At 45.0% G+C, this 144,179-nt stretch overlaps 1 protein-coding gene and 2 non-coding genes across 3 annotated transcripts; 2 read left to right on the top strand and 1 right to left on the bottom strand.

The window, feature by feature from the left end:
• Positions 1 to 2,629: 2,629 nt before the first annotated feature.
• Positions 2,630 to 2,767, bottom strand: LOC119926216. Its single transcript, XR_005450109.1, has one exon. It is a non-coding gene; the product is annotated as a small nucleolar RNA SNORA7 (small nucleolar RNA).
• A 46,367-nt stretch (positions 2,768 to 49,134) lies between these two features.
• MAPK4 (mitogen-activated protein kinase 4) lies at positions 49,135 to 134,626 on the top strand. Its single transcript, XM_038743824.1, has 7 exons — positions 49,135 to 49,201; positions 71,149 to 71,276; positions 71,542 to 72,606; positions 106,241 to 106,385; positions 125,459 to 125,620; positions 129,145 to 129,346; positions 131,873 to 134,626. Exons 3-7 carry the CDS (start codon positions 72,058 to 72,060, stop codon positions 132,555 to 132,557), a joined length of 1,743 nt encoding a protein of 580 aa, XP_038599752.1. The 5' UTR covers positions 49,135 to 49,201; positions 71,149 to 71,276; positions 71,542 to 72,057; the 3' UTR covers positions 132,558 to 134,626.
• Positions 102,023 to 102,162, top strand: LOC119925926. The gene has a single exon (XR_005449853.1). It is a non-coding gene; the product is annotated as a small nucleolar RNA SNORA7 (small nucleolar RNA).
• Positions 134,627 to 144,179: the final 9,553 nt, after the last annotated feature.

Genomic DNA, 144,179 nt, shown 5'->3' with positions numbered 1-144,179 from the left:
CAACAAGGTCACATTTCCCCTATCTGTCCTTCTGTCTGTGTAAACTATGTGCTTGTATGGGTGTCCTTTAAGTACTTTGATAATCACTGCAGCCCCACAATACCTTTTTACATATCCTTGTGCTCTACTATATCCTACCCACAATCTATTTTAATGCCTTTCTTCTCCCTTTAGACTGTAAACTCCTTGTGGGCTCTATTACCTTTTACTTTCCCCAAGCTCTTTGTACAGTGCTCTGCACACCGTAAGTGCTTAATAAATACCATTGATTGATTAATATAAGTCCCTTGGCCATGAAAATGGTGTTAAATATAGTTTTCTATAGGAAATAATGTGAAGAGAAAGATCTCTGAGCACAGGAAAAATCGCATATCATTCAACAGAATAAGTAGTTGCCCAGTTGATACCTAAATTTAATGTTCCGAGAATTCTCTTTGAACCATTCTAAAGAGTGAATGAGTCCCATTATTTTTGATCAAGGTTCAGTGCATCATATTCAGTTCATGCATTTGAGGTCTATTCAGCAAACGTGTCTTTCTGATGGAGAAATTGGGATGAGAAATAAATCCTCTAGTATAAGTATTTTGAAGGTGAAAGATGCTGTGTGAGAGCTAATGCAGCTGAACCTGAAACTTTTGAAAGGTGAGCTCTTTGATTTTCTTTTTTGAATTCTGTAGCCTCTTTGGAAGCTCCTCAAGAACATAGGGAAGTACTAGAGTTTCTTTGCCTCCATTAGCAAAAATAAGGGGACATAGGTCAGGAAAGTTTTGTTCAAGGTTGTCCTCAGATGGAGAAGTCAGAAATAAGTATTCTGGGCATCTGCTTCCAGATTTTGGGTATTGAGACATGATCTCTCTTGTAGGATGAAGAATGGGGCAGAATAGCTTCTGGTCTACAGTATTGTGATGTTTCTCTCTGTCATTTTCATGATCTGTATTTGTGTGTCATCCAGCAGATGTGTGGGTCATTAAAATCCTCTCTGACCACAGTAGCGGGCACACTTGAATTCTATAAGAGTTGGCCCTGAGTTTTTCATTGCCTCTGAGTCCTGAGAACCAGGAGCAGCTGTCTCCTGGTTCATGGTTTTAATTTTTAACTGCTTCTCCCAAGCACACTTTCCCCAGCATGGTCTAGTGGAAAGAGCATGGGCCTGAAAGTCAAAGGACCTGGGTTCGAATTCCCTCTAGGCTGTAAGCCCTTGTAGGCAGTGAACATGTCTATTGGTCTTATATTGTACTCTCCCTTGCACTTAGTGCAGTGCTCTGCACACAGTAAGCACTCAATAAATATGATTGATCCTTCTTGACTTTTCCACTTGCCTGCTGTGACATTAGCCAAATCACTTCTCTGTGCCTCAGTTTCCTCTAAAATAGGGATTCAATACCTGCCCCACTCCTACTTTAGACTATGACCCCATGTGAGGCAGACAGTGTCTAGTGATTATTTTGGCAGGATTAAGTGTTTAGCATACCACTATTACTATTAAAGTGATGATGAATTCAGCTGTTTGTGTCTTTCTTTCCTTCTAGAAGCTTCTGGTGCTTCACCCTGGTCCCCAGGAGTAACCAGATTGCTGTGAAACAATCCCCTTGCCAAGAGAGATGGCCACTCTGTGGGAAATGTCTTTCTGCATGTTCAAGCCATGTCACTTTAAGGACTGCTTCTTCCTTCTTCTTTGAAAGCCAATTAAAATTCTGCTTGAATCAGAACTGCAGGGTTGAATGGGACGTGTGAAAATAACGAGAACATAGAGCCTTGATCTGATTGTCAGTTCTGTCACTTCATGACTGGCTGGATCCTTCAGACTCTGGTTTTCACATTTCCAGTGGTCAGCTTGGATTTTGGAATCCCAGTGTCTGTCTTCACCACATCTCCCCACGTTATCACACTCCTTGCCTTTCTGATGTTCCCCAAGACTGGCTATCCTTCTTCACCCTGTTTCCGGGGGTGTGGGTGAGCAGGGATTTCTCTGGACTCCGCAGGCCCATGTTTTCTGCCTTCTTCGTCCTGGCTGTGACGGTGAGGTGAAGAGTGGAGCGAACGCAGCTGACTCAGGGAGGCTGATGCAGGTCGGCAGCAGTACCCGCAACTGCTTGACTTCCCTCTTTTTCTAGTCTCTTCACCTTCCCTCCCATCTCCCATTTTTACCCATCGCTCAGTGCTGAAAAGAAACGAATATAACCAGAGCACCTGGGGGGATGACAGGACCTATCCCAAAGGGCTTTTGAGGTGATCCGGGAGGGTGCCAGCAGTGAGAGAGCAGGCTTCCAGGAAGGAAGAGGTGGGTGACCAGCCTAATAATAATCATGATGCTTCTTATTAAGCACTTAATGTGTGCCAAACACTGTGCTGAGAGCTGGGTTAGATATAAGATGACTAGATCGGATACAGTCTCTGTCTTACCTGCTTGTCTTGGGCTACTGAGTCATTTCTGACCCATAGCAACAGCACGGACACCTATCTCCCAGAACGCTCCGCTCTCCATCTGCAATCATTCTGGTAGTGGATCCATAGAGTTTTCTTGGTAAAAATATGGAAGTGGTTTACCATTGCCTCCTTCCGCTCGGTAAACTTGAGTCTCTGCCCTTCACTCTCTCCCATTCCCCTGCTACAGCATGGGTGAGTTTTGACTTGTAGCAGATTGCCTTCCACTTGCTAACCACTGACCAAGCTAGGAATGGAATGGGTATGCCTCTGCTTGACTCTCCCTCCCATAGCTGAGACTGGTAGAGTACTGGAAACCCTCCAGGTGTGACCCTGAGTGGGGCTAACCTACCTAGGGGCTACAAATCTAAGAGGGAGGGTGAACAGATAGCTATTTCATCCCCATTTGTGTGGATAAGAAAATTGATGCACAGAGAAGTTAAGTGAATGACTGGCCCAAGGTCACAGAACAGGCCTAGATCCTAGATAGCCCTAGGCTCTATGTTTGATTTATTTATTCAATTGTAGTCACTGAGCACTTACTGTGTGCCAACACTGTACTGATTGCTTTGGAGACTACAATAAAACAACAGACAAATTCCCTGACCACAATGAGCTCACAGTCTGAGGCCATACTGAGCCACTGGTGTGCAGCTTGGGCCTTAAGACAGACCTGTTAACTAAAGACAGTGGAGACAAAGATGACCTGCTCTCTCCCTGCCACCCCAGCACTTTTTCTTATACTGGAGCAGTGTTCAGGCAGGTTCTTTCTAACTTACAGCACCATCTGTGGCTCAGGTTCCTCTTTTCTAGAGGTGAATCCAATGGGAGCTAAAGAGTGGGAGCCCTAGTTCTGGAGACAGGAGTTTGGGCTCTGGGAAAATGATCAATTAATCAGTCACTGGTATTTGAGTGCTTACTGTGAGCAAAGCACTTGTTCCCTGCCAATAAGGAGTTTACAGTTTAGATGGAGACACACGTGAATATAAAGAAATTACAGATATGTACATAAGTACTGTGGGGCTGAGGCTGGAGGGAATAGCAATTCATCGCATAGTGGTCCCACAGGAATCCAATAAAGATGGATTTCCAATAATAATAATGCTGGTATTTGTTAAATGTTTATTGCGTGCCAAGCACTGTACTAAATTCTGGGGTAGGTAGATACAAGGTAAGAGGTCCCACATGAATCTTACAGTCTAGGTAGGAGGGAGAACAGGTATTGAACCCCCATTTTACAGATGGAATTAAGGAACAGAGAAGTGAAACGACTTGACCAAGATCACACAGAAGGTAAGTAGTGGAGCAGGGATTAGAACCCAGGTCATCTGACTCCAAGATCTGGCTCTTTCCACTAGACCACGTTGCTTCTCTAGTTTAGGTCTTCCGTGACCCTTCCCTGCCAAAGCTCCAACTGGTCCACTCCCCCTGTTCCCCTTCTCCTCTCTGACTGTCCCCAATATTTGAGGAGCTTGTTGGCTGGCTTCAACCCATTCAGTCCTCACACTTGAAGGCTGCAGCACTAGGGTTCCTAGCCATTCCTGATTCCGACCTGGTGATTCCAACAAGCATTCAGTGACCACCCCGACCCCTACATTGGCTGTCATCCTTCAATCTGCTAGAGATGGGCAAAATTTCACCTGGAAGGAGGTGGTAGGGGAGCAGATTGGCCTCAGTGCTGATCTGAGTTGGAGATCTGTGTTAGCAATATGTCTGATTACAGTGATGTGACCTTGTCCTGCAGTGCTGTCATTGTTTTCTAGCTGACCCATTGAGGCCTATAGAGAAGGTGGAGTCCTGGATTGCCTGCCTCCATTACCACTTAAACATTTTGTAACGAAATGGTGGGTGTGTGGGCAGGTGTTGTAATAGGGGAATGCTAAGTGCCTGGGAGTCGGGGATTTGGGTTCTAATCCCAGCTCCACAACTTGCCTGCTGTGTGACCTTAGGCAAGTTACTTAACTTTTCTTTGCCTCAGTTTACTTAGCTGTAAATGGAGATTAAGTACCTGATCTCCTTTCCTCTTAGACTGTGAGACCTAAGTGGGACAGGGATTGTGTCAAACCTGATTATCTTGTACCTACCCCAGTGCTAGCACAGTGTCTGGGACATACTTAAATATTTAAATACTTCAAGAATTGTTAATGGGTTTGACAAGGAGCAAAGTTGCAGGCCAGTAGCCCTCCATTTGGGGTCAGGGAATGTGTCTACCAACTCCATTGTATTGTGCTCTCCTAAGTGCCTAATACAGTGCTCTGCATGCAGTAAGCACTCAAATAGCACTGATGTTGGTTCTGTGGGAGTTAGCAGTATAAAATTCTCTGGAGCTGGGGATCTTTCTGAGCCACAAACTGATGGATGGTGACAACCACCCCCCCTACCCCAACCTGCCCCAACTTGTTTCCACCTGCCTCTCAGATTCAAGCTTTGCTTTATGGGCAAAAGGCAGAAGGAGGGACACAGGAATGGGGCGTGACTGTACTTCAGAGCTAAATCTGTGTTTAAAATTTGCAGAAACAGAACAAGAGGCAATGCAATGGGACTCTGAAATCCCTTGGATTGGGATGGATGGACTGTCCCAATCCATCAGTAGTATCGAGTAATTACTGTGTGCAGAACATTGAAGTGCTTGGGAGAGCACAAAAGACACAATCCCCACCTACAAGAAGTTTATGATTTAGAGCATTTTGGAGTTGAGCAACTGAATTTGGAATTTTTCAGGCATTGGGGCATTGTCTATTGAATGATGACACCCTAAATACTGAGTGGATATTTCAGAAAAGTCTTGGGAGGGATTTTCTTCTGGGTTAAAAGGAACTTTCTTTTATTAGGTTCTTTGTTTTAAAAGTGTGAGTGGTTGGTCTGACCAGACCTGTTGGGTCTTGACTTACAAACTACAGCTTTAGCCCCTACAGGAATAACTTCCTCTTCTCTACTACGCAGTGGGGAAAATTGCCCATTGTCATTCTCCTGAGGACCTTCCTTAGCTCCTCCATTCAGTGAGGTGACCTGGACTGCACTACTTGGAAAGTCACATGACGAGCAGTTCAGAAACAGGCACCTACCTGCATCTTTTTACTTTCCCGTCCTTGAGATAGTCTTGCATTCCTTGGAAAGCCAGGAGCCCTGTGCTTAGCTAAATTTGGGTTGGGCAAGGTGGGCATGTCTTCCCTATTTGCCAAGTGATAGTGCCCCACTCATCTGCTGATCTAGGAAAGATATATCAGCACATATGAAAGGGTGCCCCTTTTTTGTTCAAATCCTAGTGAGGAAGAGAGATGAGAACTTAAGAAGGGTCAGATATGTAGGGAAAGAAGGGAAAAGGGTATAGAAAAATGGAGAGAAATTCATTCATTTAATCAGTTATTGAGCACTTACTGTGTGCAGAGCACTGTACTAAGTGCTTGGGAAAGTACAATATAGCAGTAAACAGATACATTCCCTTCCCACAATGAGATTACAGTCAAGAGGGAAATAGAATCCAAATCTGGAAACTTTCAACCTTGGATATTGTCACCCATCGTCTGGGGATGGGTTTGTTCAGCAATCGGCTTGGAGAGGGAGAGGGGATGGAAAGCCTGAGTTTTACATAAAATTTATTCCGTGAGGTGAATTGAATTATTTAATTGTTCAGGCGCAATGGATTGAACTTCCCTTTTGGGAGGAATGTAATCAATTAGCAATATTAGAACTTCCCTATTGGGAGGAATGCAATCATATGTTAATCGTGCATGGGTGAGGTGGCTAGCTCTCACCCATGTGCACTTCCCACTCGGGATGAATCCACTTACTTTCCCACATGGGAGGAATTCATTACATTACCCTCGCACGTGGTGGGCAGCTAGCTCTCACCATGTGCTCTCCCTACATGGGAGGAATCTGCTTATGTTCTCCATCTGCAGTGGGGCACCTAGCTCCCACCCACGAATGTTCAGCGAGACACTCACCCGTCGCGCGGCCCTTTCCTCAGTGTGTTGGCTCTCATTGCAGAGCGGGCATCTGGCCTTCTGGGCAAAGAAAGACATGAGGACCGCTGCTGCAGCTGCTTCTCCTGCTGCTGCATGTCTTGGTGTTCTGGCCCCAGAAGGTGAGAGGCGACAGGTATTTATCACCTATGCTCCTATGCCATTCCAGCTCCTGGCCTCAGTTTATCCAATCTCTGCCCTCCCCCTTCCTCCATACCTAATTTAATTGGGATGGGGGTGAGGCACACCTTCTGTATTCCCGGCTTGGGCTGTCAATCTAGCAGTTTTGGTTGTGGGGGCAATATCCCACCCTCGCTTCCAAGTTCCGCCTGCTGGCTCAGGTGGTCACAAGATAGCATTTGACTTTGAGATGGTTGGTACCCCAGAGTCACCTTGGGACAAATCAATCAATCAATCGTATTTATTGAGTGCTTACTGTGTGCAGAGCACTGTACTAAGAGCTTGGGAAGTACAAGTTGGCAACATATAGAGACGGTCCCTACCCAACAGTGGGCTCACAGTCTAGAAGGGGGAGACAGAGAACAAAACCAAACATATTAACAAAATAAAATAAATAGAATAGATATGAACAAGTAAAATAAATAGAGTAATAAATATGTACAAACATATATACAGGTGCTGTGGGGAAGGGAAGGAGGTAAGACGGTGTTGATGGAGAGGGGGACGAGGGGGAGAGGAAGGAGGGGTCTCAGTCTGGGAAGGCCTCCTGGAGGAGGTGAGCTCTGGTCCAGGTCCAGATATACACACCGGGGAATTTCTCTAGTTCAAAATGTACACAATCTATTTCTAAGGTTGTCTGTGGCTTCTTGCCCCAAAAGTATCTGGAAGGATGAACCCCGCTTTCTTCCCCAGTTCCATTCTCATTACACAAGGGGGTTGTGGGGACTTCTGAATCCTACTCCCTCCAACTTAGACAGTGATCCCTGTGTGAAACAGAGACTGTTTGAACTGATTCTCTTGTACCTACCTTAGAACAATGCTTGGCACATAGTATTTAGTATCATTATTATTATGATTAATAAAAGAGGCTCAACAAAGCAGCCTACCTGGAGACAACTCAAAGGCCTTCTAATGGAGGCCAGAATTGCCTACCACGGGAGGAGAAAAAAGAGGTGAGCAGGTGGAAACTTTGGCTGACCATTACAGTAAGAAAGGCTATCCAAGGCAAGCTACAGTCATTTATACAGTGGGAAGTTCACCTAAGCAAGGGCAAGAAACAGTCCATCGAGAAATAAAATGGGTACAAAAGAAGTTTGAAGAGGGTCCAGTGGAGTTGGCATTGCAATCTACCAAAGGTTATTCCAATGTACCAGAAGCAGGAAGCCAGCTAGGATATCATGGAGGCCTTTTGATCTAGATGGGAAGGAAAAAGTCAGGAGGCTCACTGAATTCCAAAGAAATGTCTTGGCATAGGTTCCAGCCAGCAGGAGCTGGGGTTTGGCAAAGGTTAAATGTGTGTAGGTTTAGATATGTGAGGTTTGTGGAGTGAAAAGGGTAAATGGGTAGGTTTGAGTATTAGCCAGCAAGGCACACAGGAAATAATCAGAAGAGGTGACATCCCTTTGTTCATGAAAACTTCCTTGCACATATGGTAAAATCTGACAATTAATCACTGCTAATGCAGTAATTAATATGAGCACAGCTGTTTGGACATTGAATAGCCAATTAAGTCTTTTGTATTTCATTCTTTTCTTGGTTCTCCTCAATCTTCACCACCTTTCCAAGAATTACAGATACAGGATGTCTGTACTTAAAACTCTTTTGTGTTCTTTCTTGGATTTCCTAGAGGTCAACTCCGGCTGGGTTTGGGGTTTTGCTCAAACTCTGTTGGACCAGGACAATCTTTCACTTAGAGAATCATTCAGGGAAGAAGTTAAAATAGTGTACTGCATAGAGGAGGTAGTTGAAACCCCTATGAATAGAGCAGTCATTATTGTTATCCTTCCTCCACTTCATCTGAGTGATGGTCTCAGCCCAGTAAATCACCTCCCACTAGCTGGGCCGGTATGAATAGATGAGTTCACCGTGAAGACGGGTAGAAAGTGCGAAGAATAGAGCCTCTCTTCTCAAATGAAAGATGAGGAGGGGAAGTTCCATCAGAGAGGAGATTTATGTGGGGAAAAAGTGGAACTTTGGGTTTTGTAGGGAACATGATTGGCCATAGAATGGTGGGGTAGGTTAGAGCCTGGGCCATGTGTTTGACAGAATGTTTACCTTCCATCTGGAGAAGCAACATGGCTCAGTAGAAAGAGCACGGGCTTGGGAGTCATGGGTTCAAATCCTGGCTCTGCTGCTTGTCAGCTGTGTGACTTTGGGCAAGTCACTTCACTTCTCTGGGCCTCAGTTACCTCATCAGTAAAATGGTGATTAAGACTGTGAGCCCCACGAGGGACAACTGATCACCTTGTACCCTCCCCAGCACTTAGAACAGCACTTTGCACATAGAAGTGCTTAATAAATGCTATTGTTATTATTATCATTATTATTATTTGGGGAAGGACAGGTTTTCCGGTTCAGGGTATTGACCTCACTAGGGAGGGTGAGTTACCGAGACATTGTCAGGACTAAAGGGACCACAGAGAAAGGACTGGCAGCATGAGGGGAGGAAAAGAAAATCCTCAGAGGGAAGAATGGAGTGAGTGTGGCCCAGTGGATAGAGCATGGGCCTCGTAGTTAGAAGGACCTGGGTTCTAATCTTGATTCCGCTACTTGTCTGTTGTGTGACCTTGGGCAAGTTACTTTAGTTCTCTGTGACTCAGTTCCCTCATCTGTAAAATGGGGACTAAGACTGTGAACGCTCTGTGGGAGAGGGATTCTGTCCAACCTGATTATTTTGTACCTACCCCAGTGCTTAGAAAAGTATCTGGAACATTGTAACTGATCAAGAAATAGCACAATTATTATTAGTATTAGTATTACATGGGATTTCAAGCACCTCATTCACTGACTTACACCCTCATTTCATAGGCTAGTTCCAGATTCTGAAACTGTCCCCGGCAGTGTGTCTTCATTCATGCACCCAAGCTCATTCCCACCACATGTCTCCCCTAGAGCCATTGGTACTCCCAGCTGGGGTTCCTGGAAACTCGCAGAATTCCTCTCTCCTCTCCATCCATTCTGAGGCTTCAGGCTGGCTTAGAGTGTGCCTGCCTCCAGATTCAGATTGTAAACTCCTTGAGGGCAGGGATCGTATGCTTTTGTTTTTGTGGTGCTCTCCCAAGTGACTGGTAAAATTATATGCACTCAAAAACACCTCTGATTTAGGAGCAAAAGGGAATGGGGAAATCCGGCTGTAGCCTTTTTTTGTTTTTTTTTTCCTCCTCAAGGCAGCAAACTGGCTTGTTGGTTGCCTTTCTGGTCACCAGGTTGTAGTTTGCGAGAACACGAATAGAGGAACTGAATAAACAGAGCCAGTCTTAGAGGAGGGTAAAATGGGTGGGCATCTGGGGCACCCAAATTTTAGGGACCTCTCTGATCCCCAATTCCTTCTTGTGAACAACAGAGCCCCTTGCCTGTCTGTTGTGCCTTTGATGTCACTGATTGGTGGCCATGGGCCAACTGGCATTTTCTGAACCAGAATGGGGATTGTAATTTAAAAGTGTTAGGAGTCAGACAACCACCAAGCCAGCCTCCTGATTCAGATGGATGGAGGTGGCTGGTCAGACTTCGTCTATCCTATTTGGAATAATAATAATAATAATAATAATTGTGTTATTTGTTAAGTGCTTACTATGTGCCAAGCACTCTGGGGTAGATGCAAGGTAATCGGTATATACACAGTCCTTGTCCCTCAGGGGGCTCACATTCTTGATCCCCATTTTACAGATGAGGTAACTGAGGCACAGAGAAGTTACTGACTTGCCCAAGGTCACGCAGCAGACATGTGGCAGGGCAGGAATTAGAACCCACGACCTCTGACTCTCAGGCCTGAGCTCTTTCCATTAGGTCATGCTCGGCCAGTCCCACCTTGAACTCATGGCTCCAATCTGACGGCCCCTCGGGCAGACTCACCACAGCCCCCTGGACTCACCTAGTGATGCTTTCCTCTTTGATTAGCCCAGAATTCTTAAGAAAAACGCGTGGTGGTGACCCTGAGGGCAATATTTGGACTGGTTTCTACACTGCAACTCTTACCCTTGTCTGGAGAATACTAGAGATGCTGCGAAGGTAGAATTAACAGAATTTCGTAACAGGTTGAATGAGAGGTTCTGGGCGGGTTGAGGATTTTGTTACAACTTGAAACTCCAAGAGAGGCTTTTAGATCTAAGAGAATTTTTGAAAGTACAGGAAACAATTGTGGTGGTTTCTCAATTTCTGTGCATTCTTCTACCTCCAACATGGATTACTAATGTAACATTCGTACTTCTGTGTAGGTTTAACCTTGACACGTTAACACTATGTCCTTGTCTGTGTATAGTTCCGTTTTGTACAACACTTTGGAGGTGGAAGAGAAGAGGTTGGCAAAGGTTAAGGTGTGTTGGGCTGAAAAGAGAAAGGGCGCTTGAAGGATTTAGTTAAAGAAGTGAGACTTGGTGTGGAGATTTCAGAATTAAAGGGAAGTCATTGAACCAACAGGTCAGGGAAATGGTTGACTGTAGCAAACTTGATACATTTAGAAAGAGAGCTGAGTGGATGACAATGAAGCCAAAGGCTGTCTCTTTGAAGTTAAACACAATATTTACCAAACAACAAAGCCCCCTTCTTTTCTGTTGCCCATCTAATAGTTGACAGTTCTTTACTGAAAGGCACTACAAGATGGTTGATCAGGTTTCCAGCATAATTTATACCCATTAAAACATTTTTACTGCGCTTTAATCATTTAATAATAATAATAATAATGGCATCTATTAAGTGTTTACAATGAGCAAAGCACTGTTCTAAGCACTGGGGAGGTTACAAGGTGATCAGGTTGTCCCACGAGGGGCTAACAGTCTTAATCCCCATTTACAGATGAGGTAACTGAGAAGTTAAGTGACTTGCCCAAAGTCACACAGCTGACAATTGGCGGAGCCGGGATTTGAACCCATGACCTCTGACTCCAAAGCCCATGCTCTTTTCCACTGAGTTACGCTGCTTCTCGTGGCTCATTTGTCACAACTAACTGACACAGTCAATCAAGTTTCAGTTTACCAGAGAAGTGAAGGTACAGAGCATTTCGAATGATTGGTCATGAGTCTTCCAGGAACTCAGCCACTCCCCCTCCAATTAGAATTTGTGATCCCTGGACTTCATAGTCCCTCTTGGATTGTCGTCTCTGGCTTTTAAATCAATGGAGAGCACAAGTGGAAATAACTGCTGTTATCACGGTGAAAAATAAATGCACCATGAGGATATTTCAGAATTGAATTGGGAAAACCATACTGTACACTCTCAATTACCTAAGTGCAGTTTGTAGTGTGGACAGCTGTGTGTCCTACCCCTGGTGTGACTCAAACCCACTGCCCCAGCAGCTAGTCTGGAATCTCTTGGCTTGGGCAGAGCCACTTGGACAACAGATGCGGTGTTGATGAGATGTTAGGCTGGGTAATAGATAATATACTGAATATGACTGTGAACTTGTTATGGGCAGGGAATGTGTCTTTCAATTCTGCTCTTTTGTACTCTCCCAAGCACTTAGTGCAGTGCTCTGCACATAGTAACTACTCAAATACTTTTGATAGTGCTGCTCCACTTCAGTAAGTCAATCCATTCAGTGGTATTTCTTGAGAGTGCCTTTTTGCAGAGCAGTCTACTAAGCACTTGGGCAGGGGATGTCTGTTTACTGTTGTATTATACTCTCCCAAGCACTTAGTATAGTGTTCTGTACACAGTAAGTGCTCAATAAATACAATTGAATATGCAGACGTGATCTCTAGCCTGAAGGAGTTTGCAGTCTAGAGAGGAAGACTGACATTAAAATAAATTACACTTAGGAGATACACAGAGTACAAGGGTGTAAATGCTATTGGAGGTGGGGTGAGCATCAAAATGCTTAAGGGATACAGACCCAAGAGGATGGGCAACGCAGACGAGGCATCTGGCCTAGGTACCATCTGAATTAGTCGACTTGGCTAGCCTTTCATGCTGGCACTAATCTCTCTGTTGGGAGGCTTTGGCTTCACTGATTCTGGAAGTGGAGTACTTCTGCCTTTCACATAATAATAACAATAATAATGATGATGGCATTTGTTAAGCACTCACTAGGTGCAAAGCACTGTTCTAAGCCCTGGGGTAATACAAGGGGATCAGGTTGCCCCACGTGGAGCTCACAATCTTAATCCCCATTTTACAGATGAGGTAACTGCAGCTCAGAGAAGTTAAGTGAGTTGCCCAAGGTCACACAGCAGACAGGTGGAGGAGCTGGGATTAGAACCCATGACCTTTGACTCCCAAGCCCGGGCTCTTTCCACTGAGCCATGCTAACATGATACAGGCAGGGGGGGCGAGGTCTCCTGTGTGCATGCTTGCCCACTTGCCTGCGCAGTAGCTCATTGTGGGCAGGAAATGTGTTTGTTATTATGCTATATTTTACTCTCCCAAGCACTTAAAGTCCTCTGCGCACAGAAATTGCTCAATAAATGCAACTGACTGTAAATGAGACTAGCTGCTGTCATGCATCATTCATTCTTTCATTCATTCATCTATTGAGCACTTACTGTATGCACCACACTGTACTAAGAGCTTGGGAAAGTACGATATAAATACAAGCAGACACATTCCCAGCCCACAGTGAGCTTACAGTCTAGAAGGGGAGACAGAAAATTAATATAAATAAATCACAGATATGTACATAAATGCTGTGGGGCTGGGAGGGGGGAATTAATAAAGGAAGCAAGTCAGGGTGATGCAGAAGGGAATGGGAAAAGAGGAATGGAGGGCTTAGAGAAAGCCTCTTGGAGGAGATGTGCTTTCAATAAGGCTTTGAAGCTGGGATAGTAAATGTCTGTCAGATTTGAGGAAGGAGGGCATTCCAGGCCAGAGGCAAAATGTGGGCAAGGGGTCAGATATGACCTTTCTCCCCGCTTGTGCTGGACTGAATGCAAGTTGTCTGCTACATTGTTATACTCGCCTGAGTGCTTAATACAGTGCTCTGCACACAGTAAGCACTCAAATATGATTGACTGACTGACACGCTGGGCAAGAAACGAGATCTCTCTGTTTCCCATCCTGGTCTCCTGGGCCAAGTTGATAACACAACTGGGCTGTTGGCTGTTCCTGTTAGGTAAGAAGTGAATTCACTTGGAAATACAAATGCAGTTTTAAACTGGAGCAAACAGGAGAGCAATAAGAAGAGCAGGTCATGTATTTTTACATGATATGTAGGAGAGTAACGAGGTTCAACGTGGGTTGGCTTATTGAAACATGAGTCTGAGTAGCCTAGGAGGCAAGTTTAGCCAGAATTGAGGGCAACAAGAATAGCTACCTGGAGGATTTTTATGTCTTCAACTATTCTGTCCACTTGGCATTTGGACCCCTCTAGAGGCAGGTTGGTCTGTTAACCTTTTGGGCCTGGGGAAATGGGGGTGTTGGAAAGGCCAATTTTTGTTCTTGATCCAGACAGGGATACTCATAGACCAAGAAATGCCTCTCCAAGGCTCTGGAGGACCCCATTTTTGTTAGAATTCCAAAAAACTTGCTAACAAGAAATGTTTATTCTGTAGGTGGCTAGATGGTGAGAAGGAGCATGATGTAGTAGGAGCATGACGTAGTTGATAGAGCGCGGGCCTGAAAGTCAGAAGGTCATGGGTTCTAATTTCGGCTCTGCCACTTGTTTACCGTGTGACCTTAGGCAAGTCACTTCACTTCTCTGGGCCTCAGTTACTTCATCTGTAAAATGGGGATTGAGACTGTAAGCCCACTGTTGGGTAGGGACTGTCTCTATATGTTGCCAATTTGTACTTCCCAAGTGCTTAGTACAGTGCTCTGCACACAGTAAGCGCTCAATAAATACGATTGATGATGATGATGTTGTGGGACAGGGTCTATACCCAACCCAATTTGCTTGTATCTACCCCAGTACATAGTATAGTACCTGGCTCATAGTTGGTGCTTGGCAAATACCATTATTATTATTATTATTATTATTATTATTATTATTATTAATTTTAAGCAGATTATCCAACCCTGCGTAACTTTCAGTTCAATATGTGGTTTTACATCTAAACAGATTTCCTTTTCTCCCAGCTTGTACTGGACTGAATGCAAGGTGTCTGCTACATTGTTATATTCTCCCAAGTGCTTAATACAGTGCTCTGCACACAATAAGCACTCAAATATGATTGACTGACACGCTGGGCAAGAAAGGAGGTCTCTCTGTTTCCCATCCTGGTCTCCTGGGCCTGGGCCAAGTTGATAACACAACTGGGATGTTGGCTGTTCCTGTTAGGTAAGAAGTGAGTTCACTTGGAAATACAAATGCAGTTTTAAACTGGAGCAAACAGGAGAGCAAAAAGAAGGGCAGGTCATGTATTTTTACATGATATGGTGTGCAATAGGTAGTGGAAAAGACTCAGTAAGAGATGGTTCATAAGCAATTTTCATGTTAGGGCACTAAGAAACAAATAGTGCCCTACGGGGTAGGACCGATAGTCTTTTCAACCCAGGATTTGGTCTCCAATTGTGACATGAAGTATGGAGGAATTGGTGGGGTTGTCTGCATCCCCCAAATACTTTGGTACTCACCCCCACCAATATGTACGTTGCTTTATATTTCATTTTTAGACTGTGAGCCCACTGTTGCGTAGGGACTGTCTCTATATGTTGCCAACTTGTACTTCCCAAGCACTTAGTACAGTGCTCTGCACACAGTAAGCGCTCAATAAATACGATTGACGATGATGATTGCTGCATCCATTCTATAACTCTCATTTTAGTATCTGCTTCCCTTCTACCAGATCGTAAGCTCCTTAAAGTCAGGGAGCATGACTACTAATTGTATTGCTCTCTCCGTTCAACAATAGTCACTCAAGAAATACAGATGATTGGCTAGAGATGTATTTTCTTAAAACTAGGTTTTTCCCCTCTAACTCACTGCCGACTTAGCATCCATCCATCAATCGATCTAAGCTTTTTTTGAGGTGACTAATGTTTTCTACCTACACAACTTCCTGAGGTAGTGAATGCCATATACTTTCTGCATTCTGAGTGAAGTAATTTTTTTCCACCTTAAACTTGATACTTTGAAACTGGAGTGAATGCTGGTGGGTGGGTGGGTGGGTGGGTGGGGGTTAAATGAGCAACCATTATGTGTTTATCTGCCCTGTCTACAACCTTCATGATTTTTGTAGACTTCAATAAATTTTCCACCAAGCCCCTTCTCAGTCTTTGTTTTTCAAGACTGGGGCATCTTAATCTTCTCATGTCATTTGTATTTGGAAGGCGCTCTGCTTTCCTGACTCTTTTGGTTCTTCCCATCAGTCAATCAATCATTTATTGAGTGCTTACTATGTGCAAAGCCCTATACTAAGCACTTGAGCAAGTATAATAGATTTAGTAGACATTTTACCTGTCCACAAGGAGCGTACAGTCTTCTCTCATCTCTGATATGACCTTCTTTGGATGTGGCCTTCTGGACTCCACACAGTGGTCATTCTATGCTTTCTGTGGTGTTTTCGGTCCCTTTCCTGATAATGTCCCAGTTCTAAAATTATTGAACCTGAAGATTCAGCAGAGATGCTAGTGGGCATGTTTACTACTGTGTACTTCTGGTATTAGTTGGGTATGTGTTCAGGCATGTGTGTTATGACTGCTAATAGATGGGAAACTGAATGCAAATGTTTTAAGGAGTAGATGTGCAGAACCTGGAAGAAATAATAAATTAGAAAGTGAAAAGCTTAGAACCTCCTGGGGAAGTACTCTATGAAGTCAAGATGTTGTTGCTTTAAAGTCCTTGCAATTAAGTCCTTGTTGTTTTTGATGTACTTTAAGCTATTACTGAACCCTTTCACACTCTCTTACGGAGTACAGGAATCCACTCTCATTTTTCACTGCCCACAAACATGCCACTTTTTCTCCAAACTGTAAAGAAGTCAGCTATGGGGACTGCTATTGTGTGTGGTGGTGCGATGTTTTGCGATGGTAGCCATCAGGGCCTAGATATTGGTCATGTTGTTCCAATTATTTGCGAGCACAGAAAAGTTGCCAAATGAACATGTAATTGGTTGACCTTGGTGACTATGCTCAGTGACTTTAGATATTTGTGGTAAAGACCTATGTAATAGCCAAGTACAGACAAAGAACAAGCTATAAGCAGTTTGGCATAGCCTCACTATGGATTTAAAAGAAGAAAATCAGTGATTCCTTTAACAAAGGGAGGGAAGAATTTGCTACACTGGCAAGAACTCATTTTTAAGGATTAATAAACTGCTGAGGCCATTCACCCTCCTGGGAAGACAAGAATGTTGTCTTTGCTGCCTTTCTAATGACTTCAAGGTACCATCTCTTCAATAGTAAACACATGTCTACTGGTCAAAAAAAGAACACTCAAACTAATTAGCCAGCATCTCCTCTTAGGAAGTGAAGTGGACAGTGTGCAATTACAAAAAAAGAAAGCTCTTAAATGTCACTTGTAGCTCTCATTTCTCTGTGCAATAATAATAACAATGGTATTAAGCACTTACTATGTGCCACGCACCATACTAAGCGCTGGGGTGGATACAAGTAAATTGGGCTGGACACAGTCCCTTATCACCATTTTAGAGATGAGGTAACTGGGGCCCGGAGAAGTGAAATGACTTTCCCAAGGTCACACAACAAGCAAGTGGGTTAGAACCCTTGACCTCTGTCTCCAAGGCCTATGCTCTATCCACTACACCATGCTGCTTCTTTGTGTAGCTCACTGAAGCAACATTTAAGGGATTTTTGCAACAAAAGAGCGAGCACGCTAAAAACTCAAAAGCATTCCAAAGAGCCCATCAGGTAGAAAAGTTGGTTCATTTAGCTGTTTTTTAAAGACCCAGTTTTTTAGCTTGAGAAATACCTAACTGGAAGTCTCCATTTGGAATCAAATCTCATGTGTCGTGGTTTCTGACTTAATCCTCACACTTGAACGGAGGAATGGAAAATCCACTCTCTGATTTCATTGTGTTGTCCCTGTGCTTAGTTCAGTGCTTGGTGCATGGTATGCTCTTAAGTATCAGAAATGCTATTATTTTATTATTGCTTTATTCCACCCACTGACACCCATTCCCTTCATCTGCACCCTCAGGAAGTGGGCTGAGTGGGCTGCCGCTTATGGGGATTTAGTGCCCTCGTTTAGGTCTTGCTTGGTTTGTTTGTCCCCTAGACTGTAAGCTCCTTGTGGGCAGGGAACATGTCTCTTAACTTCTCACTTGTTTGAGAAATTTTGATTTTAGAAAGTATATAGCTCAGATGTAAAATCCACCATATAGAGAGTGTTTTTTTTTCTTCTAATTCTAAGTCCTGTATCTGAAAATTTGTGATGAAGTTCTGACAATTGGATTTGGACCAGAAGACTTCAAGCTGCAAAGCAGCATGACCCAGTGGATAGAGCATGCGCCTGGGAGTCAGAGGACCTGAGTTCTAATCCTGGATCCACTTTATGTCTGCTGCAGGACCTTAGTCAAGTCACTTAACTTCTTTCTCTGTGCCTCAGTTGCCTCATCTGTAAAATGGGGATTAAGAATGTGATCCCTATTTGAGTCCCACATAGCATGCACTGTGCCCAACCTGATTATCCTGTATCTACCCCAGCGCTTAGTACAGTGCTTGGCACATAGTTTAAGAATCACTTAAACAAAACTCCCCCGCCCCCAAAATCCCATGTGATCCAGCAGCCTGTATTACAGAGGGGATCACAAAATTGTCATAATACTTTAAGAGCCTTTCCTCTACCCAAGACCTTAATAATGGCCCTTTATGACATGATGCGCAATAAAGTCTGTGACATCACAATGGAGGCCAGTGCATAATGTCACAAAGGACCTTCATTGAGCTCTGAAATAAAAAAAAGCATAAATTCAGAAGCCCAGCTGGGGTTCCTGAGAGGCTGTTGGTACTATATATTAGTAATGGTTTGTGAGTATATTGCAGCCTGTGTAGGCTTTTGGCCTTTGTTTAGCTTTTCCCACTCTGTCCCTTTGAATTAAACTAAACTTCTTTGTCTAAATTCTGACTGCTTAGGACCTGTCTCGAGTAGGGGTCTGCACCTAGAGAGGCATGTGACATCACATGCCTTATAGCACTTTTGTCCATATCCATAATTTATTTTAATCTGTTGTATTTTTTGAGGATTTACCGTGTACAGAGCACTGTACTATACTTGGAAGAATACACTATCTCACAGTTAGTGAACACATTTCCTGCTTACAGTGAACTAGTGATTGCCTTCCCCTATAGACTGTGAGCTCCTTATGGGCAGGGAATGTGACTACCAGCTCGGTTATACTGTACTGTCCCCAGCACTTAGTGCAGTGCTCTGTCCATAGTAAGTGCTCCATAAAGTCCATTGATTGACTTAGACCAGGACTGCAGGGTAATGCTTTGATTCCCTACACACCAATTTGCAGACGTCCATCTGGATCTACCCAAACTGGAGTGTTTTTTGAAGGGAGGAGGACCCCTGATTCCCATACTTGCATGCTTGCCCCCTATAAACCTGGGAGCCAGTTCTAAGCAAGGGCCTCAGAGGCAGCAGCCATGGTGAATGGAGGGTAGCTAATATTGAAAACAAAAATACTGAGTGTAATGGTGTCTCATGTCTTATCTGTATTGGAGGAAGTCCAGGCCAGGTAAAAACTGTACTGTATGGTGCAAAACTGAATGACTGCCCCAATCCCTACAACCAAGTCTAGAGCTGACTAGATGTAAACTCACTGAAGGCAGTGAACTCTTTTGTATTGTACTACCCCAAGTGCTTTGTACAGTGCTCTGCACACAGGAAGTACCCAATCAAAACCAATGATTGGTTACACAATCCCTCAACAACCTTTCCTGACAAACCTCTCTTCTCCCCCGGCTCCACTATTCTCCCTCTGTACTGCATTCTTTATGCACTTAAGTCTATTCCCCCTGACACTTTTTTTAATGGTATTCAAGGGTTTACTACATGACAGGCTTATCAGGTTGGACACAGTTCAGGTCCCACATTGGGCTCAGTCTTAATCCTCATTTTACAGATGAGGAAACTGAGGCACGGAGAAGTGAAATGATTTGCCCAGGATCACAAAGCAGACAAGTGACAGAACTGGGATTAGAACCCAAGTTCTCCTGACTCTTAGGCCCATGCCGTAGCCACTAGACCATACTGCTTTTCTACTTGCCCCATCCCCTCAGCACTTATACTCTGCTTTCCCCATCTTAAATTTTTTTAATGTCTGTCTCCCCCACTAGATTGTAAGCTCTTTGAGGGCAGATATGGTGCCCAACGATTCTAATATACTCTTCCAAGTGCTTAGCAAAGTGCTTTGTATACAATAATAATTATGGTATTTAAGTGCTTACTCTATGGCAAGAACTATTCTAAGTGCCGGGTAGATACAAGGTAATCAGGTTGGACACAGTCCCTGTCCCATATTCACTCATTCATTCAACTGTATTTATTGAGCACTTACTGTGTGCAGAGCACTGTACTAAGCACTTGGGAGAGTACAATACAATAATAAACAAACACTTTCCCTGTCTACAATGAGCTCAATAAATATTAATGATTGATAGTCTCAAGCCCTACTGAGCTCACCTCCTCCAGAAGGCCTTCCCCTCCTTCCTTTCCCCCTCCTCCCCCTCCACATCCCCCCACCATACCTCCTTCCCCTCCCCGCAGCACCTGTATATAAGTATATATGTTTGTATGTATTTATTACTCTTTTTATTTTATTTGTAGATATTTATTCTATTTATTTTATTTTGTTAATGTGTTTTGTTTTGTTCTCTGTCTCCCCTTTCTAGACTGTGAGCCCACTGTTGGGTAGGGACTGTCTCTATATGTTGCCAACTTGTACTTCCCAAGTGCTTAGTACAGTGCTCTGCACACAGTAAGCGCTCAATAAATACGATTGATTGAATGAATGAATGAATGAGCTTACAGTCTCACAGTCTTAGTTCCCATTTTACAGATGAGGTAACTGAGACACTGATTAGAAAAAGCACGGGCTTTGGAGTCAGAGGTCAGGGGTTCAAGTCCCTGCTCCGCCAACTGCCAGCTGGGTGACTTTGGGCAAGTCACTTAACTTCTCTGTGCCTCAGTTACCTCATCTGTAAAATGGGGATTAAGACTGTGAGTCCCCCATGGGACAACCTGATCACCTTGTAACCTCCCCAGCACTTAGAACAGCGCTTTGCACTTAGTAAGCGCTTAATAAATGCCATCATTATTAAGTCTATATGTATATATGTTTGTTATATGTATATATGTTTGTACATATTTATTACTCTATTTTACTTGTACATATCTATTCTATTTATTTTATTTTGTTAGTATATTTGGTTTTGTTCTCTGTCTCCCCCTTTTAGACTGTGAGCCCACTGTTGGGTAGGGACTGTCTCTATATGTTGCCAAATTGTACTTCCCAAGCGCTTAGTACAGTGCTCTGCACACAGTAAGCGCTCAATAAATACGATTGATGATGATGATGAAGTCACTTGGTCACACAGCACACAAGTGACAGAGCCAGGATTAGAATCTACATCCTCCGACTCCCAAGTCCATGTTTTCGCCACTGAGCCATACTGCTTCTCTATAAACTGTTCAGTAAATGCCACAGGTTGATTAAGACACCATGTGCTTTTTCTCAAATCCCATGCCTTGTAACCTTGATGCATCAACTCCTATTAAGTGTGTGTGTGTGTGTGTGTGTGTGTGTGTGTGTATGCGCACACACGTTTGAGGGTGGGGAATCCAGCCTGGGTGACCCATGTGGACTCTTAGTGGCTCTCTGCCTGAAAGAGGACAGCGTCTTGAGGGGAATTAACTCCTTCTGCCTAAAACGCCAGAAAAAACGTTACCCCACAGCTCTAAAACTCCTCCATTTGGGGCTTCGATTCTTTAAACTTTCTGCAGCCTATACGCCAGAGACATTGGCAGGCTGATTGTTGTCAAGCTGGTAGTCTGAGGAATAAACATAAAGCCTTCATTCTACCCTAAACATCTCTAAAAGTGAAGCCTAAACTGCCTGGTGATGGCAGCCATTCCTCTGACGTTTGGCAGCACCTTTGCAGAGTGGCTCTTCAAATGTCTTCCTTGATGGAAAAAGGCAACTGCACATTTGACCTGGTAAGGAGGGATTTGCTCTCCTCCTCCTTTTCCTAATGCTCTGCCCTGTTAGGTCTTTGAGGCTGTGGCAGGGGTGGGAACATCCTTTCTGCTTATTTTCAGGCTCAATTTTTCCTTGCTTTTTTTTTTTTTTTTTATTAAATCCGACCTCAACTTGAGCTCATTTAAATTGTTGTCATATGAGTAAATCCTTTTGGCTTTTACATATTTTATGGCTTGGAATGACTTTAACAGTACACAACAATATTACCTCACCCTCTTCCCTGACTCTGAAGCCCACAACCTTTGTGGTATTCACCTCTCCTCACTGACTTTCAGTTCTTGAATTCAGTTGACTGCCAAATTTACCAGTTCTTTCTCCACATTTTCTGTACTCTGTATCCTTTTCCCCCAAGTAGCCACCACTCTGGCTCAACTTCTCATAGTTGTAGAAATAGCATTCAAGTACTTACTGCATGCCGAGTATTTTACTAAGCCTTGGGGAAGAATACACATTAAGGAATTAGACATAATCCCTGTCCCTGGGGGAGCTCACAAAGCTAAAATAAAAAAGGGGGATTGGCAACAGACTCATAAGCACTTTGTGTCCCTTATTGTATTATACTTAATTTCATCCTCCTCATTGCCTTTAGCCTCTCTCCACCTCCATAATAATAATTATTTACAATCATAGTAATAAATGTGACATCTGTCAAGTGCTTACAATGTGCCGGGCACTGTACTAAGCGCTGGGGTAGATAACAAGATAATTGAGTTGGGCACAGTCCCTGTCCCACATAGGGCTCCCGGTCTTAATCCCCATTTTACAGATGAGGTAACTGAGGCACCGAGAAGTAAGTGATGGGCCTGAGGTTACTCAGCAAATGTAGCGGAGCTAGGATTAGAACCCAGGTCCTTCCGACTCCTAGCCAGGACTCTATCCACTAGGCCATACTGCTTCTCCATCTAATACTACCTGCTGCTGCCCGAATCCTCTTCCGAGAGTATTTTTTTCACTCCTCAAAAAAACCAATGCCTATCTATTTCCCTCTTCATCAGGCAAAAACTTCTCCGATTTGGATCCAAAGCTTTTTATATTAGATCTACTCAGGTTACATATTTTAGTTTGCTTCACCAGTTCCCAAAAGTTAACCTCATTTTTGAGTCCCCAGCCTCTTACCCTTCATTTACACCACTCACGCAGCCTAGAGCTCCTTTCCCTGCCAAATACCATGCTATAGTTCTCCCCATGTTCAAAGACCTTCTAAATTATTACTACTCCTAATGGTAGTAGTAGTAGTAAGAGTAATATTATTAAGCACTTAAGCACTTACTGGGAAAGAATACATGGGTGGGAATTAGACTTGGTCTCTGACCTTAAGGGGGCTCACAATCTAAAAAATACGGCAGGAGAGGGAAATGTTTGCAGAGACATAAGGAGAGAGGGAACAAAATACTAAGACAACATTGTAAATGTGGACAATACATGAGCAGCATGGTCTAGAGGATAAACTTTGGGTCTGAGAGTCAGAGGATCGAGATTCTAATCCTGCCTCCACCATTTGCCTGATGTGGACCTTGGGCCAGTCATTTAACTTTTCTGTGCCTCAGTTGCCTTCTCTGTGAAATTGGGGTTCAATACCTTGTCTACTTCAACTGTCTGTCCCATTTGGGTCAGGGGCTGTGTCTAACCTGACTATGTTGTATCTACCCCAGTGCTTAGTATGGTGCTTGGCATACATTAAGCATTTAACAAAGATCATCATCATCATTATTATTATTATTACAATTGTCTTGTGGCCAGAGGAGCAAAATTTCAGTCCCCTTACAGTTCAGCATTCACAGTCGCAACTGCCACCACAATGACCATTAGAGAAGCAGGAGCCATCACCTCTCTGAGGCTTTGTGGAGCCGGGAACAGGCTGTGGCTGCTTTTCTCTGTCCCACTGGGGTGGTTGAAGAAGAGGTCAGGATGGAGGTTCCCCAGTGATGGAGAGGAGAGCCAGCGCGGGAACCTGAAGGGGCAGAGCGATTGATGGTGAAGTAGGGGAAGAAGCTGAGGGGCCTGATCATCATGGTGGGAAGCTCAGATTTCTGGTGGAGGGAAAAGTCTGGAGAGCCCTCTGCAGCAGCTTAGATCCTCACAGCCTGCAGTACCAGGGGCAAATGAGTTGAAGCAGTGTGACCTAGTGGATAGAGCGTGGGCGTGGAAGTCAGAAGGAACTAGCTTCTAATCTTGGCTCTGCCACTTGTCTGCTGTATGACCTTGGGCAAGTCACTTAACTTTTCTGTGCTTCAATTACCTCATCTGTACAATGGGGATTAAGACCTTGAGCCCCCCGTAGGACAAGGACTGTGTCCAGTCTGATTAACTTTTATCTACCTAGGCACTTAGTATAGGGTCTATCACATAGTAAGTACTTAAACAAATACCAATTTTTTTTTTAAAAGAAAAATGTCGGGAACAGGGACTCTTGGAGCTGTATTGGGTGGGGAGCAACTGGTGGAGAGAGAAGGCCAAGAAACTTTCCCAACACCCAATGGTATCAAGCCAACAGTCACTTCTATCCACCCTGAGCACTTATGCTTAAGGGCTGAGAATGAATATAAATATGCATACGTATGATTGTTACTGTAAGATATTCTGCTCTTTCATCCAGACTGTTGTGCTACCATCTGCTATAAGTTGGTTCTTCCTCTTGTTCCAGCCATTTATAAATAATTTGTCTACCCCATTTGATCATAAGCCCCTTGAGGACAAGACTATATCTTTTCCTTCTGGTGTAGCCCATGAAGTGTTTAGTACAGTGCTCTGCCCACATGTAGTGTTCAATAAATACCATTGATTGTGTGTTCCATCATGGCAGGCTGGCATTCTGTTGCTGATGAAGGCAGGTACCAGAGGATGTCCTCTAGATTGTAAGCTCGTTGTGGGTAGGGGATATGACTGTTTACTGTTATCTTGTACTCTCCCAAATGCCTAGTACAGTGCTCTGCACACAGTAAGGGCTCAATAAATACGATCGAATGGATGTCTGGAAGAACAGAGGGATGGGGATAACTGCAGGTTTACAGATAATAACTGGTATTTGTTAAGCGCTTATGTGACAAGCATTGTTCTAAGCACTGGGGTAAGTACAAGGTAATCAGGTTGGACACAGTCCCTGTCCCACATGGGGCTCACACTCTTAATATCCATTTTACAGATGAGGTAACAGACACAGAGAAGTGAAGTGACTTGCCCAAGGTCACCCAACATACACGTCCTCCGACTCCCAAGCCTGTGCTTTTTCCACTAGGCCAGGCTGCTTCCTGTAAACAGATCCTGCAGATTGCCAACTGCTGGGAATGATTTTTACAAATATTAGAAATATTACAGAGTTTGAAATTTTTTACATTTGACCTATCAAAAGCAGGGGTTCTCAAGGGTCAGTGGGAGGTGGTGGCTGTCCCGGGGTGGTAGGATATTGGGGGAGGAGCAGCTGTCTGGACTCAAGACAATTCCAAATGTCACTGTCATTCTTGGCGTTGGGAGGCAGCAGTGACAAAGCGGCTGCAATGCTCGGCATACAGTAAATGCTTAATAAATATGACTGACAATGAATGAATGAATGATTCCCTGGGATTCCTCCTGCTGCTACCTCCTTGGTGTGATGCTGATGGTGTCTGTGAGCATCCCACTGCTTTCACTGTCACAACCAATTTTAGGTGATTTTTTTTTTCTATGTGTCCATGAGTTTGCAGTCAGTTGGAGAACCAGCTGGGTGCACCTTTGCTGTGAACATCAGCTGCATTTATCCAGCCCCTACTGTGCAGAGCATTGTTCTAGACATTTAGAAACAAAAGTAAATATGCATGTTCCCTACCCTTGAGGCTCTTACCGTCAAATAGGGGAGGTCGTATATTTAAGGAATCAGGACTCTTGTATCTTTTAAGAATATTATTATGGTATTTGTAAGCACTTTCTATGTATCATTTGTTCTAAGGGCTGGGGTAGACACAAATAAATCTGGTTGGACACAGCCCCTGTCCCACATGGGATTCATGGTCTAAGCAATCAATCATATTGATTGAGCATTTACTGTGTGCAGAGCACTGTAATAAGTGCTTGGTAGAGAACAGTATGGCAGAGTTGGTAGATGTGTTCCCCATTCACAGCAAGCTTACACTCTAGAGGGGGAGAGTCTCAGCAGGAGGGAGAGTAGGTATTCAATCCCCAACTTACAGTTGAAAACTAAAGCACAGAGCGGTTAAGTGATTTGCCCAAGGTCACACAGCAGGTAAGGGGCAGAACCGGCATCAGAACTCGGATCCTCTGACACTTGGACCTTGCTCATTCCACTAGGTCAGGCTGCTTCTCAATCATGGAAATAGTAAGCCCCAGGAGAGCAGGAATTTATGGGTTTTGCTTCTGTTGTACTCTCCCAAGCATTTACTACAGCACTTTGCACTGAATAGACACTCAGTGATTGTCCCTATTTGTTGCCAAATTGTACTTTCCAAGCACTTAGTACAGTGCTCTGCACACAGTAAGTGCTCAATAAATATGATTGAATGAATGATGGAAAGTGTTCTTTTGTTTGAAATGGTCAAGCGAAACCTCATAGGAGAAAATTCTTGACTGAATTTATAACCACAATCCCTAGTGAATACAAGGTGATTTTATCTCTCAGCATTTTATGAACATTAGCTAATTAATCCTAATTAGGGATTCAAGGGGAAATCTCATTAATTCTCTCTTCAGTGATCCATAAACTGAAATAATACTCACACCAAAATTAACCTCCCCCAATATATCTCAACTCTAATAGCTGAAAGCAACAGTGTATACTTAATCAATGAAAACTATGAATTTATCTCCCTTTTTCCTAAAGAGTTTATCTTCAGGGTTTCAGGATGTGCTTCTTTTTATAAATAACCAGTATCACATTTTCTGCTTTTCTCTGAAGAATAACTCTAAATCATTCAAGTAAACTCTGTCTGTGAAAATGCCAGTCTTGACTTTTCTTATGACATAATCCTTTCTATTTACAGAAGGCCTGTTTCCAAGAGAAGCAAAAATACTGCAACTATGAAATTGATTTTCACTTTAAATGATAAGTAAAATTGACCTCTGGGAAATTGCAGATGACAAGTGTTCTAAAACCATAAAAGTCAACCATTATGTTCTCCTTCTATCCTGTATGTAGCCCCACGTGAGAAGCAGCATGGCTTAGTGGAAAGAGCCCAGGCTTGGGAGTAAGAAGTCATGGGTTCTAATCCTGGTTCTACCACTTGTCTGCTGTGTGACCTTGGGAAGTCATTTCACTTCTCTGTGTCTTAGTTACCTCATCTGTAAAATGAGGATTAAGACTGAACCCCATGTGGAACAATCTGATTATCTTGTATCTACCCCAATGCTTAGAATGGTGCTTGCCACATAGTAAGCGCTCAACAAATGCTATTATTATTATTATTGTTATTATGACTGAACTTACCTGCTCTTCAGACTAAGTGAATGGGGATCATTACTAACAATTTATCCTCACCCACATTAGGTAAAACTTGCCTTCCTGCTTGTTTCCAAAGACATAAATATGTTAGGTCCCTGTGCAATTACTGCTAAAGAGCAGTTTTTTCTCATTTTTATAATCTTCACAATGATGAAACAGGAATCTATTACTTACCCTTCATGGTTGTTCTCAGGTATAATTCTGAAGTCCAACATTAAAGGTATTTTTTATCTGGACACTATTGTTTTAAGAACAGTCTACATTCCAATGAAAAGGACAATTCAGAGAAGCCACATGATACAGGTTTTATACCTGTGACATCAGCCTTAAAATACTGGTCATCCTTCTGCCCTCTAAACTGGCAGGAGAGGAGAAGAGGTGCCTGGCTGAGAGGTTGTCAGGGTGGGTAAGCAGTGAGGCCAGAGCAAAATGAGAGGAGCAAGGACAATCCCATTTACTTGTATCCAAAAGTTGTATCCGTTGCTTGCCTGTAGCTCTTAGTACATCGCATGGTACAGAGTAAGCTCTTCAGAAATACTACAATTATTATTATTAATAAGAGGAAGATCTGGGATGGAGGATGAGAGAGTGGGAAGATGATTCTAGACCCAACAGAGATGTATGGTGGCTTATGTTCTCAGTTAGCCTACCAATAACAAAGGCAACCAGAAAACTTGAAGTGATTTATTTCCCTTGGCTTGTGTGAGTTTAGACCTCTGATCCTCAGTCAGGGATACCATCTGCAAAACTCCCAACCCTTCATGTGAACGTTTCCAGTACATGAGTTCTCGGGATGAGATGTCCACACACTGTTTCTCCTCTTACTGTTGTTTTTTCTTATTGGTGTGGTATTTCTTAAGCACTTAATATGTGCCAGACACTGTTATAAGTGCTGGTGCAGACACAAGATAATCAGTTTGGACACAGTCCCTGTCCCAAATAGGGCTCACAGTGTGTTTCCCCATTTTGCAGATAAGGTAAGTGAGGCATAGAGAAGCGACTTGCCCAAGGGTTCACAGCAGACAAGCGGCAGAGCTGGGATTTAAACTCATCTCTTCTGATTCCCAGGCCCATGCTCTTTCCACTAGACCACATTGCTTCAGCCTAACCCTGAGGAAAATGCTGTCTGTAGCCATTATCATCAGTTGTCTTACTGTGTGCAGAGCACTGTACTAAGCACTAAGTACTAAGTACAGAACAAATTTTGCTGAATTGTACTTTCCAAGCACTTAGTACAGTGCTCTGCACACAATAAGTGCTCAATAAATGCAATTGAATGGTTGAATGAATGAACAGAGTTGATAGACACTTTCCCCGCCCACAGCAAGCTAATGATGCTGGGAAATGAGAATGCAGGAATGGTGGTTTCCAAATTGTCAGCCAGTGAAGGTGATGATCTTAAACCAAAGTCAGTATTTCCTTCTTTCCATTATCTGGGGAATTTGCTCCGTCTTCTTGCATCTCTTTGTAGAGAGTAATGTTCATTGGATCAGCTTATATTTACAGAAGATGGCTTCACCTGCAAAAGTTATTGGGTGCCTCCTTTACACTTTGGTCTACATGGTGAGAGGGAACTTCCAAGGGAATATTTCACTGCAGAGGAATGGGAAAAACATTTTACAAATGGCACAAAATAGGCTTCACTTAGGAAAATGTGGGGTCAGCTGATTCCAGTGGAAAGTGTTGTGTGTTCTGACTGAGCAAATCCATCACTGCATATTCTATGAAATAACAAGTGACTAGGGACAGAATTAAGCTACTTTTAAGGGAACTGGTCTCATGCTATGCTTGCCTTACCTGTAGAACCTGGGTGTCCCTTCTATTTAATGAAGGCAGGGACCACAAGAAGACATCTCAAAATAACTCAAATGAGGATTTTTCTGGTGCTATTAGGGCCATGAGGCATCACAGATTCAGTTCCAATATACAGAACCTCAGAAATCAAAGATGATGCTTAGAGAAGCTAAACATGAGGACCAGTGGGGCCAAAGGGACAATGTGCAACTTTCCCTCCCCATCTCTGTGGGCCAGGCAAACCCTGGTCCCAATATGATACACAGAATAAAGACAGGCCAAGAAAAGCAGTGTTGCCTAATGGCTAGAGCCCCAGCCTAGGAGTCAGAAGGACCTGGGTTCTAATTCTAGCCCTGCCACTTGTCTGCTTTGGGTCCTTGGGCAACTCACTTTACTGAACCTTAATTACCTCATCAGTAAAATGAGGATTAAGATTGTGAGCCCCCGGTGGTATGTGGACTGTGTCCAACCTAATTAGTTTTATCTACTCCAGTGCTTAGTATGTGCCACTTAGTCTGGCACATAGTAAGTGCTTAACAAAATCAAAATGCAACCCAAACACCAGACAAAATGCCAACCTATTGGTAGGAAGCAAGGAAGATGATCTCAGGCACTTTCTGGAACCAAAACAATGGAATCAAGAATCTGGTCCCCATTTTACTGCCATGCATACATGTGTGTACACACACACACGCACACACGCACACACACACACACAATCAAATCATAATAGCATGATAATGTAAAAAATTGTGATTTTTGTGTAGTGTGTACTGTGTGTCCTGCACTGTGCTAAGGACGATGATAGATGCAATAGTTTCTGGAGTCCAGAGACTGAGACAAGTCCTTTGGGTAGATCAACATTGAAATTGGTCAGTCTAGTGGTATTGACTGAGAACTCACTGTGTGCAGTGCACTGAACTAAACAATGATACAGGGCAGAGTGCTTGTCACGTGGCCCAGTGGACATTTAGTTGATCCCAGCTCTGGGATTACCAAATATGTCTTTATTGAAGGGCTTTTCTTGGCCAGCTGGACTGAGGCTGTCTACAAAGAGCCGGGAGACTCGCCTCCTTCCTCTTCTCTTTTCATCACTCCTGAAATTCAGGCCAGGCAGAGCGACCAGGGCTGCTTTCTTCAGGAAATTCTGTTGGAGGAAGCTGGTGGTTGATGTGACCTCATATAACTCTCTCCCTCTCTGTGTGAATGTGGCGGGAAGGAGCCCAAGCTTATTTCCTGAATAAATTTTCTTGTCTCCGGTGCCAGCATTCGCCTGGTGGTCCCAGTTCTTCTGTCTCTTTTTTCCCTGGCAGGTTGTGAACTTCTCCTGTCTATGGGCCCTGAGCCTTCCCTTTTGTTTCCCTGCCCATTCAGCATCCGATGTCTAAACAACTCTTTGAGCCAAAGCTGTCTTCCTCACCCCTGGGCGGTGAGAGGCTTTCAAATTGGATTGCTAACCATGAATCCTGATGAGAAAGAGAAGATAACAATTAATAAATATGGTACTTGTTAAACAATGGTATTAAGCACTTACTATGAGCCACACACTGTACTAAGCGCTGGGGTGGCTACAGCCATATCAAGTTGGACAAAGTCCCTGTCCTACACGGGGCTTACGGTCTCAATACCCATTTTACAAATGCGGGAACTGAAGCACAGAGAAGTGAAGTGACTTGCCCAAGGTCACAGAGCAAAGAAGTGGCAAAGGTGGAATTAGAACCCATGACCTTCTGATTCCCAGGCCTATGCTCTATCCACTAAACCACGACAAGGACTGTACTAAGCACTGGGATAGATACAAGATAATCAGGTCCCACATGGGGCTCACAGTCTAAGTAGGCAGGAGAACGGGTTTTGAATTCCCATTTTGCAGGTGGGGAAATTGAGGCATAGAGAAGTGACCGGCCCACGAACACAGCAGGTACGTGGAAGAGCTGGGATTAGAACTCGGCTATCGACTCTCAGGCCCACACTCTTTCCACTAGACCATGCTACTTCCCATAGTGTGGTCAGGGTTCACAGAATGGGGATGAATGGCAATGAACCACACTACATAAGCACAGTTGTGAGAGTCCAGCACTAGGGACAGGCTAAGGAAGGTGGAAGAGGGCTGGCAGTAGTCTTTTATTCACTTCCACATCAGCACAATAATAATAACAGTAATTGTGAGATTCAACTACTTACTGTGTACCAAGACTGAGGTAAATACAAGATAATCAGGTCTAACACAATCGCAATCCCACTTGGGGCTTACAGTCTAAGTAGGAGGAAAGTGTGTACGCAAGTGCTATGAAGGTTATAAGTGCTTAGGTGGTGCAGAAGGGCTAAAGCAGTAGTTAGAAAGTAGGGATATTAGAGATAGACCAGGGAAGGCCTTCTAGAGGAGATGTGATTTCAGAAGGGCTATGTAGTTGGGGTGAGCTGTGTTGGATGTGAAAGGGAGGGGAGTTCTGAGGGAAAAAAAAGGGCCACAGTGGGAGAGATAAGCGTTTAGAACAGTGCATGGCACATAGTAAGTGCTTAACAAATACCATTATTATTATTATTATTATTACTGAATGAATTATGGGGAACAAGGCATTGTCACAAGATTATCTTGAGAAGAATGAAATGTTTGAGCTTGGCTGTAGTGGGAGTAAAAAGTGGGTAAGTAAGAGGGAGATAGCTGATGGAGTGACATAGCCAATGGTTTGTAGTTTCTGCTTATTGCAGAAAGGAACGGGCAACCCTTGGAAGCTTTTAAGGAATGGTCAGACAATGCGCTGAACGGTGTTTTGGAAAAATGATCCGTGAAGCAGAATGAAGTATGGACCTGAAAGGGGAGAGCCTGGAAGGAGGGAGATCAGGAAGAGGTTCCTGCAGTAGTGTAAAATGAAAAGCAAAGAGAACCCAGAATTAGGCCTTGAAGACACTAATGGTAAAGGGGTTGGAAGCAAAGGAAGAGTGGGGAAAAAGAGAGAGAGAAGGGCCAGACAAAGAGGTAAGACCAAAACCAGGAAAGAACTATCTAGAAAAATTAAAGTTGGTGTTTTCAGGATGGGTGGTCCAAGGTTATGTAAACACTTTCCTTTGTTTTTTTTCCTTTGGAAACTTCATGTTGACTGCCATTGCCTCTGAGCTACAGACATTGGCTTAGTGGATCAGAAGCAGCCCCTCTCCTGTCACCCATGCGTGAAAAGCTTCCCCTTGGGAAGAGCAACCTTCTGAGCACTGGATGCTCCAAATGGCAGCTGACACAGCAGAGTTAGATCAGTTATGTCTCCCAGGCAACCACTCATCAAATGGCCTCCCAACTTCATGCCTTTCTCATTGGTGTTTTTCTTCTTCTGAAAAAAATAGATTGTTTTGAAAAACTTAGGTAACAATGATTGCCTGGCAGATCATTGTTAATATAGCTCTGTCTTCTCTGCCATCTCGTTCTCTCCTTCTATACCCCCAGCCCGCACACTTTGCTCCTCTGTGGCTAACCTTCTCATTGTGCCTTGATCTCACCTGTCTTGCCGCCTACCTCTGGCCCATGTCCTACCTCTGGCCTGGAATGCTCTCCCTCCTCAAATCGGCCGAACGATTACTCTCTTCCCCTTCAGAGCCTTACTGAAGGCACATCTCCTCCGAGAGGCCTTCCCAGACTAAGCCTCACTTTTCCTCATCTCTCACTTCCTTCTACGTCACCCTTACTTGCTCCCTTTGCTCTTCCTCCCCTCTCTCCACCCCAAAGCACTTATATATATATATGTCTGTAATTTTATTCCTTTATATTGGTGCCTGTTCATTTGTACTGATGTCTTTCTCTTCACCCCCTCTCACTCCCCCGCCTCCCAAGACTGTGAGCTCATTGTGTGTGGGGATTGTCTCTCTTTATTGCCGAATTGTACTTTCCCAAATGTTCAGTTCAGTGCTCTGCACACAGTAAGTGCTCAATAAATACGATTGAATGAATGAATGAGTAGAAGCCAGTGAGATCATGTGACCATGTGGGGCATCAAAGAGCAGAGATATATTAATTAGAATTCAGGGTCACCAGAGACCCAATCACAGCTGATCCATATAAGGTCCACTCAATTATTTTCTACCATTAGAGTTTGTCTTTTCAGGGAAGAGGGCAATGGTAACTGTTTAACTCACGTGTCCCTCCCTTTCCAATTCTAATACTCACATCTCTAGTTAGGAATAAGCAAGCTCTCCAGAGCCTGTGGAGGCACATTGTAGGCACTTCTCCAAGAGGTCTTCCCTGACTAAGCCCTCCTTTACTCTTCTCCCACGATTTTCTGTGTCACCCTGACTGACTCCCTTTATTCATCCCTCCATCTGAGCCCCGTAGCACTTACATACATATCTGTAATTTATATTAATATCCGTCTCCCTTATCCATCTTACTGAGCAGTAAGTGCTGAATAATTGCAATTAACCTGACTGACTAGCCTTAGTCCAAGATTGTGTTAGTAAGTTGAAGAATGGGTAGGATTAACCAGAATTGTACTCCTGTGGTATGGAGAGATCTGGGTTTCCAATCTGCCCGGAAAGAACTGGGTATATCATCTCTGGCAAACATCGGAGTTGTATGTAGTCCCGGGGAACACTTGCATTGGTGAAATCATTTAATAAAATAGTATCTTGTCTCTGAGGCCGGAGGAAGGGTTTGGCGTTATCCCATCAGAATTTATTATGGTCTCTGGAGGCTCCTGCCCACATCACAAAGACCTTAAATCACCTCATAACATGGTGTACGGTTTCCACTATCAAAGGGCCCAGAGGAAGAATGCAGACAAGAATTGGATATATCAAGGCATTTTACCTGTACCTAACTTCAGAGAAGAGGTGATTCTGGTTTATTCTCCCTCAACTCTCTAAGCTTTACCATCTTTCTGAAAACTGATATGAAATAGCTGGACTTCCTTCATCTAATGAGGCTTATTGTATTGGATGAAAGGGTAAAAGAGAAGCTAATGGCCTTCCACTTTGCATTTTCAGTTTCTGTGAGATGGTGGAATTACTGATGAGAAATTTTAGTTGACTCTTGAGACTTTTATGTTGCAACTTACACGTGATGTATTTAATTGTGGTATTCATTCATTCAATTATATTTATTGAGCACTTACTGTGTGCAGAGCACTGTAGTAAGCACTCGGGATGTACAAGTCGGCAACATATAGAGATGGTCCCTACCTAACAACAGGCTCACAGTCTAGAAGGGGGAGACAGAAAACAAAACAAAACATGTAGACAGGTGTCAAAACCATCAGAATAAATAGAATTTTAGCTATATGCACATCATTAACAAAATAAATAGAATAGTAAATATGTACAAGTAGAGTAATAAATCTGTATAAATATATACAAGTGCTGTGGGGAGGGGAAGGAGGTAGGGCAGGGGGGATGGGAAGGAGGGGAAAAAGGAGGCTCAGTTTGGGAAGGCCTCCTGGAAGAGGTGAGCTCTCAGTAGGGCTTTGACGGGAGGAAGAGAGCTAGCTTGGCAGATGTATGGAGGGAAGGCATTCCAGGCCAGGGGGAGGATGTGGGCCGGGGGTCGATGGCAGGACAGGCGAGAACGAGGCACAGTGAGGAGGTTAGCGGCGGCAGAGGAGCGGAGGGTGCGGGCTGGCCTGGAGAAGGAGAGAAGGGAGGTGAGGTAGGAGGGGGTGAGGTGATGGAGAGCCTTAATTGTGATATTTAGTTACTTGCTAAATGCCAAACACTGTGCTAGGGGCTGGACTAGATATCAGATAATCAGGTTGGACACAGTCCTGTTTCTGATTGGGTTCACAGTTTGAGAAGAGGTATTTAATCCCCATTTTACAGAGGAGGAAACAAAGGCACCGCAAAGTAAAGATTCTTGCTCAAGGTCACACAGCAGGAAAACAATGGCATCAAGATTTGTATCTCAAATCTCCTGATTCCCATTACTGTGGTCTTTCCACTAGATGGTAGACAGTAAGTTCCTTGTGTCCTTGTTGTCCTTGCCAACTTGCACTTCCCAAGCGCTTAGTACAGTGCTCTGCACACAGTAAGCGCTCAATAAATATGATTGATTGTGGGCAAGGATGGTATCTACTAACTCTGTTGTAGTGTACTTTCCCAAGCACTCAGTACTGTGTTCTGCACACACTGCACACACTAAGCACTCAAATACCATTGATTGATTGGGCTAGCCTGCTTCTGAATTTTAATTTAATTTACACACACAACAGCTCACTGGTCAGTTTGCAGTAATGAGCAATTACCTAAGCTTCTTTCTCCAAATCCATTCCTAATAAAGAATGTGTAAACTGCTCTGCTAATTTCTTTATTACCTTGAGCTTCCTTCCTATCCCTTAGACCTTTATTAGCCACAATAAAGCAATGGATCTGACTCCTCATGAGTGGAGAAGTTTGTCCCATTTCTTTCTAAATGAATAGCCTAGATAAATAGTATCAAGATTGTTTATAACCATTATCACATCCCATGTGAGATTAATTCCAATTTATGAAGCATTTTCCACAGTTGCTGTTCTAATGTGTTATTTTTCTTCATGAGAAACAGTCATTGCATTAAATCAAGTAGAACATGATATTTTTAAATGGTGTGTTTGGCATGAAATGAAATCAAGCATTTAAAGTAGTATTATGAAACAAGGACAAATGGACAAATTCCATATTATTAACTTATGTGCCAAAAATGTCTCTCTAGGGATTAAAATGCCTTTGAATATTGAGAGCCTTTTACATCAAAGCCCTTCACAGGCTCTTACTTATTGCACTCATGGTCCTTCCATAAGGAGGGGGAGAAGCATTTTTATCCCAATAAGTGGATGGGAACATTTGGTGTATAGAGTCTGAAATCTGGAACTGGAGAGGAACTCAAGAAATCATCTGCCTTCCAGGCAAATAGAAGACAGGCTTTTTCTGAAACCACTCCTTCTCAATCAGTTTGGTATGGGTATAAAGGTGATGATACAGCCTGATGGGCATTGATAAACATCTGTGACAGATGGTTGCCTGGCCTTGGTCCAACCCTCAATCCCTTTCACTGTCAGGAGAAATTTCCGGACACTGCATCCAGCAACAGTGGTGGGATCAGACTGAAATCACAGTCCCGTCAGCTCGGAATCATCCTTGAAAATACGGAGAGCATGGGATTTCCAAAACCTCATTTTACTCAAGAGTATGGATCCCTTTTAGTGGTTTTCCTTTTTCCAGGAACTGCCTGCAAGGAGCAGAAAGGATGACTTCTAAACCATATCTCTCTACCCTTTCCTAGTCTGTCCTTCTGGCCTTGCTTCTAGTGAGCAGTGAAATATGGCTTGAGAAGCAATGTGGTGTGGTGGCTAGAGCATGAGCATGGGAGTCTGAAGGATCTGGATTCTAATCCCAGCTCTACCACTTCCCGGCTATGTGACCTTGGGCAAGGCACTTCACTTCTCTGTGCCTCAGTTACCTCATCTATAACATGGGGATTAAGGCTGTGAGCTCCATTTGGAACAGGGACTGTCCAACCTGATTAGCTTGTATCTACCCCGGTGTTTAGTACGATACCTGGTACATAGTAAGCACTTAGCAAATATCATAAAAAATGGCCCAAAGGTAGGAAAAGAAGGAAGCAGCAAGAGAAGAAATGAGAGGACTGGAAAATCCACAAACTGGATATCAGTCAGTGGTGTTTAGGGAACGCTTACGGTGTGCAGAGCACTACACTAAGTGCTTAGGAGAGTACAGTGCAATAGAGTTGATAGCCATGTTCCCTGCCCACAGTGAGTTTACAGTATAGATGGGGAGACAGAAATTTAAATACATAAGTGATAATCAGCTGCGAGTTGGTTCGGGGAGGCGGGTGCCCTTTAGGTGCTGTTGTGAGCCAGAATTTGACAGTGAGATAAGCCTTTACCAAAAGAAACCCTAAATGGGCCTTGGAGTTGTCCCATCAACAAATGAATAGAGGAGGCAACTTCTTTATTTGGGTTGGCGATCCTGGGCACACACCAGGTGTTTGAGGCCCGATGATCTTGTGCTGAATATTTATTTGTTCAAATGATTATTTGGTTTTCCTCAGGAATCTGGGGTCTTTAGCCAAGTCCTTCTCTTCTTGCATTGTTTGTCAGTGGGGAAGTAACCCTGCCTCCCCGTTTTGTACTCCGAGATCTGCAGAGTCATCGCCTCTGACTTTCAGATTGCTGACCCTCAGCTGAGAGGCGATGTGCTGCTGATAATCTTTGGAAATTTCCATGTATTTTCCATTCCTTTCCCAGGCCCATCAGAAATGCTATCTATTCCTTTCCATATCATATCAGCCCATCTGTCCCTGCAAACAACCCTCAGTTACCTATCAGGATGGCTATTCAAGCTCTTCAGACAATCCAAAAATTTTATAGCAGCCTTTAATATCACCCTCCCCATCAGAACAAAGCCAAACTGCTCATAAGTCACAAAGAGTCCGAACTGAAATCTACCTCTCTTCTCTAGCTCTCTCATTTCAGCGGCAGAATAGTCCCACTTAGGGCCCTGAGCAGAATAGAATCAGTCACTCATCAATCAGCGGTATTTTGAGCATTTACTATGGGCAGAGCACTGTACTAACTGCTTGGGAGGGTTCCACGCTACAGAATTCGACAAGTTCCCTGCCCATAATGTGCTTACAGTCTAGAGGGGGAGAGAGACATTCGTATGAAGAAGTAATTTATAATTTAAAGATATGTACATAAGGGCTGTGGGGCTAGGGGTGGGGTGAGTTTCAAATATCCAAAGGTCACAGATCCAAGCGCATAGAAGACGAAGAGAGAGCGAACCAGGGAAAAGAGGGCTTAGCCGGGGAAGACCTCTTGGAGGAGATGTGACCTTAATGGTTTGAAGGTGGAGCAAAGCTTAGTAGAACTGGTGCTTGTTCAGACAAGCTCGAATACCTTCAGACTTACCTAGGCTGAATTCTCAAGGTTTAGCAGGTCCCAGAAGCACTCAAATACCAGTTGGCCTGAAAGTCAGAAGACCTTGGATCTAATCCCAGCTCTGCCACTTGTTTGCTATGTGACCCTGGGCAAGTCACTTACCTTCTCTGTGCCTCAATTTCCTTATCTGTACAGTGGGGATTCAATTCCTGTTCTCCCTCCTACTTAGACTGGGAGCCCCATGTGGGGCAGGGACCGTGTCCAACCCGATTAACTTGTATCTACCCCAGTGGTTAGAACAATGCTCAACATATAGTAAGTGCTTAAGTACCATAATTATTAATATTATTAAGCCTCAAGGACCCTGGGTTACTACTTCCCTTCCCACCCTGACTTTTCCCCCTGTTAACTCTCAGGGAAAGGTGCTAGTAAGAACTAGAATGACAAATGGCAAGCAGCAGTAGGTAGGAAGGAGAGGTAAAATCCATGAACTAGGCTATCATCTCATGAAAATGGAAAGTGGGTTGGATATTCAGAGTAAAGCCAGAGGAGGGGTAAGACGATAGAAAACTCATTATTCTGTCTCTGGTGTAGGTACAAGTTAATCAGGTTGGACACAGTCTTTGTCCCACATGGGACTCGTAACCTCATTCCCCATTTTGCAGATGAGGTAACTGAGGCCCAGAGAAGTTGAATGACTTGCTCAAGGTCACACAGCTGAAAAGCGGAGGAACTGTGATTAGAGACCAGGTCCTTCTGATTCCCAGGCCCATGCTAGGGTTCGCTCCTTCTCCGAATGAAAATTGGGTGATCTGGCCATTTTAAAATGCATCTTCAGAATTTTTTCCCCTTGGGGATTTCCCTTCTGTCCGCTCTGTAAAGGCAAGAATTTGCTTGGGTAGCTGGCACCTCAACCCGTGATTGATTTTGGCTTCTCTCTTGCGTGAATGTTAGCATTCTTCTCACTCCCAAGTAGAACTCTTACCTCTAAAGCAGGTTTTGGTTGGTATGAAGTTTTTAATTGACCGTGAAGACCAGTCTCCCAAATTAATTAAAGTTGTCTTAACGTTATAAAGGACAAAGGTGGCTCTGATGTCAAAAGTTCAGTTAGCTATTTGGGCCATTAGCAAATAGAAAAAGGAGGTATTGTACTGACGAAAACACTTGCAAACAAAACCTAAAAATAAAAGGCTAAAATAAAACTGTATTTTTGTAATTAAAAGCCATTTTTTTCCTGGATTTAGAGAGAGTAAACATGGTCATGGTCCCACGGGGTGTGTGTGTGTGTGGGGGGGGGGGGGTATATATATGTGTGTGTCTGTGTGTATATATGTATATCTACACACACGTGTGTGCGTAACCCTGAATTCACTTATCTGACTGCCATTCATGTGGAATTGTCAAGAACAGAAGCTAGGGCCAGTTTTAATCAGTATCTTTATAGGCGACTGAGTGATTTAATAAAAGGCTTTAGTTATTTGGAGGGATTTTATGGTTGTTTTCTAAGTTTTATCCATTGTCCTCCAGTCCTCTGAAGACCCAGTGAGTGGAAATGGGCCAAAATTCAAGTAGGAAAGATTTTTGATTGGTCAGAAGGAAGAATTAAGTCTTCAGAGTAATAAAATGTAGGTTATGTAAATTCAGTCCCTCCAAGGAATAAGTAGACACCAGCTTGTCCTCAGATGCAGGACCTTAGGCCTGTTCATCTCTAGAGATCCACTTATCTTGTGGATCAAATTTCTTCATACTAACTGGATTTCTTGCAAAATGAGCCTCACAAAATAATGCCATGATCTCCTCTCTCTCACCATTGAACCCTTGCTCAAACCCTCCCCACTGCCTGATGCTCCCTCTACTCATATTCAACAGACCACCACTGTTTCCATCTTCAAAGCCCAACTAAGATTATATTTCCTCAAGGAAGCCTTCCCTGACTAACCTTTCATCTCCCCACTGTTTTCTCCTCCCCTTTTGCGTCACCTATGCACTTGGCATTCATACCAACTAAGCACTTTGCTACTCCTCCCACCCTTATGTCCACAGCACTTATTTACATGTCCTTATACTCTGCTGCTTCCTTATCAGTAATTTATTTTATCTGCATCCCCTTCCAACTTTGAGTGTAAACTCCTTGTGAACAGGGATCTGTCTGTGAACTCTTTTGTACTGTACTCTCCCAAGGGCTTAATATTGCTCAGCACATAGTAAACACTCAAATACCATTGATTACTAATTTTCATACACTAGCCCTAACAATTTAATGATTTTTTTTAAATTTTGTCTTGTTTCTGCTTGTTGCTTTCTCCTTGTCACTTGGTCAGTGTCGTATTTATTGAGCATTTACTGTGCCATAATTTTTGTTGGGTTTCAGAAAGAGTAACTTGAAAACACAAAGGCACTTTCAGAAACTGGAAAGTCAACACTAAGTTTGTCACAAGACATGACCAAGAAAGAGCACAAGTTTTCTCAGTTGGGCAGCAGCAGAGTCAAATTCCAAGTCCTGGGAGAACGGGAAGGGAAAAGCTTATGGAAATGAAGCTTACTGACATCTTGGCAGGGATCTGCTTCTTTCCAAGTCACTGAACTTGAACAGGGAATAACTAAATCTCAAGCCGGACTGCAAATTCAGGAGATAGAGGTGAAGCCATTTTATTTCTCAGCTGACCAAGGGAAAGAAGGACTGTGATTCAGGCTTCAGAGTGGATTTTTTGTTTGTTTTGTCCTGATAGTCTGGTTGGGTCAAAGACAAGAATCAACACAGAACAGTGACCCTCCAGATTCAACCACAAGAACCAAGACAAGGTTTAGAGGTCATTGTTTCCCAAATTCAGTCAAGCTAAGGAGGAAAAGGTTATGTGTGGGAGGGCATGTGGGATTTTTCCTCTCAGATCCCACCACCCTGCAGTTGCTTCCCTCTCCTCCCTCTGCCCGTACTTCATGAAATTAATCAATCAATGGTATTTATTGAGCACTTACTGTGTGTAGAGCACTGTACTAAGCACTTGGGAGAGACGATAGAAGAGAGCTGGTAGACGTGTTCCCTGCCCATAATGGGCTTGCCGTGCTGCTTGGCCTTCTCCCACTGCTTGCAAAAAGTGCTAGGAGAATCATCGTTCTACTGGTGGTGACTGGGTTTTGTTCACAACCCAAATAATCCAGATCATTGCCAGCTCTTTCCTTCACATTGTGCCTGGGTAAATCCAGGCTGTAAGGATGGAAACCCCAACCTAGCAGAAGTGTGTTGGCTGGGTTGAGGGGAGGCAAGGAGAGAGGAAGCCATGTGGTCCAGTGGATAGCACTTGGGCCTGGGAGGAGGCCAGAGGGACCTGGGTTCTAATCCCAGCTCTGCCACTTGTCTGCTTGTGACCTTCGGCAAGTCACTTCACTTCTCTGTGCCTCAGTTACCTCATCTGGAAAATGGGATTAAGTCTGTGAGCCCCAGGTAGGACGGATATGGACTGTGTCCATCCTGATTACTTTGTATATAATAATGATGGTATTTGTTAAGTGCTTACTATGTGCCAAGCACTGTTCTAAGCGTTGGAGTAGTTACAAGGCAATCAGGTTGTCCCACATGGGCTCACAGTCTTCATCTCCATTTTACAGATGAGGTAACGGAGGCCCAGAGAAGTTAAGTGGTTTGTTCAAGGTCACACAGCAGACAAGAGGCGGAGCCGGGATTAGAACCCATGATCTCTGACTTTCAAGCCCATGCTCTTTCCACTAAGTCAATGCTGCTTCTCTTGTATCAATCCCAATGCTTAGAATCGTGCCTGGCATGTAGTGAGCTCCTAACAAATACCATCAAAAAAGAGAAGAAATCTTTTCACTCTTCATATTCTCTCTTTATTCTTCTCATGCTCACCATGAAGTTAGTTAGTGGGACTGGGGAGTCATACAGCATTACTCCTCCCCTTCATCCAACTCAAAAGAGCCATGTGTGGTAATGCAGAACCTGGAGTGTGTCCACATTGATGCCATTGGAGGGCCCGGGACTTGATTTTCCCCAAACGTTTCATTTCCTCTTATGACCAAAGCACCGTCCATCACAAGAATGGCTTTAAGAAGGTTGGTGGAGGGTCACATCTATGATGATCCCTTTGGTGTGTCCCTTTAAAACAATTTCAAAAATAATTTTCTCCCTCCACCTCCTCTCATCCTTGTGTCAAGCCTCCTTCCATGTTGGGAAAGTGACTTGGTCCAGTTGCTACCCCATAGGCGGTTGTGCTGAAAAGATTTGCTACCTTAAGTTAATCTGCTGTCCCAGACCCAGGAGCCATTTATCACTGGAGTCTTTTCTGTGTTCACCATGAGGTGAAATCAACACCTTAGTTATCAAAGACTCCCCTATTCGTCTGTGAGATGAATGGGCTTTTTCATTGTGACTCTAAAGGTACAGAGACAGGTGACAGAATTATGATCTCAAGTTTTGCATTTCTGCTTTTGCCCCTCACACCTGAGCCCCTTATTTAATCTAGCATCCATATGACTCCTTCCTGGGTTTAACCTTGCATCTAGTCTAGACCAGCCTAAAACATGGAGGCCCTAAGGCAGAGAAGAATGACAAGGAAAGCACTCATACGATGATCTCTGTTAGGAGGTGGAAGGGTCACTCGGCCAATCTATCGGGAGCCCCTTCGGAGATACATTTGGAACGAGCCTGGAAGCAGAGTAAAATGATGAATGCTGGGAAATGAGCTAAGTTGGATCTCATGCCTGGATCACTTTTCTAAAAAAAAAAATAATAATTCAGTCCACATCTCCCCACGCCTCAAAAACCCCAGTGGTTGCCCATCTACCTCTGCATCACAAAGAAACTCCTCACCACTGGTTTTAAGGCACTCAATCAGTTCTCCCCCTCCTACCTTACCTTGCTGATTTCCAACCACAACCCAGCGAGCACGTTTCGCTCCCCAAACACCAACCTACTCAATGTACCTCGATCTCGTCTATTCTGCTGCCAAGCCCTTGCCCACGTCCTGCCTCTGGCCTGAAAATTCCTCCCCTTTCATACCCGTCAGACCACCATTCTCCCCATCTTCAAAGCCTTATGAAAATCTAATCTCTTCCTATAGGCCTTCCCCAACTAAGCCCTCATTTCCCCTACTCCCTCTCCCTTTTATGAAGCCTATGCACTTGGATCTGTTCCCTTTAAGCAGTCACCCCATCCTCAGCCCCAAGCTCTTATATTTCCTCTATCTTTAATGCATTTTAATACCTGTTTCCCCTTCTAGACTTAACTCATTATGGGAAGAGATCATGTTTACCAACTCCATTGTGTTGTACTCTCCCAGACTCTTAGCTTAGAACTGCGCTCTCCATACAGTAAGTGCTCAGAAATTACCATTGATTGATTAACTGTATTTTGCCTCTTCAGCAAGCAGCCTAGCCACCTTCCCAACCATGCTGCTTCATAGGCTGTGTTGTAAGGGGTTGTCTTTCTCTAGACTGTAAGCCATTTTTGGGAAGGGAACCTATATACCAACTCTGTTGTTCTCTCCCAAGGGCTTAGTAAGTGCTCAATAGAGAAGCAGCATGGCCAGTGGAGAGACCACTGGCCTGGGATTTGGAGGAGTCAGAGGACCTGGGTTCTAATGCTGGCTCTGCCAACTGCTTGCTGTGTGACCTTAGGCAAGTCACTAAACCTCTGTCTACCTCAATTCCTCAACCCTCAAATGGGGATTAAATAACTGTTCATTCAATCATATTTATTAAGCGCTTACTGTATGCAGAGCACCTGTTCTCCCTCCTACTTAAACTATGAGCCCCCGTGGGATAGGGACTATGTTCTACCTAATTAACTTGTATCTACCCCAGCTCTTAAAACAGTGCTTGACATATAGGAGTCATAACATTTTTAAAAAGGCCCTCAATCAGCTGTCTCCCTTCTATTTCCACTCTCTTCTCTCACTGCACCCCAGCTCATTCTCTTTATGCTGCTGAAGCTAACCTATTCACTGTGCCTCATTCTCATCTCATGGCTGAACTCTTTTTGATGTCCTCCCCACTACTCAGAACTCCTTCCCCCATCAAATTTCACAGAGCACAGTTCTTCCCATTTTCAAAGCCCTTCTGAAATAACATCACCTTCAGGAGAGCTACCCCGATTAATTTCTACTCTCCCTTATATACCCACTGTTGTCTAATCAGCACGTCTATGCCACCTAAGCAATTAAGTACTTACAACTTCCCATAGCATTTTTGTACTAATCTCACATATCTTCTTACTTAATTACTAACTCATTAACATTTGCTTCTTCCTCCTATTTGTAATTTATTTTGAATATATTTATTTATTTTAGATGGTTAGCTCATTGAGAGTGAAAACCATGTCTTCTACCCCCACTGCATTCTCTCTAACAAGCTCGCCTCTAGACTCTAAGCTTGTGTGGGCAGGGAACATGTCCATTATATTATTACATTTTTCTCTCTCAAGTGCTAAGTAGAGTGTTCTGCACAAAGTAAGTGCTCAATGAATCATTGACTGATGGACAAGCACTTAGCATAGTGTTCTTCACGCAGTAGACACTCAGTAAATCCTATTAGCTGATTTCTCTGTCCTTTCTGTTTTGGATTGCTCAATATTAGCTCACCTTATGGCAATGTTTGGGGCCCTCTTGTCATCTATTCTCACACAGTAAGCACTCAATAAATACCTTTGATTAATTAGTTGATTTCCACATTCCACTCAGCATAGCTATGTCACAGTGAGCATAGTTGAGATGGTAGGGAATTGGCCTATTTCCACAGCTTTATTATTTGTCATCCCCTTTGACAATCTGTCGAAGGTGAACCAAACGAAGTGTTGGTAGAACTGCATTTACAATTGGATGTAGCCTTTATTAAGCACTTACTGTATGCAGAGCACTGTGCTAAGCACTCAGGAGAGTACAGTATAACAATATAAGTGGCACATTCCCTGCCCACAATGGGCTTACAACCATAGAGAAAGAAGGTTGGACAGTGCTGTAGCTTTGCAGTCCTTCGTTTTGGTTTGTGGCCTGATGCCACACTGCCGATAGTAGCAAAACTCCTTGAATGAACAAATGTCCCAAGGCAGCAGCCGAAGTGTGTATTAATTATGGAGTTGTTTGAGTGTGAAGATTTCTAGTAGGCACACTGTTTCCAAACACACCATGCAATGGTTTTCAGGGATGGCTGAGAGTATGCAGCAGGGAGGAGGAAGTTTGCAGATCTTGTTTTCTAGTTTTCACTGATTCCCTTGCAAACCTACAGCTGGTTCTGTTGGCTGCTCATTTGCCATACTGGCTCTGGAATATTTAGTAACCTCTGGTGAACTGGGACCTGGTTGTACTATCTGCTTACGTTCCAATGTGCATGAATCCTCCACATACAATGATTGTGACTCTCATTCAACTAGTGGACATGCTCCAGTTGCTGGCTTATTATTTCTATTTTGTTATTTTAGTCAAAATTTTTCTACCCTAAGGATCAGAGTTGAGCACTGCATAGTCCTGTGTTGGGCAGCAAAATAGAGAAACAGACTAGAGCAACCCCAAATAAGTGCCTTATTTGTATCCTCCCAATCTCGATCCATTTCTTACACTTTCCCCCTGCAAAAACTAAATATTTTTCATGTGTCAAACACTGTTCTAATCACTTGGGTAGGTACAAGTTAATTAGGTTAGACCTAGTCCCTGTCCCTCAAGAGTTCACAGGCCAAGTAGGAGGGAGAACAGGTAAGCACTTAACAAATACCATAAAAAAATGGTGAGGGCAAAGGAGAGCAAGTCAGTCATCTAATAGCATCACTGCACCTTGCTGGGTATCTTTTTTCTAATCAGTGAGGTTTGTTAAGGGAGACATGCATTGGGTCTTGTGATTCCTTTATTCAACTTGGCTGCTCAGATAAGGGTGGCATAAGGAGGTTCTGAGGAAATATTTTGGTTTATAGCTTCAGTAAATCTCGAGCTAAAGGTCCAGGGGCTCAAAGCCACAGTGAAATAAACCATCAGGTAATGAGTGTGACATGCTCCCTTAATTCCCCAAGCAGTAGCAAGAGCTCCCAGAAGGATGGAGTTGGCTGGGTCAGAATCAGATTGAACAAACAACAATATGATTATGTTTTTCACATTTCGGCTCCAGAGCCAGAACCGAAATTGGCATACTAATTTGGAGTGGAAAGTTTTTGAACAAAAGAGGCACTACTTGCACAGACTTGTCTGCAGCCCCTAAGTTTGGCAAATAGGGAAGCACAACAGTATATGGGGGACAAAGAATTCACACTGAGAAATCCACCAGACAAGAGAAAGTGAGGCAGACTCTGATCAAGAAGGAATTCATCTTGAGCTGGAGAGACAGAATATGAGGATTCAGTTTTGCATTCCTCACCTATTTTGCAAGGGGGGGGACTTTGAAATGGCAGCTTGGAAAATTGGCAAACCCAACCATCCTGGATTACCTGACTTCCAAATCTTAAGACTGAAATTCAGCAATTCAAGATGAGACTTGCAGCTCTTTCATTACTCTGGGTTTAAAGGGGATGAGTTGGAGAATTCTTGGTAAATACATCAGGAAATATCCTAAGAGCTTCTCTCTTGACAAATGCAATTTTCAGATCAGTCAATCAGTGGTACTTACTGAGAGCTTACGATGTGTAGAGCACTCTTCTAAGCACCAGGGAGAGTACAATACAACAGAATTAGCAGACATTGAGCTTATGGTCTAGCGGACTCAGTGCATCTGGAGTACTAAGTGTCCTCGTCCAGTTGAGAGAGTGAGTGAAAACTTGTGAGTCTGGATGTTATATTGTATTTGAGAGGAGGAGTATCAAGAATCAGTTGAAAGGGAGCTGGATCTTTCATTTGGCTCCTGAGCACTTCCATTCTTCTAGGATTTTCCCAGGGGTTTGACCAGATTGTTCATTGACCATTGATGAGACTGAGGCATTTAGCAAAGGTTAAGTGCCTGGACCAGATTTCTCCGTGGGTCAGGAGAAAGAGTTCCCATCTGTTCCAGTGGGCCCTGCCACTGGCTTCCTTCCCATGGGTAGGAGGAGACTGCCCACTGTGCTGAAATTAGTCCTTAGTCACTGGACAGCGTGGCCTACCTGCAGATATTTCATTGTCCAGGACTATAGTTATAGCCAGGAGCAACAGTTTGGAGCCCAAGGGTGCCTTTCTAGCTTGCCCAAAGACTGATTTCTTTTAGGCCTGGTCCATTGTGGCACCCCCGTTCTCTAGAATGTAAGCTCATTGTGGGCAGGGAACGTGCTTACCAACTCCGTTACATTGTACTCTCCCAAGCACTCAGTACAGTGCAGTGTACACCGTAACTGCTCACTAAATACAGTGTTAATTTGCATGGCTGATTTCATTCCACAGCGAGAGCAGTCTGCTGATTTATTTTTTTCCTATGGTATTTGTTAAGCACTTCCTATGTGCCAGGCACTGTTCTAAGCACTGTGGTAAATGCAAGCTAATCAGGTTGGACCCAATCCATGTCCCACAAAGGGCTCACATATTAACCCCCATTTTACAGATGAAGGAACTGAGGCACCAATAGGTGACTTGCCCAAGGTCATACAGCAGGCAAGTGAAAAAGCAGCATGATCTAAAGGAGTGTTTCCTAGTGGGTAGAGCATGGGCCTGGGAGCCAGAATAATCTGGGTCCTAATCCCGGCTCCAACCCCTGTCTGCTGTGTGACCTTGGCCAAGTCACTTCACTTCTCTGGGCCTTATTTAGCTCATCTGTAAAATGGGATTTAAGACTGTGAGCCCCATGTAGGACAGGGTCTGTGTCCAAACTGATTACCTCGTATCTGCCCCAGTGCTTAGAATAGTGCCTGGCACATAATTGTTGTCTGTCTCCCCCTTCTAGACTGTGAGCCCATTGTTGGGTAGGGACCGTCTTTATACGTTGCCGATTTGTACTTCCCAAGTGCTTAGTACAGTGCTCTGCACACAGTAAGTGCTCAATAAATATGATTGAATGAATGAATAATAAGTGCTTAAGAAATACTGTTTTAAAAAAATGGCAGTCAGCATTAGAACCCAGGTCCTTCTAACTTCCAAGCCCGTGCTCTAGCCACTGTTCATTCATTCATTCATTCAATCATATTTATTGAGCGCTTACTGTGTGCAGAGCACTGTACTAAGTGCTTGGGAAGTACAAGTTGGTAACATATAGAGATGGTCCCTACCCAACAACAACAGGCTCACAGTCCAGAAGGGACTAGGCCATGCCGCTTCTCTAATTATCACTATGTCTTTTTCCATTGTTCAGGGACTATCCCATTGGCAAAAGCCGTGTGGCCCAATGCTCTTGACATTCAACTGGCTTTGTGTCATACAACTCTCCTCTATTCAGAAGTTTGAGCCCAATGTGTCTGTCTCCTTGGGAATCTCAGGAAGCCAATCAGCATTTTGGACCCTCAGCCCATCGCAGGGATAATGATGGTCCGAATGGGGTCAGGGCTGATCATTTGGGGGCTCATATCATAATCCCCCTCCAATACTCCTCTCTTTCATCCCCTTCTCTGAGGAAAATAGGGGAGAGGAGGTCGGGGAAGGCTGTTCAGTTGAGGAATGATTTATGAACCCCCTCCCCCGCCAACCAGTCTCCAGACCCAAAGTGACCATGTTGGATTTAAATCAGCCTTGAAAACACTATCTTTCCATATAGCCTTCCCAAAATGGATGAGGAATCATCTTTCCTGGTGACTTTTAATGCTAGGGTGGACAAGGAAACAAATTATCCTGCAGGGTATTCCTGCTCAGAAGCAGGGGGATGACTTGGAATGGGCTTGAGCCATTGAGGCCCTTGAAATCATTTACATCTCTATGATTCATGAACCCCCCCGCAGCCTAGGGCTTGGGTGTCTGAGCTAGTTTCAGGGGGGTTTATAGTGTCCCCTAAGATTTGTATGTATTTTTTTATTGTATTTAGTTAGCATTAAACAATAACAATGGTACTTTTTAAGCACTTACTATGTGCCAAGCACTGGGGTAGATACAAGGTAATGAGGTTGTCCCACGTGGGGCTCACAATCTTAATCCCCATTTTACAGATGAGTTAACTGAGACCCAGAGAAGTTAAGGGGCTTGTCCAAGGCCACACAGCAGACAAGTGGTGGAGGCGGCATTGGAACCCATGTCCTCTGACTCTCAAGCCCGTGCTCTTGCCACTAAGCCATGCTGCTGTACTAATCATTGGGATAGAAACAAACTAATCAGGTTGGACACAGACCTTGTCCCACATGGGGCTCTCATTCTTCATCCTCATTTTACAAATGAGGTAACTGAGGCACAAAGAAGTTAAGTGACTCGCTGAGGGCCACACAGTAGGCAAGTGGCAGAGCCAGAATTAGAACCCAGGTCCTTCTGATTCCCACGCCTGTGCTCTATCTAGTAGGTAATGCTATTTCTCTGTTGGTCAGGGCCTTGGGTTCTTGGAGGACCGGAGCGAGAATTTCTGTCTCTGAGAAGATGTCGTGTTTGTCAGGTGTGTGCTTGATTCTTTAATGCCAATATTGACATGAGCAATTTTGAAATGAAGTCTAACACACAAAACCACTTTGCTCACCTCTTGAACCTATTAGTGTTCACTTCTACAGTGATGGTGTGGGTTGTGCCCACATCAGCTGCACTGAAGCATGATGAAATGGAAACTGCAGTCAGAAAGTCTGCAAGTACCTGGATTATCAGTCTTATAATGAAGAGTTCTTAACAGGTTCACTGCTGCAAACAGATCACTTGTATTTATTGAAAAGTAACACAAGGTGAGACACTTATTGGAATGACATATTCAGAGGAAATTGCCTTTGTTTTCAGAGGTCTCCTCAGTTCCTTGGCAGGGTTGGCTTTTCATTTCTCCCGGATGGTAATCTCATTTTTTTTTTGTTCAGGCCTTATAAAAATGAGTGCCCATTTCCCTAGAGGGAAGAAGAAAGTACAGTTTTGTAAAATTTTAGCAGCTCCTTAAAAAAAGGACATGTTATTAACCCTCAATGTTGTCGTTAGAGTCCTGTTTGGGGGTCAGGTGTCTCATTTTGAAAGTGTCTCATTTGAGCGTTCTTTCAAAGAATGGGTGACTGTCACCAACTAGGTTTGGTAGCAAACAGGGCCATACCAAGACCATGCGCCTATGTAAGAACCTTCCCAGATGTTAGTGAAGAGTGTGTGAAAAAGAAAAGAGGAAGAAAATTATAGAAAAAATCACCAGAAATAAGGCCAGTAAATTGATCATTTGTTGGTTACAGTTCCCATTTAACATTGAAATATGAATATTTTCTGGGCAAACAAGAAGCCAGTCTAAAAATCCAATGTGCCTTCGAGGAGATTGACAGTTTGCCAGAAACAGCATCAAGTGTTATATGAAGTTGGAAAGTCTACAAGGCCATGGTAGAGTCCAAACTTCTATAATGGTTTTGGTACCTGGACCTTCCACAGATAGCATAATATAAGCTTCTCAAGCTGTTTCACCCTCTAGACTCTTAGCTTGTAAGCTCATTCTGCTGTCAGGATCATTTTTTTTTTACAAAAACATTCAGTTCATGTTTCCCCACTCCTCAAGAACCTCCAGTAGTTGCCCATCCACCTCCGCATCTAACAGAAACTCCTAACCGTTGGCTTTAAAGCACTCAATCACCTTGCCCCATTCTACCTCACCTCGCTGCTCTCCTACTGCCACCCAGCCCACACACTTTGCTCCTCAAATGCCAACCTATTCCATCTTGTCTATCACGCTTTTGACTTCTCGCCCACGTCCTGTCTCTGGCCTGGAACACCCGACCTCTTCATATCCAACGGACAGTTACTCCCTCCGCCCTTCAAAGCTTTACTGAAGGCACATCTCCTCAAAAGGCCTTCCCTGACTGAGCCTTCATTTCCTCTTTTCCCACTCCCTTATGTGTCGCCTTCGCACTTGGATTCGCCCCCTTTATTCACCCCTTCTTCAGCCCCACAACACATATATGTATATCAGTAATTTATTCATTTATATTAATGTCTATCTCCCGCTCTAGACTGTAAATTCGTCAGAGGCAGAGAGGATGTCTACAAACTCTGTTGTATTGGACTCTCTCAAGCACTTAGTACAGTGCTCTGTACACAATAAGTGCTTAATAAATACCATCAAAGATGATGGTATTTGTAAAGCAAATTTCAAATGATGAGGTGTAACACCCATCTGTTTGGAGATGAGTGCAGCAGTTAGACCAGTCTGGAAGTCTGCAGTTAGGATATAGGGGTTGTTCTCTGTAGGCAAGACTCTTCAGAGAAAATCATGACACCAAGATATAAACTTCCAAGCAGCAGCAAAGTGGGAACTAGTGCGGCCTAATGATTAAAGCGTGAACCTGGGAGTTAGAACCTGGGTTCTAATTCTGGCTCTATCACTTGTCTGCAGTGTGACCTTGGACAAATTACTTAACTTCTCAGTGCCTCAGTTGCCTTGTCTGTTAAGTGAGGAATAAGACTGTGAGCTCTGTGTGGAACATGGATTGTGTCCAATCTAATTACCTTGTTTCTACTCCAGAGCTTCGTACAGTGTCTGGCACATAGTAAGTGCTTTACAAATACCACAAAAAAAAGTAGCAAAGACGACGTGGAAGTGTTGGTTGAGTCTATGCCCACATCCTTTGAACCACTCCCAACAGCATGGATAAAACTAGATAACAGATCTGCTTCGTCTTTTCTCTGTTGACATAGTATTTTGATCTCCCATTAGAGGCAGTTGAGAGCATCTCAGTTTCCATTCATAAATGAAGGTCTTAAGACATGGCCTGTCATGACAGTGATTGAGAGCCATTGAGTCTTCAAGCACAGGTTGATACTATTTACGGACACACAAGTCAAGGGAATTTTTAATTAAATGCTATGTCACTTGGCTAATTAAATGATAAAAAGCAGGTCATTTATCAGATAACGTACCAGAGCTGAAGTATTATATCATTAGGGTTTCTGAGTGATAGATTTTTGGGGGTGATTGTTCAATTGCTCATTTCCAAATTTCAATTCATTTATTCAGTGCTGGCTGCAAATTTGGTTTTAAAATACATTTGTGGGTGTGCACTTTCACTGTGAGTGTTCTTTTTTAAAACTTTGTTTAAGATGTTTAAGTCAATATGTACATCTCTAAGAGAAACTTCAGAGAAAGGATTCAGGCAGAAGCTCTTTCTGCTCCCTTTGGTATATATGTTCAGATCCTAATACTTTGTTGTCTTTCAATCTTAATTCAGTATATTTTCCTTTCTGGACCTATTCATTAAAGGAGAAGGAAACAAGTCATTCAATCCAAGTTTCTTAGAGTAGCCCTTTGATTTAAGCCCTGCATATCAGTACAAAGTAGTGCTAGAGCCCCTACACTCCACAGAACCCCTGTTTGGATGCGGTTTCTGGGATTTGTCACACTAGAATAATCTGGTACTTTCCTGAAAGATGAAAATAGGCCATTTAAGGAAACGAGAAAAAAGCACAGTCAGAAATCCAATTAAGCTATTCTTTAGCTTCTGTTTTACCCTAAACCACCAACTTCACTTTATTCCTTTTCTCCTCTTCCCCAGCTTCTCTTACCTCACCGCCCTGGGGTCTACTAGCATACCCTGTCCCATGTATAGCTCCCTTCTCACTCTTTTTTTTATGGTATGTGCAAAGCATTTACTAAGTGCTAGGCACTGTACTAAGCGCCATGGGTAGATATAAGCTAATCAGGTTGGACACAGTCCATGTCCCACATGGGGCTTACAGTCTTAATCCCCATTTCACAAATGAGGTAAATGAGGCACAGAAAAGTGAATTGCCCATGGTTACATAACAGAGAAGTGGTAGAGTCAGGATTAAAACCCAGGTCCTTCTGACTCCCAAACCTGTGCTCTATCCACTGGGTCATGCTGCTTATTAACTCCTTTAAGTAATCCCTGTATTTACCCTTTCTTCTCGCCCCTCTGCATCAATTATGAACAAGACTGTACACCCTTAAATTAATTCATTCAATTGTATTTATTGAGCACTTGCTGTGGGCAAAGCGCTGTACTAAGCACTTGGAAGAGTACAATACAACAAGCAGACATATTCCCTGCCCACAATGAGGTCACAGTCTTAAACTCTTTGATACTCAACCCAGCCCCACAATACTTAAATAAATTTTCTTATATTCTCATATTTCTCAGTTTGTCAGCTATGTGCTAGACTGTTGAACTACAGTATTGACACAAGCAAATTTGTAACAAAGTCTAACACACAAAGGCACAATGGAGAGAGTAGTATTAGAGAAGCCCAGAGATTTCCTCATGAGATATTTCTGGTAAGATGGGGGAGTTGAAGAGGGGGCTGGAAGAGGAAAGGGTTGTAGAATAAAAGGAGGGATTTTATGGATACCATGCCTAATGGTTTCAATTTTACAAATGAAGTATGTGGTCAGGTCATTAGGGGCAAAAGATGGGAGGGGAGGTGGGGGATTTGAGGGCATGAAACTTATAAAACAACTGGTGAGGGAAATGGACACAGGACTACAACTATTGCTATTACTACAATTAGAGCCTTGAGGAAGAACTTCAGGGATTGCTGGCTAAATGTCTCTCTTCTGACTCTGAAATAATCCATTTCTAGTTAGGGTTCTGTCTTCTAGGAGATTCTTCAGAATAATAATAATAATTGTGGTATTTGTTAAGTGTTTACTACGCGCCAGGCACTGTACTAAGCACTGAGGGGCGGGGGGTAGGGGGTGGGGCGTACAGGTAAATCAGGTTGGACACAATCCCTACCCCACATGAGGCTCACAGTCTTAATCCCTGAGGTACCTGAAGCACAGAGAAGTTAAGTTACTTGTCCAAGGCCACCCAGATCCAGGCAGTTGTCTGTCATTGTTAACTCCAGAATCCTGTGCAAACAAAAGGTGACCATGAGGATTGTCTCTTGTTATCAATCAATGGTATTTGTGTGACTTTGGGCCAGTCACTTCACTTCTCTGGGCCTCAGTTACCTCATCTGTAAAATGGGGATTAAGACTGTGAGCCCCAAGTGGAACAACCTGATCACCTTGCATCCCCCACGGTGCTTAGAACAGTGCTTCACACATAGTAAGTGCTTAACAAATGCCATCATCATCATTATTATTATTATTACTCTCTGCAGAACACTATACTATGAGCTTGGGAAGCAGCGTGGTGTGAAGCCCCATATCCCTCCTACCATTCCTTTCCAAACTCCTTGAACGAGTTGTCTACACTCGCTGCCTAGAATTCCTCAACAACAACTCTCTCCTCGACCCCCTCCAGTCTGGCTTCTGTCCCCTACATTCCACGGAAACTGCCCTCTCAAAGGTCACCAATGACCTCCTGCTTGCCAAATCCAACGGCTCATACTCTGTCCTAATCCTCCTCGACCTCTCAGCTGCCTTTGACACTGTGGACCACCCCCTTCTTCTCAACACGCTATCTGACCTTGGCTTCACAGACTCCGTCCTCTCCTGGTTCTCCTCTTACCTCTCCGGTCGTTCTTTCTCAGTCTCTTTTGCAGGCTCCTCCTCCCCCTCCCATCCCCTTACTGTGGGGGTTCCCCAAGGTTCAGTGCTTGGTCCCCTTCTGTTCTCGATCTACACGCACTCCCTTGGCGACCTCATTCGCTCCCACGGCTTCAACTATCATCTCTACGCTGATGACACCCAGATCTACATCTCTGCCCCTGCTCTCTCCCCCTCTCCCCAAGCTCGCATCTCCTCCTGCCTTCAGGACATCTCCATTTGGATGTCTGCCTGCCACCTAAAGCTCAATATGTCGAAGACTGAACTCCCTTGTCTTCCCTCCCAAACCTTGTCCTCTCCCTGACTTTCCCATCTCTGTTGACAGCACTACCATCCTTCCCGTCTCACAAGCCCGCAACCTTGGTGTCATCCTCGACTCCGCTCTCTCATTCACCCCTCACATCCAAGCCGTCATCAAAACCTGCCAGTCTCAGCTCCGCAACATTGCCAAGATCTGCCCTTTCCTCTCCATCCCAACCACTACCCTGCTCATTCAAGCTCTCATCCTATCCCGTCTGGACTACTGCATCAGCCTTCTCTCTGATCTCCCATCCTCGTGTCTCTCTCCACTTCAATCCATACTTCATGCTGCTGCCCGGATTATCTTTGTCCAGAAATGCTCAGGGCATATCACTCCCCTCCTCAAAAATCTCCAGTGGCTACCAATCAATCTGCGCATCAGGCAGAAACTCCTCACCCTGGGCTTCAAGGCTGTCCATCACCTCGCCCCCTCCTACCTCACCTTCCTTCTCTCCTTCTCCAGCCCAGCCCGCACCCTCCGCTCCTCCACTCCTGATCTCCTCACCGTACCTCGCTCTCGCCTGTCCCGCCATCGACCCCCGGCCCAGGTCATCCCCCGGGCCTGGAATGCCCTCCCTCTGCCCATCCGCCAAGCTAGCTCTCTTCCTCCCTTCAAGGCCCTGCTGAGAGCTCACCTCCTCCAGGAGGCCTTCCCAGACTGAGCCCCTTCCTTCCTCTCCCCCTTGTCCCCCTCTCCATCCCCCCATCTTACCTCCTTCCCTTCCCCACAGCACCTGTATATATGTATATATGTTTGTACATATTTATTACTCTATTTTATTTGTACATATCTATTCTATTTATTTTATTCTGTTAGTACGTTTGTTTTGTTCTCTGTCTTCCCCTTTTAGACTGTGAGCCCACTGTTGGGTAGGGACTGTCTCTATATGTTGCCAATTTGTACTTCCCAAGCGCTTAGTACAGTGCTGTGCACATAGTAAGCGCTCAATAAATACGATTGATGATGATGATGATGAAGTAACTTCACTTCTCTATGCATCAGTTACCTCATCTGTAAAATGGGAATTAAGATTGTGAGCCCTACATGGGACAACCTGATCACCTTGTATCCTACCCAGTGCTTAGAACAGTGCTTTGCACATAGTAACCACTTAACAAATACCAAAATCATTATTATTATTATTATTATTATTATTATTATTATTATTATTATTATTATTATTATTGGGAGCGTACAGTGCAACAGAGTTGATAGTCTGTTAGGTCAGAGAGACTGGGAGAGCATTTGAAGGTTAACTTCTTCAGAATCAGAAATTCGAATAGTAGCAGCACTTTAGTTGCCACAACAACTCCTCCCACTGCAGGGAGAGGGAAAAGTTTGAGAGGGGGAGAAGGAAGGGGAAATGACAATCCTTCTTTCCCTAGCAGAGAGGGAAGCTGACAGCTGGTGACAACTGGGGATTTGAAATCAGAAGAAAGTCTGCTGGATTCAAACAGCTGAGGGTCATGGATCTGCTGAAGTGAAGACTGAAAAAAGGGCCTTTGTTATTGGCACTGTGGGTAAACCCTAAACTGGGCTGTTCAGATGGCAAAGCAGCCGATTGTGATGCAAGAGAGAAGAAGAGAGAGGTGACAAAGGAGAAAGGGAGATGGAGTGGGAGTGACAGCTAGGCAGATGAAGAGAGCAAAAAGCCTCTGGTGTGTAGGAAGTCAGATGAGCAATTAAAGATGTGGGAGCTGAGGTGGGGAAAAACTTTTATGTGACATTCAAAATGACTTAGGTAATTAGTAGAGAACCATAAACTTTAAAAGTTGACAGGTACCATTTCATTGCAACCGCTACCTTGCTGGTTCAATCTCTCATCCTATCCCGACTGGATTACTGCATCAGCCTCCTCTCTGATCTCCTATCCTCCTGTCTCTCCCCACTTCAGTCAATATTTCACTCTGCTGCCCGGATTGTCTTTGTCCAGAAATGCTCTGGGCATGTTACTCCCCTCCTCAAAAATCTCCAGTGGCTGCCAGTCAACCTACGCATCAAGCAAAAACTCCTCACTCTCGACTTCACCTCACCCCTTCCTACCTCACCTCCCTTCTCTCCTTCTACAGCCCAGCCCGCACCCTCCACTCCTCTGCCACTAACCTCCTCACTGTGCCTCGTACTCTCCTGTCCCACCGTCGACCCTCAGCCCACGTCCTCCCCCTGACCTGGAATGCCCTCCCTCCACACATCCGCCAAGCTAGCTCTCTTCTTCCCTTCAAAGCCCTACTGAGAGCTCACCTCCTCCAGGAGGCCTTCCCAGACTGAGCCCCCCTTTTTCCTCTCCTCCTCCCTATCCCCCCATCCTACCTCCTTCCCCTCCCCACAGTACCTGTATATATGTTTGTACAGATTTATTGCTCTATTTATTTTACTTGTACATATTTACTGTTCTATTTATTTTCTTAATGATGTGCATCTAGCTTAATCGCTATTTATTCTAATGACTTGACACCTGTCCACATGTTTTGTTTTGTTGTCTGTCCCTCCCTTCTAGACTGTGAGCCCATTGTTGGGTAGGGACCATCTCTATATGTTGCCAACTTGTACTTCCCAAGCTCTTAGTACAGTGCTCTGCACACAGTAAGTGCTCAATAAATATGACTGACTGAATGAATGAATGAATTGCACCAGTAGAGAGAGAGCAATTCTTAGGAATCTAAGAAGTCTGAATTTCCTACTAAGCAGCCAATAGAAACACTGGGTATTAGCTATCTACAGTGGTATTAATAATAATTATGGTATTTGTTAAGTGCTTACTATGTGCCAGGCACTGTACTGAGTGCTGGGGTGGATACAAGCAAATCAGGTTGGACACAGTCCCTGTCCCATGTGGGGCTCCCAGTCTCAACCTCCGTTTTACAGATGAGGTAACTGAGGCCCAGAGAAGTGAAGTGACTTGCCTAAGGTCACACAGCAGACAAGTGGCAGAGCTGGAATTACAACCCATGACCTTCTGGCTCCCTGACTGGTGCTCTGTACACTATGCCATGCTGCTTCAGTGGTTTTTATTGGCTATCCCTGACTGCTGTTCTCTTGTTATATCAAGTTTACAAAATAAGAAACTGATGCCCAGGAAGATCACCTGACTTTTTTCCAAGGTCACAGAGGAATTATAACTGTGGCATCTGTTAAGCGCTTTGTATGTTCCCCATATAAAACACTGGGATAGGTACAGTAATCAGTTCGGGTACAGTTCCTTGTCCCAACCGGGGCTCACAGTCTAAAGGGGAGGGAGAACAAGTATTTAGTAGTAATTATGATATTTAAGTAGTTTCTGTGTGTCTCACACTGTACTAAGCACCGGAGTAGACAGAAATTAATCGTATCATATACAGTGTTTGTCTCACATCGGGTTCGCAGCCCCAGAGTACCTAGCGGCTCCAGTTTCCAGGACAAAGGCATAACAGTGACCCTCTTGCTCCCCTGTTCCCTCCTCCCTGCTCCTTTTCCTCCCTTTCCCCAACCCATTGCCACCCCTGGGATGCTCAGGGGGGTGTCCTAAGGGAGAGGTTATCAACAAGAGCCAGGAGGAGGAGGAGAAGGCCTTGAGTCCAAGTGGAGAGAGAGGGTGGTCCACCTTTACAGCTCTCTTGTGACCTAAGCTACAGACCAGGGTATGGGGATAGAAAAGAGGAGGGCAGAAGAGAGGGATAAGGTCCCTTTCTCAGGGCTCTCATCCACTGCCTGACAGGTGAAGGTTGGAAAGGAATTGGGGTACCTGGCCTCTGACCCAACCTGTGACATCACATTATGTTGTGTGACTTGGGTAATTGTGTGACCTTGAAGGTGTGAAGGCTGTATTTATTTTCAAGTTCACCCCTGAGGAGTTATGGTCTTTCCATCACCAGCTAATGTTTTTCAATTAGGAAGCCTTGCATCCAATTTCAAAAAATCAGTCAACCAATCAATCATATTTATTGAGAACTTACTGTAAGCAGAGCACTGTACTAAATGCTTGGGAGAATACAGTGTAGCAGAGTTGGTAGACGTGTTCCCTGCCCCCATTTAGTTTATAGTCTCTAGGGTCAATTCACTGGATAAACTTTAATAATAATAATAACAATGATGGTATTTCTGAAGTGCTTATTATGTGCCGAGCACTGTTCTAAGTGCTGGGGTAGATACAAGGTAAGTAGGTTGTCCCATAAGGGGCTTACAGTCTAAATCCCCCTTTTATAGATGAAGTAACTGAGGCACAGAGAAGTTAAGTGGCTTGCCCAAGGTCACACAGCAGATAAGTGGCAGAAGTGGGGTTAGAACCCAGGTTCTCTGGGTCCCAAGCCCGTGCTGTTTCCACAAAGCCACACTTCTTAAGTGAATAAACTCAGATGACTGAAGAAGATTACAGAGAAGCAGCATGGCATAGTGGATAGAGCACAGGCCTAAGAGTCAGAAGGTCATGGGTTCTAATCTCAGCTCTGCCACTTGTCTGCTGTGTGACCTTGGGCAAGTTACTTCACATCTCTGGGCCTCAGTTACTTCATCTGTAAAATGGGGATTGAAACTCAGCCCGATTTGGGACAAGGGATATGCTCGTATCCACCCCAGTGCTTAATACAGTGCCTGGCACATAGTAAGGGCTTAATAAATACCATTATTATTACTATCTACCCCAGCACTTAGCACAGTGCCTGGCAAATAGTAAGCACATAACAAATAGCATATAAAAAAGAAGACCCTAATGGAGAGAGGAGTATCAAGATGTGCTGAGATGCTCAGGAGTTGGCCTATAACAAAGTACTTCATGAGGAAAAGAAGGCTGCGGTTTATCCTAAGTTGGCATATTTTTCACTAAAGCCACTGCCAATCAGAGGAATAAGCTTCTGCTTCTGAAGCCTCCTACAAAGGCTCCTAATCATATTAAAGCTCCTTATTTAGTTAATGTTGTAATGTCATGCTTTTAATTACTTTAACAAAGAGTAAGCAATAGTCCAGTAATGTTAAAGTTACAGTATATAGAATAGAAATAAATTTCATTAATTTTTCAGGGGTTCTGGTACAGGTACTGATTTATCACGTGTACATTTATGAGTAAGCATACTCCACTATACAGCCATTCATGATACAAGCCCCTTTCCAGGGAACGTAAACCCACTACACTGTGGGGAATGCCAGGATATCAAGCTTAGCTAGACAGTTTAAGTGGTGCTGGCAGATTTTGGAAATGTTTGTTGATTTGGGTGATTATACCTGGATGTAGAGTAGCTTTGGAAACATCAGAGACTGCAGGCTAATGGGAGAAAGAAGTGATATGACAGCAGTGGTGGGGCCTTTTTCAATGGAAAGAGCTTTCTGATTATAATGTCTGTTGTTATGTTTCTCCGCAAGAACCAAGCCAAGAGAAGAGTGCCTGGGGGCATAACATTTACCTAAGCTTGGTAAAACAGCCCAGAATTAGCATTTTCGGCTTATGATGGCACAGTTGTGAAAGCTGAGAAGGAAGGAAGGACAGAAGAGTTGTTGGCATACTGAGCCAAAGCAAGCTGGATTTGCTTTAAAGCAAATGTATTTCCACCGTTATTGAATGCACTGTCAATCAATCAATCATATTTACTGAGCACTTACTGTATACAGAGCACTGTACTAAGCGCTTGGGAGAGTACAATAAAGCAGAATTGATGGATACGTTCCCTGACTTCAACAAATTTACAGCCTAGTGACATTGACCCATCACTGTCATAAATATGATGTGTGTGTGTGTGCACTGATAATACTCTTAGCACTGAATGGACTGGAGTTAGAATGAAGTGAAAATGCAGAACAATACTTTGACCTAGAAAGGTCACTATAAGGGAGAAAAGAACAGCTCTGGGAGGCAGAGAGTATTTTCACCCCCTTCTGCGGAGGAACAGAGTTGTCTTGTTCTTAATGTGTAATCTGGGAGATTATAAACTCCTCTGCTAGGAGGAAACATCTACAAATATGTTTGTACATATTTATTACTCTATTTATTTTGCTTGTACATATCTATTCTATTTATTTTATTTTGTTAGTATGTTTGGTTTTGTTCTCTGTCTCCCCCTTTTAGACTGTGAGCCCACTGTTGGGTAGGGACTGTCTCTATATGTTGCCAATTTGTACTTCCCAAGCGCTTAGTACAGTGCTCTGCACACAGTAAGCGCTCAATAAATACGATTGATGATGATGATGATGCTAGACTGCACTTGGTTGTTTCCCCTACCTGTAATTTATTTTAATATCTGTCACACTCTCCTATCCCCTCCCTCTCCATTTCCTCTCCCTCTCCTCTCCTCTCCTCAGGCCAGAGATTGTGCCTACCAACACTATTGTACTCTTCCAAGCATTTAGTACTGTGTTTTTGAATAAAGTTAGCACTCAAATACTATTCATTGATTGTCCAAGATGTTGATAGTGGTTTTGATTGACTTCCATGCCTACTTTCATGCCAATTGTTTCAGACATTTAACTTCCTTCTCAAACTCCTGTTCCCTTCCCCTGGCCCCTCCGCCTCCCCCCATCTCTTGCCCCAGTGATCTGGCCACATACTTTGAGAAAATTGAAACCAACAGGCATGATCTCCCTAATATCTTCAATGCTTCTTTCCAGTCCCTCCCTCCTCCTGCCTGCTCTTCGACAATCCCATCTTTCCCAGCAGTATTTCAAGAAGTGATCTTCAGCCTCCTATCAGAAACTGAACCCCTTCCACCTGAACCTCCATCCTCACCCCTTTGCACCTTATCAAAACACTTGCCCCTCCCATCTTCCTTCCCTGAGGATTATCCTCAATTGTTCTATCTCCAATGGATTCTTCCCTACTGCTTTCAAATATTCCCATGTCTCCCTGTCCTAAAAAGAATACTCCCTTGGCCTCATGGCTCCCTCCAGTTATTGCCCCATCTCCCTCCTCCCATTCCTCCTCAAACCCTTGGCATAATGGTCTATACCTGCTTCCTCCATTTCTGTACCCTAATTCTCTTCTTGGCCCCTCTCCCCACTTCAGTCAATGAAAACTGCTTTCTCTAAGGACATCAGTAAGAATCTTCTTGCTTGCCAAATGAGAAGCAGCATGACCTAATGGAGAGAGCACAAGCTTGGGAGTCAGAAGGACTCCCTGCTCCTCCACTTGACTGCTGTGTGACCTTGAGAAAGTCACTTCACTTCTCTGGGCCTTAGTTACCTCATATATAAAATGGGGATTATTAATACTGTGAGCCCCTTTGTGGGACATGGATTGTATCCACCCTGATTAGCTTGTATCTACACCAGCCCTCAATACAATATGTGACACATAGTAAGCCCTTCACAAATATCATTAAAAAACCCCTCAAAAACAAAACCCCATAAATCCAAATACCTCTATCTTAATCCTCCTTGACTTCATGGCTGCCTTCAAACTGTGGGCCACCCCATTCCCCTTGAAACATTATCCAACCTTGGCTTCATTGACACTACCCTCTCCTGGTTCTTCTCCTATTTTGTTTGTTGTTCGCTATTCAGTCTCCTCCTCTGCTTTTCACTCTCTATCTGTAGGAGTCCCTCAGAGGCTTAGTTCTGGGTTCCCTTCAATTCTCCATCTACACCCACTCCCTTGGAGAATTCATTTGCTCCCTTGACTTCAACTACTTAATTCCCTAATATACCTCTCCAGCCCCACAACACATTGTACATATCTGTAATTTTATTTATATTAATGCCTGTCTCCTCCTCTAAACTGTAAGCTTGGCGTGGGCAGGGAATATGTCTCATATTGTTATATTGTACTCTCCAAAGTGCTTAGCACAGTGCTCTGCATACAATAAGAGCTCAATAAAATACGATTGACTAATAGAGCGTCAGTAAATCAGTGGTATTTATGGAGCACTTACTGTGTGCAGAGCACCGTAATGCATGCTTTGAGAGAGGACAATAGAGTGACTACACATGACTCCTGCCCTCAAGAAGCTATTTAAGGAAAACCATGGGTATGGGGGGACATTCCTTTCAAAAACTCTCAGTGAACAATGATTCTTTTGGGGGCAAGACCCCGAAGACTTATCTTTATTAGGTGTACAGGATGAAGAGTAAGAAATCGCAGTACATCCCAGGGGTCATCAGAAGGAGCAAATCACAGTGAGAGGAAACTTGGGGAAATACACCAAGAAGAAAAGTCAGACAAAGAACAAATGAGGTGGAAATGGTTTCAAGGAGGAGCCCTCAGTGCATGACAAGGCTTTCTGGCCTCAATTAAGTCATAATAGAGAGCTCTTGTGGGAAGAAAAAAATGAGTGCACCATAGCTTTGAGAAGGGACTGGGGAAATTGTGAAGATTTCACCGATACTGTCGCTACTCTCCTACTACAACTCAGCCCACACACTTCATTCCTCTAAAGCTAACTTTCTCACTGTGCCTTGATTTCGTCTATCTCGCCACCGACCCCTCGCCCACATCCTGTCTCTGGACTGGAACACCCTCCCTTCTCAAATCTGAAAGACAGTTACTCTCTTGTACTTCAAAGCCTTATTGAAAACACATCTCCTCCAAGAGGCCTTCCCTGACTAAGCCCCCCTTTCCTCTTCTCCCACTCCCTTCCTTGTCTCCCTGACTTGCTCCCTTTCTTCTTCCCCTCTCCCGGCCCCACAGCACTTATGTATTTATCTGTAATTTATATATTTATATTAATATCTGTCTCCTGCCCTCTAGACCGTAAGCTTGCTTGGGCAGGGAATGTGTCTGTTTATTGCTGTATTGTACTCTCCCAAGTGCTTACAGTGCTCTGCACACAGTAAGTGCTCAATAAACAGTAAGTGCTCAATAAATATGATGGAATGAATGAATTCCATGTGGGACAGGGACTGTGTCCAACCTGATTATCTCGTATCTACCCTAGTATTTAGAACGGTGCTTAGCACATAGTAACCACTCAAAAAATACCATTAAAAAAAAGGAGGGAGAGAATGCCTCAGAGAGCAGAAAGTATGTCCTGCAAAGTTTAAAGGGAAAAGCCACTGTTGAGGAAGAGAGAACCACAGTTCCCTTTCTATCACTTCAGTGAAACCAGAGCAGGGCCATTCACTGTGCTGAGTGGATTGGCTGGAAACCTGCAACTCACTTGTTGTACTAGAAGAAAGGCCTGCCAGAGTTAGGTCATGGGGAGAGGAATTGCATGCTAATGGCAGTACAAATGTTTTCAGGGAGCAGCCTAAATAATTTTTAAATTGTGAGTATGTTTGTCACTTGAGTTGCAAATTTCAATCCAGAAGCTTAGCAGCTAAACTATACAATTGATGCCATTGGAAACACTGGTTTTACACAATCTGAAGAGTCATAATGGGACGTGGTCTTGGATGGGAGAATCAATCAATTAATCAATTGTATTTATTGAGGACTTCCTGTGTGCAGGGCACTGTACTAAGCAGTACAGTGGGAGAATACAACACAACAATATAACAGACACATTATCCTGCCCACAGGGAGCTTACAGTCTAGAGGGGAGACAGACATTATTATAAATAAATTACAGATATGCATATAAGTGCTGTGGGGCTGGGAGGGGGGATGAATCAAAGGAGAAAGGGATATGCACAAGGGAGTGAAAGAAAGGGAAAAGAGGACTTAGGCCACAATAAGGTTTTGAAGGAGGTAGAGAGTAATTGTCGGATATGGAGATAAAGGGTATTCCAGGCCAGAAGCAGGATTTGAGCAAGAATTCGGTACTGAGATAGACGAGATTGATGTGTAGTGAGTAGATTGTCACTAGAGGAGCTAAATGTGCGGGCTGGCTTTTAGTAGGAGAGAAGTATTTTGCCATCTGATGAATCGTCCATTGAAATGCAGTCATAAGAAGCTTACAGCCAACATCTGGTTCAGTCTTCCAAAGTTAAAAAAGGACAAATTTGGAAATGCCCTCTCTGGGAGGAGACTGAGAGAAAAAGGTTTTTTTGCATGTTCTCCCCACAAAAAGCATTCCCCTGTTCTGCTGGGTTGCTGCTTGGTTGACACCCCCAAAGTTTTATAGTGACTCAGGCTGGTGATCTTGAAGCCAGAGTGGTTTGCTTCTATCCCTCAGGTTTTAGCGTTCGGTCCAGGACACGATTTAAAAAGACAATTGGGCTGGGGCCTGCCAGCCGCTTTGGGTCCCTCTTTTATGATCAAAAGAACCTTTTGGAGTCTGATGGATGGATGAGAATTCAGAGTGGTTTGGTATTTAGGATCCTTAATTTTGTGCTATTCTGTTGTTTATATTGTTGCTAGGCAGAAAGACAGAAACAAGTGGAGCCCAGCAGAAGACCTGACCCTTTTGGCATCGGGCAGGAAACCATTCCTCAGCTCCCCTCGAGCCTGGACCCAGGCCATATTAAACTTCAGCCCATGGCAAGAGGAAGAGCATCGATGCCATTTGATCTTTCCGTCTGATTCCCCCTCTTAGTGAAGGTTCAGAAAATATTAGTATTTTCTCTAGACTGTAAGCTCATTATGAGCAGGAGATGTGTCTGCTAATTCTGTTGCATTTTACTCTCCCAAGTGCTTAGTATAATGCTCTGCATATATTAAGCGCTGGATAATTTATTGTTTTTTTACAGGGGATGATTATTGGGTTTGTGTTTCATCCAGGACTTTCTCTTTGACACCTCTCTCCTGATGGCCACCTTTTCACCATTTCACTCCTTCTTAGCTCCTCCTCTTCTCCCAGTACATTCTTAACTGTTTGTCTGAGGACTTTAGCTATGTTATTCCTGTCCTCCACTGCCAAGGATAATTGAGACTTGACTTTGTTTGTGCAAGTGGAACTTGATTTTGAGATTTCGGCCATAGGAAACTAGATGATGTGAGTTCCATGTATATTAATACTTGTGAGAGGCAGTGAATTTTTTCCATGTAGCAAAGAGCTGTGATCCAATTGAATCGCCCAGTCCAGTATTGGCTTGTTTACTGGCAGCTGTTTTTGCTAAGATAGTGTTGAACTGTGCTGCCCAAATAGTTTAATTCATTTATTCATTCAATCGTATTTATTGAGTGCTTACTGTGTGCAGAGCACTGTACTAAGAGCTTGACTCTCCCTCCTTAAGTCGAAACTGGTAGAGTACTGGAAACCCTCCAGGGGCGACCCTTAGAGGGGAGCTTGTAACTACCCCAGTGCTTAGTACAGGGCATTGCACATAGTAAGTGATTAACAGATACCATTTAAAAAAAAAACTCTGCCAAAGAAGGTGCCAAGTGATTAATGAAGTGAGATGTGCTCTGATGGGTCAACACGTGTCATTAAAAAAAAAAAAAGAGGATATGCTTTAGATAGCCTGTGAGGTGTCAGCTGCTGGGAAGATTCTATTTGTATGTGTCATGATGTGTATGTATAGGGGGACTGTTATTGTTATTCCAGGGTTAACTTCATTATAGATTTGACAGGTGTGTGAGTCAAAAAGCACATAGACTGCTATAGGAGGCTCAGCTTAGACTTAATAAAAACAGATTAAAGGAAAAGAAAGTTTCTAAATTTAAAGTATAGCTGTGTAGTTCCTCTGCTGTTTTCTTCTCCCCCTGTCCCCTTCTCGCCAACTGGATTTGGATTTTTTCTGAATAAATGCTGGGTACAACTGTCAGCAGTATGTTGAATGAAATTCACATGCCTGGAGTTCATTCATTGTCTTGGCTAACAAATGAATGACAAGCCAACACCTTTTTTGGTTTAGAACTTCCAGAGTGCCTGATTCTGCATAGGCTTGGATGAAAATAGAAATGTCCCACCTCAGTTCAGCTCAATTCAATTACTTCTTAAGTATCCTTAGTGTCCTTGTCTTCTCCTTAGATGCCAGGACCAAAAACCTTCTTTTTTGTGTTTTTTGTTAAGTGTTTACTCTATGTCAACCACTCTTCTAAACACTGGGGTAGATATAAGCTTATCAGGTTGGAGAAAGTCGCTCTTCCACATAGGTCTCACAGTATTAATCCCCATTTTACGAATGAGGTCACTGAGGCACAGAGAAGTTAACTGACTTGCCCCAGGCTTAAACAGTAGGCAAGTGGTAGAACCAGCCTTAGAACCCAGGTCCTCCAACTCCCGGGCACTTGCAGATGCTGATATCACTGAGCATGTGGTGAGAGTAGTGAAGCCATGACAAACGACCATCCAGAAATTAAGCCTGTTGAAGAGCACTGCTATTCAATTATGAAGAAAATTCCGATATGGAATGGCAACAGCTGCTATCTCATGGTTCACATGTGGGTTTTTTCCCCTTACTCAGTAATTGCTTAATTATTCAATGATGGAAGAGTAGCCACTTGGCAATTAACTTGTCCTTTCCAAGCACAGGTTTTAACGGACATTTAGTTTATATGGTGTGAGGAGAGAGTTAGCAGGGAGAGGAATTTCAGGCTTAGCTTGTGGTTTGGGGCTTAAGTAGTGTGGCCCAGTGGAAAGAGCATGGGCTTTGGAATCAGAGGTCATGAGTTCAAATCCCGGCTCCACCAACTGTCAGCTGTGTGACTTTGGGTAAGTCACTTAACTTCTCTGTGCCTCAGTTCCCTCATCTGGAAAATGGGGATTAAGACTGTGAGCCCCCCATGGGACAACCTGATCACCTTGTAACCTCCCCAGCACTTAGAACAGTGCTCTGCACATAATAAGTGCTTAATAAATGCCATTATTATTATTATTGACACCATTATCAGTGTTATCAGGGATTATTTGAAGGTGGATTTGTGGGTGGGGAGCACTGAGAACTACACATTTTTGTTTGCATTTCTTAATTAACTATTATTAATTGTGACATTTAAGCCTTTACTGGGTGCCAAGCACTGGGGTAGATACAATCAATAAATCAGTAGTATTCATTGAGTGCTTACTGTGTGTGGAACATTGCACTAAGCACTTGAAAGAGTATACTATAACAGAGTTGGCTATGTTCCCTGACCACAGCAAGCTTACAATTTAGAGGGGGGAGTCAGTCAGTCAATTGTATTTATTGAGTACTTACTGTGTTCTGAGTACTGTACTAAGCACTTGGGAGAGTGCAACATAAAAATAAACAGACACATTCCCTGCCCACAACGAGCTTACAATCTAGATAAATCAATAAATCTGTAAATTGCAGATATGTACATAAGTGTTGTGGGGTTGGGAATGAATAAAGGCAGCAAGTCAGGGTGATGCCAAAGGGAGTGGGAGGAGAGAAAAGGAGGGCTTAGTCAGGGAAGGCCTCTTGGAGGAGATGTTCCTTCAATAAGGCTTTGAAGGGGGGAGAGTCAAACTATAGTTGGAGTCAAACTATGACTCCATAGTTTGATAACAGGAAGGGCACAATAGTAAGCACTTTATCATTATTATTGTCGTCATTGTTATTATCATCATTATTATTATTATATGATAGCCCAAACTCTCAGGGGAGTTACTTTACCTCTGCCCACAAGGTCCAGAAACTATGACCTGCATTCTCAGCTGCTGGCTCTGGGCCCCATCCTTTCCCATGCTGTCGGAGGCAGCCCGGCTACAGGATGGAAACCCCGGTGGGGGATCAGGAGGGAGAGCAGGGTGACCCAATGCCATCCTAGTTAAATGTAGAGCTTTATCCAACTGCAACACCACTGGCAGACTGTTTAAAGGGACGGTTTCCATTCACCTGCCATCTCCTTTAATAAAGACAAGTGACAGCCCAGCCTCACAAAGACATCACACTTCTAGTAGCACCATCTACTTTGCAGAAGCCCCAGCTCTTAGGAAACCCACAATCTAAACCTAAAAGCTGGTGCCCAGAAATCTGACCCTGGGCTGCTTGTGTCATTCCCTGGGTGAGCCAAATTCATCATGTGGGGAACTTGAGTTCCAAGGCACTTTCTCCTTCCCCCTACTTTTGTCTGACGATGAAACTGACACCTTATCAGAGAGCCTGAGGAATCCTTCATGTGCTACTTTGGCATTACTGTGAGGCTTGCGAGTCTTTCTTCTCCCTGGCTGGATATGTTATTTTCCAAATAACGGCTAAGACTGGAAGCGGTCGGCCCTTGCCCTTCTCCTTTCCTAGGGGCTTGGATTTCCACTGGACTACCACAGAGCTCTGTGCTTGGCATTGATGTGGGATCAGGGCTGCAGGGAGTCCCTGCGGGATGGTCCAGGCCCGCACCACTGGCATCAAAGACTGCTGAGGGGTTAGGAGGTGAGGAGTGGGGGTACAGTGTACAGCAAAGGAAGAAAAACCAACCCTCTTATGAATGGCTGTTGGCTGATGGGGCCTGGAGGAGCTAGAGTGGCCTTTTTCCTCCTGCAGTGAGGATTTTCTGGAAAAGAGAAGTGGGAAGAATGTGGCTATAGAAAAGATTTTGAATTAAGCACAGCTCTTCGGTCATGGCATGAAACAGCATCGCTACTTGATACAAAGCCACTGTCTAAAAAAAAATCAATATTGGTGTTTAAGCAAGGGCACCAGGCCTTGGGCCTGAAACCTTGTCTTAGGGAAAGCTGCTTAACGGAACTCGGGAGAATTCCAACTGGCTTTTGTTGGGTGGGATCATTGGCACCATTGTGGCTTTGTCTTTGGTGGGTGAGGAGCAAGAGGGAAAGGAGGAGAAGCAGTGTGGTCCAGTGGAAAGAGCCCAGCTCTGGGTGTCAGGAGGCCACGAGTTCTAATCCTGGCTCAGCTGTTTGTCTCTTGGGTGACTCTGGGCAAGTCATTTCAGTTCTCTCCGTCTCAGTTACCTCATCTGTAAAGTGGGGAGTAAGACTGTGAGCCCCAAGTGGGATGGGGACTGTGTCCAATCCAATTTGCTTGTATCCAACCCAGTGTTTTGCACAGTGCCTGGCACATAATGCTTAACAAATACTACAATTATTATTATCCCTTCTAGACTATAAGCTCATTGTGGGATGGGCATGTGCCTGTTTATTGTTGCATTGTACTCTTCCAAGTGCTCTGCTCACAGTAATCTCTCACAATAAATATGACTGACTGCCTGACCGAGACAAAAAGTATTGGCTTTCCTGGGAACTGGATCAGATACCCTGGTTTGACCCCACAGGCCCAAATGAAAGGTGTAGCCATTTTTTGCCCAGAAGTCATGCTGCTTTGAGCTCTGCCCGAAGATGCGCTGAATATCCTCACTTCCTATGAGCCAGAATCTAAATGAGACTTAATTTTCATAATTGTTACAGAGCACAAAGGTGGATTCCATCAGTGTTCACTTTATAACTCTACAGAATATTGGAAGTTAACATCGAAAAACCAACAGATGGGCAGATTGAGGATTTATGTAGAGAAATAAGGAATTGACTAGTGTGAGAGAGCCTTTGTACTGGATAAGATAGCACAAGGAAAATGTTCAGAAGGCTTACTTTTTCTGTAATCTCATACCTATAATATGCATAATAATATTGATGAAATTTATTGAGTACTTAATATATGCTAAACTCTGGGGTAGGTATAAGGTTGTAGGATCAAAGTCCCTGTCCCACGTGGGGATCATAATCTATTTTGTCCCCATTTCATAGATGAGGAAACTGAGGTCCAAAGAGGTACGGCATAAATAACACATACCCTAAATTTATTTCACAAATATTTAAGTTGACTTTAAATTTCAATGCCAGTTAATTATTATCATTAGTAGTAGTAGTAGTATTACTATTAGTATTGCATTTGTTAAGCTCTTACTATGTGCCAGGTACTGTACTATGCGCTGGGGTGGATACAAGCAAATTGGGTTGGACACACAATTTTAGGAGACACTGTGGCCAAGGGGAGGCCAAGCACCTTCCCGGCAGTGGTTTCTCTCCCCTCTGTCAGTGCCCAGTGCTCTTCAAAATTCCTTCTCAAAACCTACTTCTTCCAAGGGCCCCCTCCAGGACCATCTATGTGCAGAGGCTTCTCTTCAAGGATCAGAGAAGAAGGTGGGCCGGACGAGGAAGGAAAGTTCAACTCAGGAAACCAATCTGTCACCCGTGACATCTGTCCGCTGCCTCTCCTGGTGTTTACTGTTTTTTAGATTGTGAAGGCACCAGCTTGGAGCCGGCTTCCTCGATGCTGTAAGGCAGCCAAGCTCTGCAGCACAAGAAATAATAACTACCAGAGGGCATAAATTGAACACAGGATGTTTAACAAACAAGGAGCAATCCTGTACCAGAGAGGAGGCATGTCGGTTCAGCCTAAATGAGTCAGTGTTGGTACATTCGTTCGTGTGCGTTTTCCCTCGTTCGACATTATTTACTGGTGTAGGACAAGCTGCCCGTCCCTGAAAAACGTGAGCATCACAACGCTCGCTAAGCCATCGGAAATTCTTTCCTCTTGGTTGCTAAGTAGAAAATGTCTTTCTTGCCATGTGCTGTAGTGCAATTTTCTTATAATTTGGAAAGTGTGTTTATACCACCTAAGTGGAAAGCTAGAGACCTAAGTGTAATTAAATCTCAGGATGTAGCAAACCACCTCTTAAAATATTCAAAGGTATTTACTGAAAAAAAAAAAACATCCAAAGAAAGACTAACGGAAGAAACAGAATTGTGATCCCTTTGTTTTCCCCCTTCAACAGTTCCTTTTTTCCCCGTTGGTGTGCTGCCGCTGATGTGTGTATGTTTGGAGAGCGTAACTGATGAATTTCTGAAAGGTCACAGCTGATATGGTTGTGGGCGTGTTAACCTTCAGGGAGCGCAGATTTACATCAAGCCCATTTGACGGTCTGATCAAATCAATCTTCTCTTGCTTCTAGGAGGAGAGCTGAGAGAGAACAGGGGCGAGTCGGGCCTTAGAGGGCAACAAATTCAACTGGCAAGAAGCATCTCAATCGGGATCGGAGAACACTTGCGTTGGCTGATAGAAAGCCATGCGAGGGTGAAGGTATTGGAGCCTGGAAATTTTCCCCGTGGGGCTCCTCCACTGACGGGAAGTGAGTTTTGGTCCGAAAGACCCCTCGCTCTAGAGGTGACACGGATCTGACTGGACATGTAATCTGGACAGGGTAGAGAGCGGTGCCCTAATCACCAACAGCTCTCTTGGTGACCCTTCTCCATAAGTCCAATTAGCCTTGGATCTCCAAGTTTACAACCTGGGACCTGAAAGGACGAGGCGCTGCTCTTGCTTTCAAAACTGATGTTCTCCACAGACGATGGGGTGCAGCGCCCAGGGTGAGACCCATCGTGGTACCAGAAGGAGGATGGCTTCAGCCCCTGCTGACCCACTCCACCGCCCCTGCTGATGGGTGGCATCCCTGGCCTGCGACAATCCAAGGGGAGACTCAGGGAGCGGCGGAGGCCTGCAGCGAGGCTGAGCTTTTAATAGACTAAAGAATAATAAACGTTTTGTGTTTGGATAAGAAGGCATTATTTTTCTTCCCAGTCTCTTCTCCTCAAAGGATTCCAAGCCGATCCGTGTTCTCGAGCTGTGGGTGTGGCTGTATTCGGGGGGCTGAGGGGAGGGAGTGGAGGGCGGAGATTGGCCCCCAGTGACAAGGCCGGGGCTCCATCCTCTCCCGCAGACAGGGGTCTGGCCGATCGATGACTCCGCCGCCCCGGGGATCCGGAACAGATCCCTGATCCCGGCTCCCGGGGATGAGCCATTGGAGGGCGGGAGCTAGAACCTGAATCACCTTCACCGAGCGGGACCCCAGTGCCTGACGCGAATGATGGCGGAGAAGGGGGACTGCATCGCCAGCATGTACGGCTACGACCTGGGCTGCCGCTTCGTCGACTTCCAGCCCTTGGGCTTCGGGGTCAACGGGCTGGTCCTCTCGGCCGTGGACAGCCAGAGCTGCCGGAAGGTGGCCGTGAAGAAGATCGCTGTGAGTGACGCCCGGAGCATGAAGCACGCGCTGCGGGAAGTCAAGATCATTCGCCGTCTGGACCACGACAACATCGTCAAGGTATACGAGGTGTTGGGGCCCAAGGGGGTGGACCTGCAGGGACAGCTGTTTAAGTTCAACGTGGTGTACGTGGTCCAGGAGTACATGGAGACGGATCTGGCCCGGCTGCTGGAGCAGGGCACTCTGACTGAGGACCATGCAAAGCTCTTCATGTACCAGCTTCTCCGCGGGCTGAAGTACATTCACTCAGCCAACGTCCTGCACAGGGACCTGAAGCCGGCCAATATTTTCATCAGCACCGAGGACCTCGTCCTGAAGATCGGGGACTTTGGCTTGGCCAGGATCGTCGATCAGCACTACTCCCACAAGGTAGGTTGGAGGGTTCAATCGATCAGTTGGTGGGATTTATTGAGCGCTTAGTGCGCTGTGCTAAGAGCTTGGGAGAGCACGATATAATAGAGTTCCCTACCCACAACATGTTTGGGCTGTGATGGTGTGTTTCCCTGGCCTCTGCCCTTCCACAGTCGGACACCCATAGTCCCGAGGGACAGAGAGGATGGGGGAGCCGAGAGCCATAGAATATTCCCAAGCCTCCATCCTCTCTACCAGTTGATGATCTGAATCGGGTCTCACCAGAATAATGACCAGAACACTCATATGACGTTGCTTCATCCAGTCACGTTTGCTAAGCCGAACTAGACCCTGTTGCCGATTTGGTTCCGCCGAGTGGCTTATCATTATAGCTTCAACTTGCTCTCCCTCTCAGCCTTGGGCCAGGCTGGCTCACTGGTTGGAGGCTCGGTTCTTTGTGTTTCCCTTGGAGGTGATATAGGGGAAACCACATGGATACAAAGTGAGCACCTGAAGAGAAGCCAAAGGCCAGGATAATCCATCACTAACTGGGTAAACAGCTCTGAATTATCCAGAGCAAGCTAGACCCACTGCCTTACAACTGAGTGGGGAAGGGAAGACTGCTTCAGGTTCCATACTTTGAAGGGCCTGCTCTGGGTTAAGAACTGGGTGGGCAGCTCTAGTTAAGTAGAAGAAGGGCTAGAAGCTGGAGGGAAAGAGGGAGTTGAAATTGGGAAGGCTCTGTGGTGTCAGGCGGATGCCTCCTACTCACTTCCGTGTCAGAGTTCACTCCCTCTGCCCTTCTCAAACCCCTCCAAACCAGCTCTGCCCAAGCGTTCAATAAATACCATGGATTGACTGATTGGCTGGTTGCATGTTCAGGAGCAGGCTTATCTAGTGGTAAGAGGAGGGTGAGGTGGAGAGTGCGTGCTGGCTGCAGGGGGGCCATATAACAGATATTTCTGGACAGGAGTAATAGCGGGACAGTGGGTCCAGGGCGACAGCTCCTTCCATCATTGGTTGAAGAATTTTTCAAGAGATGTTGTCTCCTGGCTTTTTTCCTCCCTACATGCCCCACCCTGTGGGCCAAGGGACCTTTAAGAGATTTTCACCTTGAAATCTAGAAGGGCATTCTTAGCTTTACTGCTTTCATTGGGTTTCCTTTGCCACCAGCTTCTCCTCTGCCTCCAGCTTCTCCTCCACCACCGCTTGTCTGTGGTTACCTTGCAAAGAACAGTAGCCCCTTCTGTGAGCAGGAATATTGGGAAAACAGTAAACTTCTGTTGCCATCCTGGGCCCTTTGCAGCTCTCAACCCTCTCATGTTGTCAGGAGCAGCAGTTCGGCATCGCAGCTTCAGATATCTAAAAATCAAAACCAGCCCGAGTGCAGCAGACAGTCGGGTGGTCTGGTCTCTTGGCTTTCTGTTCCCAGAATACATTAAATGTCTGGGCACTTTGCAGCTTGTTTCTGAATTAGGCAGCTGCGTTTCTTTCACTCTGTTCCAGTATTTCCCTGTAAGAAAGAAAGGGGAGGGAGACTATTTTCCGAGATGTAAAGAGTTTTGCTGGAGTTCATTCTAGGTTTTAGTGAAGAAGAGAGCTGCCGTCGATAAGAAAAGGGGTTCGGCAACTTGTACGGTTGCTGTTCTTGAAGCTCTCCTGCTCTTTGGCAGACCCCAACCTGAGACTTTTTCCGTGCGGACAACATGAATTTACCACCTTCTTGGGCATCCAGGCACCAGAATCCGAGAGCCAGATCCGAGAGCGTGCCTCAGTGGAAAGAGCATGAGTGGGTTTTGTTGCCTCTATTTTACAGAGAGATAACCAAGGCCTAGGGAACCTGAGGGTGGCAGAGTCTGATCTGAATCCAGTGCCCTCGAGGTTTGGTAGAGGGCACAGTTTACATAGCCCCACGGCTACCCTTGAGTGCTTGTGCCCCTGACTCTAAGAGTTAGAGTGAAACCCACAGGGTTGGCATCTTGGCAGTGATTAATTGATTGATGCCCTGGACTAGGAAGAAAGTCATGGGATCTACCTCAGTGTCCAGTACCATTCCCCAAGCAGGCCCTTTCCCTGAAGGATTTAGCAATCAATCAATCATATTTATTGAGCACTTACTATGTGGAGAGCACTGTCCTAGGTGTTTGGGAGAGTACAATGTAGCAGAGTTGGTAGACACGTTTCCTGCCCACAGCAAGCTTCGCGTCTAGAGGCCAGAGGCAGAATCCAAAGCAGGGCCTAGCCTTTCAGCCTGCAGAAGCAGCAGGAATACAGCATGGCCTAACTGGATAGAGCACTGGCCTAAGAGTCAGAAGGACCTGGGTTCTAGTCGTAGTTCTGCCTCTTGTGGATAGAGCACAGGCCTGGGATTCGGAAGGTCATGGGTTCTAATCCCGGCTCTGCCACCTGTCTGCTGTTACTTCTCTGTGCTTCAGTTACCTCATCTGTAAAATAGGGACTAAGGCTGTGATTCCCATGAAGGAAATGGATTGTGTCCAACCTGATTATTTTGTTCCTACTCCCGCATTTAGAACAGTGCATGGAACGTAGTAAGCGCTTAACACCAGTGTTTGGCACATAGTAAGTGCTTAACAAATACTGTCATTATAATACCATAAAAAAAAGGCATGGCAACCCAGTGAAGGGCAAGTTTTCCTCATCCAGACAAGGAATGAGGGCAGTTGTTGGCCCTTTCAGTTGCAGCCACAGAAATAACATCTTAATATCAATCACCCAATATATGCCTGCATGCAAAGACCTCGGTTTACCAGCTGCCTCCCCTTGCCCTGGCCTAAAGAGAGCACAGCTGCTATTCTGCTAGCCCCTGCTCATTAGGGCTTCCTGATCTGCAATCCCATTAAGACTCTATGTCCACCCATTAGCCGGCCTGACTCACTATTTATTTCCTCTCTATTGTGTCTCAGAAGGGGTGTTTGAAGAATAGAAGCATGTTCAGTTTTGAATTGATCTTGTTTGGAAATGTATAATTTTTTTTATAAGGGAGTTTTAAGAGAAGCAGCATGCCTAATGGATAGAGCATGGGCTTGAGAGTCAGAAGGACCTGGGTTATAGTCCCCAGCTCTTCCCCTTGGCTGCTGAGTGACCTCTGACAAGTCACTCCATTTCTCTGTGCTTCAGGTACTTCATCTGTAAAATGAGGACTAAGACTGTGAGGCCCACATGGGCCGGGGACTGTGTCCAACTGGATAAGTTTGTATCTACCCCAGCACTTAGTTCAGTGCCTGGCACATTGTAAGCGCTTAACAAATGTCATTTAAAAAAGTAGATTCGCTGGGCTCTGGATAATCCCCCGGGAAATCAGAATCCAGCACTGGGGACCGGAGAGTCATGCTGAGTGTTTGGTTAATGGTGTCCGACTGGAAAGTTACTCACTTGATGCCGTGGAAGGGAAACTATGGACAGTCCCAATCCAGGGCCACAGAGGCAGGATGGCAGCCCCCTTGTCTTCACTGGGAGCCTGGGACTGGTGCCCAGACAGAAGCAAAATTTACCTGAAAACTTTTTTGTGGCTCAAGCCATGTCCAAGCCATTGGCTTCATTCCCAGCTAACCAGGCTGGAGAGAAGCTACTTCTCTGGTTTAATAGCTGGGAACCGTTACTCAAGATGGTTTTCTGGACTCAGTGACTAAGCAGCAATGCCTGATGTTCTCCTGTTCTGAATATGGCTTTTGTCATTAACATTTGCCGGGCAACCCCGACACAAGGGCCATGGTCCCAGATTGTAAGCTTCACCCTCTAGACTGTAAACTTGTTGTGGGCAGGGAACATGTCTACTATAATGGTTTGGGGGGGTTTTTACTTGTATTTAAGTGCTTACTTTGTGCCAGGCACTGTTCTAAGCACTGAGGTAGACACATGCTGATCAGGTTGGACACAGTCCCAGTCCCAGGTAGGGTTCCCAGTCTTAATCCCCACTTTACAGGTGAGGTAGCCGAGGTGTAGAGAAGTAAAGTGACTTGACCAAGGTCACACAGCAGATGAGTGGTGGATCCGGGATTAGAATCCAGGTCCTTTCTGAGACTTAGGTCTGGTGTGTGCCCCAGTTAGGAGACCTGAGATAATGGACAATAATAATAATAATAATAATAGTAAGTAACAATATAATGATGGCATTTGTTGAGTGCCTACAATCACTGTTTTGAGCACTGGGGTAGATAAAAATTAATCAGATTGACAGTATTCCCTGTCCCACAGAGAGGTCATAGTTTAAAGGGGAGGGAGACCCCACTTTACAGATGAGGAAACTGAGATCCAGCGAAGATGTGACTTGCCCAGGAACACAGAGCAGACAAAGGACAGAGTCAGGATTTGAATCCAGGTCCTCTGAACCCCAGGAGACCTGTGGCTTTTCCACTGTGCCACGTTATTCTGTCTTTCTTGGCCAAAGAAGCTGTCATCCTCGGTTTCTGAAACGGAGGCTACCAGGGATGATCTGGTGTCTGTTTCCATGTCCTCTTGGTCTGGGCAAGTAGCACTCATGGATCCTGTCTATTCCCTAGAGCAGAATCACACTGACTTTTAAAGGACATTTGGCATCTGATGAAGACATTTCCGGGATATGACTTCAGTTAAATGAATTCAGCAAAATCAATCAACCAATATTTTAATTATGTTAATTTGGTGGTGAATGATGTGTGTGTGTATGATTCCATTATTATACCAATGTAACACACAATAAACAAAAGATGACTTTAAATCTGTCTATTTTGTTGTATTCTCCCAAGTGCTTAGTACAGTGCTCTGCACTCAGTAAGTGCTCAATAAATATGATTGATTGCACCCCATCTGACTGGTCTGAAAAAATGAAAATGAAGTCAGGCTCCCTTGATAATCTTGCTCCAGCCATGCTGTGAAAGAATTCTAGGGCCAGAGGATTATTGAAAGGATATCTAGATAATAATAATAATAATAACAGCATTTATTAAGTGCTTATGGTGTGCAAAGCACTGTTCTAAGCACTGGGGAGGTTACAAGGTGATCAGGTTGTCCCACAGGGGGCTCACAGTCTTAATCCCCATTTTACAGATGAGGTAACTGAGGCACAGAGAAGTGAAGTGACTTGCCCAAAGTCACACAGCTGACAAGTGGCGGAGCCTGGATTTGAACCTATGACCTCCTACTCCAAAGCCTGGGCTCTTTCCACTGAGCTACACTGCCTGTCTATTGTCTCCCAGTCTTGTCTTGTCTTATGCCATCGAGTTATTTCCAACCCATAGTGACACCACGGACACATCTCTTCCAGAAGGCCACTTTCTCCAACCGTGATCATTGTGGTAGTGTAGCCATAGAGTTTTCTTGGTAAAAGTATGGAAGTGGTTTACCATTGCCTCCTTTGGCACAGTAAACTTGAGTCTCCACCCTCGACTCTCTCCCTTGCTGCTGCTGCCCAACATGGGTGAGTTTTGACTTGTAACAGATTGCCTTCCACTCGCTAGCCACTGTCCAAGCTAGGAATGGAATGGGTATGCCTCTGCCTGATTCTCTCTCTCATGGCCTAGACTGGTAGCCCTGGAAACCCTCCAGGTGCAACCCTGACAGGGACTGTCTCCCAGTAGCCCTGCATTATTCCAAAAAAGATAACTTGTATTTGGTGTCTTAAAGATATTTCAATCTGGAGAGTCCACAAACCTCCCTTTAAAGCCATGTCCCAGTGATTCCCTACATGTAGCCTTTTCTCAATCCCTTTCTCCAATTTAAATCCTACTTATCATCCTGAGACATCTTCATCTGATTGGCAGGGAGATGTGAGCCTTGTGTCTTGATAAGAGGATATTAGAAACTTTCCAAGGTGCCCTCACTGTCACCATCGTCACCATCATCAAGTATCAGCCTACAGTAAACATTTAAATTCCTCTGCTGGACACAGACTATCTTGAAGACCCCAAACTGAAAAGCACAGACTATCAGGAAAACCCAAACTGAAATAATCCAAATATATCCATGATTCATTTATTTATATTAACGCCTGTCTCCCCCTCTAGACTGTAAATTTGTTGTGGTCAGGAAATGTGTCTGTTATATTTTGTGTTGTACTCTTCCAAGTGCTTGGTACAGTGCTCTACACACAGTAAGCGCTCAGTAAATATGATTGATTGATTGATTGGCAATAGGAAGGAAAACCAGGTTATCATTTAGTTTACTTGGTCAGGACTCTCTGATATTGTTGCGAGTATGTGAGCAAATTGATTTTCAAGGAAGAATAATAGTATTCACCATCTATTTTCCTGGGTGGATGTATGCAATATTTTCCCATCTTCCAAATAATGAAGTGAAGGCAACAGGAAGCTGGATAGCTTGTTCCATCACATGACACCTTGCTAGAGGATCCTGGATAGAAGATGAGCCATCAGTGTGAAGATGCATACAGGGAACCCAATCCCTACTAGGACAAGAATCTGGGTAGGCTCATGGTTGGGAGGCCAGAGATAAATAAAACAGACTGGGAAGGTATTTTGTTTTTCTTCCTGGAATTCCAAGAGTGGCTTATCAAGCAGAGTCAAAGCAATACATTTTAAAAGAATAGAAGCACTCCTTTTTGCTGGGGGAAAAATAGCCTGGAAGATGATAATTCAGGTCAAACATTGTTGGTCTTTAATCAAAGCTGTCCTACTTTGCCTGAAATGTTTCCCGTTTCTTACTCTCCTACCTGAAGTATGGAGATAAACCCCTGTACTTTCGACCTGGGCACCAGTAAGGTTAAGAACCAGTGAGAGGCACGTCAGACTTTCAATTCAGAATATGAGAGGGGATGGCTTTTGATACATGTGATGGTGAGGTATTAGTGTTGATTTTGGTGTTAAAATGTTTGTTGGGGGAAGGGGGAAATATTGTGCCTCATGGAACTGGAAAGCTAAAAAAGCTAAAAAGCAATTCTGTGAATGGGAGGGATGAGCAGACAAGTCCTGAACAGCGAAACAAGGGAAAGGCCCAGAGTTTTCTACAGCAGGGAATCTGCTTCCTTCACAGGACAACCTTTACAGAAATCTCCTTTACAGAAGATGTCAGCCACTTACCTGGTGACATTATCTAGAGCACAGCCAATTTCAGGGGAGGATTTTGGCAAGGAGGGAGTGGGCCAAGAAAGTGCAAGATAATCTCAGAGCCATTAGGAGGGAAAAGTCCATATTAGACTCTGTCAAGCAGTTGTACTTACTGAGCGCTTCCTGTGTGTAAAGCAGTGTACCACACACTTGGGAGAGTATAATATAACAGAGACGGTAGAACGTTTCCTGCCCACAAAGAACTTACAGTCTAGAGAGGAGGCAGATATTTCTCCAGGAAAGCTCAAGGTCAGATGGGTGAAGTACACACAACATATGCTGTCTCCCTGAGGCCGGTCAGTCGATGGCATTTATTGATTACTGTCACTACACTCAGGCCAGCATGACTTGATTAAATCTAAACGTTGTACAGTGATGCAGCTGGCGTATCGCAGCGTGTTGCCCGAGCCATCTAGATGGCAGAATATTGAGCTGAGTTTAGCAGCGTGGAGAAGCAGCGTGGCTCAGTGGAAAGATCATGGGCTTTGGAGTCAGAGGTCATGGGTTCAAATCCTGACTCCACCAATTGTCAGCTGTGTGACTTTCAGCAAGTCACTTAACTTCTCTGTGCCTCAGTTACCTCATCTGTAAAATGGGGATTAAGACTGCGAGCCCCCTGTGGGACAACCTGATTACCTTGTAACCTGCCCAGCACTTAGAACAGTGCTTTGCACATAGTAAGCACTTAATAAATGCCATTATTATTATTATTATTATTATTATTATTATTATTATTATTATTATTATTAGCCACTGGCAACGAGGAATCCCCAGCCACCTCTCCCAGTGTGGCCAGTTGAACGGGTGTCTCTGTGAAATACTGTTTAAAGGGCAGTTTGTAAGTTTTTCTGCACTTCTAGACAACAACATCAGGAGTGATTCGACATGCATCAGAAGCCTGGCCCATACTTTCTGAAATCATTTATCCAAGGTGCTCAAGAGATGTCCATATTCAGGCAGGAAAACAGCTGACTAAGATAACACATGCTATGTTTTTGCTTCAACCACACTAAATTCAGAGTGGCAGACTTCTGGCATCAACAGGCTCCCCGCTGGGTCCTAATCCTGTATCCCTTCCTCCTCTCCATGATTTCATGCTTCATCTATGCTGCCTGTCATGTACCTGTCAAGGCCTGTTTTGTCTTCCATTTTTTTAATAGTTTTTGTTAAGCGTTTACTATGTACCAGGCATGGTACTAAGTCCTGGGCTAGATACAAACTAATCCCATCTAGTCCCACGTGGGGCTCACAGTTTTAATGACTATTTTACAAAGAAGGTAACCGAGGCCCAGAAAATTAAATGACTTGTCCAAGGTCACACAGCGGGCAAATGGAGGAGTCAGGATTAGAACCCAGGTCCTTCTGACTCCCAGGACTGTGCTCTATCCACCAGGCCACATTGCTTTTCAGTTCTGACGCTGGAGTTGGCCCTGTGTTTCTCTGGGCAGAGCTGTAGGGGAAAGAGGTCCCTCCTTCACTAATCCCTTTAAGCTGCTTCAACCCCTTTCTGAGGTTTCCAGGGAGACCAGTCCAGTTCTGGTTTCTCTAAGGAGCCCTGGGGCTCCCTTAGGGCCCTAAAGGAACCACATGTCTTACCAGAAAACTTATTTCATTGTCTTGTACCCAGTGGCTGCAGAAGTGCTGCCAAAACAACACTTTCTCGGGAGCATATTTAGAAAAGCGGCCCTTCTCTCTAAAACAGTGTCTCTGTGTTCAGCCGTCCTGGAAGAAGCATTCCTCATTTCTGAAATTCAGTGTCAGAAATGCATTGGAGAATCGTAGCTGAGAACCAGTAGGACACTGGTGGTTTGAAACTTGCTGAACGAACCAAGATGAATTACCTGCCTGATTTCCACAGGGCCGGAAGCGACCTCAAAGAGTCTTCTGGCTTCCACCCACCTCAAAGCTGATATGTGTCCTCTACAAATGAGCAAAAACAAATAAGCCCAGCGGAGGCACACTGAAATCCTTAATCTCACGAGACTTGGCAATATGGAAAATAAATCAAGAAGCTCATCCCTCTCAACTAGGGCCTGCTTATTCCCTTCCGAAAGGACCCCAGGGAAGGGGAGGGAGTGGATGAGGGAAATCAGTGAATGGTGTTTATCAATTAGTGGTATTCTGCGCTTACTATGTGCAGAGCACTATACTCTGTGCTTGGGAGAGTACAACAGAGTTAGGCATGTTCCCTGCCCACAAAGAGCTTACTGTCTAGTGGGGCAACTGCCCCAGCCCTGGACCAAGGAGGGTCCTGAACAGTCCTCTGGTTCTGCTTCTGGCTCTGCCCTGACTTCAACTCTGGAGATTTCTCCATTCTGGGTCTTGGTTCTTCCAGTGGTGGAAGCCAAAACAGAACTGCTTGCCCAGAATGACTGGTCTGAGTGTCACTATTTATTGAGTGCTACGACATGTGAAGCACCATTCTCGGTGCTTGGGGAGCCTACTAAGGAAGTAAAAGGTGTGAACCCTAGCCTCAGGAAGTTTACCACCTTATGGAGCCAAAAGCCCCGAATAAGCATCTGCTCTTTCTGCCCCTATCCAGTTTCTCTTGGCATTGCACTCTGCCGGCTCCAAACTATTTCCCCCAGTCCATGGACTCTCTTGTTAATGGTATTTATTGAGTGCTTACTGAGTTCAGAGCACTGTACTAAGTGCTTAGGAGAATACAATACACATTATCCCTGCCCAAAAGGAGCCAACTGTCAAAAGAGGGGTAGGCAGACATGAAAATAAATTACTGACAGGGGAAATGGCAGGGTATAGGGATATTGGCTGTCTTGTGCACCTTCCTTTTCCCCTCGCCTCTCTCTCCTTAGGGGAACCTTGTGTTGGCTAATGAGATTCTTGCCTATCTAAAGTCACTTTCACTGCCCACCTCCCAACCTCACTGTAAGGATGAAAGCTTACTCCGTTACCTCGACACCATAAACCGATAAGATTTTTTCTGAAACAAGAGAGCAGGTGGTGAGCAGAAGCGAGACTGGAAATGAAGTCCACCAAGCAGCTTATCTCTGAAACTGCTGTCATTTGTCCTCCGTCACTGACTAATGATTAGAGTTTGGCCTCCTCAGTGTCCTGCCCTGTGGTCAGCTCCCAGTCAGGGCTACTCATTTATTCATGGCAAAAAGCAGTAACATAGAGCCCTCTTGTATTTCTGTAACACTTGGTGTTTAGGATTATTGCTAATAGTTTTCCCTCAGATCCCCTCCAGGAAGTAACTTGATATTTGCAATGATTGAGTTTATGGGTTGCGCCAAGACACACGGGCAGAGCCAGATCTGAGAACCAGATCTCCAGGGTCCTGTGCCTTTGCTTAGGCCTCCGGGTCTGCATTTTTTTAAATGGTATTTGTTAGCATTTACTAAGTGCCTGGTACTGTACTAAGCACTGGGGTTAATATAAGCTAATCAGGTTGAACTCAGTCCCTGTCCCACAAAGGGCTCACATTCTTAATCCCTATTTTACAGATGAGGTAACTGAGACACAGAGAAGTGATTTGCCCGAGGTCACACAGCAGACATGTGGCGGAGCCAGGATTAGAACCCAGGTCCTTCAGACTCCCAGCCCTGTGCTCTATCCACTAAGCCATGCTGCCTCTCACATGTTCCCCACCTACTGTTTCTGCTGCTCTCTCTGAACCCCCAGGCCCTGATTTAACTGGTTGTCTGGTTCTACTATAAGGTTGCTTCCACTAACCATGTTCCCTCCCCTACTCATATTTCCATTATGCAGTCTACCGAGGCAGGTCGAAGTCAAAGCGCTAATCACCCCAGCACCAGAGAGGAAATTATTCCCAACCAGTTTGGGTAACGTAGTTCAGTGCTGGAGTTAAAACTTTCTCTCTAGATAATGAATTCCCTGTACGCGAGCTAAGGCCACCTCCGTCTCCTGGTATGGATGAGTCTTGTTTCTTTCGCCCTCAAAGGGGCAGAGGCAGAAAAAGTTGGGGAGTGGGAATAATGCCAGTATTACAGCCTAATGAAAATTTGGCATCCAGTTGAGAAGTGAAAATAATTTTTAGGACTAATTTGCCCATTTGGGAATTCAGCTACATTGGGGAAAATTATTGTTCACTGCCCCACTTAACACCAAACTCCGCTATGAATTTTGACGAGTTAGGAAATTGTGGAAAAGATGCCACCTTTCCTGATGGGCCTTCCCAGTGCTGTGACGTGGAACCATGTCAGAAGTTGACAAGCGCCACCCTGATGGCTGGAGACGTTCTTGAAGAAGCCACAGTTGATGCTGTTCCCAAAGCCAAACGGTGGGGAAAAAGGAAACAAATGGGAGAGCTGGATTTTGCTGATTGTCAGGCCAGGATCAGAAAGGAAAGCATTTTATTTTCAGTCTTCAAACGGGGAATTTCTAAAAGTGGGAAAGGGTACTATCCACTTCAAACTTAGATCCACATACAGTACCCTGTGAACAAACAAAGCCCGGAGAGAGCCCGGGCTTTGGAGTCAGAGGTCATGGGTTCAAATCCCAGCTCCGCCAATTGTCAGCTGTGTGACCTTGGGTAAGTCACTTAACTTCTCTGGGCCTCAGTTCCCTCATCTGTAAAACGGGGATGAAGACTGTGAGCCCCCTGTGGGACAACCTGATCACCTTGTAACCTCCCCAGCGCTTAGAACAGTGCTTTGCACATAGTAAGCACTTAATAAATGCCATCATCATCATCAAATAAAATTCCTTCTTAGGACTCTTAACACCTGGTATTTTTATGGTACTTGTGAAGTATAGTGTATAAAACCTGATCCTGGAAATTAAAAGGACCAGGTTCTAATCCCAGATCTGCCATTTTGCTGTGTGTGAACTTGGGCAAATCACTTCACTTCCCTGGGCCTCAGTTACCGCATCTGTAAAATGGGGATTGAGACTGTGAGCCCCCATGTGCCCAACCTGATTTGCTTGTATCATCTCAGCACTGAATGCAGTGCCTCACACATAGTAAATGCTTAACAAATACCAGAGAAGCAGCGTGGCTCAGTGGAAAGAGCCCGCGCTTTGGAGTCAGAGGTCATGGGTTCGAATCCTGGCTCTGCCACATGTCTGCTGTGTGACCTTGGGTAAGTCACTTAACTTCTCTGAGCCTCAGTTACCTCATCTGTAAAATGGGGATTAAGACTGTGAGCCCCACGTGGGACAACCTGATCACTTTGTACCCTCCCAGCGCTTAGAACAGTGCTTTGCACATAGTAAGCGCTTAACAAATGCCAACATTATTATTATTATTATTATAACTACTATTTAAATCCCACTCTCTTCTACTTACACTGTGAGCCCTCATATGGGACAAGGCAATGTGTCCAACCCAGTTATCTTGTATCTACCCCAGCTCTTGATACAGTCAGTGCTTGGTAAATAATAAGCAATTAACAAATACCATAATTATTACTTTTAGTAATAATAAAGTAAGGATGTTTTCTCACCAGAGGTGAAATACACTTGGAAACTAATTGATCTTCCTAACACATGCCCTTACCTGAAATAAACTGTACTTTTGAAGGGCAGACCAGATCTTGTACTGCTTGAATAAAATTATGAGGCCGTGTGGCTAATAAGGTTTCAATAAAATATAATATGAAGAAATTAATTACCTGCGACTAATAAGTTGTCATTTTGCTTCCCAACTTCCACTGGGACCTCTGGAGCGTTGTGATAACTCAAATTAACCCAATAACTTTTGGGTACTAGCTTTTAGGCTAGATCTGCAAACCAGGCAAAGAAAACATCTGTGGGTTTTTGTGTTGTTTTTGTTTGGATTAGTGTAAAGTTGCTTGCACTAGTCATAATGACTGCTATTTGTCAGTATCAATACTGTGCTTTGTTTTTTGTTTGGGTTAGTGTAAAGTGGTGTACACTAGTCATAATGACTGCTAATATTTGTCAATATCAATACTGCATTTTGTTTTTTGTATGGGTTACTGTTAAGTTGTATACACTAGTCATAATGACTGCTGATATTTGTCAATATCAGTACTCCATTAGCTGCCAGATTACATTGCACTTTGGCAGAAATTCCCTGGGTCAGGTTTACTCTCTTTTCAACCCATATATTAAGAGGTGTAGGAACTTTCCAACTCCCCAGGGCCATCAATTAGCTGTATCAGTTCTCCAGCCTGGTTCTCTCATTTAGTGACTGGGAACCAGCTCCAGACAGTGGTGTCCCTTGTTTCATTGGGACTTTGGAAGAAGTGGTTTTCTGGAGCCTATTCTGTTCTCCCTGCATGTCTTCAAAATGAGGAAGGTGGGTCCAATAGAAGTAAAAAGGTTGCCCAGTGGTTGATTTGCTCTCATCTGCCAGGGATCTATCCCCTGAGAACAGTTGTATGCTATTTCAGCAAGTCATCATGCTCCTGTTGAAAGGTGGTGAAATTTTCATAGCCATGTTGGAAGGCTGGTTCTGGCAATCAAATAAAGCTCCCATCATCAGAGACTGCGTCTTGGTCCTTCAAAGCAAGAAGATGCTTATTGCAGCAGACATCTGGAGTTTAGGTCAGGGATGAGTCTCCATAGTACTACCCAAGAGCTGAATACAATGGGCTTCATAGATGGGAGGACTATGTCTTGTTGTGAGATTCCAATTTTCATTAAGTGAATGACCTGGATTTTATTTTGAATATAAGGACCATTGAACTTGGGCTCATTCAAAACTTGTATTGAACTACAAATGAAGAGAAAACTGGGGATTTGGTGCCAAGAAATGACCTCTTCGGTCAAGAGAAAATCGGCTGTGGCTATAAGTAATGCAACAGTGTTATATTGGTCACACTTCGTAAAGATTAGGTTCATAAGTAAAGTTCTAATCAGACAGGACCTCCTTTTTTTCTTCTTGATTTCCAATAGACTATGATTGCTATTTGTGAAAGTAAACTGGCTTAAAAACTGTCCAGTTTTACCACAATCAGCTGGTCTTCTTCCCAGCCAATGGTAATACAGCATCAGGGGTTTTTATGTTCAGTAAGCTCACTTGCAGCACATTCCCCCTCTCCTCCCCAGCTCTGGTGACTCATATGGGGTATTTAAGTTTGCCCGAGTTTACCTACAGTATCTTGGAACAATTGGATGGGGGTGAAAGTAGGGTGTCCCTTGTAGTATTGCTCTCATTTCAAGCCAATTTTAGCCTCAGACAGATGGTAACAAAAATCGCAGCCCTAGGACATCACCCTGTCAAGCACTGTACTGACATGCATGATGTCTGCCTATTGTCCGATGTGTGGCTTTGGGCAAGTCACTTCACTTCTTTGTGCTTCAATTACCTCACCTGTGAAATGGAGATTTAGACTGTGAGCCTCACATGGGATGGGGACTGTGTCCAACCCAATTTGCTTGCCTCTACCTTAGCACTTAGTGCCTGGCACATAGTAAGTGCTTAACAAATATCATAATTATTATTATTATTAGGTCACAGGTGCTTTGGAGTCTGGTTTTATCAAGTGCTTTTGCTGACCACCTACCTGGGAATAAATGTGCAATTACAAGGGAGGTAAGCCTAGGAGAGCAGATTAGTTGTATTAGAGTTCTTTCATCTGGAAAGGAAAAGTCTGAAGGTATACTGAATAACCATCTTCAGGTATACAAAGGATTTCTCTGAGGATGATGCTGACCTGCATTCTCTAAATTCATTAAATAACGGGAAATGTTTTAGATTGTAGCCAGAAGGGATTTAGTTACACACAAGGAAGAATTTTTTGACAATCAGGGTGACTCATCTTGGACCAAACTACACTGGGAAGTTGTGGGGCTTTGTCCCTGGAGATCTTCTTCAAAGAACCATTCCAGGAGGGTTTAGATACCTACCTGGGGATAGGGAATAAGCCATGAGAAACAGTAAAGCCTGGAAATCAGAAGGACAAGAGTTCTAATCCCAGATCTGTCACTTGTTTGCTGTGTGTGACCTTGAGCAAGTCACTTCACTTCTCTGTGCTTCAGTTAACTCACCTGCTAAATGGGACTTAAGGCTGTGAGCCCCATGTAGGACATGGACTGTGTCCAACCTAATTAGCTTGTATCTACTCCAGCGCTTAGTACAGCTCCTGGAACACAGTAAAGGGATTAACAAATACCATTTTTTTAAAAAAAAGGAAAAAAAATTACTTAGGGTTTCTTCTACTGCCACTGACCAACCTCACAAGTTCCAGGCATGGAGGCATGCATAACATTACTAGCAGTACCCTGAGCACACAGCTTCAGTTACCTCATCTGTAAAATGGGGATTAAAACTGTGAGCCCCATGTGAGACAGGGACTGTGTTTAACCTGATAAACTTGTATCTACCCCAGCGCTTAGTACAGTGCCTGGAACATAGTAAGTACTTAACAAATACCATTAAAAAAAGTATCACTTTGCTGAAGTAAGTCAGAGTTCAGCCAAACCCAGAACATTTCTCTGTTAGGGATCCCCAGACACATCCCCATCCCGCTCTGAAGTCACCACACTACTCTCTTAAATCCATATGAACTCCAATGCCCCTTCAGAGCCGAGGAACTAGTCAGCAGGAGCCCCAGCATGAAGACGCTGGTGTTTAAAATGTTAAAGCCTGACATTGACATAAAAGCATCCTGTTCTCTTTCAATTTCAACTAGGGGACGGGCCCACCAAAATTTGAAGTGCCTAGGAAAAAGCCAGCTGAATAGGAAAAGCAGCGTGGTTCAGTGGAAAGGGCATGGTCTCTGGAGTCAGAGGTCATGGGTTCAAATCCCGGCTCTGCCAATTGTCAGCCGTGTGACTTTGGGCAAGTCACTTAACTTCTCTGTGCCTCAGTTCCCTCATCTGTAAAATGAGGATTAAGACTGTGAGCCCCCTTTAGGACAACCTGATCACCTTGTAACCTCCCCAGCGCTAAAAACAGTGCTTTGCGCATAGTAAGTGCTTAATAAATGCCTCAAGTGGCCTGGTCTGGGGCTCTTCCATGGAAAAAAATCACACCCCAAGATATGTCTCTGAGATTGGATCATGACCAGTTTGAGTGTGGCGTATATTTCTGAAAATACATATCAAGGAGGAAATGAGATATTTTGGCTTGGTTGCAGAGTGAGCCCTGGAGGAGGCTTAGAAATCAATCAGTCAGTGGTATTTACTGAGCACATACTGTGTGCAGAGCACCCTTCTAAGCGTTTGGGATAGTCCAATACAACAGAGTTAGTAGACATGTTCCCTGCCCACAGCAAACTTACAGTCTAGAGGGGGAGACACATATTAATATAAACAAATTCATTCATCCAATCGTATTTATTGAGTGCTTACTGTGTGCAGAGCTCCGTACTAAGCACTTAACAAATGTTACAAATATGTACATAAGCGCTGAGGGGTTGAAGTTGGGTGAATATCAAATGCCCAAAGAATACAGATGTAAGTGCATCTGTGACACCGAAATGGGAGGGAGTTGGGGAGAAGAAACTTCCATCCACAGCGCTAAGGAGAACCTGCTGGCAGATTGTGTTAGCATGCAGACTCTGATAGGGCTTTATATGCTTTCCCTTTTTAAAAGCATTGCCAATCTGCCTTAGACCAGGGAAGGGGAATTATTTTGGGAACCCAGAAGGTAGACCCAAGTAGCAAAGTAAAATGTTCATCATCTTCATCATTATCATTCCTCTTTGGAAAGACACTGATTTGCTCTTTTGCCTACCTCATACAGCCTGGTATCAGGGTACTCACAAAAGGAGAGCAGAATAAATAAGACTTCAGATCCAAAAGCTAATAAATTTCCAGGATAAAATTCCCTGGACCCCAGAGAGGCTTAGTGGGTATCTAAAAGGCAGAGAGGCATTTCCCCTCTGGAACTCAACAAAGAAATATTGAAACAGCCTGAAATGCCTAAATAACACATCCCCTAAGTTTCATTTGCTTGATGGTATGTGTGCACAGAGAAGATGTACTCAAATAGTAGTAATAGCAATAATGTTATTTATTAAGTGCTTACTGTGTGCAGAGCACTGCACTAAATGCTACAAGAGAATGTGCATGATCTCTGTCCCTTGTGGGGCTCACAATCTAAGTTTTAGTGGGGAGAAGAGATTGGAGCCAGATATATCAAGTGATGTAACACTAAAACACAGCACAAACAAATAGACTAAATAGGGTCAAAATCTGGACAGTGATGGAGGAGTTTGAGACCATGCAGGAGCAAGCCGGGAACAGGGACTCGCAGTGGTGGAAGGGAAGGCCATGGTTACCATGGTGCTTTTTCAGCGGCAAAGGAGGGGTCGAAGAGCATGCGGGAACAGCGTTTATCCCCATTCTGGCGTGGGTACAGACTAACGACTCTTATATGTGAAACATTTGAAAAGCTGAGGGAGTGAAGGAAAAATCTTCGTCTTCAAGTTGACTTGGTTTTAGGAACTGAGGAAAGCCAGCCTGCTTATGATTTGATGTGACAAAGCAGGAACAGTTAGCATCTTTGACCATGAAGTGGGAGCATATTAGGGCAAATTCAAATTGGACAGGTGAAAAGGCCGAAACTTTTGATCCTTAAGAGATTCAAAATGATCAGCTGAAAGCGATCCCTTATTGAGCCTGATCCTTTCCTAGGAAGCTGTGTTCATTCTTTCTGTGTACCATGGAGCCAATTAGCAAATTTGGAAATCTCCTCCAACACTGGGGCCATCTTCCAAAAGGAGCTTGCTTTACTCCCAGGGCACATCTGCTGCTCTGGGAGAATCTCCAGGGATTGAAATCCCAACTTGGATTTTCCAAATCTCTTCTTTTCACCCCTCTCTCTTCCCCACCTTCTAATAATCCTCCTAACATTATTACTACTATTATTATTATTGTATTTAAGTGCTACTCTCAGCCCTATTCCGAGTGCTGGGGTAGATACAAGTTAATCAGGTCAGACACAGTCCCTGGCCCACATATGGCTCACAACCTGAGTAATAATAATAATAATAATAATAATGGCATTTATTAAGCACTTACTATGTTCAAAGCACTGTTCTAAGCTCTGGGGAGGTTACAAGGTGATCAGGTTGTCCCATGGGAGGGCTCACAGTCTTATTCCCCATTTTACAGATGAGGTAACTGAGGTACAGAGAAGTTAAGTGACTTTTCCAAAGTCACACAGCTGACAATTGGTGGAGCCGGGATTTGAACCCATGAACTCTTACTCCAAAGTTCATGCTCTTTCCACCAAGTCATGCTGCTTCTCGAGTAGAAGGGAGAGCCTGTTGTTGGGTAGGGACCATCTCTATATGTTGCCGATTTGTACTTCCCAAGCGCTTAGTCCAGTGCTCTGCACACAGTGAATGTTCAATAAATATGATCGAATGAATGAACAGGTATTGAATCCTCTTTTTACAGATGAGGAAGCTGAGGCACCAAGGAGCCCCAAGGTCACACAGCAGACAACTGGCCAGGATTAGAATCCAGGTCCTCTGATTCCCAGGCCTGTGCTCTTTCCACTAGACCTGCTACTTCTCCTATATTGATTCTGTTGGAATTCCAATCTGCGTGGACCTTGGGTTTGACTCAGAAATTTCAAGGTCTCAATATATATTTAACCCATTAGTAAGTCAGTCAATCATTTACTGAGCGCTTACCGTGTGCAGACCATTGTACTAAGTGCTTGGGAGGGTACAATACAACAGACAACATTCACTTGGATTATTTGCTGATTTCATTTAACCAGGCTCTCTCTGGCTCCCGTTAACAAGGACAATTGGGAGTTAGCCTTAGTATGGGCTGGATGAACATAGGAATGGAAGCCTTTCTCTTTATGGAGATGGCACAGAATTCTCATGGATCCCTGAGCGACCTACCCAATGCCTGTGCAAGGGAATGCCCTGCAACTGACACCAATCCCCAAGGATCTCTGAAATTTCTGGAACAGAATTCATCCCTGCTACCATGTTACCTTTTATCCAACAGCAGTGGAGTCTCAAGGGGCTTCATGGAAGCAGCATGGCATAAGGGGATAGAGCATGGGCCTGGGATGCAGAAAGTCATGGGTTCTAACCCTAGCTCCGCCACTTGTCTCCTGTGTGGCCTTGAGCAAGTCACTTCAGTTCTCTGGGCCTCAGTTACCTCATCTGTAAAATGGAGATTAAGACTGGGACCCCTATGTGGGCAGGGACTATGTCCAACCCAATTTGCTTGTATGCACCCCAGTGTTTAGTACGGTGCCTAGCATATAGTAAGTGCTTAACAAAAACCATAATTTTTATTATTATTATTATTAGCTGAAATCATGCCAACATTAGAAAGTGACAAGAATAGAGGCAGGGGATCATCAGCTTCTGAGAAAGTGTCACAAGGACCTCCGGATGACCAGGACACTAGAAGCTACCAGGGGCATCTTCCCTTAGGACTAAGCCAACACTGGCCTGGCCTGGCCTGGCCTGGGAGGTGAGAAAAGTGGCCGAGGCAACATTCATGTGGATGCTACCAGAAGATGTTCAATTTTGCAAGATTAACCAGGCTATAAGAACTGTGGCTAGAGGATGGTGAGGTCCTTCAACGCATGAGATGTTGTCTTTTATGTCTCTTGAACTCTCCCAAGTGCTTAGTGCAGGTACTATGAACAGTAGTAGCACAGTAAATACTAAACCACTCATGATGAGACTCATCTTAATGCCTAGAAAACAGTCTTATTATCAGGGACACTTCCCTTAAAAAAAGATTTTTGCTATTAGATCAATCAGTGGTATTTATTGGGTGCTAACTATGTGCAGAGCACTGTGCAAAGTGCTTGGGAAAGTACAAAACAACAGAATTGGTAGATATGTTCCCTGTCCACAAGGAGCTTATATTCTAGAGGGGGAATTGCAGTCTAGAGTTGATTCTGATATTTTAGGAAGTCCTTCAAAATAGCCTGCATGGTGTTGAGTTTAATTCGAGTGACAGAAAGGCCTTTAATAGGATTCCAATTCTCAGTTCCAACAAAGCGAGTGACAGAATGACAGCTCCTATGTTTTAGGACAAATCATCCCCTTCAATCTCCAGTGGCAAAAATGCACTTTGGATGCTCCTACGTGGCTCACCATGTTGCTAAGCATTTCACTGACAGTGACTACATATCACTAGAGTGGATAGCAGTCATGTAACATGGGTGAGCTAAACTGCTTAGTGGAAAGAGCACAAGCCTGGAAGTCAGAAGACCTGGGTTCCAATCCTAGCTCCACCGGTTGCCTGCTGTGCGACCTTGGGCAAGTCACTTAACTTCTTTGCACCTCAGTTTTCTCATCTGTAAAATGGGGATTCAATACCATTCTCCTTGCTACTTAAACTGTATGCCCCATATGAGAGAAATTGTGTCCAACCAGATTAACCAGCACTTAGAATAGTGCTTGAAATGTAGTAAGCACTTAACAAACATCATAATGATAATAATAATAATATTAACAAGACAGTAGGTCTGTGAGGCAGGATTTCCTCACCCCATTTGTTCTAGCGAGGACAACCACCAGAAACAGCTGTTTCAATGGAGCTTTAGTAGCTGCTTTCTGGTATGTTAGATGCTGCCCATCCTCGGAGAGCCTGCTGATTTGTAGTGGATTAGTCAGCCCCAATCAGGGAAACTGGGATGGAATGAGAAGCAGTGTGGTCTAGTGGATAGAGCACGGGCAAGAGAGTCAGAAAGGCCTGGGTTCTAATCTTGGATCTGTCAGTTGTGTGATGTGTGAAATTGGGCAACTCACTTCAATTCTCTGTGCTTCAGTAACCTAATTTGTAAAATGGGGATCAAGACTGTGAGCCCCATGTGGGACATGGAGTGTGCCCAACCTGATTAGCTGTATTTACCCCAGTGCTTAGAACGGTGTCTGGAACAGAGTGAATGCTTAACAAATGCCATAATAAAAAAAAAAAAACCACCTAGGGCAAGGATTCATTCATTCAGTTGCATTTATTGAGTGCTTACTGTGTGCAGAGCACTGTACTAAGCACTTGGGAAGTACAAGTTGACAACATATAGAGACGGTCCCTACCCAACATTGGGCTCACAGTCTAGAAGGGGGAGACAGAGAACAAAACAAAACATATTAACAAAATAAATAGAATAAACATGTACAAATAAAATAAAAACACATATATACAGGTGCTGTGGGGAGGGGAGGAGGCCCTAAGAAAGCTTTGACTCCTATGGCTTCATTGTGACTACCCAAACCCCATAGGGTATTCTAGGTAACTCTATTCTAAGCTCTGAAGCTCTTCTGCAATACTCCAGTGATAGAACCGGGATGTAATATGAGGGCAATTGCCATGGTCACATGGGCAAGGAAAAATAGAATGCTAGAGACGAAACAGACCGTGAAATTGGGACTCGTCTATTGCCCAGACATCAGTCTTTCCCAAGGAGATTTAGCTCCTGTACCTCTTGTGGTCAGAGATGTTCAGACATAAGCAGACTTTCTTCTCATCTCTGATTTTGGTGAGAAGAAAAGTACTTTAGCAGAGTCAGAAGAATCGTAGAGATGGGAAAAAGGTAAGATTGGCCATTAGGAAATCACTTATCCGGGAAGAATCTGTAGTTCCAAGTAGGATCAGGATAGCTTTGCAGCTGGCCATCAGAAAACCAATAACTACTGTATAGTGTGACTATTATCTTAATTACAGCCCAAAAAAGCAGGCATAATAAGAGCCCTTTTTAGCAGTGCATCTTGTTTACAGGAATCAGAGCAAGAACCCATTCACTTAGAGTAATTGCATCTATGTACATGACAGCAAAGGCAGCCCACGCCAGTGCTGGCTGTGGGAGTGAATCATACTGAGTTCTGATTCCAGACAGGAGGAGCGTAGAGGGAGCGGCTGCAGGGTGTGAAAGTGGAGAAGTTGGGCTTCCATTTGGTTTGAGCTCTAGCATAACGTCAGGTAGAAATGAGGACAAGGGAGCGTGGCTTCAGAGACTTCCCTTGAAGAAACAAGCGATCACGTGGAAGGGCTTTGCTCTGGCCAAAAGCTGACTTTGGGGAACATGAGTTTCATGCGGCATCACTGCTCGTCGAGAGGTGAAATCCAGGTCCAGTGGTCTGGGTAGTTGAAAAAACGTTATCCACCTTTGCTCTGGCTCAGACCAACGTTGGTTCAGAGCAGGAGGTGTCCTCTATGGGGATTACTGACGCCAAAGATTTTGTCCACAGTTTTTGCCACCTGAGTGGGTCACTTGTCATTCCTGAGGGGCTCAATCAGCCTGCTAATATTGGCTTCCTGATGCAGTAGTAGCATGAGAAGCAGCATGGCCTAATGGAGAGAGCACAGACCTGGGAATCGAAGGACCTGATTTCTTGTCCCGGCTCTGCCACTTGTCATTTTGTTCTGTTTTTTCTTGTCTTTTTTTGCTTTGTTTTTTTCTTTAACAGTATTTGTTAAGCATTTACAATATGCTAGGCACTTTACTTCTAAGAGCTGGGGTGTCCCACATGAGGTTCTCAGTCTTAATCTCCATTTTACAGATGAGGTAACTGAGGTGCAGAGAAGTTAAGTGACTTGCCTAAATTCACATAGCAGACAATTGGAAGAGCCAGGATTAGAACACCCGTTCTTAGTCCCAAATCCGTGCACTATCCATTAGGCACACTGCTTCTTTGTTGTGTGAACTTGGGCAAGTCACTTCTCTGAGTGTCTGCTTCTTCACCTGCAAAATGGGGATTAAATCCTATTTCCTCCTACTTAGACTCTGATCCCCAAGAGGAATTATAATAATAATGATAATGGTATTTGTTAAGTGCTTATTATGTCCCAAGCACTGTTCTAAGCACTGGGGTAGATACAAGGTTATCAGGTTGTCCCACGTGGAGCTCACAGTCTTAATCCCCATTTTATTTTACATAAGAGGGAACAGAGGCCGAGAGAAGTAAAGTGACGTGCCCAAGGTCACACAACAGACAAGTGGCGGAGCTGGGATTAGAATCCATGACCTCTGACTCCCAATCCCGGGCTCCTTCCACTGAGCCACACCGTTTCATTTATGATAGTACTTGCTATGTGCCAACCACTGTACAAAGCAGCGTGGCTCAGTGGAAAGAGCCCGGGTTTGGGAGCCAGAGGTCAAGGGTTCGAATCCCGGCTCCACCACTTGTCAGCTTTGTGACCTTGGGTAAGTCACTTAACTTCACTGAGCCTCAGTTCCCCCATCTGTAAAATGGGGATTAAGACTGTGAGCCCCACGTGGGACAACCTGATCACCTTGTATCCCCCCCAGCGCTTAGAACAGTGCTTCGCACATAGTAAGCACTTAACAAATGCCATCATTATTATTATTATTATTACAGATACAAAATAAACAGGTGGAACAGGGACTGTTTCCAACCAGATTATCTTGTATCTACCCCTTAGTACAGTACTTGGCACACAGTCAGGATTTAGCATGTACCCTAATTATTATCATTATTATTTCTGGCTCGGGATTTGCTGCCATCCGTCTGGGTGATGATCCTGTTGAAACAGGCTCTGACTTTCTAGCAAATGTTGCTGGGTGAGCTGAGTAAACAGAAGCCTGTGTCCTCTCATTAACAGAGGCTGGCTCTGGAGTGGAGGCTGGAGATTCTTGAAGGCCTGATTTCTGGGGCTCGCTCCAAGCCAGGTCCTGGCATATGATAAAGTTCTGTGCCCCATTCCTTTCCAGCCCAAGTCAAAGGCAGCGGGGGAGAATCCAGAGCCTGGTTTGGTTTCCATTTTTCTTTGGATCAGGTAATAAACATACTAATAATAATAGTTGTAACTAGTCCGGTCAGTCAATTGCATTTATTGAATACTGTGTGCAGAGAACTTTATAAACCACTTGGGAGAGTACAGTACAACAACAAACAGACACATTCCTCGCCCACATCCAGGACCATCCTGAATTAGAGTGATGAGGCTTTGCACATAAATGCTTACTAGTCTAGTCGGTGTCTAACCACCACTGGGAATTGTAGAGAGCCTTTCAAACAGACTGTTGAATCAATCAATCAATCAATCGTATTTATTGAGCACTTACTATGTGCATAGCACTGTACTAAGCGCTTAGGAAGTACAAGTTGGCAACATATAGAGACAGTCCCAAGATTACTGTGGGTGCACGTATTCCCAAGAGGTTTCAATGGCAGCCCGAGAAGGTCTTTTGTCCTGTGAGGCCCTGCCCTGTGAGGCTCTGTGACTTGTGAGGTTCTAAATGCTTTGAGGCCCTGTCCTGTGAGACCCTGTCCTATGAGGCCTTATCCCAAGAAGGACCTCAGCATTTGGCCATGCTGGGTTGAGGGATGGCCCAGGCCCAACCAAAACTCAACCCACCCTGCCATAGCCACGAACCATTTGATGACAAGAGGTCTTACCATTCCATGACATTCCATTAGCCTCTCTAGGAGGCTCCTTCCCTCAGAAGGAAAAACGGTGTTTTCTAGAGGACAGAGTATGGGTCCGGAAGTTAGAAGGAATAGGGTCTATTCCTGGCTCTGCCACCTGTCTGTTTTATGACCCTGAGCAAATCACTTCATTTCTCTGTGCCTTAGTTACCACATCCATAAAATGGGGATTAAGACTGGGAGCCCCATTTGAGACATGGACTGTGTCCAACCTGATTAACTTGTATCTCCCCCAGAGCTTATAAAAGTTCCTGGCATATAGTAAGGGCTCAACGAATGCCATTTAAAAAAAAAAAATTGTTGAGGGCCTTTTGGGTGGGAGGCTGATTTTTTTGCACTCTAGTCATATCTTGCCTTGACTACTGCATCAGCCTCCTCACTGACCTCCCTGCCTCCTATTTCTCTGCACTCCTGCTGCCTGGATCATTTTTTTTTTTTAATTCCTTGACCACCCCTCAAAAACCTCCAATGGTTGTCCATCCATCACTGCATCAAACAGATCCTCTTTACCTTGACTTTGTCACTCAATCAGCTCTTCACTTCCCCATGTTACAGTGCTGATCTCTTATTACAAGCCAGCCTGTACACTTTGCTTTTCTAACATTTTGATCTTATTTATCCCACTGCCGGCAACCCCTTGCCTACATCCTCCCTCTGTCCTGCAACTCCCCATCCCTTAATATCCAACAGACTATCACACCACCAAAACCCTTCTAAAATTTCATCTCCTCCTAAGCCCTCATTTCCCCTTTATGCCCTCCCTTTTGCACTGCCTAAGGGCTTAGTACAGTGCTCTTCACACAGTAAGCTCTCAATAAATACGACTGAATGAATTTGGATCTGTTCTCCTTAAGCATTTGATATTCACTCCCACACTCAGGCCCGCAGCACTTATAGACATATCCAGTCTCTCCCATTTCCCCATCTTATATCTATTTTAATGTCCATATCCCCATCTAGACTATAAGCTCCTTGTGGGCAGGGATCATGCCTATTGACTATTGTATTCTCCCAAGTGCAAAGTACAGTGTTCTCCATATGGTAAGTACTTCATAAATTTATTGATATGGAAAATGCAGAGGCATTTTCTAGACCCACAGTCTGGAGGGCAGCTTAGCAGCCTCCAATCTCCCCTCCTGCTTCCCAGCCATGTGGTTCCTTTGACTGCTGCTCTGGAGCTAGAGTTGTACTCCAGATACTTTTTTTAGAAGAATATTTGTTTTTGTTTTTTAGTATTTTCTGGGGGATGGGGTGTTATGATATTTGTTATTTGCTTATTATGTGCCAGGCACTGTACTAAGCACTGGAGTAGAGTCTAGCTAATCAGGTTGGACATAGTTCATTTCCTGCATGGGGCTCACAGTCTTAATCCCCATTTTACAGATGAGGGAACAGAGGAACAGAGAAGTCAAGTGACTTGCCCATGGTCACACTGCACATAAGTGTCAGGGCCGGAATTAGAACCCTGGTCCCTTTGACTCCCAGGGCTGTGCTCTTTCCACTAGGCCAGGGATAGTTCTTTCTCTATGAAATATTGTTTGTTCCTTCCCCTCATGGTTCTCACAAGCTGTTTCCATTCCGTGGATATTCTCACCACCTGATCTGCCCCTTTTTAAGGCCTTGGAGGCTTCTGGTCCTCCCTTTGTCCTGTGATTTCAGATGCCTGCCAATTTTCAAGAAGACTGCCAACCGCATCCTAGCGACGGGCATGCTGAGCAGAACAGATATAATAAGGGGTGCTGTGTTTCCCTTTAAGACTGTGAGATACTGAAAACATTCCAGGTATATTTTAACCCATTTTTTTTCAGAGAAGAGGCAGGAATCCAGGGAGACTAGAGGATCACAGAGCTAAATCTTTAAACTGTTTTTAATGAGAATTACCCATCCATACCCCTGAACAAAGCTGGCTCATTTAGTAGGTACTTACTGACTTCCTACACAGTTCAAGCACCAGCCATATTTCCTGTCCACAGGGAGCTTATGCTCATAAGCCAACTGGCTACCCAGAAACTTCTGGTTGTGCCACCAGCCCCTTCTGGGTTCAATAATAATTGTGGAATTTGTTAAGTGCTTACTATTCGCCAGGAATTGTACTAGGAGCTGGGGTAGTTGCAAGCTAATCAGGTGAAACACAGTCCCTGTCCCATATAAGGTTCACAGCCTTAATACCATTTTACAAATTAGGGAACTGAGGCACAGAGAAGTTAAGCAACTTGCCCAAGGTCACACAGCAGGCAAGTGGTGGAGCTAGGATTAGAACCCAAGTCCTTTCGACTCCCAGGCCTGTGCTCTATCCCCTAGGCCATGCTGCTACAATGCTTGAAGTTGATTATTGATAATAAAAGTAATAGTGGTTTGCATTTGCACACTTTCAACTCATTCCACTAGGTGAATTATCCAGGCCTCTTTCTTCCCCTCCTACCATCTGCCTTCTGGTGATCTCACTACTCATTAGCAGGATATGGGACAGAGATAAAAGGGAAGCATTAATCTTTTTCTGTAGTTCTAGATTTATTGGTCCTTGAGGGCAGGGACTATATCTTCTATCAATCAATCAATTATATTTATTGAGCACCAAGTGCAAGCAGAACACTATATTAAGTATTTGTCAGAGTGTACCAGAAACAATAGACACAGTCCCTGCACTCAAGAAGCTTACATTCTAACAGGGGAGACAGGCCAACTAAATTCTTTAGAAATAGGTGGTGAAGGAAGGATGCAGATACCACAGGCAAGTAGCATGAGTATGTCATCCTTCCTGTCTCACAAGCCCGCAACCTTCTCCATCCCTTCTCCCCTCCTTAACTTCCATCTTCAACCGCTCACTCTCCACTGGTTCGTTCCCCTCTGCCTTCAAACATGCCCATGTCTCTCCCATCCTAAAAAAAAACCCTCTCTTGACCCCACCTCACCTTCTAGTTATCGCCCCATATCCCTCCTACCATTCCTTTCCAAACTCCTTGAACGAGTTGTCTACACGCGCCACCTCGAATTCCTCAACACCAACTCTCTCCTCAACCCCCTCCAGTCTGGCTTCCATCCCCTACATTCCACGGAAACTGCCCTCTCAAAGGTCACCAATGACCTCCTGCTTGCCAAATCCAACGGCTCATACTCTGTCCTAATCCTCCTCTACCTCTCAGCTGCCTTCGCCACTGTGGACCACCCCCTTCTTCTCAACACGCTATCTGACCTTGGCTTCACAGACTCCGTCCTCTCCTGGTTCTCCTCTTATCTCTCCGGTCGTTCATTCTCAGTCTCTTTTGCAGGCTCCTCCTCCCCCTCCCACCCCTTCCTGTGGGGGTTCCCCAAGGTTCAGTACTTGGTCCTCTTCTGTTCTCGATCTACACACACTCCCTTGGTGACCTTATTCGCTCCCACGGCTTCAACTATCATCTCTACGCTGATGACACCCAGATCTACATCTCTGCCCCTGCTCTCTCCCCCTCTCTCCAGGCTCGCATCTCCTCCTGCCTTCAGGACATCTCCATCTGGATGTCTGCCCGCCACCTAAAGCTCAACATGTCGAAGACTGAACTCCTTGTCTTCCCTCCCAAACCTTGCCCTCTCCCTGACTTTCCCATCACTGTTGACGGCACTCCCATCCTTCCCGTCTCACAAGCCCACAACCTTGGTGTCATCCTCGATTCCGCGCTCTCATTCACCCCTCACATCCAAGCCATCACCAAAACCTGCCGGTCTCAGCTCCGCAACATTGCCAAGATCTGCCCTTTCCTCTCCATCCATACCGCTACCCTGCTTGTTCAAGCTCTCATCCTATCCCGTCTGTACTACTGCATCAGCCTTCTCTCTGATCTCCCATCCTCGTGTCTCTCCCCACTTCAATCCATACTTCATGCTGCTGCCCGGATTGTCTTTGTCCAGAAACGCTCTGGGCATATTACTGCCCTCCTCAAAAATCTCCAGTGGCTACCAATCAATCTGCGCATCAGGCAGAAACTCCTCACCCTGGGCTTCAAGGCTGTCCATCACCTCGCCCCCTCCTACCTCACCTCTCTTCTCTCCTTCTACAGCCCAGCCTGCACCCTCCGCTCCTCTGCCGCTAATCTCCTCACTGTGCCTCGTTCTCGCCTGTCCCGCCATCTACCCCGGCCCACATCATCCCCCGGGCCTGGAATGCCCTCCCTCTGCCCATCCACCAAGCTAGCTCTCTTCCTTCCTTCAAGGCCCTACTGAGAGCTCACCTCCTCCAGGAGGCTTTCCCAGACTGGGCCCCTTCCTTCCTCTCCTCCTCTCCCCCTCTCCGTCCTCCCATCTTACCTCCTTCCCTTCCCCACAGCACCTGTATATATGTATATATGTTTGTACATATTTATTACTCTATTTATTTATTTATTTTACTTGTACATATCTATTCTATTTACTTTATTTTTTTAGTATGTTTGGTTTTGTTCTCTGTCTCCCCCTTCTAGACTGTGAGCCCACTGTTGGGTAGGGACTGTCTCTATATGTTGCCAACTTGTACTTCCCAAGTGCTTAGTACAGTGCTCTGCACACAGCAAGCACTCAATAAATACGATTGATTGATTGATTGATTGCCGACTTGTACTTCCCAAACGCTTAGCACAGTGCTCTGCACACAGTAAGCACTCAATGCGATTGATTGATTTATTGATTGTTAGAGTGAGGGGAATGATGATATTCACATGAGAGATGAGCAAGATCCCCCATCCCCATCCCCCCGCCTTACCTCCTTCCCCTCCCCACAGCACCTGTATATATGTATATATGTCTGTACGTATTTATTACTCTATTTTATCTGTACATATTTATTCTATTTATTTTATTTTGTTAATATGTTTTGTTGTCTGTCTCCCCCTTCTAGACTGTGAGCCCACTGTTGGGTAGGGACCGTCTCTTGTACTTCCCAAGTGCTTAGTACAGTGCTCTGCACACAGTAAGCGCTCAATAAATACGATTGAATGAATGAATGAATGAATATTTTCTCCCCACACTGAAGCAGTACGAGAAAATTTCTGTTCATCTGCCTCCCTTAGACCTCTCAGTCACTTCTCTAGCATTTGTCATGCCTGTTGTAGTCTAGAAATGGTTATACTTGGGCTAGAGCTTGACAACCTCCTTCAGGTTCACACCTGGAGAGTGTCCAGTACTCTACCAGTCTCAGCTATGGGAGGGAGAGTCAAGTAGAGGACTACCCATTCCATTCCTAGCTTGGGCAGTGGCTAGCAAGGGGAAGGCAATCTGCTTTAAGTCAAAACTCACCTGTGCTGGGCAGCAGTGGCATGGGAGAGAGTCGAGGTTAGAGACTCAAGTTTACTGCGCAGAAGAAGACAATGGTAAACTACTTTCGTATTTTTACCAAGAAAACTCTATTGGATACACTACCAGAATGATTGCAGATGGAGGTGGGGTGTTCTGGGAGAGATGTGTCCATGAAGTCGCTATGGGTCAGAGTCAACTCGACAGCATAAGACAAGACAAGAGCTGGACAGAGATAAACACAGGATTCAGCTCATTCAAATGGCTTCATGGGCAACAGTTGTAAGTGACTAGCAATTCAAATATAAATGTATTCGTTAAGCACTTACTGTGTGTCAAGCACTGTAATAAGCACTGAGGTACTTACAGGATAATCAGGTCTCCCATGAGGGTCATAGTCTAGGAGGGCGAACAGGTTCTGAATCCCCATTTTGCAGATGAGAGTACTGAGGCTCAGAGAATTGGAGTGACTTGCCCAAGGTCACACACCAGGTTTAGAACCAAGGTCCTCTGATTCCCAGGTTCATGCTCTTTCCACTAGGTCCTCTGTAAAGTAAAATAAGTTTCCTAAACAGATGACTAACAAAAATAAGTCATCTCCCCAGACGTCATATGGGGAAGGTAGTGGTTCAGCAGACCTAGCTTTGAGCCCTACTACTTACCTAATGGGTGACCTTGGGCAAATAACTTCACCTCTCTGTGTCCATTTCCCCATTGTAGAATGGGAATGATAATAATGTCCTCCCCACCTCTCAGGTATTTTGGAAGGACAAATGAGATTATTCATGTCTAGGAAAATTAAAATGTGGATGAGATTCAAAGTAGTGTAGTCGCATTTGAAGAACAGGATTCAGTCATTACTCAATCAAAGAAAATAACTGATGGGAATAACCCGTTCTTCCATTTCAGAGGGAGAAAGGAGAGGAAGGGTAATAATAATGAGGATGGCATTTATTAAGTGCTTACTATGTGCAAAGCACTGTTCTAAACGCTGGGGAGGTTACAAGGAGATCAGGTTGTCCCACGGGGGGCTCACGGTCTTCACCCCCATTTTATAGATGGGGGAACTGAGGCACAGAGAAGTTAAGTGACTTGCCCAAAGTCACACAGCTGACAATTGGCAGAGTCAGGATTCAAACCCATGACCCCTAACTCCAAAGCCTGTGCTCTTTCCACTGAGTCATGCTGCTTCTCTAGTAAGATATGGGGAGAAATTGAAGGAGGAAGGGACAGGACAGAGAAGGGGAGAGGAAAAAGAGAGAATAAGAGGGGAGACTGAGGGGAAGGGAGAGAGGAGGAAGAAGGGAAAGTAGAGAGAAAAAGAATATAAAGATGAATCGCACAGTTACAGGACTGATAGTGTGTGAAATCCTTGAAAGCAGAAACTAGAATGAAATTGAGCTTTCCACCTGCTTTATTGGAGCCTCAGTCTTTTGGGAGCAGTTGGGTTGGTTTGAAGGGGAGGGTTTATTCCATGCCATGTTGAGAATCAGGTCTCAGGAGGTGTGGGTCTCACATCTCAAGGTGATTAAACCAACACGGTTAAAAGAGAAATGGAGCCCCAAATTCAGGATCTGAAAAATGTCCTAAAGCCTTGGAGATTACAGCTGAGACCTTGCCTTTTCAAAGTTTCATGTGACTATGAGAATGACTGCAGATTCCTTCTTTTTAAAACCAAGCCTTTTGGGGTGAACTGCAGGTGGCTCATTGAGTTATTTTTGAAGTAAGTCTATTATACTGAAACTGTGTGAAGCCAGCTTGAACTCTTTTGAGAGCTTTTCATAAGCTGTTATTCATTTGTGTTTGGAGTGCTATGCAGTGAGGGGTAGTGTGTTATTATCAATTGGATGGTTGAGCAATAATAAAACCAAGTGGGGTCCTCTATTTCAGGGTACTCTTTGTTTAAGAATCATATAAGGACATGGGAGTTTTGAATGTTCATTGTACCTTTCTGCTTAGCTCCGAGTGCTGTTTGGTTTGCCATCATCTCATTAAAACTTGTAATCTTCTGAATTTGGTGACTGGTATTGTGATGATGCTTATGATGATGGGGATGATGATTCCCATTTGACAGATGGGGAAACTGGGGGTCAGGATGTGTTTTCTGATGTGTCACAGCAGCATCCAGTAGTAGTTAGTACAGTGCTCTGCACACAGTAAGCGCTCAATAAATACAATTGATTGATTAGTTGACAGCAGGGTGTCATCCCCTCACTGGAATTCCACCTGATTGGCCACATTTGAGAGACCCTCCAATTAGGAGCTCACCATGTAGCTGATCCAGAAAGCCCAAAGTGGCTGTTGAGCAGCTTTCTCGGGTGGAACTGAACAGGATCCCTGCTGATGTTTCCTGTACCACAGTTGTGGCTTTGGGCTGCAAGTAGAATGTGGCTAGCCAGAGCTGGAGAGGGCATTTTTGTATTTCTAGAGCTCAGAGCCTGCCACAAATCTAGGGAGGTCAGTGGCTGGTGGGTGAGGTGAAGGTGGGGGCAGGAACAAGAGGATGTGGAACAGAAAACACACACACACACACACTTTCCAGTTCCTTTCTCACATCTGCATGCGTGTAAACACACACATACCCCTTCCAGTTCCTATCTCACCAATGCTTGTGTACACACACACACATACAGAGCTCCCAGTTCCGATCCCACACATGCATGCACACACACAAACACACAGCTTCTAGTTCCTCTCTAGAGAAGCAGCATGGCATAGTGGACAGAGCCCAGGCCTCGGAGTCAGGAGGTCATGGGTTCTAATTCCGGTTCCGCCACCGGTCTGATGCGTGACTTTGGAGAAGTCACTTCACTTTGTGCCTCAGTTACCTCATCTGTAAACTGGGAATTGAGACTGTGAGCCCCTCATGGCACAGGGAGACTGTGAACCCGACATGGGACAGGGACTATGTCCAAGCCATTTTGCTTGCATCCACCCCAGTGCTTGGTACAGTGCCTGCCACATAGTAAGCACTTAAATACCATAATTATTATTATTATCTTGCTCACACACATATAGAGAACATAATTCTGCATGATTGGCCCATCTGTTGCCCAGGTAAGCCTTTTTTATTCCTTTATCATTCTTTCCCATCCCCAACACCCTTTATTCCTTTATTCCTTTATCATTCTTTCCCATCCCCCAGGTTGCCCCCAACACCCCTTTCCTTCACCCTCCAGCGGCATCTTTCAAATTCCATCCTGATTCTGCTCCAGCCCTGGAGCCAAGAACCCGATTCTGCCCCGAGGGGCTTTTTTGTTCTCTAGGGGTACAGACGGGCCTGGACCAGACAGAGGTGGTCTCCACCCCGGACTCTCCTCCCCTCCATGATCCCTGGTCCATCACAGCTTTAGGGATTTCAGGCTTGAGGGGAGGGGGCAGTAATGAACCTGCTGGACTCAGAAGGCACATGGTCAGTCAAAGAGACAAGGTATTTTATTAAAGGGTGGAGAGGGCAGTAGGGCAGGTTTGAGTTATGGGAATTAAGGAGACAAAGGTGTAAAAGGGGATGTGGGGGTGAGGTGAGAGGGAGCCAACAGGATTGCATGGCAGGATTTGGAGCTGGAAGTCAGGAAACCTGATACTACCCTGCTGTGTGACCTCCAAAAAGTCTTAACCTCTCTGAGCCTGTTTCCTCCCTTGTAAAATGGGGATAATAATCACTGTCTTTGAAAAAATAAAAACACTATACAAACACAAACCTTCTTCTATATGATTTTTGTAGATTGACCTTCTTCAGAGCCTCATCTGGTACTCAGGCCTCAACCCAAATGCTAGCTGATGGAATCGTCTTTCAACCAAACCCTATTAAGTTTAACTCACCCTGTCTTGTTCCTTCAGTGGATCAATCCATCAGTGGTATTTACTAAGCATTTGAGAGAGTACAGTTGAGTGGGTATACATGATCCCTGCCCACAAGGAGCTTACAAATCTAGTGAAACTGAGGGCAAATGCGGAAATGCCTTTAAACCTCATGTCCTCTCTTGGTGAGCTTGGACTGGGGAAATGTTGGGAGACTGTGGCTCAGAGTTATTTACCTGTGCGTGTGTGTGATTTTTATGTGTCTTTCAGGGTTATCTGTCAGAAGGGTTGGTAACGAAATGGTATCGATCTCCTCGCCTGCTCCTCTCACCCAACAACTACACCAAAGCCATCGATATGTGGGCGGCAGGGTGCATCCTGGCAGAAATGCTCACGGGGAGAATGCTGTTTGCTGGTGCGTTTCTAACTTTGCTTTGCTCCTTTTCTTAAATTGTCTTTTCTCACGTAGCGTGACCCCAAAAATAAGTGCAGGGCAATGTTCCCAGAGCCTAATGAAATCAGGCAGCGGCTGTGAAAGAAGTGTTCTCTACGCCACCTCTCATTTCGATTCCCCTTGGGTTTGGTTTTCATGGGTATCTGAGATAGGAGGGAAATATGCAAGGTTTTCTGAATGTGTTTGTTGCAAGGAGAGGGCTTTGTTCTTTTGAGGGGCAGCAGCAGGAAGTTGGATGGGGCAGAGGTGGGTGGGGGTGAGAGTTGGAAAATGAGGGCAGAGCTAATTTGTCATTACTATGTTAAATACCATTTTTGTGGCTTAATGATTTCTGAAAACTTCAAGTAGGCTAGCTTATTGCTCCTTCAAGTGGAGGGGTGGAGCAATTTTTTCAAAAATCCCAGAGAACTGTTTATAGCAATGTCCATTCATGTAACTTTCCATAGCTGATAAGTGAATCAATCAATGGTATTTCTTGAACACTTACTAGGTGAGAGATCTGAATGGAGCAGTTGGGAGAGGACAGTAGAATCAGAACACATTCCTGGTCCTCAAAGAGCTTACCATCTGGTAGGGGAAACAGATATTAAAATAAATTACAGATGGGAAGGAGTAATTATGTAAAATATGAAACATCAGTATATATATTGAGTGCTTACTGTGTGCTAATAATTATGGTATTTGTTAAGTGCTTACTATGTGTGAAGCACTGTTCTAAGCGCTGTGGGGGGGATACAAGGTGATTAGGTTGTCCCACGTGGGGCTCACAGTCTTAATTCCCATTTTACAGATGAGGTAACTGAGGCACAGAGCCGTTAAGTGGCTTGCCCAAGGTCACACAGCTGACAAGTGGTGAAGCGGGTATTCAAACCCATGACCTCTGACTCCCAAGCCCGTGATCTTTCCACTGAGCCACGAGTGTGTTAAGCACTGTATACCCGCAAGGCACTCACAGTCTAGTAGGAGAAACGCTCATTAAAATAAATTACTGATAGGGGAGTGTGGGGAAGGAGAGCATAAGGATATAGAAATAAATAAAATGGAAAAGAATGAGAAAAATAGAGCTGCTAAAATGAAGACGAAAACATATGAAATCATCATTTGGCAGTAAGGCAAGATGAAATCCAAAACCTTAAAATGTAGTATCACAGACACTTAACCGAGCAATAAAGCAACACGTTACAAATTCCAGAAACACAAAAAATCACTGTCACATATTTTTGAGGTAAAATCTCATGACATTGGGATCATGTTGGATGACTGGCCAGGCCTCCCAGTTCTTGTTCAGACTAAGGGAGTACGGCCACTGCTTTCTCCTTGAACATCTCTCTCTCTGTTCTTTCTCTATGCTTCTCCCCCTCTGTGCTCCATTTCTCTCTTGCTTTCTATCTCTAGCTTTCTATTTCCCCCTTTCATTCTCCTTCTCCCCCTCTCCCTTTCTCTCTCTATCCTTCCCCCTCTCCCTCTCCTTTTCTATCTCCCTTTCTCTCTCTCCTCATTATCTCTCTCCTCTATATATCCTTCTCTCTCTTCTTTTCTCTCCCTTTCTCTCCTCTCTCTCCTTCTTTCTCTCTCTCCCTCTCCCCCTCTTTCCTGCCCCTCTTTGTCTCCCTCCAACCCTCCTTAAAAGCTTTTGGGAATATATCTCCTGAATAGGACAACCAGTTCCTACTCTTATATGCTAAACATTGCCTAGGTCATCCATGATTAGACCAAGATTTTCATTGTACTGATATACTGGACCAGTATTTTATATTAATAGTCCACTATTGCTACATTCCCAAAAGAACTTTGGCCATAAAAATTAGTATGTTTTGCTTTGAGTTATGGTTTTCTTCCTCTGTCTCAGAGACTCTATTTGTTCTTCCTCTGTCTCAGAGACTCTATTTGTTCTTCACATAAAACAAAACATTCTCATTACCTCTGTATTCTGGGGCCTTCTTGCTCCTTCTATCTTAGATCGTGTCTTTTTTATCTTGGTGAAATGTTCTATATCCTTGCGTCAACAGCGACTTTGTTTTCCTCTCCAGTCCACGGCTCTTCCTGGGGTTTCTCGGGTTTGCGGGGGCTTAACTTTGATTATGCCAACGCTCCTTGCCTAGGTTTAGACAAGTAGAGATCATAATGTGATGCATTTGGTAGGAACGCGCGCACACGCACACACACACACACACACACACACATATATACATATATATACATATACATATATACATATACATATATATATGTATATATATATTCTCCCCCCAGCCTATAAGAGATCATGAGTCTGGTTGGGTCTAGCCCTGAGACTCTGGATCCAGCAAGGAGCATTCTCAAGTCACTGCAGCCCGAGAAGAGGGGCCCTCCCATCCGAAGCGGCTGGGCCAGGGAACTCACTCGGCATCTTGGTGCTGCCTGTAGGGCCAGACTGCCCTTTCCAGAGCCAATGGGACTGGAACCAAACACCTTCCACTCCCAAACTAGGCCTGAGCCCCTACCTAGCTGGGATAATACTGGGAAGCATCCAGAGTTGACGAAACCAGAGTCCATTTACCCGACTGTGGGAGTGGCCAGTTCACTAACCCCCTGGAGCTAGGCCCCTCACCTTGGTTACTTTGCCTGGCCAGTGTCTCTTACCACCAGACCAAACTTCCTGACTAGGGTGGCCAGGCATCTGGTTCTAAGCACTTAGCACAGTGCTCTGCACACAGAAAGCACCCAATAAATTCCATTGATTGATTTAAACTGGGCATTGTGGTTTTCAGGAGCTGTGTCCTCGGGATGTCCATGGCCCCAGATAACTCTGTAGACAGGATTTTAATTTTCAGTGCCCAGCTTCTCTCCTCCATGGCCTCTGCCACCACGTTTTGTGCCTCAGATGTGGTGCCTGTGCCTGTGGAGGGGAATGCAGTGGTTCTGGAGAAAGTTGTGGAATCTGGACCTCCCCAGTAAATCTATCAGAGGCATTTACTGAGCACATACTATTTGCAGAGCACTGTACTAAGAGTTTAGGAGAGTACAATACAACAAAATTAGCAGGAGAAACACTCTAGGCTCCTGAATATTCAGCACACTTACTCAAAATGGCTTGTATTGATGGTATCAAGTTATGCCGAATGCAGGTGACATCACAGACATTTCAATGTCCGGTAGTCTCGAGGACCATAGATGACCACCTTATTCCGGGCTCATCCACCCATCATCCTCCAAAGTGGTATTTGGTAAGTGCTTACTATGTGCCAGGCACTGTACTAAGCACTGGGTAGATACAAGCAAATCAGGTTGGACACAGTCATTGTCCCCCATGGGGTTTACTGTCTCAATCCCCATTTTACAGATGAGGTAACTGAGACCCAGGAAAGTGAAATGACAGCAGAAAAGTCACAGAGTCAGGATTAGAACCCATGACCTTCTGACTTCCAGGACCATATTCTATCCACTGTGACCGTGCCCCCTCCCCTCATTTCTCTGGCAGGGGTCGGGGGAGATGTTGGAGCAATCATTCAAGCCACCAGGGCCATTTAAATAAGTATTGCCTGGTTATTGCTGCTCTCCCTTAAGGGCTGTCATCTAAGGTCTTCTCCCTGTTTTTCTTGCTTCTCATTCTCCAGTGTCTCGTTTTGTTGAATCATGACCCCCTCTCACTGTGCACTCTGAGAAAATTAACCCAAGTTAAGGCCCAAATTTAGCCTGCTCCCAACCCCTGCCCCCCGCCAACCCGCTCCCTCAGCTGTAACGCAGACTGCAGATTTACACTGACCTCAGCTTTATTCCCCAGAATCTGAGAGGAACTCAAGACAGTTCTTCAGCGACAGCTTCCATACACACGCACCTGCCATTTCAGCCACCCGTCGGGATGAACTAAACCAGGGTAGAGTCACTGCAGCCCTGGGGTTGCTTTCCCCTGGTTGCTTCCGGATAGCACCAGTGCAATAAAAAATTTAAAAATGAAATTGTGGGGGTGGGAAATCTCATTTAGAACTAAGTGCCTGGGGGATATTCTGCAGAAATGCTGTCTGCTGCAGTGAGCGTTAGTGTTCCCATAGCAAGTGGAAGGACTGAGATTGCCCCACTCCCGATGGCTCCCTGCCGTCCTCATATCCGAGGGCAGGGTCTCATCTTTGACTTGGTCTCCGTCCCACAGAGGATTTCTAAGCTAACAAAATAAATTGACTGGAGAAACCCTGATTGAGAGCAGCACGAAAATAACATTAATCACTGGGAGAAGCAAGTTCACACAATAGTAATGGATTATAAGACTTGTTCATATTTATTACTCTATTTTACTTGTACATATCTATTCTATTTATTTTATTTTGTTAGTATGTTTAGTTTTGTTCTCTATCTCCCCCTTTTAGACTGTGAGCCCACTGTTGGGTAGGGACTGTGGGTAGGAACTTGTACTTCCCAAGCACGTAGTACAGTGCTCTGCACACAGTAAGCACTCATTAAATACGATTGATTGATTGATTGATTGATTCAGTGCTTACTATGTGTCAAGCAGTGTTCTAGGTGCTGGGGTGGATACAAAATATTCAGGGTGGACACAGTCCCTGTCTTACTTGGGGATTATGGTCTAAGTAGGAAGGAATAGGATTTAATCCCCATTTTGCCAATGAGGAAATCAAGGTATAGAGAAGTGACTTGCCTAAGGTCACCCAGCAGACAACTGGACCAGTCAGAATTAGAACCCAGGTCGTCTTTCCACCAGGCAATGCTGCTTCCCACAGCCACTCAGAATGGGCTACCACAAGCCTCCAGCTAGACCCTATTCCTGGGGGAATCACTGGTGTTTGCTGACTGGATGATGACATCTGTGCCCCACTTCAGCACGTATGTCGCTCTGCCATCGGGCCTCTGCTGATCATAGCTCATTTGGAGATGCCACTTCACCTCTCCTCCCCCATTCCACCACCCTCACCTGGAGTTTGAGGAAATTTTCTGGTTCTTTTCTTTTTAAAAAAGGACAAATGCATTGCTGCGGGTAAAGAGAATTGTGCTAGGTTAAAGGTGGTTTAGAGGCTGCAGTCATCCAGCCCTAACCCTCACAAGCCTGGTCTGTGGTCAGCTGTGTGCCCCATGCCCTGCCTGTAAGAACTTCTCCTAACACACTGGAAATGTGTGTGTGTTTGTTTGTTTTGTGGTATTTGTTAAACAGATACTATGTGACAAACACTGTTGTAATTGGTGTAGGTACGAGTTAATTAGATCAATCCCAGTCCCACATGGGGCTCCCAGTCTAAGTGGGAGGGAGAAGAGATCCCCATTTTAGAGTTGAGGAAACTGAAGCACAGAGAAGTTAAGTGACTTGCCCAAGGTCACACAGCAAGCAATTAGAGCAAGCAAGCTCTAATCAGAGCAGGGATTAGAACCCAGGTCCTCTGATTCTCAGGCCCTTGCACTTTCAACATGGCCACACTGTTGCCTGTTATGTGACCTCGGTCAAGTTGCTTAACTTCTCTGTACCTTCAACTTCTCATCTTTAAAAGAGGGAATCAATTGATGTTCTCCCACTGTGAGGCCAATGTAATAATGATAATAATAATTGTATTAAGTGCTTACTGTGTGCCAAGCAGTATACTAAGTGTTGGGGCACATCAATCAGTCAGTGGTACTTATTGAGCACTTGCTGTGTGAACGGCATTGTACTAAGCGCTTTGGCAAATATAGTACAAAGGAGTTGGTAGACTTGTTCCCTGCCCATAGTGAGCTTACAGTATAGAAAGGGAGACAGATGTAAATAGAAATAAATTATGGATAAATACATTACTGCTGTGAGGCTGAGGGTAGGGTGATATTAAATGCCCAAAAGGTTCAGATCCATATGCATAGATGAGGCAGAAGGCAGAGAGAATTGGGGAAAAGAGAACTTATTTGGGGAAGGTCTTTTTTTCCCAGGTATTTGTTAAGTGCTTATTATGTGCTGTACTAAGCACTTGGGGTAGGTACAAATAATCAGATTGGACAAAGTCCCTGTCCCTCGTGAAGCTCAGTGTCTTAATACTCATTTTACAGATGAGGTAACTGAGACACAGAGAAGTTAAGTGACTTGCTCAAAGTCACACAGCAGACAAGTAGCAGAGCTGGGAATAGAACCTAGGTCCTTCTGACTACAAGTCCTCTTTCCACTAGGCCACACTGCTTCTTTTGAAGGAGATGTGACCTTAATAAGGCTCTGAAGGTGATAGATAAGGCTTTGGGGAGTGAGATTATTTGAGGATTGTGCCAAAGGTATGAACTTGTGAGACAGGGAGGATAGTCATGCTGTCTGCAGTGATTGGATAGACAGGGTGGGAAACCGGACTTGGTTGGGAAGTGAGGAGTTTTGCTTTGGATATGTTAAGTTGGACCTGTTGGAAGGACATCCAAGTACAGATGTCTTGAAGGGAGAGGAAAATACAGAAATTCAGAGGAGGAGAGAGTTCAGGATTGGAGATGTAGCTTTGGGAATCATCCACACAGAGATGGTAGTTGAAGCCATGGGACCAAATGAGTTCTCCAAGAGAGTGGGTTTAGAGGGTAAAAAGAAGGGGACCCAGAACTGAGCCTTGTTAGAGAATCCTGTGAAAGAGACCGAGAAGGAGTGACCAGAGAAATAGGAGGAGAACAAGGAAGGTGCCCCACAGTGTCCAAGGCAGTTGTACTGACAGAGGATGAGGACAGAGTAGAGGCTGTTAGATTTGGCAAGAAGATCATTGGTGACCTTTGAGAGGGCAGTTTCGGGGGAGTGAAGGGGGTGGAAGCAAAATTGGAGGGGGTCAAGGACAGAGTTGGAGGTGAGGAGTGGAGGCATCATGTGTAGACAACTAACTCAAAGAGTTTTGAGAGGAATAGTAACAGGGTCTTGGGGTAATAACTGGAGGGAGCCGTGAAGTCAAGGGAGGGGTTTTTTTTTTAGGATGAAGGATACATGGACAGTGGTAAAGAAGCTATTGGAAAGTGAACAGTTAGAGATGGTAATCAGGGAGGGAAGAAGGAAAGGTTGGGGTTAGGTGGAGGGGGCAGTTTCTGAGAGGAGGTGGGACATCTCCTTTGGAGATACTGCTGGGAAAGAGATGGAAAATCAAATGGCCAGGAAGGAGGAACTGGAGAGGAGCAGAGGAGATTTTAGGGAGATCAAGCCTGATGATTTCAATTTTCTCAATAAAGTAGAGAGTCAGGAGACGGGGGTTTAAGGAGCGAGTTAAATGTCTGAAACAACTGATGAGGGCAATGGGCGTGGGAGTCAATAATGATGGAGAAATGATGTCTGGCGGCAGGGAGGACAGAGTTAGAGCAGGTGAGAATGAAGGTGAAATGGACACGTTCAAATTGATGTCTGGATTTCCACCAGCAGTGCTCCACAGCTCAAGCACAGGAGCAGAAGAAGTGGTTTATGGAAGTGATCCAGGGTTGTGGGTTAGTGGTACAGGATCACTGAAGGAACAGGGGAAAGAGGGAGTTGAGTTCAGAGGAAGGGGAATCTTGAATCCATCAATTTGTGCTCCAAGAGAAAGTGGTTTGAGTATGGAAACCAAATGGGGCATGATGACTTTAAGGAGCTGGAGGAGGTCAAAAGATCAGTTCTCTATGGAGGAACAGGATAGATTTTTGGGGAGGGAGTGTGTAGAAGAGAAAGCCAGTTGAGGAGGTTGTGGTTGGATAGAGGGAATTCAGAGTTGTTGAGGGCAGAGACTGTATAGTGACTAGAGATGATGAAGTAGAGTGTGTATCAGAGTAAGTGAAGTGGGGTGCAGCAGGAGGTCAGTGGAGTTGAGAAGTAAGAAGAGTTGGAAACGTCCTTATGGATATTGAAGTGCTCAAGTTTCAGTGTAGGATTGGAGAAAGAAAAGAAATATTAGGAATCAAAATGATTCAGAAAATTGGAGGGGCCTGAGACATGGTAAATGCCTGTGACTAATAACCGGAGTAGGTGGTAGAGGCAAAGGAAGGGAAACAGAGGGATTGGGGAGGTGGGATGGTGTGAAAGCATCATTAGAGAGCAAGAAGGTAGCCCACTCTCCCTCCTTTCCCAGTGAAGCTTGGGGAGTCGAAGAAAATGAGGCCCCCTCTAGAGAGAGCAGCAGGGGAGAGAGTGTCATCTGGGGAGAGTCAGGCTTCAGTGATGGCAAGGAGGTGCAGTGACTGAGTCAGAAACAGGTCAAGGATGAAGGAAAACTTTCCCATGATGGAATGGAGGCTGAGGCTGTTGGGGAGGGAATGGGTGTGGGAAGGGGTTGGATTGGAATGATCTGAAAGGGCAGCATGAGGGGAAGGGGATAAAAGGGGCAGTGCTGGGAAAGAAGGACAAGTATGGGTGAAGGGAGGGGATGCCACAGTCAATCATCCAATCATATTTATTGAGTGCTTACAATGTGCAAAGCACCGTACTAAGCACTTGGGAGAGTACAATACAACAAATTAGCAGATATGTTCCCTACCCATCACAAGTTTATAGTCTAGAGGGGAAGACATATTATTGATGCCTGTCAGCCTGTTTTGTTGTCTATCTCCTCTCTCCTAGACTGTGAGCCTGCTGTTGGGTAGGGATTGTCTCTATCTGTTGCCAAATTGTACTTTCCAAGTGCTTAGTACAGTGCTGTGCACCTAGTAAGTGCTCAATAAATACAGTTGAATGAATGAATGACATAAAGGGGAGGGGTTGGAAGGAGGGAAATGAAGGGTGGTGCTGTCTTTCTCCTCCTCTATGTATTTCTCCCTCTCCCTCTGTATCCTTCTCCCTGTTCCTCCTTTTCCCTCTCCCTCTCTCTCCCTCTCACTCCTTCTCTCTCACTCTCTTTCCTTCTCCCTCCCATTTCCTTTCCCTCCATCTCCCACTACCTCTTTTGCCCTATCTGTCTCTTTCTCTCTCCCTCCTCTCCCACTCTCCCTCCTCCCCCCGCCCCCCTCTCTCTCTCTCTCTCTCTCTCTCTCTCTCTCTCTATATATATATATATATATATATATATCTTTCTGTATATTGCACTGATGTCAATTTAATGGATGGCTAATACAGTAATTAGCTCAGTGGTCTGTGTAGGATGTTTACATTTGTGTGCAAGTGGGAGCCGAGATTATCTGCTGCGGAGAATTGTAGCTCTAAGGCTTGCTTTCTTTCTGAGATTACAGAATCATATCCCTGACATATCTATGGGGACTGAGTCGTGAGATTGGTAGGAGGGAAAATGCACCAGAGGTTGGACTGTAACCGCAGCAGAGGAGTCAGGGGAGTTTGGAAACAGAAGCATCAGCAGCGAGACTGGAATCAGACCTGGCTTAATGTTTGGGCCGTGCCATTTGTGGCTCGTTTTTGATTCGGTGCCCTGTAGCAGTGATTCCCTCTCCTTCATTCGCTTTCCTCCCACGGTTCATCTTTTCCAATCTGATGGAGGATCCCTGAGCCACGGCCTGGGTATCCCTTCGCTCACAGCAGGGGCACTGCCCACACTCTTCCACGGGCAAGGGCAACCCGCCTCCTGAAGAAAGAATTGACCAAATAAGCTCCATCTTAATTCTGGTCTTTCTTAAATGTGTACTAGTTGTCGCTGAGTTTAACAGATAATTCGTGAGACAAACCAATCACAATAATAATATTAATCATCATCCTCATGGTATTTGCTAGGCACTTACTATGTTCCAGACACCATTCTAAGCACTGGGGTGGAAACAAGCAAATCGAGTTGGACACAGTCCCTGCTCCTTGTGGCTCACAGTCTGAATCCCTATTTTACAGGTGAGGTAACTGAGGCCCAGAGAAGTGAAGTGACTTGCCCAGGGTCACACAGCAAACAAGTAGCAGAGCCAGGATTAGAACCCATGACTTTCTGACTCCCATGCCCCTGCTCTATCCACTACGCCATGATCAATTCCAGCCACCCTAATGACCAAGGTCCCAGGTGTGGGCTTGATTATAACTAGGCCAGGTCTAGGAGAAGTCGATCTCTAGGAGAACACAACAGGAAGCCAGGGGCACCAGACCCTTTGATTCGATGCCCTGTAGCAGCGATTCCTTCTCCTTCATTTGCTTTCCTCCCACGGTTCATCTTTTCCAATCTGATGGAGGATCAGATTGCCCAGGATGTGCAATGTGCCCTCTCCCAGCGGGAGATGCCAAGTCAAACTCCACTCCTGCCTGACATGGCGGGAGTGAGACCCCGCTTCCCCACATTTCCAAGATGAGACCAGGAGGACAGTCTCTCCTTCCATCTGTCATGGGGTGGTTACCTGGATTGGAGCAGTACGTGGTGACCATCCCCTCCAAGGGTGATCAATCAATCCATCCATCCATGGTATTTATCCAATGCTTACTGTGTGCTGAGCATTATACTAAGCACTCAGAAAAGTACAATACAACAGATGTGTTCCCTTCCCACAAGGAGTTTACAGTCTTCAGGGAGAGAACAAACAAATATGTAATTTATACATTTGCTGTTGTCTTTTTGATTGCTCAGTTCAAACTTGTTGTCATCATGGTTTAGAACACATTCACATTGTTACAGATGTCTCTCTTTCCCCGTTTAGATGGTGGAACCCTTCTGAGCCAGGGACTGTCTTAATTGACTTTCTTGTATTAACACAGTGCTTGGCATGCAGTAAGCACCTAATAAATTGTGGTAACGGCAGACCCTGGGAAGGAAGAGTTGTATTAAAGATTGAAAGCACAACCCATAGCCCAGCTACTCCAGGCTATTGATCCTAGCTGTTGCAAGGTACAATGACTCCGTTGGTTGTGGGAACAGTTGGGAAAATTATGGTGGGTTAATAGAATTTTTGAGCCTGTCAGTACAGCAGCTCAGAATGTAGGGATTTATTGAGCATCCAAGAGGCACAAGGCATAGTTGTATAATTGAACACCCACCAGACAGAAGATAGGATTTATCAGCCTATGGAGAAATTGAAAATAGCCACAGCAAATCACAACAGGGTCTGGAGTTCCTGAGCCTGGATGTCGAAGGTTAATAAGCTTTTAAAATCCTTCAGTTAATAATTTTAAAAAGTAGCAGCCACAGACAAGAATATTAAACTCATTGTAAGCAGGGAATGTGTCTACCAACTGGGTCATATTATACTCTCTCAAGCATTTAGTTCAGTGTTCTGCACATAGTAAGTGCCCTATAGATACAATTGATTGATTGACTGACTGAATGGGAAGACGAGGCATGTAAAGTGTGACATAGCCTGTGCTGAGAACCAGTTCGTATTTTTGTGGTGTCTGCTCCGTTGGCCCGGGGAGAAGCATGCAGCCTTGTGTAGGGTTTGTTTTGTCAGCCAGGACTGTTACAGGTATCTTTTCCTGCCAAATAAACAGGAAGGTGAGGTTGGAATCTTTCAAGCTTGGAGTTTGACACAGCGTCCATTGGGCACAGCCCTCTGTGGCCAGTTGGTGTTTAGGAACCAAATATTCCAAGTCAAGTTCCCAAAGCTGTGCCTGCCCCAGAATTCCTGGCAGCAAGCCACCAAGGAAAGTGTCCTGTTTTCCATCATGTAGGGTGGCTGACTGGGTCAGAGAGGGCGAGGGTGGGTCAGGACCTCTGAAACTTTGATGAGTGGCCCAGTCTTCTTAGCAGGGAGCCTATCTGAAGCTCTTCAGGCTCACAGGCCTCCCCTCTGGTGAACAGATTAAAGGTGGCCTGAAAATCCTCAGAGATCTGGGTCTTTGGAATTAAGGCATTCTGGCTTTCATTTTCTCCAGAGTCATAGAAGGCACAGAGAGAATTGTGAGAAGCAGCATGGTCTAGTGGAAAGAGCGTGTGTCGGACTCTGGAGATCTGTGTTCTAGTATTAAGGTGCAAACCGAGTCTAATCCAAACATTCCAAAGGAATAAAGGAGATGTGCAATCTGGCTAGACTCCAAACAGGAGCTCTTCCCAAGTACTTGGAAGAGGGTTTTTTTTTCCTTTTTTATGGTATTCGTTAACAGCTTACTATATGCCAGAAACTGTAATAAGCGCTGGGTTAGATACAGGGTAATCAGGTCAGATGCAATCCCTGCCCCACATGGGGCTCACAGTCTTAATCTCCATTTTACAGATGAGGGAACTGAGGCACAAAGAAGTGAAGTGACTTGCTCAAAGGTCACTCAACAGATAAGTACCGGAGCCGGTATTAGAACCCTGGTCCTCTAGCTCCCAGGTCGGTGCTTTTTCCTCTAGACCACACTGCTTCTCTTCTCAGCAGGGCCCTGCCCCTTCTCCCCTTCCCTGTTCTGTCGGTCAGTGCTAGCCTCCAAGTGACCCTCCTTGATCTTTACCTTGCTAAAGAGAAGAGTTATAAACTCTGTGAAACTCTGATAAGCATAAACTCTCATAATGATTTCATCAGCTCTACGATGGAGAAAAAAATACATGAGGAGATATAAGGTCACTCAGCAGACAAGTGGCAGAGTTAGGATTAGAACCCAGGACCTTCCGTCTCCCAGGCCACTATGCTATTAAGTGTGGCTCACTGAAGCAGAACCCCTCAATAATAATAATGATAATAACAATAGTACTTGTTAAATACTTACTATGTGCTGTTCTAAGCACTGGGGTAGATACAAATGAATCAGTTTGGACATAGTTTCCATTCCACCTGGGGCTCACAGGCTAAGTAGGTGGGAGTAGGATTTAATCCCCAATTTACAGGTGTAATTGAAACACAGAGAAGTTGTGACTTTCCCAGGGTCACACAGTGAACACATGGCAGATTAGAACCCAGGTCCTCCAACTCCCAGGCACTCTGCTCTCTGTCCTGATTTCATTGTCTCTCACCCACTTTTGCTCACAGCCACTGTCTGGGTAGTTATCTCCTTGTCTTGAAGTCCCCTAGTATACTGCAGTACTGGTTGGGGCTCAAGAAATAGAAAAGGTTTGGCTCTGGCTGGTGGCTGCAGAACATGGTTCAGCCTTGTAGGTTATTACTTTCATAACTCTGAACATGCATCCAGAGGGGAAGGCTTTTTTTTTAAAAAAAAATGAAAGGTATCTTTTAGGCCCCTAGTGAAAAAAAATGTATCTGCCTTCAGCCTTTAATATATTTTTCTCTAAGGATCTAGCAATCTAAACAAAGTAGAGAAGGCAAATTCAGGCTGTAGAAGATAAAGCAGTCTAAACAATTCAGGTTAGAGCAGGGTTGTTTTTTGAGTGTTTTCAAATGGAATTTGGTAAGTACTTATTATGTGCCAGGCACTATACAAGTGCTGGGTTAGACATTAGATAATATGGTTGAACATAATCCGTGTCACGTGTACAGCTCACGCTCTTAATCCCCATTTTACAGATGAGGTAACTGAAGCCCAGAGAAGTTAAGTAACTTGCCCAAGGTCACAAAGCAGACAAGTGGTGAAGCTTGGATTATTCATTCATTCATTCATTCATTCAATCGTATTTATTGAGCACTTACTGTGTGCAGAGCACTACTAAGCACTTGGGAAGTACAAGTTGGCAACATATAGAGACGGTCCCTACCCAACAACGGGCTCGCAGTCTAGAAGGGGGAAACAGACAACAAAACAAAATGTGGACAGGTGTCTAGTCATCAGAATAAATAGAAATAAAGCTATATGCACATCATTAACAAAATAAATAGAATAGTAAATATGTACAAGTAAAATAAATAGAGTAATAGATCTGTACAAACATATATACAAATGCTGTGGGGAGGGGAAGGAGGAGGGTGGGGGGGGTTGGGGAGGAGGAGAGGAAAAAGGGGGCTCAGTCTGGGAAGCCCTCCTGGAGGAGGTGAGCTCTCAGTAGGGCTTTGAAGGGAGGAAGAGAGCTAGCTTGGCGGATGTGTGGAGGGACGGTATTCCAGGCCAGGGGGAGACATGGGCCGGGGTTCAACGATGGGACAGGCGAGAACATAGTACAGGATAAGAACTCAGGTCCTCTATCTCCCAGGTCTGTTCTCTTTCCACTAGGCTAAGATGCTTCTATTATTTGGGAACTCTAACTGGGAAGTACATTTTCCTAATAACTCTCTCTGTTCTCCACTTTATTTTGCCTGGAAGATAAAAATAGTCATGGTATGTAAGTGCTTTGCTTTACCACAAGCTATAGACTAGATACAAGATAGATTGGACACCGTTTCTGTCCTACATGGGGGTTACAGTCCAAGAGGGAGGGAGAGCAGTTATTTAATCCCCATTCTACAGATGAGGAAACTGAGACACAAAGAAGTGAAGTGACTTGCCCAAAGTCACACAGCAGGGAAGTGTGGGAGTTGGGGGGCTGATTCTTGACTCTGCAGGTCAGAGATCTGGTTGGCATCAAGGTGGGGAGTGCAACCTAGCAGGAGACAATGCTGGGTAGAGGATGCTTGGAAGATTTTCTCCTGGGACAATGGACATTTGGCCTATTGAAATGTCCGAGGAGATGCTGAGAGGGTATTGTGATCCAGCTGACCTCAGAGTGAGGAGTCTGAGGGTTTTTTTCCCTCTTCTTCTGAGACTTGAGGCCTGTGAATACCTGAGCTATTTGACTGTAGGGTGCTTAGGCATCCCTGGAGGGAGTCTGATTAAATGTACGCTAGTGAAGGAATGTGCTGGGCAGCAGCAGCATGGGATGGAATCAAGGACAAAGACTCAAGGTTACTGTGTGGAAAGAGGAAATGGTAAATCACTTCCATATTTTTACCAAGAAAACTCTATGGATACACTACCAGAATGATTGCAGATGGAGTTGGGGCATTCTGGGAGAGATGTGTCCATGGCGTCGCTATGAGTCGAAGACGACTCAGTGGCATAAAACAAGACAAGTGAAGTAATGTGTCATGCATGGTCTTATCCCATAGCTGCAATCTATCTAATAATTCTATCTTATTATACTCTCCCAAGCACTTAGTATGGTGCTCTGCACCCAGCAAATGCTCAGTAAATATGATTGATCGCTTGAACCAAAATCTTTCGATCCCAGATGCATACATGAATATGTGGCCACTTTTTCCCAGTTTCAACTGAATCTGAGTTTGTGCCAGATGTTTGGATTGTGAACCTTTCAAGCTGGGACCCTGACTGAATCTAGGGGTTTCTGTTAAGCCCCTAGCCCTTGATAAAGGTTTGTTTGTTTTACTGTGTCTATTCATCCCAATCCCACCTAATCATGCTAAAATGACGATAGGACTCCTAAGTGCTGGGGTTTCTCAGGTCAGGTAGACTCTTTCTCTGTCCAGGCAAAGAGTGCTTGGTTCCACTGGCTGATAGCTTGACTCCCAAGGACTTCGGCCAAGCCAGGTTCTCTGGCAGCCCCAAGGTTTAGAGTTGAGGTTCCTGCTGATGGGTGAGGCCTGGTTAGCCCCCACTCTGAGTAACAGCACGAGAGGATGGCAGAGTAAACTTTCTGGACATAAGTTTGTTTGTTCATTCATTTGTATTTACTGAGCGCTTACTGTGTGCAGAGCACTGAACTACACACTTGGGATAGTACAATATAACAATAAGCAGACACTTTTCCCACACACAACAAGCTTACAGTCTAGTCCAACAGCCTGCCCCTGGAATTTACAGTCCAGCCCAAGACACCATCCCCTCAGCCAAAGATCCCCCTCCTGAGACACCGCACGCAGCAGCACACGCAAGACAAATGCTGCCTCCTCTCTGGGCCGCAGACCTGACGCCAACAATAATAATAATAATTATGGTACTTGTTAAGTGCTTAGTATGTGCCAAGCACTGTTCTAAGTGCTGGGGTAGATTCAAGTTAGGTTGGACACAGTCCCTGTCCCACATACGGCTCACGTTCTTAATCCCCATTTTACCGATGAGGTAACTGAGGCCCGGAGAAGTGGAGTGACTTGCCCAAGGTCACATAGCAGACATGTGGAAGAGTCAGAATTAGAACCCATGACCTTATGACTCCCAGTCCCGTGTTCTATCCACTAAACCACACTGTTTCTCCACGCGAGCAACCCGCAGAGGCTCGACAGGGTAAGCTGTCAGGGTGAGCATGTCTTCCGGGTGGGTCTCTCCTGTGCCCCTTTTTCCAATGCCCGAGGGAAAAACGAGTTTTTATCTCATAAAGGAATAAATGTCGAAGGGGCAGGATAAGGGCCCCAGGAGCCAGGGAACTTCCAGGAGACTCTAGTTTTCTGAATATCTCTATTTATTTATTTATTGCTCTATTACTCTATTTATTTATTTATTTATTTATTTATTTTACTTGTACATATCTATTCTATTTATTTTATTTTGTTAGTATGTTTGGTTTTGTTCTCTGTCCCCCCCTTTTAGACAGTGAGCCCACTGCTGGGTAGGGACTGTCTCTATATGTTGCCAACTTGTACTTCCCAAGCGCTTAGTACAGTGCTCTGCACACGGTAAGCGCTCAATAAATACGATTGATGATGATGATGATGATGATGAATATCTGCATCCAGAAAGTTTTCCCGAGCCTGCAGGTGTTGGGGGCCCTATTTTGGGTGGTAAAGGGCAGTTGGAGGGACTCCGGGTGCCCCACCACCTAGGATACTGCTCCTCACTGGGCATGTTCTAGTTCTAGTTGCTCAGGAAGATTGGTTTTTCATCATCCATGGCTTTTACTGCGGCCCTACTGTTCTAGTCACTTGGGAAACGAAAGTAATAGCAACATCAAGCAGCATGGCCTAGTGAAAACAGCATGGGCCTAAGAGTCAGAGGGCCTGGGATTACCAGCTCCACCATCTGTCTGCTGTGTGACCTTGAGCAAGTCACTTAACTTCTCCGTGCCTCAGATACTTCGTCTGTAAAACTGGGATTAAGATTGTGAGCCTTCTGTGGGACAGGAACTGTGTTCAACCTGATTTTTTTGTATCTACCCCAGCGCTTAGTATAGTGCGTACCACATAGTAAACTCTTAACAAATATTATAAAAATGAATAAAAACTTTTAATTGACTATGGCTATTACTATTACTACAATCTTAAAAAAAATAAAGAAATTAAAGACATGATCCCTGCCTTTCTAGGCATTTATGTTGCAATGGAGAGACTTGTAGAAACCAGAACAGCATGGCTCAGTGGAAAGAGCCTGGGCTTTGGAGTCAGAGGTCAGGGGTTCAAATCCCAGCTCCGCCAATTGTCAGCTGTGTGACTTTGGGCAGGTCACTTAACTTCTCTGGGCCTCAGTTCCCTCATCTGTAAAATGGGGATTAAGACTGTGAGCCCCCTGTGGGACAACCTGATCACCTTGTAACCTCACCAGCGCTTAGAACAGTGATTTGCACATAGTAAGCGCTTAATAAATGCCATCAAAAAAAAAAAAAGCCAATCAGACACAGGAGGGAAACAGAATGTCTTGGATCATAACATCGAGGAAATTGAGGGTGATCTGGAGATTTAATGCTAGAGCAGAGGTGGTAAGCACTGAGGTAGCTGAAGGCAGAATTATTCTCTTGCTGAGTTTGATGTAATAAGAGAAGCAGCATGGCTTAGTGGTTAGAGCATGAGCTGGGGAATCAGCAGGACCTGGGTTCTAGTCCTGGCTCTGCCGCTTGTCTGCTGTGTGACCTTGGGCTAATCACTTAACTTCTCTGTGCCTCAGTGACCTCATCTGTAAAATGGAGATTGTCTGTGAGCCTTATATGGGACAGGAACTGTGTCCAACCTGAAAACCTTGCAACTACCCCAGCTCTTAGAACAGTGCCTGTCACATAGTATGCACTTAACAAATGTCATCTAAAAAAAAATTAATGGAGAAGGAGACCTTGGTCAAGTCACTTTGCCTTTCAGGGCCTGGGCTTCTGCGTCTATAAAATGGGAATTAAAGGGCAGAACAACATAAATGACTTTTGGGGTTTGATGAGTCGCCTCCACTGGTAGCACGAAGGTGAAGTTTGCCTTTCTTGACTGCTGTTCTCGCGGTTATGGATCCCTAGCTTTTCCTTTAAAGTGAAGCAGACTGCAACTTAATAAAGCCTGCCTACATCACTTCCCCCGGCTACAGTCTGCCCATCTGAATCGGCAACGTCATAGAAATAATAAACACAAAGCAGACTCTGTTGAGCTGTGCCCACCATGAGGGTATCTAGGTTGCCCTGGGGTCCTTTCCTTCACTGATCTCAATCTGCCTCCTCTCCCTTGCCCAGCCCTAAGTCCTCTCATTCTGGCCCTGGGAGAAGTGAGGAAACATTCAAGAATGGCTGGAGACCAGGTGACACAGTTGGGGAATGGCTCCTACAGTTCTGCTTCTACAGCTGTTGAAGCATTTTAAAGCAATAAAAAGTCAACGAGTGCCCAGATGCCGAAACAGCCCTGGAGTGTACATACCCGTGAAGCCATTGGCGAACTGGGAAATGGTCAGCAAAGATCACTTCTCGTGGTTACTGAGCACCGACGCTTCACTTAACCTGTCAACTGCATATATACCTGTATATATGTATATATGTTTGTACATATTTATTACTCTATTTATCTTACTTGTACATATCTATTCTATTTATTTTATTTTGTTAGTATGTTTGGTTTTGTTCTCTGTCTCCCCCTTCTAGACTGTGAGCCTGCTGTTGGGTAGGGACTGTCTCTATGTGTTGCCAACTTGTACTTCCCAAGGGCTTAGTACAGTGCTCTGCACACAGTAAGCTCTCAATAAATACGATTGATTGATTGATTGATTCTGATCTAACTCCACGAAGTCCAGCCTGGTCCCTAGCTGCCCTGGGGCTGTCCTAGCTGGAAGGTCCAGGGGAGCTGGCTCAGTCCCAGAACTGTCCCAGAACCCCGGGTTCTGAGACCCCGGAGACCTGATTTGGTCTGAAACTCTGGCAGTCGCCAGGGTGTCACAGATTAGCCTTTTGTGGCCCAGATCTCTAGCCTGCACTTCTGAAAGTCAGATGAACGTGCTTGGTTTTGGTTTTTTTGGCACATGCAGCATGAAGAAATGAAGCACAGTTGAGTTGGTGGCTTCGCCTGCCCTGATGCCAGCTGGAATCAGCTCTTGCTATCTTGAGGCTATCTTCTAGGGGACAGTGAATGTTGGAAAACAGCTCCCTCGGAGGACTTGGTAGCCTGGGCCTTTCTCAGGGCTGCATCACTTCCAGGAAGCTAAGACCATGTCTTTGCCTTTCCTTGTCTCTCCCGGCCTCATTGAAATAACCAAGCATTTGGGGGCTATGTTTCCTTAGGAGGTCATGAGTTGGAACAGATGCAACTCATCCTGGAGACAATCCCTGTGATCCGGGAGGAGGACAAAGATGAACTCCTCAAAGTGATGCCTTCCTTCATCAACTGCACCTGGGAAGTGAAGAAACCACTGCGGAAGCTGCTTCCTCAAGTGAACAGCGAAGGTACTGTCAATGGGTCCTGATTCCAGGGAGAATCTACCTTCCCAGATGGACACCTTTGCTCACTGTTGCCCTGGGCCTAGGTGAACAGGGCCTCTCCCTCTAGACTGTAAGCTTGTTATGGGTAGGAAATGTGTCTGCTAATTTGGTCGCATTGTAAATAATAATAATAATAATGGTGGTATTTGTTAAGTGCTTAACTATGTGCCAGACCCTGTACTGAGCGCTGGGGTTGATACAAGCAAATCAGGTTGGACACAGTCTCTGTCCCATGTGTGTTCACAGTCTCAATCCTCATTTTACAGGTGAGGTAACTGAGGCCCAGAGAAGTGAAGTGACTTGCCTAAGGTCACACAGCAGACAAGTGGACAGGCCAGAATTAGAACCCATGACCTCCTGACTCCCGGGCTCATGCTCTTATCCACTATGCCATGCTGCTTTGCATGTATTCATGGACTCTCCCAAGCACTTAGTACAGTGCTCTGCACACAAGTGCTCAGTAGATACCATTGATTGACTGACTGATTGATTTTCTGGTCTAATCCACTGGGTCCCTGTCCATTTCATGTTGGTGGTGTTGGAGGCCTCAATCCCTGAGGACCCACCTCTGGTCAAGGACAGGAGGCTTGGGTGCCAGCTGCTGCAACGGAAAGGCTGGGGGGAAGAGTTGAGAGCCAGGGGCAGCACAGTCAATTTGGCTGGTTGTTTGGAGGCCTAGGTTCTAGTCTCCCACTCCTGACTCATTTAAGCTCCCTGATCGTCAGGGTCCTCTTCAGTAAAATGAGACTCATTCCTTCATCCATTCAATTGTATTTATTGAGTGCTTAATGAGTGCAGAGCACTGTACTAAACGCTTGGAAAGTACAATTTGGCAACATACAGAGACAGTCCCTACCCAACAACAAGCTCACTGTCTAGAAGATACAATGGTTCCTCCTGTCCAGCATTCTGTCCAGTGACAGTGGGCTGCTTAGAGGGGCAGTAAGATGGTTGTCCATCTTGTAATCCACCTAAAAATCCACACCTTTTCTTTCTAAATCCGTCATTTAAAAAAAAACAAAAACTAGCTTTTGCTGAGCCCCATTTATTCTGAGGGAAATGCTGGATGGAACCACCTTCTAGATGGTTTGATTAATCCAACATTCCTTTGGCCAGGATGAATGGCATCAGACTTTGCCCTGCTTGAGGGTGGATCACTGTCTTATGGGACCTAGCATGTGAGTTCAGGGTCTTCTGTCTTCTTGCCAGGGAAGGGGAGGTGACTTCATGATGTACCCTGAGGATCCACCTCAGCCTACAGTATGTTCATTTATTACTGCCTGAGTTGGCTTGAGTTTGACAGTTGATGTGGCCAGAAAATCCAGGAACCTGGAGGTCCTTCAATCAGATCTCCAATTCTGCCCACAGGCCCAGCCCTGACCTTTCCCAAGGTTGCTATTTTGAACCTAGACCTCAGAGGGATGTTTGATTTTTTCCCCCACTACCCTGGGCACTGTTTAGACCACAGAGACAAATGCAGCCTTTCTTGAATCAGTGGGAGAATTGGGGCTATATCCAAAGAGCATCTTGGTTCCCAAGCACTGCTTCTCCCTCTGTGCCCGCTGTTTGACCCAGAGAAAATTCTCAAACCTCAGTTTTTCCACCTCTAAGTGAAATAGTGGAATCCATGGCAGCTATCAGAGGGGTCTGAGAAGTTGTTGGGCCCCTGGCCAATCCTGAGGTATTAGGGAACTGATGTCACTGCTCCCTTGGGAAGGCCATGGAGTAGAGGGCAGTCTCAGTGTATGGAAGGAGGCAATACTTGGGCGGATTCCTATTGCTCTTTGGCTCCAGGAGCTCAAATGAAAATTCTTCTCCTAGTTGGACTTGAGAATATTCCCGCCAAGCCCTTCACTGCCTTGGCATCCAGGAAGCCAGCTCTGAAAAGGCCAAAGGACATTTCCTGCCACCTAACCTCACCCTGCTCTGCTGAAAACTTGGGATTGCAGCCCTGCTGACCTTCTTAGAGCAGGGATCTGCAGTTGATGTTTTAGCTTTTTGGGGAAAGGAGACCATTCCTCTGACTCAAGCTGTCACTGCAATGAGTCTCTCCTTTCAACACCTGAAACTTTTGTTGTGCTGCAACACTGCAGCAGCCTCAGTGGATGCCAGAAGGCTGCATGTGGAAGTCAGCACAAGCAACAAAAGAATCTTAACAATGAAGAAGGGTTCAAGCCTCTTTCCTCCCCACCCCCACAGTCCAACTTTCTCCTCAGAAAGTACACAGAAGTTGGAATGCACTTGGGTATGTGTCTTCTTTTCCCCAAGGATGAGACTATGATCTGCCTAATGATTTAAATGGAGTCAGAAATCTGGTCACCAGGATCTCAGCTCCCACTGGATCTTATTGCCATGGGCCCCATTCTGCCTGGGATTACCCAGGCTCTGTTACTTCCAGGACTTCTCTAGGCACACAGGTAAAGAAATAATTTGACCCAAGGGGCAATCAATCAATCAGTGGTATTTACTGAGTACTTAATATGATCAGAGCACTGTACTAAGCACTTGGGAGAGTATGGTACAACAGAATTACCAGATGGATTTCCCACCCGTAATGAGCTGACGGTCTGAGGGGGAGACAGATGCTAATATAAATAATTTATTACATATAATTTAAAGATACGTGCTGTGTAATGCTTTTCAATGGTGGTGGGAATGGGAGAGAGTTTCAGAAAAATGGAGGAACCAGGCCCCAGACTCTCTTGGCCCAACTGGAAGTCGCTGAGCACAACAAAGTACTAGTTCATTCAGTCATTCATTCAATCGCATTTATTGAGTGCTTACTGTGTGCAGAGCACTGTACTAAGCGCTTGGGAAGTACAAGTTTGCAACATATAGAGAAGGTCCCTACCCAACAATGGGCTCACAGTCAAGAAGGGTGTTCACAGTCACAGTCTGGTTGAGAAGTAGCATTGCTTAATGGTTAGAGCACGGGCCTGGGACTCAGAAGGACCTGGGTTCCAATCCCGGCTCTGTCCCTTGCCTGCTCTAGGACCTTGGGTAAGTCATTTCACTCCTCTTTGCCTCAGTTCCCTCATCTGTAAAATGGGGCTTAAGACTGTGAGTGCCAGGTGGGATATGAACCGTGTCCAACCAGATTATCTTGTATCTACCCCAGCTTTTAAAACAGTGCCTGGCACAGAGTAAGCGCTTAACAAATACCATAAAGAGTAGAGGTGATAGTAGTAGGAGAATTTATTGAGTCCCTTCTTGGTGCAGTGCATTAAAGCAGGCACTTGGGAAGTACAGACTAAAAAAGTGACACAAAGAGCAACAAACATAAAATATTTACAACAAGAGTAGGTGAAATAAATATGTGGAGCACGAGCTGTGTCTTGGTCCCTGTGGGCTGTGTTGCTGGGGTTGCGGGTAGCGAGACTGTCAATTAGCTCTCGTTACTGTTCCCAGGGGGGGCATTTGGTCTTCCTGGAGCTTGGAATCGGGGAAATGAATGATTTCTGGGTCTTTGCTTCTCCCTCCCCATGTAGCTATTGATTTCCTGGAGAAGATCCTCACCTTTAACCCCATGGACCGCTTAACAGCCGAGCTGGGGCTGCAGCACCCTTATATGAGCTCTTACGCCTGCCCCGAGGACGAGCCCATCTCCCAGCACCCATTCCGCATCGAGGACGAGATTGACGATATCCTGCTGATGGCGGCCAATCAGAGCCAGCTGTCCAACTGGGACAGGTGCGCTATTGAAGGCTTCTGATACGGTTTGGTTTAATTATTTTCCCTCAAATTTTCAGGGAACATACAGGTAGCTTGTTCTAATACCTAGGAAAAGGGAGTGGCCACCAAGGGCTTGATTGGCATCCTTCCCTTCCCCGAGGCACCTGTATATATGTATATATGTTTGTACATATTTATTACTCTATTCATTTTACTTGTACTTATCTATTGTATTTGTTTTATTTTGTTAATATGTTTGGTTTTGTTCTCTGTCTCCCCCTTCTAGACTGTGAGCCCACTGTTGGGTAGGGGCTGTCTCTATATGTTGCCAACTTGTACTTCCCAAGCGCTTAGTACAGTGCTCTGCACACAGTAAGCGTTCAATGCATATGATTGATTGATTGATTGATTTATGTCAGCATCACATTCCATGTCAAGGGTTTGAAGACTACTAGTCACATCAACAATATTATGGGTATGCTTGCTGGGAAGTTTGCAAGGAGCCTGGTACTCAGGAGACCTGAAACCTAGTCTCTAATGAGCCGGTGACGTGCTTCGTGATCTGGGGCGGACCACTTAACCTCTCAGTGTTTTGATTTCCCCAACAATAGGGTCTGTCCCTCTTTTAAGGATGCTCTGAGGAGATATGAAAGCAGCATGACCTAGTAGAAAGATCCCTAGCCTGGCAGTTGGAGGACCTAGGTTCGAAGCCCATCTCAGCCCCTTGTTTGTTGAATGACCTTGGGCAAGTCACTTCACTTCTCCTGTCCCCAGTTTCCTCAAGTGTAAATGGGAATTCATTGCCTAGTCTCCTTCCTGGTTGGACTGGGAGTCCCATGTTCCACAGGGCCTGTGTCCAACCTGATTGATTTGTTTCTATCGCAACACTCAGAAGAGTGCTTGACACATAGTAAGTGCTTAACAAATGTCATAATAATAATGAAAGGGCTTGGAGGTCTTCTGCAGCCAGGTGCTCTAGATCCCCATGTTGGCATTAGTGCTTCTCCTCCTCCACGAGTCTCCCTTAGTTCTAAAATTATTGGAGAATGGTTGTGCCATGGGTGTGTTTAATGGATCGGTGGTGCAGCAAACCAGAAGAGAGATTCAAAGTCTCAAGTTTGGCCTTATTAACCTTACATGTGACAGCTCCTGTTACAGAATCTAGGGGAGGGTCAGACAGGTGCTCACTGTGTCCCCAGGCTCTGACCTAGTGGAGTCTGGGCCATGTCAGCCACAGGGGATGGGATTCCTCTGGAGCTGTGATTTTGCTCCCAGCCCAGTCCAGTTGGAAATTGGAGAGAGGGAGATGGGTTGTATAGAGCAACAGAGTTAATTAAAGCCTCTTGACAAAAGATTTACTCTCCTAAAATTGCCTCTCCTTGTGAGCTGGAGGCTGATGGGCTGGGTCCCATCTTATTGCCCCCACACTGAGCTCAGTGAGAACAATCTTTTAGACTGTGAGCCCACTGTCTTTTAGACTGTGAGCCCACTGTTGGGTAGGGACTGTCTCTATATGTTGCCAATTTGTACTTCCCAAGCGCTTAGTACAGTGCTCTGCACATAGCGCTCAATAAATACGATTGATGAACAGTGAGGCAGGGATCATGGCTGAGGCTCAGGGGGGAAGCAGAGGGAGTGGCCCACACAGAGAAGAACACAGAGCTCACTAGAGATGAGAAGGGTGGGTGGGGCAGGGTTGTTTGGCAGGTAAGCTCATTGTGGGCAGGGAATATGTCTGCTATATTGTTGTGCTGTACCCTATGAAGCACTTAGTACAGTGCTGTGCACACAGTAAGTAAAAAAGGGCTTCCTGCTGGGTCAGATAGGTGTCTCTGCCCCTCCTTGGCACCAGAATGACCAGGGCACCTGGAAAGTCTGGGGAGCCAAGGTCAGCAACACCACATGGCCTATTGGACAAAGCCCGGGCCTGGGATGCAAAGAACCTGGTCTGCCGTTTGACCTTAGGCAAGTCACTTCACTTCTCTGTGCCTCAGTCTCCTCAACTGGGCAATGGGGATTAAAAACCTGTTCTCCCTCATCCTTAAACTGTGAGCCCCATGTGGGACAGGGACTCGGTCTAACCTGTTTAACTTGTATCTACCCCAGTGCTTAGAACAGTGCTTGATATATAATAAGCACTTAAATGCTGGTAAAAAAAAAAGGCAATGGATCCTGAGCCTTTAACATTTTGTGTGGCTCAAATGAGAGTTTTATTTCCCCGGCGCACTGGCCAGGGATGGTTCCACAGGGAGAACAGGTACCTCCCCTGTCCTCAGGAGGTCACATTCTCATGAGAGACACCAGACAGGTACTATGCATACCCTTCCCTTTCTTGGGATGGAAGGGAAATAAAAGATCTATAGCTACCCAAAAGGCCGAGAAGCCACAGGGTTCCTTAATAATAGTAGCACTGATGAAGCACTTACTATGTGCCAAGCTCTTGGCTTAGTGCTAGGAGTAGATATAAGACAATCAGGTAGGGCTCCCCATGTGAGGAATCGGCCCACATTTTGACCCTGTCTGCCTTCCTCTGTCTCTCCTCAGGTATCACATTAGTCTGTCTTCAGACCTGGAATGGAGACACGATCGATACCAGGCCACCAGCGAGGTGCAGCGGGATCCCCGCGCGGGCTCCGAATCCATCGCAGAAGAGGCCCAGGTGGATCCACGGAAGTATTCCCAGAGCAGTTCGGAACGATTCCTGGACCAGTCCCACTCGTCCATGGACCGGGCATTTGAAGCGGACTATGGGAGGTCCTGCGACTACAAGGTCGGCTCGCCCTCCTACCTGGACAAGCTGCTGTGGAGGGACAACAAGCCCCATCACTACTCTGAGCCCAAGCTCATCTTAGACTTGTCCCACTGGAAAAAGGCATCCATCGCCCCTGCCGCCGAGCTGGCCTTGGAGGAAGAGCCATCCAATCTCTTCCTGGAGATCGCCCAGTGGGTGAAAAGCACCCAGGCAGGGCTGGAGTGCCCCGCACCTCTCCCCGAGATCCAGGAACAGAGTCTGCCCACCTCCCCCAACCACCATCGGGCTCCCAAGGAGGCGAACCACGCCACTGACCCTCAGTTCGACTTGGACGTCTTCATCTCCCGGGCCCTTAAACTCTGCTCCAAACCCGAGGACCTGCCCGACAACAAGCTGGGCGAGATCAATGGGGCCTGCATCGGAGAGCGCCCCAACGACATTGTGCAGACCGAAGCCTATCAGAAGGAGAGGTGGTGAGGGGGTCCGGCGTGGCCCCTGGCCCCATCTGGCCCAGCATTCACAGCTCTGCTTCTTGACAAAGGGCTGGGAGCAAGCAATGGTGGGCTGCGGAATGGCTCACCGGCCCCCTGTTGAGCCATCTTCTCCTGGTCAAGTGGGAGGTACCCCTCGATGCCTTTTGCTGAAAGGCAGGCACCAAGTCTCGGGCCCTCTTCCGATGCCTTAGGGTTAGCAAAACCCTTCAAGGGATCCCAGTTTCTCAAATTGCCTTAACAACTCAGCCTTTAACCTCTATCACCTGCCCTGAACACGGGTCTCCGGGAGGGAGACTATTGTCCAAAAACCCCAGCGTGCGAAGTCGGCAGATGTTGGGCCCTCATTCCTTTTTTCAGACCGTCTTCTCCTCATGGGAGAGAAGGTGGCCCACTGAAAGGAGCGAGTTCTACCTCGTTTGCCAGGTTCAAAGAAAGGGAGCCCAGAGATTTACCTTTAGTAGATAAATTCTCCCCCAGCTCACCTAAGACAAAGCAAGGCCAGAGAGCCTTTTCCCAGACATATCATAGCTTAGCCAGATCTGTGGAAGTTTCATCTGGTTTAATCAGAAATTGGAATCTAAGCCAAAGTGTTTCAGCAGATCAGCTTGCCATTCTAACCTAGCTCCTTGCCTGTCACTTTGGGTCTTTCTCTAATATCCCCATGTTCCAGAGGCCCAAACCAATGGACAACCCAGGGGGTGAATCGCTGTGTGGCATCACTGGTCTGCTGCTCCTCCACCCAAGGTAGATGCTCACTGGCTCAGCTGGTTGGAAGAAGCCCATGAAAGTGAACAGAGCAGGCCCAGAGGCAAGCAGGATACAAGAGGTTAGCTAAGGGGAGTTGAGCGGGGTAATGCCCTTTCCTGGGCACATGAGCTTACTTGGGGTCTTTCCACTGGGATCTTGGTGGTTGGGTGAGGGGAGGTAGCAGAGGGCCGGTCCACAAAGGGAGACCCACTGCAGTGGTAGACGGGGTTTGCACGTTTGTTTTGGGAGGAAGGTTACTGCCTTCCATGGGCTTTGGGACCTCAGGCTCCCTATTTCAGTCAGTCAAGCATAAGTATTAATTGAGCATCTACCATGTTCAGCGCACTGTACTAAGCACTTGGTAGAATACTATAGAGGTAGAAGACCCAATCCCAGCAAGCACAAATAGGAAACAGTCCCTTCTCCTTCGGCATTCTTTGCTGGCAGAGATCTCTGTAGAGAAACCTATCTCCTTTGCAAACTGATAAATCCCATGAGCCAGTCCTGGATCTCTTTTTACTCACACTTCTGAGGCACCTTAAGTAATTACCCTGCTAAGTATAGTTTGTATACTGAAACAGACCAGAGACTTATATTTAACAAAAATACTCAACCTGACCAAGTTTTTTTTAAAGAATGGAAACTCTGTAAATATGAAGATGTTTTTAGAAACCGAGCAGTAACCAAGTTATGATGCCATTTTCTTCTCTGGCTCCTGTTGCAGGAGAAGAAGAGCTGCACTCCTAGACTCCAGGATCCTTGCCTCAAACATATCTCTGGGCACTTGTTGTTACTCCCCCTCTACGAGGTCACGGGTAGACTGTACCAGATGAACTGCAGGAACATGATGTTCCCAGCTCCTCTGCTCCCTCTGTTTTCAGCAGCAACTAGGTTCGGGTTTCCACAGGGAAACTTGTCTCGGCACCGCGTCAGAGGGCTGACCGTGCTCCCTCTGCGCTCATTCTTGTTGGCTTCAGCAGGCATTCATCTCTCCTGAGTGGTGATCCTGAGCCAGATTTGGGCACCTGTAGTTGGGGCATAGGGATCCTGTCACAAAATACCCTCAGGGTCCAAGGGGGAAGGCCCATTTGGCAGCCGGAATTTGGTCCTGCAGCTCCCCGATCAGCCCCTCACTGGGCCGGATCCCATCGGCACCGGCTGCAGAGCTGCCCCAGAAGGGGGTTGGAGCCAAGGACAGGGTGAGGTTGGCATAGACCCCCAAACCAGGCAGCAAAGAGAAGCAGTGTGGTGGAAAGAGCCTGAACATCAGAGGACCTGTGTTCTAATCTCAGCTCCACCACTCCTCAGCCGTGTGACCTTGGGAAAGTCACTTAACTTCTCTGTCCCTCTTTCCTCATCTGTAGAATGGGAAATTAAGGTTCAGCTCTATGCGGGACATGGACTGTGACCAAACTGATAATTTTGTATCTACCCCAGCGCTTTGTGCTTGGCACATATTAAGCACCTAACAAAAAGAGGGTCTCTTAGTTGAAGTCAGGCTACTTGTGACCTGTTGGCAGAGAGTGAGGTGATGGGAGAGGTCCTGGCTCTCAGGAAGATGAGCTGGGAAGGAGCCAGGAGTTCTGGTTTCCCAGTGAGGGTTCAGTGATGTGGCCAACTCTTGGTCCTCTGAGGCCTGGGGAGAAGGAGTTGCATAGACATAGTAGATCCACAGGTCGTTTCCAAGCCTCATTTTATCCCAAATTTTCACCCACATACCTCACCAAAAGTGAACAAGTAGTCTTATTCTTTGAGATGTTTCTCCATTCTCGCCCATTCTGGGATGAAGTAGGGTCAGGAGGCTGGGAATGGGAGGGAGGAGGAGAAACGGAGAGCCTGATTAATCTACACTGTATGCTCGTTGTGGACAGGGAATGTATCTGTCAACTCTGTTATATTGTACACTGCACACAAAGCAGTGATTGACTGACTTCTCAATAAACCATCCCAGAATCAAATTGAGAGTGGACTGAAATATCTTTCCATGTCCACGAGAGCAAAACCATCAAATTAAACTTAATGAAAACGTTCCACTTCAGCAAGGAAAGAGAGCATTGCTAACAGTCTCATTTTCACCCTGCTACTAGAGATTTTCCATTCCAGATGAAAAGAACCAAGCCCAAAGGATCAGGTCTAGAGTGGCTTCCCGGCTACAGGGGGCCAAGGAGGGGTGTCTTTGCATTCCACAAACTGGCCGCTCCCCTGTCCTGGGCTCTGGAGCTTCTCCTCGGGAAGCTGGGCTTGCCAGTGGCAGGAAGAATCTAAGATCCAAGGTGTGTTATCCAATATACCTACCAACCCTGTTGTATTGTACTCTCCCAAGCACCATACATTGCTCTGCACAGACTAAGCACTCAATAAATACCATTGATTAATTGACTGATTGACAATCCCCTTCTGTTTTCAGACTTTAGTGAGAGAATGGCTTCTCCAGCTCCTCTGGGACTTGGAAATGAAAATGCAGGTCAATGTCACATCTTCCTAGTGACCTTTGACAACTTGTTTTGTTTTTTTTCTTTCTAGGAGAATATGTCTTCTACAGAACTTAAGCAAAGGCCTGGTGAGAGTGACAGAATAAGGCTCTCCTGGACCATCACTCAGTCAATAGTATTTATTGAGTTCCAGTGGGCAGGGATCATCTCTTCCAATTCTCTCGTCTTTTACTTCCGCAAGTGCTTGGTCCAAGGTTCTGTACATGGTATTCCCTCAATAAATGCCGTTGACTGACCGAACAAACAGGGCCAGGGATGGGAGGTGAGGAAAGGATGGAGTACAGGGCTAAGCACTTCGTATAGGAAAGGTGGCCATAACAGGGCAGCAGCTCAGATAGTCCTGAGCCCCAGGGCTGTGCTTCTTCCCAGGGGGAGGCCCAGTTCATGTATTGGAGAGACTCATCATCATCATCTTCAATGGTATTTGAGTGCTTACTATGTGCAGAGCAGTGTACAACAGAGTTGGCAAACATATTCCCTGCCCGCAATGAGCTTGTAATCTGAAGAATTATAACCTGGCAACTGATTTTCCTTGAAGCACTTCCTTGAAAAAAAATGTAATACATTTTTAGCCCAATAGCCAATCATCAGCAATTAAGCTAACAATAAAGCAACAAGGCATCCAAACTTTAAACAGCGCCCATGAAGAGCTAGCCACTCAATCCTCAAACTCTCTCCCTTTACTACCTTTAACCCCAAACCCTTTCGGCCGTTGATTTTGCTAATGGTTAAACAAGTTCACTTTCAGGTCTTGTGGAGGCCTGTCTAAGGCATCAGCTTCAGAGATCCTGAGTGGAGGTTAGAGAGTAGCCTCTGAGCCACATTAGGCCTAAAAGTCTATGTGGGCACCAGGATGGACCTGAGGACAAGGAACAAAGGTCTTGCTTTTGTTGCACTGTATGAAGCACTTGGGAGAGTACTTCTTCCTCAGGTGCTCAATAAAGACCATTGGTGGATTGAATGAAGTGTCAATATATGTTCCACTGGTTTTATTCTAGTTCTGTAGAACTGTGGCTCCGGGATTTTGCGGATGATCCGTGACTTAACTAACATCTGACATCACTTTGATCTCATCAAACATTTAGCTCAAGGATGTCCCCTTTGTGCTAGACTTAGGAGTTTGACGGGAATATTTCTTTCCTGCCCATTGTTCATTTCAGGTCTACATCACTCGGTGTGAGACTCACCCTGGCGCTTCAATGGGGCCTGTGAGTCTGAGTGAGGGATAAAATACACCAGATGGACCAAAGCCCACTTTTTCTGACCCTTCAGTAACATCTCAGTCTGCCCTAAAGCTCTTGGCACCTGGAAGCAATGATTCTACCATTGGTAACATTCCAGAGGGATACTACCTCTCTCCTTGTTTTCCTCTACAGTGACTCCACAGCAGAACAAAACTGAATATGCTAGGTCTAATTTCAATTCTAGAGTTGTGTGAGGAGTTTAATCCATCCTGTTTTAACACCGAGTGGCAGTAAAGATTTCCTATACAAACTGCTACAGCCTTCAGTATAGCTATGAATTATCTGGTACAATATGTGTTCATTTTCTTTAAGTATCTACTATTAAAGAAAATAAAAGGAATGCAATGCTGAAATGCAGCTAACACCCCGGATCCTTTTTCTTGTTAAATCATTGCCTGATTACCAGAATAGAGCCTGTCTACAGATTAGTAAGCAAGCTGTTAATCTTGTGACAACAGCTATTACCAACAGGGTTATTGTGCTGTGGACGTGATGGATTACCTTAGAAAGGCCATTTCAGACTAACGCAGAATGATATTCTATCACGAACATCTGAGCACCATCACTTCTTGTAAGGTGCACTATGCAATGTGCCGATATGTGCATTGCATAAGTCCCATTTATCTCCTTACAAGACTTTAAACACGGATGCCTGAGGGTTTGGAGGGGAAAGAGGTAGACCGGGGTGGGAGGGGAAGGAGGGGGAAGAGAGAGAGAGAGTGAGAAAGTGTGTGTGTGTCACCCAAGGATGAAAAGAAGGTAGAGTATAAGATGAAATAGTATGAAATATTCACACCCTGTGGGTCTCCCACTCCTCATTTCCCCTTCCTCTCCCTGCACCCAATCTCCCCTTTCTTCTACACTCCTTTCTTCCCTTCTGTCCTCTCCTCCTCCTTTTCTTCTTCCCTCCATGACTGGCATTCTGCCCTACACCCTCCCTCTCCAACTCAAATCTTTGAAGGCCCTGGTCTGCCCCATGAACCATCTCCAATGGGGATCGGCTTCTGGGTTGGCCTGGGCTCATTTTCGATCTGGCTGCGAGATCCTCAGGGCTGGACTCAGTACCAAGCTGGGCGTACACTTGGAGCTTGTCAACCTAACCGTGACTCTTTGGGGCAGGAGGGTGGGACTACATTTATGATGATTTTGCCAGAACGGCTGCTGATAGCCCCTTCCACCAGCTGGTAAGCCCTCAAGAGAGGCTGGTGAATGGGGACTGTGACCCCAGTCGGAGCCTCCATGCTGCTTCTGGGCTGGACCTAGGGAGGAGGGAGGAGGTGGAAGAAGGCTTCTCCCTTCCCACAGTTTCAGGGGCCAGGATGATCGGAGAAGCAACAGGCCCTACAGGCCTAGAAGTCAGAAGGACCTGGGTTCCAATCGCGCATCTGTGTTCATTCTCTGCAGCTTAGTATAATGGATAGAGCACGAGCCTGGGGGTCAGAAGGTCCTGAGTTCTAATCCCACCTCCGCCATTTGTCCGCTGTGTGACTCTGGGCAAGTCACTTCTCTGTGCCTCAGTTACCGCATCTGCAAAATGGGGATTAAGACTGTGAGCCCCATCTGGGACAAGAACTGTATCCAATCTGATTACCTTGTATCTACCCCAGCACTTAGAACAGTGCCTGGCGCATAGTAAGCACTTAACAGATAAAATGGAAAACAAAACAAACAAGCAGTGCCTGCCCATAGTAAGCAATTAATGCCATAAAAACAAAAAAGTAAAACAAAAAGACAGAGGGCCTTCAAGTGGTGCAGGGCAGGGAAATTAGGGGCCAAAGAAGCAAATTTAACATCAGAGAAGGGAAAGCTTCGAGAGTTAACAACCACCCTCTCTACACACACTAAGAGCTTAACACATACTACTACTACTAGGAAAGCTCTCCCTCCTCTAATTTGTCAATTACTCTCCCCTCCTTCAAGGACTAATGGAAAATACATCTCCTCCAACAGGCTTCCGCTGTCTAAGCCCTCCTTTCCTCTTCCCCTCTCTTCTGCTTCACCTTGATTTGCTTCCTTTATTCATCCCCCCTCCCAGCCCCACAGTACTTATGTACTTATCTGTAATTTATTTGTTTATATTAATGTCTGTCTCCCCCCTCTAGACTGTAAGCTCATTGTGGGCAGGGAAGGTGTCTGTTTACTGGTATATTGTACTCTCCCAAGCACTTAGTACAGTGCTCTGCACACAGTAAAGTGCTCAATAAGTTCAAATGAATGAATGAACTACTATTACAATTACTCCTCATGGGACAGAGCCAGTCTCCCATTGATGCCCAGTCTCCTGGGGAGATGGGTTTACCAATGTTAAGGCCCAAGACAGGAGAAAATCATCAGTGGCCTGCAGGATCTAAAAGTCAGGCAGAGATTAAAGCTCCAGGTGCATTCTGCAGTTTCAAGTTCCCTCCAAGTCCCCATTGTAAAATTAAACTACATGGTTAAATAAAAGGCACATTAGTTGGGATTTTTCCCTTGAGGAATCCTGGCCCAACCTCCTTCACAGACTTGATATATATCTTGAAGGGAAACAATGGATCTACCTCCAAGATCGAACAACTGGAATGTTATATGAGCCCGTTGTTGGGTAAGGACCGTCTCTATATGTTGCTGACTTGTACTTCCCAAGCGCTTAGTAAGTGCTCAATAAATATGATTGAATGAATGAAAACTCCTGGTAGATTCCTTGAATCAGCAGTTCTCTTGTAATCAAATACATTTAATGAGGTCTATTATAATGAAAATTGTGGCTTTTAAAAAAAATCAATCAGTAGTGTTTATTGAGTGTTCACTGTGGTCCACGTTCTATCCAGTGCTTAGAACAGTGCTTCACACATAGTAAGCGCTTAACAAATGCCATCATCATCATACAAGGTTCTTGGGAGAGTACAATTCAATAGAGTTGGTAGACATGATCCCTGCCAAGGAGAAGCTGAGGGAGGTACAGTCTTCAAATAAATTACAGCTACGGAAAATGGATAGATACAAAAATGCTTGGGGAATGGGGTGAATATAATAATGATGGTACTTGTTAAGAACCTACTATGTGCCAAGCACTGTTCTAAGTGCTGGGATAGATAAAAGTTAATCAGGTTGGATACAGTCCCTGTCAAAGATGGGACTCACGCTCAATCTTCATTTTACAGATGAGGTAACTGAGGTCCAGAGAAATTTAGTGACTTGCCCACGGTCACACAGCAGACATTGTTCAATCATTCAAACGTATTTATTGAGCGTCTACTAAATGCACAGCACAGACATGTGGTAGAGCTGGGTTTAGAAGCCAGGAATAGCAAGTGCTCAGGGGGTAAAGATCAAAATGCACAAGTAAATAGAGGAAATGAGAACTTAGGCAAAGAAAGCTTTTGGAAGTATGATTTTGATATAGGGCTTTTAAATAATAATACTTATGGTATTTGTTAAGCACTTACTATGCACTGCTTGAAGTGCTGGGGTAGATACAAGGTAATCAGGTTGTCCCAAACGGGGCTGACAGTTTTAATCCCCATTTTCCAGATGAGGTAACTGAGGCACAGAGAAGTTAAGCGACTTGCCCAAAGTCACACAGCAGACAAGCGGCAGAGCCGGGAACCCATGACCTCCGACTCCCAAGCCTGTGCTCTTGCCACTAAGCCACTCTACTGGTACCTTTTTGAAGATAACTAGAATTTAGAGTGAGAATTTCTAGCCCCTGCTTTTTGGAATTCTTAATGCATGAGGCTTAGCTCTCATCCATGAGGAATACCACATCAACTTCTGAGTTGAGAACTGTTCCTAAAGACTTCCTTCACTGCTCCCATGGTGGGCTCTCAGCAGTGAGAGATTTTCTAGCCACAATAAAGTGCTCTCCATGCCCTTAGCCAGGTCTGGAACTGCTGTAGCAGCAGTTAAGGGCCCAGGAGAAAAAACAAAATCAAGCAGGCACACCGTTCACTCTACTGGAGCACAAAATCTCCCTCCTGAAATGGAGGGGATTCTGTTGGGGACATGATTCTTTTTGGGACCTCCTAAGCAATGCCATGGGTAGCTGAGTAGGCTCTCAAAATCTAAGATGTGGTTTGGCCTGCTTTCTTTTCAGGGGAGCCCAAGTCTGGAGGTAGTTCACATGTCACAAGGCGGGGGTTCCTCCGAAGAGCCTGCAGCTAAGAGCAGTTTCCACCCAATGCCTCATTTGCTGCATATAATTGTAACCAGAGCCCGGGGCTCCCACATTTGCCGAAGGAACCAGCGCTCCAAATTATGAGGTAATTGATCTTGTCTCTTCTGGCGCCACACTGGGCCGGCTCTGTGTTTCTGTGCCCTGTGGCTTAGTCTTATGATTTACTTATTAGGCTTAACTGTGAGACCGGCCTTCCTGCGGGGAAAAAACTGAGGCCGGAATCTCAATTTGGACAGAAGCTCAGTCCAGGATGATGGCTGATTTAGCTGGGTGAGTCCCCGGAGCAAGCTGCAGTCAGGAATGGTTCAGTTGATGTCCTGAAAGTCTGGGGCCTGGGCTGGTCAAGCAGTTAGTTGTAGCATTCTGCCTGATAATAATAATAATAGTAATGGCATTTGTTAAGTGCTTACTATGTGAGAAGCACTGTTCTAAACGCTGGGGGGATACAAGGTGATCAGGTTGTCCCACGTGGGGCTCCCAGTCTTCATCCCCATTTTACAGATGAGGCAACTGAGGCACAGAAAAGTGGCTTGCCCAAGGTCACACAGCAGACAAGTGGCGGAGTGGGATTCGAACCCTTGACCTTTGACTCCCAAGTCCGTGCTCTTTCCACTGAGCCATGAGTGTGCTAAGCGCTGTATACTAGGTGCTTGAGAAAGAATTATACAATAGAGATGATAGATATGTTCCCTGCCCACAAGGCACTCCAGCTCCCTCAGATTCCCCTTCCCCAAACCCAAGCACCCTGACCCCCCCCTCAAAATACTCTGGACCGTAAACTCATTGTGGGTAGGGAATGGGTCTGTTTATTGTAATCTTGTACTCTCCCAGTGTTTTATCACTCATATAGTTTTCATAATGATGAAACGGGATTCTATTGCTTGCCCTTCATGGTTGTTTCCAAATAGAATTTCTGAAGTCCAACAGGAGAGGTATTTCTTCTTTAGACACCATTGTTTTCAGAACGCTTTACATGCCAATTAGAAGGACCATTCAGGGAAACCGTTGTGGATATAGCTTCCATATCTGCTGCACCAGCCATAAAATACCGCTCATCTTTATGTCCTCTAACCCTGCCAGGGAGAAGAGGTGCCATATCTGCTGCACCAGCCATAAAATACCGCTCATCTTTATGTCCTCTAACCCTGCCAGGGAGAAGAGGTGCCATATCTGCTGCACCAGCCATAAAATACCGCTCATCTTTATGTCCTCTAACCCTGCCAGGGAGAAGAGGTGCCTGGCTAAGAGACTGAGCCAGGGCGGATAGGCGGTGAGGCCAGATACCAGGCTGAGCAACAGGAGGGGAGCAAGCACAAGGAAAGGGGCAAGGACAATTCCATTTGCTTGTACAAGCGCTTAGTACAGTGCCTGGCACATAGTAAGCATTTAAATACTACTACTAGTACTACTCCTCCAAAGGCTGAGTACAGTGCTTAACACCCAGTAAATGCTCAGTAAATACAATTGAATGAATGAATGACCGCACAGTGCTCGCCCTATCTATTCCTCTGGCACTTACCCCAGCACTTAGCACAAGGTTTAGGCATGTAGTACGCACTTACTGCTAGTATCGTTATTATTATAATCGTCATCATCGTTGTTGAGGAAGGAAGAAGAAAGATTCAGCGTGCCGTTGCAACCTTTTGTACCCATATTGTCCTGACAGATGGGGTTGATCGCAAGGTCGGGAGGCGGAGGAGGGCATCTTTGGCCTCTCTTTATGGCACAAGGTCACTGGGGAGTGCCCCGGGCCCTCTGCTCTGCCCTTCCATTGGCCCACGGTTCCCCCTTTTAGACTGTGAGCCCACTGCTGGGTAGGGACTGTATATGTTGCCAATTTGTACTTCCCAAGCGCTTAGTACAGTGCTCTGCCCATAGTAAGCGCTCAATAAATACGATTAATGATGATGATGAGTGCAAAGGCCTTGAGGGCACAGTGAGGACCGCCCCGTCAACGACTCTGGGATTATGCCTGGCAACCACAAGCTGAAAATTGTCATCTGAGCATGGAGTAAATTCATTCAATCATATTTACTGAGTGCTGTGTGCCGAGCACTGTACTAAGCACATGGGCGAGTACAATATAACAATAAACAGGGAGATTCCCTGCCCACACCGAGCTTCCAGTGAGCTCTCCATCATTTTCATAACCTGTTGTCTGATTTCAGCTTTGAGACTACGGCACACTGGCTAAAGTCCATCTGTTCTTATCTTCCACTCTGTATTTTTCTGTCTGTCTCCCCAGTTAGAGTGTAAACTGCTTGTGGGCAGGAAAAATATCCCTTCTTTATTCTGTATTATCCACATGCCTAATACAGTGTAATGCATAAGAAGGCACTCAAATGCTGCTACTACCAACTGCAGAGAGTCAGGGTTTCAACACTATTGTATCTTCCTGAGTAACTTAATACAGTACTCTGCACACAATAAATGCTCAGTAAATAATAATAATAATAATAATAATAATGGCATTTATTAAGCACTTACTATGTGCAAAAAACTGTTCTAAGCGCTGGGGAGGTTACAAGGCAATCAGGTTGTCCCACGGGGGCTCACAGTCTTAATCCCCATTTTACAGATGAGGTAACTGAGGCACAGAGAAGTGAAGTGACTTGCCCAAAGTCACCCAGCTGACAATTGGTGGAGCAGGGATTTGAACCCATGACTCCAAAGCTGGTGCTCTTTCCAATGAGCCACGCTGCTTGTCTAAATACTATCAAATGATTCAATTATGTATCCCTGACTCAGGTCACCTTTCTGGGGCATGTCATTGAGAAGCAGTGTGACCTAGCAGATAGAGCATGTGCTTGGGAGTCAAAAGGACCTGGGTTCTAATCCTGCCCCATGTCTGCTGTGTGACCTTGGCAAGTCACTTCACTTCTTTGTGCCTCAGTCATCTCATCTGTAAAAGGGGGATTAAGACTGAGCTCATTGTGGGACAGGGACTGTGTCCAACCTAATTAGGTTGT

Source organism: Tachyglossus aculeatus, chromosome 3, assembly GCF_015852505.1.
Source record: "Tachyglossus aculeatus isolate mTacAcu1 chromosome 3, mTacAcu1.pri, whole genome shotgun sequence".
Lineage (NCBI taxonomy): Eukaryota > Metazoa > Chordata > Mammalia > Monotremata > Tachyglossidae > Tachyglossus > Tachyglossus aculeatus.
This window is presented reverse-complemented; position numbering and strand designations above follow the sequence as displayed.

What these genes read in the sequence shown, in the direction of transcription:
- MAPK4 (XM_038743824.1), top strand. Translation starts at nt 72,058, where the DNA reads ATGATGGCGGAGAAGGGGGACTGCATCGCCAGCATGTACGGCTACGAC. An exon ending in ATCAGCACTACTCCCACAAG is followed by an intron (nt 72,607 to 106,240) that starts GTAGGTTGGAGG and finishes TGTGTCTTTCAG; the next exon opens with GGTTATCTGTCAGAAGGGTT. An exon ending in TCCTCAAGTGAACAGCGAAG is followed by an intron (nt 125,621 to 129,144) that starts GTACTGTCAATG and finishes CTCCCCATGTAG; the next exon opens with CTATTGATTTCCTGGAGAAG.